Raw genomic sequence first — 144,179 nt, forward strand, 5'->3', positions numbered from 1 at the left:
AAACAACATAAAGTTATAATAAACCCAATGAGGCCATCAAGTACTTTGAAAAATTGTTGAAATCACCAAGGTCTAATAATGATACTTCAGGACTTGGCTACATTAGCACTGAACAAGGAGAATCGTCCAAGATTGTAGAAGAAAGAAGAAAAAAAGGTAAGAACACTAAACCTACTTGTTATTTCTATGGTAAAAAGGGACATACCCCTAATGTGTGTAGAAGCAAGAATAGTCATCAGCATGATAAGCTGATAAATGCAAACTTTCATCACAAGTGCAAAAAGAAAGGACATTCAACACAAGACTGCAGAACCAAGACCATGAGGACACCAAGATTTGTAGGTCACTGCTACAACTACAAAAAGTATGGAAATAGAGCATTTGAATGCAGATCAAAGCCTATGTGGACACATAATCAGCCTGCAAGAGGAATCAATCATGCACATCACTACAATTGGGATTACAATACCAGGTATAGCTGTCACTATTGTCAAGAGTATGGACACATTCTTGAAAATTGCATAAGGAAAAATTTCAAGGGAAGTTACTACAGGTGGTTAAACCAAACTACATGTTTTAGTTGTTTGAAGACTAGTCATATCAATAGAAACTATCCTACAAAGTCAAAAACACCAAAGACTAAAGTCAACAAAAGAAAGAGAAGATTGATGTTGAACAAATAAGAGGACAAATGAACAAGACATGGAAGAATAAAGGTGAATGAAAAACATCAAATGGAGAGATCACTTCACCCAAGAGGTCAAGTGATCACACCTCATCCAATTAAGCACAAGATAGATACATGGGGCTGATACATATAAAGATGTTCATACATCAGCCCAACAAAACATAAAAGTAATGCAAAGAAGAAATATGGATGAGAAAAGATGCCAAGTTAAAAGTTAGAAGATAATGTCGAGCTACCTTTGGTTGCTGAATAAAACTTCAGTACATGCCAAGTTGAACAGACTAGTGGATGCCGAGTAAGAGATGTTAGTAGCTGTAGAGCAATTGAAAAGTTTAGTTGATGACGAGTGAAATTAGATTGTAGCTACTGAGTAGATGAACTTCAGTGGAAGTCGAGTTGATAAAATCTTTGGAAGTTGAGTGTACAATTGTAAGCACAAATGTAATAAATGCTAGGTTTTTGAATCTAATATAGGTAAAAATCATTCATTTTTAAGCCATTCAAACAAAGAGAAAAGTTGAGCAGAGTGAATAGGCAATCACACAATGATTTGCAGTGATTCCAACCATGATTCAACTCCAATTCATTGATCAACATGTATTTCACTCAAGTGCTGAGCTACGCAGAACTTGAAAGTTTATTTAATTTTAAACCATAGTTCAATAAATGATGGCATCTAGGTCAAAAACCACTAAGGGGAAGGAAAGTCATGAAATTCAACTTGTCAGTAATGAAGTCAAATAGCTAGAGTTTAGGCCCATCCCTAAAGTTGCCTATAAAAATGACCCTATTGGTGCTTTTTCAGTCATTCTGGACAAAGTTGTAATGGTCCAAGATGTCTAAAAATGTTATAACTATAAGATTGGATCCATAGGTGACTTAGAAATTTTCAATGCCTTTGATAAGCTGTGTGACAAAGGTATATTGAAGGACAAAGTTCAAATAGTTGAAAAGAAGGGTTTAACTAAAGCCCTAGCTTTCCCCATTATGTTTAAGACTGAATGAATTCATATAGTGCTGAGTTGAATTCATGATGGGTCATTTTAGTTAGAAATAGGGCCAATGAAGGTTATGATGAAAATTGTTCATAGGGTTACTAGTTTCCCAACTCATCCTTGGCCCAAGACCTTGAGAAGTGATAAAAGGAGGTCATAGAGAAGAACGTTGGTGCCAAATGGAATAATAGGGGAATGACCATTGATACCATTACTGATCCACTACTTGATTTTGCTGTTAGAGTCATATCTCACAAATTCTATCAATCAAGTAGATTGCATAGCGTGCCATGCATAGTAGTGGATGTAGCATACAAACTTGTAAAGAAGGACCACACATATGATCTAGCAGAGCTCATGCTACAACAAATCATTGAAAATCTGGGAGCCATAAGGGAATCAAAAGGAGCCCAATGCAAATTTAGATAATTGTTGGTCTACATATTTTTCTATGTTATGAAGGAATTTCCATCAGTTGTAAAGGTTAGATGGGATCCTAACAAGACAAATGTCACACAAATCAATGACTTCATTGATTAAATGGGAGAAAAATTTTAATGCTCAGATGACAAGTTACTTTGAGGACTTCAAGAAGTCCATGAAATAGAGGATGAGGATACTAGTCTCACTGGTTTAGCAACATGTAAAGGTCATTTTATTTCTTGTAGATATTGATTATACTTATATGCAAGCAGTCATACCTAGAGTGAGATGGCTTAGGCCACTAGGTTATGAACTTGATGTTGATCAGGCCTCAATAACAATAACAACACTACTTGCAGAAGATACTGACAAGGTAGCAAAACATTTTGGAACTTATGATGTTGTTAAATCTAGAGTGGTCATAGACCTTAAAATGACCATTGTAGTGAAGAAGAAGGACAAATTGATCAAAAAGATCAAGAAGAGATTTGGTGTTGAAGCAACAAGCACAGTAGAGGAAGATGAAGCAGATGAAGAAGAGGATGACAGTGAAAATGAAGAGGATGACCCTAAACAAGAGAGAGCCTCTACAACTGACACAAGGCCTAGGTGAGGACAAGGAAGAAGGTACAGAGGAAGAAGAAGCATAGGAAGCATCTATCAGAACCAAGGTCACTAAAAGAAAGGCTAAAGCTCAACTTGCTCCTCAACCCAAGGCAAAGAAAGTGAGAAAACCTGTAGCAAAGAAGCCTACTACCAGAGCCACTACTCAAAAGGCTAAAGAAGAGGCAGAAAAGAAGAAGAAATCCACCAAGAAGATTGATGAGGAGCCAAGGAAGAGAAGAAAATATGTAGCTCAACTTGACTCAGACAAAAAAAACATAGAGTTAGATGATAATAGTCAGTTCAAAGTGGTAAGTCATCCACCTAAGCCTTCAATTGATAAATTATGTGCAAAACTTAGGAATGGAGACTTAAAATATTTGAAGAATTTAGATTTCAATAAGCTCACAAAGGAAGAGAAAAATAAAATAGAGGAATCTATGTATCCAATGATGGCAGAGTACAAGCACACACCTCTAGAGCTAGATGGCTCAATGCCCAAAGAGTTGTGTAAAATAGTAGAAGACAAATGACATTTTTACTTGCAAATGGAAAAGGAAATAAGAGAGTTTACTTTAGCTAGATTGTTTCCTATTTGACTAAGGGTCAAATAACTAATGCTGTTAAGAGGCACAATAGTAGATCTACTCCAAAGCATAGGGCATTTAGTATTTTGCAGAATAAAATTGAAGATGTTCTAAGAAAATCCACATAGTTGTGGAAAATAATTTCTAAGAAAATTGATGATGTTTTTGATGAGGAATACAAGGCAGAAGCAAGTGCCAAGATAAAGGAAATAAAAACAACAGGAAAGAAGGGAGAAGAAAAGAAGGAAGAAGAGAAGAAGGTTGAGGAAGAGAAGAAAGTGGAAGAAGAAACCCAAGTAGCTAGACTATGCACAAGTCCTATACTGGTTAGTGTTGATGAGTTGCAAAAGTCAGTAGTTAAATTAAAGGAAGTCAAGGTGAAAACACAAGAACCACCTTCGACCACTCAAACTATTGGACTCCTATTCTTTCTTCCACCATCTCCACCAAAAGTAGTCATAGATGCACTTCAAGTGTCGAGTGAAACAATAGGAGAAGACAACGAAAAATTAGTACAGTCAGCAGGTACACCCCCAACCATTGATAGTGAAAAAGTGAGATAAACAAAAGAGAAGGAAGAGACAAGAGCTGAGGAGGAATTTGCAATACAAACTTTGGTTCAACTACCCAAAATAGGTACTCCCACTCAAACTCTTTAGAAGCTGAGCACTGATATTCTAGCATTGCAAGTTAGAACACCAGGGTCAAGCTCAATAAGGGTAGTCAAGACACTTCATTATGGAATTCCTGAGCTAGATGAAGAAATTAAAATACCCTACTATGAATCCAACACCCTCATTGAGGAAAAGATTAATGAGATATAGAGTGCATTGGATAGAAGAAGGAGACAAGAGGTATTGAGAAAAGAATATAAATATAGGCAAGAAATAAATGAGATAAAGGACATCTTTATGGATGCCTTCAGCTTGCAGACACCTAATGAGTCAAGGCCAATAGTAGAGCAACTATCTAACATAGTTGACCAAGTGACAAATGAAGATCATGATACAAATGTCAAATTAATGGAATGGTCAGAGAGGAAGTTCCAAGGTAGAGTTAATGAGAAGATATTTGGTGATATAGCACTATCTCAAGTTGAGTTGGCTAAGAAATTGGAAAGATTAAAGATTGTACTTGGGAATATATTCCCCCTGTATAATAAGTTGTGTGATTTTTCCAATTTCACACAGAAGACTAGCCAGAGAATAATGAGCTTGGAAAGAAATTTAAAGATTTCTAGTGTGCAAATCCCCACCAATCCAGCTCAAAGTGAGAAGCATTTTTCTCAAACGCTTCACACTCAAAGAGAATTAGTTGTATTAACAGCAGAAGAGGCCAATACAAAAGCTAAGTTGATGCAAACCTAGTCCTCTATAACCCCTCACTTGGAGGTACTCCATAAGGAGAAAATGTATGCTGAAATAGTCCTCAAGAAAGATTCAAATCTTTCTACCTTAGATGGACTTGTACATCTAGTAGCAGAGATTGCCATCCAGCATAAGTCATTGGACATTGCACTAGCAAATTGGGATGCAGCTATGAAGATACTCCTAGAGGTAAATAGCAATTTTTTGGCTAAACATGGTATTACTCTATAGAACCCTTTGACATCAATGTCAAAAAGGGGGAGAAATATGTATAGGGGAAGAAATAAGGAGATATGTGTATAGAAATATTTGGTTACATTCTTTCATTCATTTTGAGAATAGAGTGGAAGGTTTGTAAATAGCCAAAAAGGGGAGTCAACTAATAAGGAGAAAGGGGGAGATGCAAAATTTTGAACTTCACATAGATTAGATACAACATATAGGCTCAGAATGTAGAAATAGGACAAAGGATAGAGAGGATCAGGCACTTAAGCATAGAATTTCAGTTTCAAGATTGGACAAGGCATAATCAACTTAGGGGGAGTCATAAGGTATATTGTTACTCACAATATTTTTGAAGTTTTGCATGAATGCCAAGAAAATAAAGAATGTACTCAATAAGGTTAAGTTCATAAATGATTAGTTAAGTGTTTTTGACACTCATGCCAAAGGGGGAAATTGTTGGTCACAAGAATAGTCTTGACAATTGAGTGTCAACACACTTAACCATTTTCACTATATATGCTGAGTACACAATGTATGCTGATCCATGAACATTCATGTGCTGAGCAATAAAAGATATAATAGGTGCAAAGAAAACTAGAAATGTAGTAAATGTCAAGCAATCCAAAAATAGTATGTGTCGAGCATTAGGAATACAATATGTGTAGAGTAACTCAGGATCAACATAAGAGTTTGTGCCATCAAAAACTAAGATGTGAAATAGTTTTTGCATCACTCATGAAAGGATAAGAAGATAAGATTGAATCCTTGCAATTACCTATGAAATCAACATGCAGCCAATCAAAAAATTGAAGACAACATGCAACCAATAGGTGAAAACAAAGGATTTGAGTGGGAATTTCAAGTTCGTGAATGCATAACAAACTCAAAGTCCACAATATCTTTATAAGGAGACCATGATACCATATTGAAGTTGTTGAGATTTCTAAGACAAGAGTTGAGAAGGTTATTGATAGAGTTATTAAATTGTAGAATAGAGCAATTAGCAAAGGTGTCAAGGACTTAGTGAAATGGACTGCAAATATACATCTCGTTGATCAGAATATAGTAGGGGATACATTCAAACATCAGATGAAGTAGGGATTAGAACAAGAAGAGCAGATCTAGTACTTGAATCCAAAAATTTGAGATTGCATTCAATTAGGTCAAATATTCTAATACTCTCTCATAATTGTATTAGAGGTTGAAATCCTATGTTGATAGGTTAGCTTAACAACAAGGTAGGAGAAACTTTGGAGAAGGTCATGAAAGTCCTATTAAATTAGGTGGGTTTAACAACCTATTGTAAATCCTTTAATAGGGTGGAACTTCATGTAAGTGTTTGTAAATCCTCTAACTAGGTCACTATTGACATAGTGTAAAGCCTTTAACAGGGTAGGCCTTTCAGAGGACAGACCATCAGAAGTGGTTGAACATTGATTGCTCTAGTGATTTTTGTGGGTATCATCCCCACCCCAATTTTACCTTCTTATTCATGGAGGGTTTTTGGGTTATCAATTCTAGTGTTATGTGTTATTGCATGTGATTGATTTTATGTTCTTTTATATGTTTACATGCATGCAAATTTTTTTTTTTTTTTTTTCAGTTATATGTTTAAAGGATTAAAAAAAAGGTGTGGTACTTCTGATTCACCCCCCCCATCCCTCTCAGAAGTACTCTTCCCATTTGAATATTCCAACAAAAAATAACCCATGCAACCTCCTTTTAGTGCAAGCTTGTCAATATTCCTCACTAATCTATTCCTAATTATGTCTTGATGAGTTATCTTTCCTTGTGATATAGCCGCCAAATTGGCACAAGCAGACATAATGTTGGAATAGGTGTCATAGTCTGGTATTGCATCTTTCAATTACATATTTTGAAAGAGCGCTAAGGCTTCCTCAATATGTTTTATCTTGTCCCTTTTGCAAATACCGCTTCTAATGTAACGGATGCTTACTGTGATGCAACAAAGGCCTACATGGAACCACCTTCAAAGGAACAATTAGTGGTGGACTTTGTATATGGTAGCTTGCCTCTTTTTAGTGCCCTTTGACTGGTGTTAATGTTATGAAGATTGATCAATAATTTCCTAAAGGGGTTGACGGCTATGAGACTTCTATACATTTTAGGCCATGTTGTCATACATTTTGTAAGGGAAGGTATCAATGAATGCATGTTACATAAGAAGTATGTTTTGATCCCACTATCCTTGGAGTCATTCAAGATGACATTTGGAAATGCCTCTCATAAATATTTCAATCACATTGCACTACTTCTCAATGCAACTCCAATTCATGTGACTCCCCATCATGTTCTATCTACAGTAGCTTATGTTAATTTGGGATCCTCTGTCCTTTCTTATATTTTCAAATCATTCTGTCCACTTGATAATAGTGATTGCCAACCTTCTCTGATCACATCTCTCACTTGATTTACCAGTCAATAAAATTTAGTTCCAACATTTAAGGAGAATATCAAGAAAGTTCCAATATGGTCATATATCCTCTTCATATGTTTTCCATCTGATGGGGATCCATTAGCCCAACATGCGGAGAAAATAAAATGAACTTTGCTGAAGATGAATCCACTTTTATACTCCAACAAGCAATCGACATGTATCTCTTCTCACATTGATCCAAAGTAGTTGGTTGCCTTCTAACTCATTGGGCACATGACACTAGTCAATATAGAAATTAATTTTTATATGGAGGGAAAAAAAGGCACATGCACAAGATTCTTGAATAACATAACCCTTTTTAGACTAGTGAAATCCCAACCATGAAGATGTAAGTGTTTCTTAAACACAATGCAATCATTGATCAGAATGAATAGAAATCATCATCACTATAACCTCTTTTCGAAACATCCTCTATTTCTTCAAAACCTATTAGGCTTGGTGGAATCAAGCAGGCCCCAAAGTGGGTCTGGCTAAAAAAAAATTCATTTTTAGACAACTGACATATCAACTTGATCCATTGAACTTCTGGCCCTAATTAGAATTAACATTCGACCACTAAATAAAATTTAAAAAAATCAATTCACCTCCTTCTACAACTTGTCAATTTTGTGACAAGGGGTCCTTGACTAGCTTTAAAAATTGACCAAAACATTTGACCGGGCTCTGAAATCATACACACTGATTCTATGTTCCACATTCTTGTACCCTGTTGAACCTCATCTCATGATGAATTCTTAGTCAAAATATATTAACCCTCAAAGTTTCCCTCTCAAAATTTCCAGCAAGAAAATATGTTAGAAAATAATAAAATGCATTCAAACTTCGCTTTGAAAACATGGAAAACTGACACTTGGGGGCATGAAAATTGAGGCATTGGTTCACTATCATGAGAAGAATATAAATATGGGATTCAAGCTCATGATGAATAACTGGGTGAATTTGGCAAGCGGTCAAATTGGGCTACTCGAATTTGCAAAACTAGGAACAATGGTAGAAAAGTGATTTTTGCAAACAGAATGGTCTTAGGAAAGTGTGCAGATGGATTTGCAAGACTTTCAAACTAGCACACTTAAAGAATTTTTAGAGGAGAACACAATAGTATGATCCATTCGATCTCACCTATCACAGATTCAGACTTATGACATCCCAAACAGGGGTACCAATCAATCTGCACCTTTTGACACCAGTAAAACTTTACAAATCGCAAATGGAATCGTGTTTGAAAGCTGACCAAAAGGAATTTTCATAAGCTCAAAATTGAAACATAGCAAGTCTCTAACCTCTAAAATGCAATGTAAAATGAATTTTCTTATTTTGGTCAACTGGGTCAAAGTTATAATTGGTCAAATAGGGCCTTCCAGAATTCTGAATAATTTACATCAGCATGACCATAAAATGATTGACTTTGAGGGATTCAAAACCTAGTAAAAAAATGTTGAAATGACTCAAAATATGAAACATAGGTTCTCTAGTATGGATACTAAATACTTCCAAAGCAGAGAGTTATGAAACATTATTGGGTGTGAGATATTCAAATGCAAACTAGGCCTCTTGTCACTGTTTGACAATTATGCAAAAATGCACATTTGGACATTGCTCAAAATAGAACTTCACAAAATGACTCGGAATGAATTTTTATCTTCATGGGATGAGTGGATACACTGAATGCAAGGTGTTAGAAACATTAAACACCTCTTAGGCCTCAAAAGGATAGTCAGGTACACATGCATTAAAAAGCACTTATAGGGCTTGATTTTTTGAATGATACTCAAAATCAAAGCTTCAATTTTGAATCCCAACACACCCAACCAATCTTTGCACCTATTCAACTGAGTACTATATTGATTTAAGTGATCAACACTTCATCTACCAAGCAGCTAGTGCTTCCTCCATCATTAGATTTGGCTTCACAACAACTAGGTATTTCTACTGTCAATGCAATATCTACTTTTATTGCTATCCCTTCTATTTCTACTTTTGTTACTATTCCTAGTTTGTAAATAGTAAGTACATAGATAGTTGAGAGAATCCCTCAATCGAGTACTAAAGTTTCAAGCAAGGATAAAGGTAAAGAAGAAGACATTGATCTTGATGAAGATATAGTTATCCTAAATTGGGATATCTCTACTATGAATCTTGATCAAATGAACATCGTAGGTGAACTATTATAGAAGAAAGCTAAGCAACAAAAGCTTAGAGAAGAGAAAAGGAGAGAAAATCAAGTGCTTGAAGATGTGAAGAACATACTTGTAAATGCACTAAATACTAAAGTTGATATTACACAAGCTATTTTAGTTCAGTTAGCAGAAGTTGTTCATTAATTCAATGAAGATTTGAATGGACAAGAGAAGTTGCTAGAGAGAAAAGAAGAAATTTGAAAGAAAAGTATTGGAGCAAGTTGCACAAAAAATTGCAATATATAGAGTAGACTTGTCTACTATTCTCAGCTCATTAGAAACCTCTGCAAATAATGTTACTTTATTATTAAGAAAGTTATGTGATACATCTATCTTCACTTAGGAAATCAAAGATAAACTATCTAAGATAGATGAAGACTTGAAGGAAAGTGCAAACCATGTTGTGATGTGGAGCCTAATCAGACTCGAAGGTTTATTTGGCATGGTTTTCTCCCCATATTATTTCTATAGGGGTTTAGGGGCTGCTATTTTCCTATTGGATGACTTATTCTAGCCCTAATTGTGTAAATGGTAAAAAGCTTATATAAAAAGGCTTAGGTTTAGGGATTTCATAATGTAATGGTGATATTGTGGCTTCTTGCAGCAGTATTGGGTTGTAAGGGATTGCAGATTGTAATCACTGGATAATAATAATATTGGACTTGTTGTTGGTGGATGTAGCCCAGGGATTGAGTGAACCACGTTAAATCTTGGTGTCTTGTGTTCTCTTTTATGTGATCTACTATTTTCTAGTATTCGTTATATTTGCATGTAACTATTATTTTTGATTGAGGTCTATGACAAGGAGCACACTTGGGATGATCCCCAAGGACCCTGTAGGGGCACTGCCCTTTTACCTCTTCTTGGGAACATTGCCCCTAAACCCCCATAGAAATAATATTTGTACAAAACAATGCTAAATAAACCTCTAAGTCTGATTAGGCTCCACATCACAACAATTTCCCACTTGGAGACTAATTAGACTCCACAACAATAACACATTAATTGTCACTTGACCCGAGCTATAGTTCTACTCACTACTCAAAGATCAAATTTTTTAATGGGAAGAAGCTAGGATTAGGGCCACACTTGTAGACATTCAAGGCATGATTCTTCTAAATATGGATGCATTGCAGAAACACATTGCACATGCCAAAACTCTCATCCATGATAATAACTTCTCCATAGTTGATCAGATGATGGAGTTATCAGTAGAAGTACAGATTGCATTACATGCAAGCAATGTGTTACAAGAAAATTGGGACAAGAAAATGGCATTGATTTTAAAGATACATTCTAACTTCTTGTCACATTTTGGCATTACATTTATGTCAAAAAGTGGGAGAATATGAGAAGATGAGATAAGATAAAAAGGGAAAGAATATGTGATATTGTATATATTGAGAACAACACAACATGTGTATATATGTATGGAGGAGAAACATAATATTATACATATACATGTATAGATAATCAAAAAACTTCTCCTACAAAAGTAATTTTGAAAAATCTCAAAAACATAGTATGTTATTGAGTTGAAGAAACAAGATGGAGGCTAAAGATTGTTTTGAACTTGAAATTTTGAGAATTCAATTTTTGATTGATAAGTGTTTTTGTCACTAATTTTAAAGGGGGAGATTGTTGACATTATGGTCAAGTTTTTTTATTAGTGTCTTATGCTTAGTCAACTAGTTAGCAGCTACCAAGCTTATCTTGTAGTTTACAGTGTTAACAAAGTAATTCAAGTTCTACTAAGTTCTACAATTGCTACTGGGTTCTAGAATCAGTATTCAATTCACATCGAGCAATATATACTAAGTTGATGAGTATCAGTGCAAATTGAGCTTCATAGTATTTACAAAGTTGCATAGTGCAATCCATGGTCTCTAGTGTTTACCAAGTTTGCAATGTCAGTGATGTGCATCTAGTGTTGATTGAGCCAAGAAGTATCAACCAAGTGTTTTAGTTTATACTGAGCTCACAATGTTAGTGTTGACCGAGTCATGCAGTGTCAACCAAGTGATTTCATTTATACTGAGCTCATAGTGTTAGTGTTGATTGAGCCATGCAATGTCAACCAAGTGATTTAGTTTATATGTCAAGTTTCACAATGTTCACCAAATCACCAGTGTTGACTGACTTCAGACTACTTAGAAATGATTATTATCAACTGAGCTTCTACATTTATCAAGAGCATGATGATGCTGAGTGTTGACAATGGTTTCTGAGTATCAAAACCTCACTGAGTTTGTCTTCAGAACCCAAGTACCATCAGTTGGGCCAACTTTGTGTATTTTGGTGAAACTTGTATTGTAGCCAACTTTGATGAATTGTGATTTAGTTTCGTATATATGTAATGTATTATATCACATCCAAAAAAAGGAATAGAATAATATATGATGTGAATATAATAAGAGTAGAAGTAAGAAGTAAGAAGGCTAGAAGTAGTATAAGGAGCGACAAAGATTTATCTATCACAACAATGTGATAATTACACTCCAAGGGAATCTCAATCAGCAAATCAAAGTTGCAGATTAGAGCTTAGACATTGGTTCATCCTAATAGGTAGAACAATTAAATCCTTTCACAAGGTAGACTTAACAGTCTTTTGTAAATCTCTTTACCAAGTGCATACTTCATTGTGTGTTTTGTAAATCCTTTAGCAAGGTGGATCTAGCAATCCTTATTGCTCCTAATAGGGAAAATCATCAGAAGTGGTCAATTATAAGCCTTAATTGACCAAATTTATATTGTAGTACTAATGCTTGTGGGTATCATCCCCACCCTAGTTTTACTTTCTATTTGGAAGGTTTCTGGGTCACCATAACTTGTGTCAAAGTGTTATGAATGTTTTAAATTCTTTCAATTTTTCATGCATGCAATTAGATCATAATATACATGAGGATTAATTGGTGAAATAAGAATAAGTTTTATTGGTTCTTGATTCACCCCTCCCCTCTCAGTAACCTATCCTATCATATATTTCCAACAATCTTCTCTATCTAGTCATCAATCTTATCTATCTCCTCTACTAAATATACTATCATTAGCATTTGCTATGTCTACCCCTTTATTGATTTGAGTGCTTGTAGATCACTCGCTCAGGTATGTACTTCATCCATTAGCCCAAAATATTAGTTTAAAATGGAAACCAACTTATCTAGATTTGACTAGATGCTATGCAATGGGTTCAAATTGCCCTATATTGTCTCCACTCCTCTTTCTTCAATACTATCATGCCATTGCGGACATGCTTCCAAAAATGAGTTCATTTGCAACCCTACCTTCTTCCTTCCCAATGCATCTCCAATAGTGATCTCTAAATTTTCCAAATCAACGAGTCCCACTACTTCATTCAAGTATCCTCTGAGTAGCTTTGTCAAATAGGTCAATCATTTTTACTTTCTAATAATAGTAGCAATGAAGAAATCCCTTAACAAAATTGACTTAACATTCATTTTATAAATCCTCTAGCAAGGTGGCATTTATAGATTGAAGTGTCTCGAGACCTCTTAAAAGGCCACTCCTAATAGGGTGATTCAAATCATTTAATAGAGTCACACCTAATAGTTTATTTTGTAAGCTTTAACACAGTTGGATTCTAACATAGCTCACTTCAAAAGAGTGAAAAGTTATAACTAGTTGCATTGGTGGTTTTCCAAATTGGGTTTCCATGTTAAATCTTGGTGTCTGTTGTGTTCATATTATTTTCTTATTGCTTTATCTTTCTACAACTAAGCTACTAAAGGTTAATTCACATTGATATTTCAAGATTTCTTTGTTAATTGAATTATAATAGATTTCTAGTTCTAACCAAGTTGTGAGTTAGAAGGAAGTTTGTATTGACATCTGGGGGATTTGAAATTATTTTAGTCAAAACTAATTCACCCCTCCCCTCTCAGTTACTCCTCTCATATTTCCAATTGTGTGTGTTCATGTGTGTGTTTGTGTGTGTGTGTGTGTGTGTGTGTGTGTGTGTGTGTGTGTGTGTGTGTGTGTGTGTGTGTGTGCGTGTGCGTGTGTGTGTGTGTGTGTGTGTGTGGGCGCGTGCGTGCGTGCACCAGTTTTGATGCAATAGGAAGTATTTTAATTAAATTTTAATTATAGGTGCATAAGGTAAGTTTAAAATTATTTAATTTATAATTAATTATAGGTATATTATTGTAGTAATATGTGGATGCATCCCCTCTCTTAGTGGCCCACTTTTTAGAGACTTGGACACACCGGGGATTGGGGGACTTTTTTCTCCCATGCCCAATAGTGCCACTAGATTCTGCCACCTTGGTTGAGGATGGGGGACTTCTTAGTGCTGACTATTTATTGATTTAACTATTCATGTGCAATGTTTGATGTTTCAATTTAATGCAATGTTCAAGTATTTAAATTTTTACATCTTTACATCTTATATTGCAATGCATCTTTTCATAACTAGCATTTTAAGTACCATATGTATAGTATACACAACCCCCTCCTAGTCCCCCTCCACTATTCTCCTGTCATCTCCCAACCATCCCCAAATTATGGCTAATATATTTTCCCATCCAAAAAACATGTCACCAATTTCTATTGTCCCCCCTTCCCCGAAGGCAGTGTAATTATGTATATTGTGTTACTATTAAATTATTCTTCAACATTTGATTTTTTAAATTCTATATATGGTGTTAAGTTGCATAACTTTATTTTTTATTTTTTTAAGGATATGGTTTCATAAAATGTCATAGTTAAAAGTAGAGATATGATTATGGTTGGAGTCAAAGTTAGGGATATGGTTAGAGTTAGAGTTACGGTTATGGTTATGGTTATGGTTATGGTTATAGTTAGGGTTAGGATTAGAATCAAGGTTAAAGGTTGGATAAAATTTAGAATTAGGGTGAGGCTCAAGGTTAGGTTTAGGGTTAAAACCTATAATAATAATTAAGTTATGGTTACATTTTAGGATTACAAAATATGATTGGGGAAAGGGTTTCATTTAGAAGTTGGGTTAGGGTTATAGTTATGTTGAACTATCATTTTGCACAATGTTGAATGATAGAATCCTTTCGGATCTCTCTCTATTAAAAAGTTGATCAATGACCAAATCCAAGGTTATGGATGGCTGTTTTTCAACCTACAAGGTAAGTCAATTGAAGATAAATGTGTATGTTCATGAGGAGGCCTTTGCTGGCTCTAACCATTCTGCAAAACTTAATGCTGAAATGTAAACATGAAAGAGATATTTTTGTATTTTCTATTTTATGATGAATGCGGTATACTAATGTACCTATATGAATTCCTATTCTAACCCAATGCTTGAAAATAAAATTAAAAAAATAGAGTAACAAGAGATCAAAATAAAATAAATAAAATAGAAATTCCTAAAGGACATAAGACAATAGTAACAACACATCTATGAAATAAATTATCAAAATGATCTAGATAAGAAACCAATGAAATTAGGAGTCGTGCTTCCTCATCTCCACTAATAATATTGTCAATGGGAAATTTAATAATGACCAAAGATTTTTCATGTTTCATCAAATCATGATGCCACAGAAAGTATGTTGACACAAGATAAAATGTTAGGCAAGAACAAAAATGATACTTTCTCCAATTTTTCACAACAACAAAATTCATTAACACAAGGTGAACACCACAACTAAAAGCTCACACAATCATAAAAACACAATAAAACCACTGGCTCCATTATTATTCATGAACATAAATTCACAAAAGTAAGACACTCGAGGAAGAGTAACTACATTCAGAATGATAGGACTAATAGCATATATTATTGCATCAAAATTAGGGCTTGGAAAACATATTACATCCATGTATTTATAAGAAATCATCTCCCCCGTTGGTGTTAGGAGTGAGAGATTTTTAAATGCAAAATTATGCTAAAACTATAAAACAAAACTAATTATATACAAAATGACTCTCTAAATGGTGATAAATTGGTCTTCGCCCTTCTTTATATCCATTAATGGTTGTATGAGCCTTTACATGACTAAAAATTATAAAAGAATGAGTAGACAAGAAGATAGAAGCCATGAGATGATATGGAAGTCTCTCAAAGCTCTAAAAAGGGAAGGTTGGCTTTCTTTAAATGTTTATGGGAGTTGAACTATTGTCAAAATGTGTTTCTAGTGCATGAAATACTCTAAAATTACAACTGGAAATTAACTGTCAACTAACTTCTTCTTCTTCTAACTCAAAACTAAATTTGTAGCATTAGGGGTTTCTTCCTCATTATACAAAAACAATGTCTAGATGTTTATTCTTGAATTTATCTATTATCTTTACAACTTCACTAGCTTTTGATAAATCTAATGTATTATACTTATACTTTACTACTTGCTGGTAGTTACTATATTCTATCATCATTTCCACAAAATCCTCAAGCTTGGTGTCTAGTTCCAACAACGTCTCTTCAATTCTAAATTCTTTTCTTGCATCATCTTCTCATGAAACATCTTTGAATGTGTCTCTATATTTTTGTACTACTAATTGCACCAAAAAAAAGATTGGTCTTTTACTCATCTTCAAAAATCTCAAGGATAGTGGCATTTTAGTATCATTCCACTTTAAAAAAAATGTCTTGAGCTTTATTCTCTATTTTCTAGATTCCATCATGTAATCTCTCCATTACTTTATTTAATGAATATATCTTTATGGATGCATCCCCCCTCTTTTTTCCCCACATTATTTACTGAAGATATCTTTATCTTACATCATCTTCTAATGAAGCATCTTTGAATGTGTCTCTGAATTGTTGGACTACTGATTGCATTGAAAAAATATTGGTTTTTGACTTATCTTCAAAAATCTTGGTCTTTATCCATTACTTTATTTCCCAAAGATAGCTTCTCTATCCAGTGGTCAAGCTTATCTAGCTCCTCTACTAAGTATACTTCCACTAGCATCTCCTACCTCTAGCTCTTTATTGATCTGAGTGCATGTAGATCACTTACCCAGGTATGTACTTCATCCATTAGCTTAAAATATTGGTTTACAATGGAAACCAACTTGTTGGGATTTGATTGGATGTTATGCAATAGGTTCAAATTGCCTCATACCATCTGCACTCCTCTTTCTTCAAAACTATCATACCATTTCTAACATGCTTCAAAAAATGAGTTCATTTTCAACCATACCTTCTTCCTTCCCCATGGATCTCCAATACTGATCTCTAGATTTATTTAGTCAATAGGTCCCACTACTTATTCAAGGAGCCTCTGTGTAGCTCATTTTTCTTTTGCAGTTTTATCAATTCAGTCTCATCCTGATGTAACCACTTTTACACTTGCTTAGTACATATTACAGTTGATTTCTAGTTCTGAACAAGTTGTTAGTTAAAAAGAAGTATGTATTGATATCTAATGGATTGGAATTATGTTAGTGGTAACTGATTCACCCCTCCCCTCTTAGTTACTCTTATATTCATAGATTTGTGGGTTGTTCACACAAGACTTGATATTGCATTAGTTCTTTGTATAGTTGCAATATTTTTTGCAAATCCCAAAGAAAATTATTTTATGGTAATTAAAACAATCATGAGATATCTAAAAGGTACTGAAGAGTATAGTCTATGCTACAAGAAAGGAGGAAACTTTGAGTTGAAATACTTTACTGATGATGATTGGGTTGGAAGCATTAATTATAGGAAGAGGACTAGTGGAGGAGCATTCTTTCTTGGAAAAAGGTTAGTATCATGAACAAGCAAAAAGTAGAATTCTATCTCTTAGTCTACAACAAAAGTTGAATATGTTGCAGTAGTAGTGAATCAAACTAAGGATATTTATGCCAAAGTTTTCTTTCCTTATGACATGTGTTGTCATCAATGCCAAAGAGGGAGACTTTTTACAACAACTATTCAGTTGTGTATTATTATTGATGTTACACAAATATTATACTCTAACTAAGCACTACCAGTTGGAACCAAGCTTAGAAGACTCATGTATTAGGTGAGTAGAAGATAAGCTCAATGATCCAATTGATGCTGAGCTAGGTTGGTCACCAAAGGAGAAAGCCGAATTAATAGATTTTGGTTTTTTATTTCTAAGGATATTCAAGCCAACTTGACATTTTATTTCATATATAAGAAATTTCAAGTTGTAGGTTGCAAAATGAGAAGTTGTGGAAAGAAGATAAGATGTGAATTAGGAAGGATATCTGATTAAGGGAAAAATATCCAAGGAGATGCAAGGAATATTTTTATCAGGATGGATCTAGAGGATAAACTAGAATAGTGATCTTAATCTTCAATCCCTCTTCTTTGTCAAACAAGTCAATTGTTGTTACTTTCTAACAATTGTAGCAATGAAGAAATCTCTTAACACACTTTACTTAACAATCATTTTGTAAATCCTCTAGAAAGGTGGAATTTGTAGATTGAAGTGTCTTAAATCATCTAAGAAGGCCACTCCTAATAGGGTGATTCAAATCCTTTAATAGAGTCACAGCTAACAGTGTGTTTTAGGTATGTGCAGGATCATGGTCAACCAAAATATGCCCTTAAGTGGCACTGAAAAACCAGTAATTCAAGGTTATGTCAACTTGACACTTAATTTTAAAGTAGTTATGGACTTTATATCAAAAAGTTGAAACAAAAAAATATGTAGGAAATCAAATTTAGTTTCTAAACTACTAGGCCTTATCTTTAGAAAAAAGCAATTGTTTGGTCAAAATTTTGGATTTTAATGTAGTAGTACAAAAGTTTCAGGACAAAAATAAGAAGTATGTGTATTTCTGCCCACCTTAATAAAAATCAAATGATAATATTTTTTAATACAATTCTAGATATAAGTACACTCATGCCCAGATGTGACACATATTTTTGGGTATTTTTATTCTAAATAAATAAATAATTATGAATTTTCTACTGTGCCATTTTTAGAATTAAAAAACTCCCATGTCTAACCATCTTAACTAATGCAAACAAAATTCAAATATAATTTTTTCTTTTTTCTTTTCCTTATAGTAGTTGCAAAATAGAATGTGAGGCATATTTTGGATTTCAAACCTAATATACGGTTTGAAAGTTATAACTATTTTTGAATTAGTATGTCAATCAACACTTTGTAGCTAACTCAATTAGAAAATAAGTAATAATTACTTAATAAAATCATAATTTAATAGAAATTATATCAATGGAAATTTGAGAATGTTCTTAAGAAACCTTTTTCATTTCATCAAATTTGGATGAAAAAATAGTTATCTGATGCATGGTCGAAGTAAAAAACAAACAATAATAGGCGAAAAACATATTTTTGGGATATTTTTCTTGTTGACCATGGAAGGTTGGCATCCAAAGAAAAACCAAGCCTAATCGAGTACCCAATCCCAAATCAGATACCCATTCCCAAATTAGATACCCATTCCCAAATTAGATACCCATTACCAAATTAGAAACCCGTTCTCAAATCAGATACCTGATTTTTCCAATTTTTCTTTTTCTTAAAATTTAAAATTAATTTTTTTAATTAAAAATTACTTTTATCCATTTTTTTAAAATAATAGTATGACCCCTTTTAAGGATCCTTAGTATGTTTTGTTAAAGGCTTTAGGACCCTTAACCATACATATAATGGTTCCAAAAGATCAAAAGGGGTCATAGGGTACCCTTTGACAGTCTTTCACTCATTCAATCACAATATGTATGTTTTGAGTCCTAGGACCCTAAACACATAAATGATGTGATCTAATAGATCAAGAATACCCTATGCCCCCTTTTGACCCATTCGATGACATTAATTAAGCTTAGGGGTAATAGGGTACTCTATTACCCATTTCGACTCACTTGAACACATGATATATGTTCTTAGGATCCCTAGGAATATATTTTCTTGTTTAATGGGTTAAAAAGGGTCTCAAGAAACTTTATGACCCCATTCAAGCCATTTAAACACATAATTCATGTTCCTAGGGCTCGTAGGACCTCTAGGAACATATGTTGTCATATAATACATTGAAAGGCATCATACGGTACTTTATGACCCCTTTCAACTCATTCAAACACATGATATATGTTCAAAGGGGTTGTAAGACCCATAAGAACACATATTGTCATTTAATAGGTCAAAAGGGGTCATAGGGCACCCTATGACCCCATTAGACCAATTCAAACACATGATATATGTCACTAGGGGCCCTAGTACTCCTTGGAATATATGTCGATACATAATGAATCGAAAGAGGTCATAGGGTATTCTATGACCCATTTTGACTCATTTGAACACATGATAAATGTTCCTAGGGATCCTAGGAATCATAGGAATGTATGATATCATTTAATGGGTCAAAAGGGGTCATAGGGCACCCTATGACCACATTCTACCTATTCAAACACATGATCTATCTCCCTAGGGGTCCTAGGACCCCTAAGAGTATACATTATCATATAATGGGTCAAAAGGGGTCACAATGTACCCTATGACCCATTTTGATCCATTCAAACACGTGATGTATGTCTCTAGGGGTCCTAGTACCCATAGGAACACATGTCATATAATGGGTTGAAAGGGATCATAGGGTACCCTATTACCCATTTGAATCCATTCAAACACATGATGTATGTCCCTAGGGTTTCTAGTACACCTATGAACATATTTTGCCATATAATGGGTTAAATAGGTTCATAGGGTACTCTTTGACCCCTTTCAACTGATTCAAACACATGATATATGTTCTTTGGTGTCCTAGGACTCCTAGGACCATATGTTATCATTTAATGGGTCAAAATGGGTCATAGGTTACCATATGAGCATAGGGGTGAAATTCAAATACATAATGTATGTCCCTAGGGGTCCTAGGAACCCTAGGAACATAACTTATCATATAATGGATTGAAATGGGTCAAAAGGGGTCATAAGGTACCATATGAGCATTTTTGACCCATTCAAATACATAATGTATTTCCCTAGGGGTCCTAGGATCCCTAGGAACATTTGCTATCATATAATGGCTTGAAACGGGTTATAGGGTACTCCATAACCACTTTTGACTCATTCAAACACATGAAATTTATTCTTAGGTGTCTAAGGACCCCTAGGAACATTTTTTCTCATTTAAAAGGTAAAAAGGGGTCACAGGGCACCATGTGACCCCATTTGACCAATTCAAACACATGATGTATGTCTATAGGGATCCTAGGACCCCTAGGAAGATATGTTGTCATATAATGGGTTGAGAGGTGTCAAAGTATACCATATGACCCCTTTGGATACATTCAAACACATGATGTATGTCCCTAAGGGTACTAGTACCCGTAAGAACACATGTTTTCATATTATGGGTCAAAAGGGGTTTGAGGGTACTCTATGACCCTTTTCGACTCATTTGAACACATGATATATGTTTCTAGGTGTCCTAGTACTCTTAGGAACACATGTTCTCATTTAATGAGTCAAAAGGGGTTATAGGGCACTGTACAACCTAATTCAAACCATTCAAACACATGATGTATGTCCCTAGGGGTCATAGGATCCCTAGGAGCATGTGTCATCCTATAATCCATCAAAATGGGTTATAGGGTATGAATAAATCAATTAGGTCCTTAGGGTCCTAGAACCCCTAGAGACATATGTTGTTATGAAATGTGTCAAAATGGGTTATAGCTTATCTTATGACTACTTTCAACTCATCCAAACAAATGAATTAGGTCCCTAGAGCTCTTAGGGCACCTAGGGACATATGTTGTAATGAAATATGTTGAAAGTGATCATAGGCTATCCCGTGACCCTTGTCAACCCATTTGAACAAATTTAATAGGTCCCTATGGGACCTAGGACCCCTAGGGACATATGTTGTAATGAAATAAATTAAAATGGGTTATATGTTATCCTATGACCCCTTTCAACCTGTTCGAACAAATAAAATAGGTCCCTAGCAGTCCTAGGACTCCTAAGTACATATGTTGTCATGAAATGCATTGAAAGGGGTCACAGGTTATCATGTGACCCCTTTCAACCTATTCGAACAAATAAAATAGGTCCCCAGGAGTCCTAGGGTTCATAAAGACATATGTTATCATAAACTGTGTCAAAAGGGGTCATGGGTACTCTATGACCCCTTTCAACTTATTCGAATACATGATACATGCTCCTAGGGGTCCTAGGACCCTTATTAACATATGTTATCATTTTATGGGTCAAAAGGATTCATAGGTTACCTTATGAACCCTTTCAACCTATTTAAAAACATGGTTTATGTCCCTAGTGATCCTAGGACACCTAGGAACATGTGTCATCATATAATGTGTTGAAAGGGGTCATGGGGTAGCCTATCATCCATTTCGAATCATTTTAACACATTATATATTTTCCTAGGGTCCTAGGACTCCTATGAACATATTTTATCATTTAATCTATCAAAGGGGTCATAGGGAACCCTATGACCCCTTTCGACCCATTCAAACACATGATGTATGTCCCTAGGGCTCCTTTAGGGGTCCTAGGACCCATAGGGACATACACGATGTGTTGTAATGGGTCAAAAATGGTCAAAGGATACTATATGACCCCTTTCAACCCATGAATGATAACATATGTTCTTAGGGGTCTTAGAGCCCCTAAGGACATACATGTTGTGTTTGAATTGGTAGAAAGGGCTCATAGGCCATGCCATGACACATTTCAACCCATTACATGATAAAATATGTTCATAGAGTTCCTAATACCCCTAGGCATATACTTCTTGTATTCAAATGGGTCGAATGGGGTTAAAGGATATCCTTTGACCCCTTTCAACCTATTACATGACAAAATATGTTCTTGTGGGTCTTAAGACTCCTAGGGACAAACCTATTATGTTCAAATGGGTTGAAAGGGGTTATATGATAACCTATGACCTATTTTAATCAAATACATGACAACTTATGGTCTTAGGTTTCCTAGGGCCCCAAGGGACATAAATCTTGTATTCCAATGGGTAGAAATGGGTCACAGGGTATCCTATGACTCCTTTGGATACATTACATGAAAACATATGTTTGTAGGGTTCCTAGGAACCTTAGGGACATACCTCTTATATTTCAATGGGTAGAAAGGGGTCATAAGGTATCCTATGGCCCCTTTCAACCCATAACACAAGAACATATGTTCCTAGAGGTCTTAGGACCCTTATCATCATGTGTGTTGTGTTCCAATGGGTCGAAATCCTATGACCCCTTTTGACCTCTTACATGATAATATAACTTCTTAGAAATTCTAAGACCCCTACGGCCATGCATGTGTTCCAATGGGTCAAAAGGAGCAATCAGATACTCTATTACCCCTTTCAGCCCATTACATGACAACATATAGGGGAATGTATGTTGTCATGTAATGTCTCAAAAGGGTCATAACATACTCTATGACCCATTTCAACCCATTCGAACACATCATGTATGTCTATAAGGGTCCTAGGACCCTTAGGGATATATGTTATCATGTAATGCATTGAAAGGTGTCATATGATACTCTATAACCCATTTCTACCCACTAATACACAAGATGTATGTCCTTAGGCATCCTATGACCCCTAGGAACATATGTTGTCATATAACGAGTCAAAAGGGGTCATAGGATATCCCATTACCCCTTTGAACTCATTGGAATACATGTATGTCCCTAGGGGGACCCCTAGGAACATACATCGCCATAAAGTTTATTAACTTAGGTTGCTAATATATATAATATATAATTGTAATATATAGATATATATGATATATAATTATATAATACTATATAATAAGTACTAACTCTATATAAAATAATTATATAGTAAATAATAATTATAATTATTTCATACTATAAAATAAATTCTAGTAACTATATATAATAGTTGGTCCCCCCCCTCCCCCCCCCCCCCACACACAAATTATGTTATAACTATATTATACTATGAAAATATAATTAAAAAATTTATCCCCCTCTTTGAGTTTAGTAAATAAAAATCAATATTTACTTGAAAATTTGTCCCCATTCCCTTTAAATTTGAATTTTTTGATATGATTTAGGCACTTTGATCGAGTACCCATTAGGAAATTGGGTACCCATTTTCAAATTGGATACCCATTCTCAAATTGGGTACCCAATAAGGCAAGGTATTACATTTTTGGTTTGGTATCAAGATGGGTGGGAAGAAAGTCAAAGCACATTTTCAAACACTTTTATACATTTCAAAAATACATATTTTTCACATCGCCACTTTTTGGCACACCATGATCTTGTACATACCCTTTTGTAACCTTTCATAGGGTTGACTCCTAACATGGCTCACTTCAGAAGAGTGAAAAGTTGTAACTAGTTGCATTGGTGGTTTTCCAAAAAGGGTTTTCATAATAAATTGTGGTGTCTCTTGTGTTCATGTTATTTTCATATTATTTTATATTTTTGCAACTAAGTTACTAAAGGTTAATGCACATTGTTATTTCAAGAATGCTTTGTTAACCAAATTATAGTGGATTTCTAGTTCTAATCGAGTTGTGCATTAAAAGGAAATTTGTATTGACATCTAAGGGATTTGGAATTAATTTAGTGGTAACTGATTCACCCCTCCCCTCTCAGTTACTCCTTTTATATTTTCAACAATATGTGTGTGTGTGTGTGTGTGTGTGTGTGTGTGTGTGTGTGTGTGTGTGTGTGTGTGTGTGTGTGTGTGTGTGTGTGTGTGTGTGTGTGTGTCTATGTGTGTGCACATATGAGCTAGTAGCAGTTGTGATGCAATAGGAAGTATTTTAATTATTTTTTCTATTTTGATAAACTTAGTATCAAATTATTTAATTAATATTTAATTATAGGTATATTATAATAGTAACATGTGGACATATCCCCCCTCTTTTTGCCCCACTTCGTAGAGACTTGAATGCACTAGGGACTGAGGGACTCTATTCTCCCATACCAAGTGGTGCCACCAGATTCTGCCATCTTGGCTAAGAATGGAGGACTTCTTGGTGTTGACTATTTATTGATTTGACTATTCATGTGCAATTTTTGATGTTCTAATTTAATGCAATGTTCAAGTATTTAATTTTTTACATCTTTGCATCTTATAATGCAATGCATCTTTTCATAACTAGCATTTCAAGTACCATATGTATAGTAAACACAACCCCCTCCAAGTCCCCCACCATTGTTCCTCCGTCATCTCCCAACAGGCCCAAATTAAGGTCAATCTCTTTACCCATCTAAAAAATGCGTCCCCTTGTTCTTTCATCCCCCCTTCCCCCAGGGTGGTGTAATCATGTATACTATGTTACTAATAAATTATTCTTCAACATTTGAGTTTTAATTTCTTTATAATGTGTTAAGTTGCTGTGTGCTAGAAAATGTGACCTGTTGGGAGCACGAATCAACAAACAAACATTAGTTAAAAACTTCAAATATGCATCAAAGACTCAACAAAATGAAAGAATATTAGCTAACTAATGCTTGCTTGAGTTTTGCAACTCTAAGTAGCCAACAAACCAAATCCTCTAGCCACCTCTACAGCTCAACAAGGGCACCCATGAGAGGCCTTGTTGGTGTGTTAAGATGGGGGGTATGTTTGGTGTGCTCTCCCAAACACAAAAAAATAATGAATCTCTTGAGTGAATGTGAAAATGTGAGTGAGTATGAAATATGATCCTAAACTACATGAAATGAAGAATACTTCAAGAAATGGCTATGGAGAAACCCATACTTGAAAACATTCAATGGTGAAAATATGAAATGCAAAAAAGAAACTAACTAGATATGCAAGCTAAACTAAGATGTAAATGAAATGAAGATGAGAAAATGTATGTAAACTAGACCAATAATAAAAATGCAAAGCTAAACCAGCTACCAAATTGTTAGTATTCACCTAAAAATCTCTATGAAAACTCAAACTACAATGAAAACCCTAGCATGAAAACTCAAGACTCAAAATGGCATGGTAACAATGCAATAATGGGAGATGCAAATTCTTGAGACAAGGCCTCTATTTATAGGCTTGAGGGAGGGCTTGGTGAGGTTGCATCCATGCAGATGCCACATAAGGTGACATGCAAGCTATGCAAATGGTCAAAAATTAAAAATTTTCTCACACAACTTGAGAAGAGGAGTGGAAGACAAGAGTGCAAAGGGGAGTGTGTAGGCATGCCATTTCATACATGTGTGAGCACACTCTTAGGCTAATGAGGGGGATTAGGAAGGAGATTAAGAATGATTAAGTGGGATTAGAGAAGAAGTAGGCTTAAGAAGATGAAAATGATGGTTATAGGCTAGGCTCTAGGCTAGGCTTAAGATTAAATTAAATGAAATTTAATTTAATCCTGAGTTTAGAGGAATTAATAGGATGTGAAGATTAAATAAACAAAATTTATTTTAAAAAGGGGGATGATGGCGGATCATGTGTTAAATTAATTTAACACATTAAGACTAGGAGTATTTAAATTAAATTTAAATACTTAGAAAAATGAAATCATTTAATTAAATAAGCAGAAGAATGTAAGCAATGTAATTAATTAATTAATAATTAATTACAATGTCACGAAAATATTAATAAATTAATATAGTCTTTAGAGACGATTTTAAGCATCTACATTTTGCCCCTCTTTGATGTGATGTCAAAATGACATCATATCAAAGAAAAAGAAAAAAGGTTTCCTTAGAGAAGGTGGGAGTCCTATGGCGACAACAGAGGAGGAGGGTGCCCCCTCGCGAAAATTGTGCAAAAAATAAATTTTGGGCAATTTTTGTGAAAAGGTCTTAAGAAAATAAGAAAGAGAAGAAAAATGGGAATAAATGACAACATTTGCATGACTTGCAGGTAAATAGGGAACTCAAACAGGGTCTGCAGGGGGCCTATATAAGCCTCCAAGGGGCCCAAAGAAGGTCATTGTCACATCATGAGTAGAGCATCCAAAGCAAAGATGGACCCCATTGATCGATTACGGCTTGGTGAGCATGTTCGAGAGTACCAATGAGTAGCGAAGATGGGCCCACTGGTAAGTCATCTAATCCTCTTTGTGTTTTGGTAGACTAGGCTAGATTAGACACAATTAATACGCCATAAATGTACCAAAAATGTAGTCCAAGCAAAGATGACAATCTCCACCCTGTCGTTTGTACAAATGACAAAGCGAAGAGGTCAACATCTATGAAGACGACAGGACAGGATCCATCCTGTCATCTGCGAAGATGCTAAAAGGGTGAAAGATGACGAAGAGACAATAGGTATCATTCTATCATCTTTCCAAAAGGAAAAAGGCTAGTGGAGATGATGGAGAATGGTTGTCGTCTCTACAGACAACAAAATGTTATCATCTACAATGATCAGCGTCTGCGCAGATCAGTGTTTTTGCTGAGCAGCATTTGTGCATATCGACATCTGCGCCAATTGGTGGCTCCACCAATTGGGACAGATTGGTAGGAGGCAAGGGAAGATGCCCCATTCTAGTGATGGCATAGGCTAGAAAGACTAATGCTCTGCATGTCTATGCTACAAGAGGGCACAATGGTATTTAGGTCGAGGGAACACTATCCTTCGATCGTGGTGATCCAAGAGAGACTCATAGATGCAAATTGGGGACATGTGCGATTGTGCGGCTTAGAGCACATTCACGAGTGGCTAGACTTGAGGGCCCACTTAGTGTAGCTATCAACACTCATAAAGTGATGGCACACACTAACAATGAGCTTCCATCTACTAACGGGGGAGGCTATAGTCACACTCCTAGATGTGTGGTGGATCTTGTGAGTGCCAACCAGAGGCATATACCTAGAGAATGTACTAGAGGGTTTTGATCCATTCCTAAGGGAGTGCTTCGGTAGACGACGATAACAGTTACCAGTCCAGTGATGGTGGTTATCATGGAGAGGAGCTCTAGAGAAGAGGCTACCGAGGATGGAAGTATACCTAGCCTCACTAATATGGCAGATGCTGCAAGATCATCAGGAAATAGGTGGCCAATTGGTTGGGCGTGGGTGCTAAGCACCCTACTACAGGAGGAGGGACAGGTCTACTGCTGGGGATAGATGATCCTGGCCAAGTTATATCATGATTTGTACATGTGTGCATATTGGATCCAACACACTGTAGGACTAGGATTGACACTACTGATGGTTTGGTCATGGGAGCACATTCGGGTCACATGGCCTATCACTCAACGGGAGACCAGGCAGCCTAGGGAGCCATTCACCTGCAGATACCGGCCTCTTATCTAGTATACATCGACAGAGTCTATGGGGTTCTAGTGTCGATGCATAGATGAGATTATCATGTTCAAGTAGATTCCATATGATGGGGTAGAGTGGTGGGGGCAGACACTGGTAGCAGGTGGTGAGGATGACACAAAGGATCAGATGTACCTTTCGTACACACAGACTGACTATTGGATCATTGGTTGATTTGTGCATGTGATTATTGGTACATGCCTTCTTCGGTGCGACAATAGTTTGGCAAGACACAAGATGCAATGCTAGATAGATTTTGATATACTATTGTGTCTCGAGAGTATGGGCGACTGTGGGGGCACATGACCACTCTTCAGATGGCCCGTATATCATGGGTATTGATGCCAACAGTACCATGGGTCCACAGACAGGACAGGGGAGATGCAAGTGTCACACTAGCATATGCATAGTAGTGGGTAGCCCATGAGAGAGTCAGACTTACAGTGCCAAGGGCACCTCCACTGGTAGAGCAGGCACGGGGAGATGGAGATAGTGCAGGGGATGGGGGACAGGTAGCTATGATGCCACCTCGAGCATGAGGTGCACAACAGGGACCTCACGTGCATAGAGCCAGTGCAAGGAGGGGTCCAAGGCCAACACTAGTATAGGAACCACCACAGATAGGGCCCCAGGCACAAGTACAAGCACCATCACAAGCACCACCGTAACCACAGGTACAAGTACAGGTGCCCATAGGGTGATAGAGACAAGGGCTAGCAAAGGACCTGGATATGGTGAGGGCAGAGCGGGATAGCCTTCGTGCAAAGGTAGCCCAACTACAGGGGATAGCACAGGTGCAGCAGGCACGAGTAGACAGCTTAGAGCAGGCCATGGGGGCCATACAGGCAGAGCTATAGGTGCAGAGGGCTAGGGGAGACAGTGCACAAGAGGCCTTAGTGGCCCTATAGGTATGGGTGGATGTTAGGGAGTTTGTAGGGATGGGTATCCATATAGGGGTGAAGGAGCAGGTAAAGTTGGAGAGACTCCGAGGGGAGGTAGCTGCATTACGAGATGAGCAAGCTACCCATCAGGCGCAACTGGACAAATACTGCAGGCAGAGGGACATAGCTAGACAAATGCTACAACCTGGGGTAGCTATGTCAATGATGCAGGAGGCCATTGCAGCTAGTCGAGTAGAGGCACAGGCCATATGAGAAGTAGCCTATTATAGGTCACTTTATATTGAGGTCATGCTTACTGATCGGTGAAAGCCATATTTTGAGAGGGGAGCCAGCTCATGGATCTCGGGGGGGCAAAGCCAGATTAGAGTAGTCTGTAGGATAGCAGAGACCTCCTTGAGGGGGGGATATAGGAAGCGCTGGGCCTTCACAGCCAATGGCTTGATTTTGTATAGTGATCAATTTTTTGACAGATATATGCAGATGTAGCGAGTTTTTTTGATGATGCATTTGTACTATATGGTTCTACATGATTTGTATATGGACTATACAGACACTATTTTTTGAGATATATACATGACATGATTCGATGACTCTATATGTGTATAGATTTATGTGATGCATATGATGTTTATGATGTCGATACTAACGTTTGTGATGTAGGATGTGATGCTATGTGATGTGTCTTATGATGTATGCATATGTACATGATGCCTAACATGTGGATGATGCAGGTTTATGGGCAATTATGAAATGTATGCTTTACTTTACATGTATGGATATACTATATATATGTGAGATGTGATTATGATGTATATGCCCCTAGATGTGATGACTAAAATGAATGTATGCAACTAATGGAATGAACTAAAATGAACTAAAAATGCCTAAGGAATACTAGATGAGATAAATCAAATGAACATTAATGTAATGGAAAATGAATGAATGCAATAATGAGAAGTTAATACAACCTAATGGAAATGAACTAATGAATGAATACATGTCAAAATTATCACTCATAGAAACCCAGTAGCGTAGCGTAGGAAGGGGGAAATAAATACAACCTTGTCTCAAGCACGACTCAAATGAAACCCTATACTACATGCATCCTAACTACATGATATCAAGAGATTCTATTGTGTTCATATGGAGAGCACACCTTAAGTTGATTTTGCAAATGAGTTTATGTATTATATGCTATAGAAGCATAAATGACATGACTCATTTGCGTGGACTAGACAAATCATAGAGACTTTAGAACGATAGGTGTAGTTTGCATAGTTATGATGGATCAAATGTCATATATGCAACAAAGAGGTTTGGGCACACCCAATGTATTTTAGGGATCTTTGGTGGTACGTGTGCTAACTCATTGCCCCCATTACACAATGCATTAACATAACCTGAAACTAACACATATGAAATAAAGCTTCAAAAAATAGATCATACCACAAAAAACATGTGTAGTCAATGATAGCCATTCAGGTATGACCAAAATATGGAATATTAAGGCACATCCTAAAAAGGCTTCCATTAACACACAAAAATAAAATCAACAAAATAAGAGACCTCATGACCAAGTAGTCATTCAGTCCATAGTTCCTACCAAGAACCTTAGGTCTAGAAGTGAATGTCACAATGTCACCTATAGGAAGGATTCATCCTATACTAATAATGTGCCAAATTGAATGTTAATGATCATAAAGTCGTGTGATTTTGGCAAGGCCTGTGAAGTGAACAAACTTCTTGAATTATCAAGTTTCTAATGGTGATTTTATGTAAGTCCAAGTGTGGTCACTATTGTGAAAAAGCTCAGTGTAATGGGATTGACAATCACTCAATGAAAAAATGCCTCACAGACTAGAGGTCTTTCAAAAGATGGAAGTGAAGCAAAGCCTCACAGACAAGAGGTCTTTTAAAAGATGAAAGTGAAGTGAAGCCTCATAGACAAGAGGTCTTTTATAGGATGCATGAAAAGAAAAAGACTAGATAAGACTTTTCACAAGGGAAATAGAAGGGTGGAATGAGGAAAAACAAGCCTTATAGACAATGGATCAACCATACTTTTTTCAGGAACATTTTTTTCTTTTTTAGGCTTTTTTCAAGAACATTTTATCGATTTTTTTTTTTTTTTTTTCTGATTTTCTGATTTTTTTTTGGATTTTATGGGACTATAAACACTATACAGGAACTACAAAGGCTCAAGCATAGAACCACTTGAGATGCTGGAATATTATAGGCTTAGGGAGTGGATCTCCCTTTGGAGTAGCAATCTGATATGCCCCAGAACCATACTTGGCTGTAATAATAAATGGACCTAGCCAATTCGCCTCAAACTTTTCTTTCTTTTCACAGTTGTAAAGGTTCCTCATATTATGCTGCAAAACTAAGTCACCCACTTCAAACTCCTGTGGCTTGACTTTCTTGTGATATTGAAGCCAAAGGAAATTTTGATACATGTGGAGGTGGTTTAGGGCATTGAGTTGTCTCTCATCAAGGAGTGCCAACTCTTGCAATTGAGCAACTTGGTATTCTTCTCTGGATATCAAATTCTTGAGAGAGATTTAGAGGGAAGGGAACTCAATTTTGATGAGCAAGACGGCTTCAGAACCATAAATAAGGGAAAATGGGGTGGCTCCTATGGGGGTACGAATGGAGGTGTGATAAACCCAAAGGCTAGGAGCAATTTGGATGTGCCAATCACAGCCAGCTGCATCAACAGTTTTCTTTAGGATTTTCAAAATGGTTTTATTGGTAGCTTCAGATTGGCCATTACCTTGGGGGTAGTATCTGGTGGAAAAATGCTAGGTGATTTTGAATTTTTTACACAATGTGGCAACCTCTTGATTTTTAAAGGGGGTTCCATTATTAGTCATAATATCTTGAGGTATACTAAAAGGACAAATAATGTAGTTCAAGATGGACTTCGAAATCTATTTTCTAGTTATGTAGGTTAATGGAATGGCCTCGACCCACTTTGTAAAATACTTAGTGGCAACAATAATGTACTTGTGGCCATTTGAGGAATTTGAGTATACTTGACCAACAAGATCAAATCCCCAACAGGAAAAGGGCCATTAAGTGATGGTGGGCTGAAGGCCTTGGGTGAGAGCGTGTATCAAATTACCATGTTTTTTACAAGGAACACATCTCTTCACAAAATGATATGCATCTACTTCCATAGTGGGCCAATAGTAACCTGTCCTAAGAAGCTTTTTTGCTAATGTAAGGCCACTAGAGTGTGCACCATAAATCCCTTGGTGAACCTCTTCTAACATTGTTCTAGCTTCATCTGAATTGAGATATCGAAGGGGGGTTCCATCAAAATGTTTTCGAAAAAGTGTGTCACCTAGGATGGTATATCGGGCAGTTCGACGAATGAAAGTTTTACTTTGGTTTGGGTTGAGGGTTATGGAAATGGTTTTGTGATGTAAATAGGCAAAAATGTCTACACACCATGGAGACTCAGGGCCGAAAATCTCACACACCAACTCCAAATCGATTTGCTCATAAGCACGAGTGAAAAGATTCTCAACAAGAAACTCACATTTAGGACTATATTATGGCATGGCAATCATGGAGGCAATAGTAGCCATGGCATCTGCTACTTTATTATTAGACCTCAAAATTTGCTAAAAAATAATTTCTGTAAAGTGTTGCTTAAGATCTTCAACTATCCGAAAATAGGGCAACAATTTCTCATCCTTGGCGTGATATTCATCTGTGACTTGTTTGATAGCCAATTGTGAGTCTCCAAAAACAAGAAGGCTTTTAATGTTCCATCTAATAGCTTGACACAATCTTGTGACTAAGCCTTCATACTCAGCTATATTATTTGTGTAGGGGAATGAGATTTTATATGACTTAGGAATCAGATCTCCTTGTGGTGTCACAAAAAAAATTCCTGCCCCCAATCCCTTTTGTGTAAAGGATCCATCAAAAAAGAGTTTCCATGGTGTACTAGGGGCTACTGTCATGATGTTTTCATCTAGAAAATCCACTACAATGGGGTGGTCACCTTGAAGGTGAGCTTCACCAATCTGATCTGTAATTACTTGTCCCTTAATGGCCTTATGATCCTTATAAAAAATGTCAAATTCACTTAAAATCATGACCCACTTTGCTGCTTGACTAGTGAGGGCGGCTTTTGATAGCAAATATTTGAGTGGATCTATCTTAGCAATGAGGTATGTAGTATTAAGCATATAATGACGTAACTTCTGCATGCAAAAGACTATGGCCAAACATGCTCGCTCAATAGTAGTGTAGTTCAACTCATAATCAACTAATGTTCGACTGAGGTAATATATAGCCTACTCATTCCCATTGTCATCTAATTGTGCCAAAAGTGCTCCTAGGGCAACTGAAGTAGCTGAAATGTATAGAATCAATGGTCATCCTACAACTGGAGGATTAGCCAAATATATCTTAATTTGTTCAAACACTTTTTGGCATAGACAATCTCATTGAAACTTGTTTCCCTTGCAAAGTAAATGCTGAAGTGGATGGACCTTATCTGCCAATTGTGACACAAATCTCCTAATGGATTGTACCTTTCTATGAAAATTGCGAAGTTGTTTCAATGTTGTAGGTGGAGGCATATCCATGATGTCTTTTACTTTTGCAAGATCTACCTCAATACCTCTTCTTGACACAATGTAGCCTAACAATTTGCCTGATTTGACCCCAAATACACATTTCTTTGGATTAAGGTGCACTTTATATTTCTCCAACCTTTCAAAAATGGTGGTGAGAACATCAATGTGGGAATCACACATCTTTGATTTTCCTAGGATGTCATCAACATAGTCTTCCATTATGACATGTAGAAGATCATGAAATATGGTGGTCATTGTGTGTTGATAAGTGGCGCCAGCATTTTTCAAGCCAAAAGGAATGACTTGATAACAAAAGGTTCCCCATGGGGTAGTAAATGTCATTTTATGCTGATCTTCTTCTACAATTTTAATTTGATTATAACCGAAAAATCCATCCATCAAAGATAACATCTCATCTCTAGCAATCAAATCCACTATGATGTCTATATTTGGGAGTGGAAAATCATCCTTAGGACAAGTGAGATTTAAATCTCAAAAATTTGAACAAACATGGATGCCCCCAAATGCTTTACCTAAAGGCACAATGTTGGAGAACCATTCAGGATAATCAATAGGATGGATGAACTTTGCCTCTAACATTTTTTGCAATTCTGCTTTGACTAAAAGTGCTACCTTCGAATGTATCTTGGGCAATTTTTGCTTCACTGGTTTAATCTTGGGGTCTACTGTCAAATGATGCACAACCAAATCAGTGTCTAAACTAGGCATGTCTTTTTATGTCCAGGCAAAATTTATTTTCCCCTTTTTCAAGAATTCAATCATTATCTTTTGCTCTTCAGGATTCAGGGTAGTGGCAATGTAGGTGATTTGTGGATTATCCTCTATACCCAAGTTGACTAGAATCGTGTCTTCATTCAAAATAGATGAATTTTTTGGTGGCAAAGATCTAAATGTAAAGTGGCTCCTCTAAGAGGTTTTCACCAAAATATGTCCTTTATTTTATCTTTTGCTTCATCGAAAAATGCCCTAGAAAGGTTTTCACTAGAGAGTGTTTCTTTGATTTTTTCATTTTTATTTTATTTTTCACCTTTGTGACTAACAAAGTTTACTTGGCTACCAAAGAAGGCTTCCTCATTTTATTGGATCTCATGTTCATAATCTCAAAGATTCTTAAGGCCAAAGAGTGCCATCACTACTTCATCAGACTTACAAATGTTGAGAGTTGGTGATGTATCTTGAAGGTCCTAGTCTATCATGTCGAGGTTAGTGAGAGGTAGGTTGACGGATGAAAGGTCATCTATGGTAATGGTGTGGACATAGTTATCTAGGTCATCCTCAATGTATTGGAAAGGCACTTTGAAGAATTCCTCCTCTCCAATCTCAAAATCAGGTTCAACCGTACAATAGTTATCAACAAAGGATACCTTAGGTTTAATGGAGCCCAAACCACGTCCTTTAGGATAGCTATTAGCTTCTAAGGGTTGTCTCATTCCATCTTCTTTAGGTCCAAGGCTAGTACCATGATATCCCATGTTTTTGACAATGGGAGGGGCCTTAACATACTTATCCTTGGGGAACTCAATAGGTTCATCTTTTTTGTCATAATATAGCCAATCTAGGATATTAGATTCCATATGCTCATCACTAAGTGAACCCCAATTTTCAAATGTTGTTTTGTTAATATGCACAGTCTCTTTATTGGTAGGAGGTGGCAATTGTGAAGGTTTTCCAAAGGAACGAGGGGAGAGTGGTAGTTGTCCAAGACACAAGGCATTTTCAAACTTATACTCTCCCATTCCTAAATCAGTAAAAATAACCTTCTTCCTTGTAGTATTGACCTTAGTATCTCCCACCTTCTCTTTTCCTTTGTGGGAATTGTAATCATCATTGGCTAATTTTAACACTATTGTGGAAGGCAATTCTGTTATGGTGAGAGGCTTAGGTATAACTTTGGCAAACTCACTGATTGGACAAAAATTTACTGGTGCACCTTCCAATCTTTTACAAAATGCAAAAGGTGTGGGATCCCTTGGGATTGTGACCTCTCTTCCTTGGTGGGGGAATTTCAAGCATTGATGATAGGTAGATGGGACTACCTTTAGTGTATGTATCTAGGGCTGACCAAGCAAAATATTATAGGGTAAATCCAAGTCTAGGACATGGCATTCAATATTTATGATGGCTGGTCCAACTTTTAGTGGTAACATGATAACTCCTTTTGATTCTCTTTCCCTTTCATCATAGGCTTTGATTGTTATCCTCTTATTAACATCTAGAAGATCCTTTGGAAGTCCCAAGAAGCAAATCATTTTCAATGTACAAAGGTTCAAATCAGATCCATTATCTATAAGGACTCTTTTAATCTTATCTCACTATATAAGGACTTCAATGTGGAGCAACAAATTATGGTGGTGATCAGGACCTTGGAAATCTTTATCTGTAAAGACAAGGCATTGTTGGGTGGCAAGGTTTCCAATCATGGTGGTGAATTGAGATGCATTAATATTTTCAGGAACATGAGAATCTAGGAGAGCCTTTTCTAAGATCTCTTTATGGATGGGTGATGTGGTAAGAAGCTCAAGAATGGATATTTGTGCAGGAGTCTTACCTAACTGGGATAGCACATCATAGCGAGAAGTAGGCCTTTGTGAAGTGGATGGCACAGTAGGTGCATGTGGCACTGAGGGATTAGTGTGATTAGGAGTGGTAGCTTGCAAAGTAAGTCTTCCTCATCGAGTGGTGGCATCACAATTAGTTTCTTGTAAGGCAAGGGTATTCACATGAGTGTCTACTTCTTCAATGTGACCACACAAGGAGTCAAATCCACATATATCTCTAGTTTCTATCTTACCACACAAGGAGTCAAATCCTGATATGTGGTTAGTAGAATAATCATAAGGTAATACATTTTATGTGGAAGCTTGATTCACATTGTTGGTATTGTTGTTATAATTGTTGTGATTAGGAAATGGCTTTTGGAATATCTTCAATTTAGCATTTTTAGAAGTTGGACCTACTTCTACTTAAATTTTGACATCATCAACAAGATTTTGGATAAAAAATTTGAGCTTGATACATTTGTTGGTGTCATGTCCTTTGATGCGATAGTATTTACAATATTCATTTTCCCTATACCACTTTGACTTCGGTTGATTTTCATCAAAAGGACGTGTGTTAGGAAATACCATCAAGTTGTGATCCACTAATTTTTGAAAGATGGCTTCCAAAGGTTCACGATAGTTAGTGAACTTCCTATTTCAATCATAGTCATGATTGTAATTGTTGTTGCGAGGGAAAAATTGTGTTTTATTGCGAGATTGCTGATTGTCATTGTTCGAATTGTTGTTGTTTCAGTTATGATAGTTGTTGTTACCTCCTTGAAGGTTTTTGACATCAGTGACATCATCGTGTGTAACACCTTTGTTCTTGGACTAGAATTTGGGTTTGCTATTGTTGTTTGCCTCATTGTGTGAGGATGATGGATTATAATGTTTGATGGTACCTTTTTTGAAAAGTCCATTTTCAATATTCTTCCCCTTCTTGACTAAAGTGGCAAAGTCTTTGAGGCTAGCCACCTTCATGTGGAAGGACATTTTGGGTATCAAATTCTTGATGAATATATCCACAAGGTGGGAATCCTCAATTTTATAGGGCATATGATTAGCAAGATGTCTCCACCTTTGTAGGAAGTTGGCAAAAGTTTCACCGTTTCGTTGCTTTGTGTTGCACAAATCACTCAATGAAGCATGATGTTCAATGTTGTAAGAATACTATGCTATAAAATTTCTTTTCAAATCATTGAAGGAAGTAAAGGAGCCCTTAGGTAAATTCATTAACCATTCTAGTGCGAGGCCTCCAAGACTTTGTGCAAAGGGTCTCTGAAGATAATCATCACTGTAAGCTACTTCTTGGCATAGAATGAAAAATTCCTTGAGATGTGTGATGGGGCATGTCTCTCTCGTGTACTTGTCAAATTTAGGAATTTCAAAACCAGGTGGAAATGGCACCATATTGATGGATTTATCGAACAAAAAAGGACAAATTTCCTCAAAAGAGACATCCTTCACCCCTTTGTTGTTTATGTTAAGGACCAAATTTCACAATTCTTGGAATTTTTGAGCCAAATCTTGATTGGGTTGCACTTGTGACTGTTGAGAACTCACAAATCCACCTCCTAAATTGTAGGGAGTCCCAAATGTAGTGTGAGGGGGTTGAAGTACTCCACTTTGGCCAATGTATTGATATGCGATTGTTGGAATTAGCACGGATTTCTTTACCATATTGGTTGGCACTTGTAAATAAGAGGAGTGCATTGGTTGTGTCAAAATTGCCATTGGTTGAGTAGGCACTTGCCCAATGCCTAAGCATCCCATAGTTGAAGTTGTCAAGGTAGATTGTAGAATACTAACATGGGTGGTAACATTGGGCGTGGCACTAATGATTTGTTGAATATGTTGTGCGCTCAATTGGAATGTGGGTTGTGTGGAAGTGCTAGATTTAGGCGTAGCACTAGTTGTCACCATGGTTTCTTTCCCTTTGCTAGAAGTTAGAGCTGCGTTTAAAGTGGGAAATATGGGAGCACCACCTTTTGTAATTTGTCTAAATAAAGTGTTCTCATCAAAGCTTGGGGGAACATTAACACCATCCTTGACCAAATTTAGGAATATCTCAGTTTTGCTTTCGCTAATGGATTTTTCCATCGTTTCCACAATGTAGGGATCCGCAAGGAATGTCCTAACATCAATAGGTACATCGTTGGGGTCAATAGGATCTTCATCTTGGTATACTTCTTCGTCATTACCCCCAAAGTTGTGTTACAGAAGGGATTTTCTAGTTCTTGTGGGGATGTTGAGTTAGGCATACCAAGGTTCGAACTAGAGGGAATTGTGCTCCCTAATGAAGTTGTGAGTGGAGGAAATGGGTTCTCCATCTCTGATTGTCTCAATGATTCCCACAAATGTGACATGGGATTAAATGTGAACCTTCCTGATCATGTGTGTACCATGCAATATTGACCAACCAATGGGTGGAAGATTATGGAAGAAAAGGAAAATGAGGATGAGAGCTATTAACCTTATGCAATTAAAAGGGTCAACCACCCAAGTGTGAAAAAAAAGACCTTGGTTTAGCAAACAAAGTGTGATTAGAGGATAATAATATCTTTCTCTTACCAAAGATAGTCTAGTGATCTTTAGGCGAGATAGGACACCAAATTGATTACTGACTATTTGGAGATGGACTTGTGATACCAAATAAGTAAGTGTGATTAGGATAAATGTTTTCTTATGGATGAAAGGTCTAGTGTCACAATTTCAAAAGATCCTTTAAGGTTCAAGCTCTGTAGAAGAAAATTTGAAAATGGAAGACTACGAATTTGGAAAATGGAGGTAGATATAGAAAATGGAGGATATTATGGTCACTTATGCAGTTAACTCAATCCTCATTCACTAGAAATAAAAACCTTGGGTTCACTCTTGGGAGGGTAGACCAATTTCAAAGTTTTCCATTGTATTCAATTCTATCATAATGGTCTTGTCTAGCTTCTTCCTTTTGAATGTCTTTGATACCTTATCGAAATTTTTTGTCACCATGTGCTAAGTTCTTCCTTTCCTTGTAGATAGGTGGTTTGGAAAATTTCACTTTCTTATGCTTGACTTGGTTGACTTTATCAGTTATTGCAGGACTAAAACAAGACCCAAATTTCAAGCACCCAAAAACTTTGCAACAAGATGTAACTAGACTCAACCAATTTCAAATGTAGATTCAATGCAACTGCTAAAAGTAATTGTGAGTCAAGAAGACCTCACTTAACCTATCTCACTCAATGAAAGGTTACCTCACAATTTCACTCATTTTAGAATTTGTTTGATTTTTTGGCTTTGGTTTTGAATGTTTGAACAAACACGCTAAACACGCCAAAAACCCTAATAAGGCTATCACTAGGATGAACAAGGCTTATCTAAGGGGTGTCCTCGATATACACAAGGTATGTGAGGCCCAAATCTGTAGATGAAAGGAAATACTGCCACACAATTGGGGGGAGACGGTAACCCAAATCTCCTCCTTCACTTCCCAAAGGTATAAAGTTCTTTGGGGCTTAGCCAAGAGTGACAATATTATGCTTCCAAGAGAGGTGTCTTTCAATTCACTTCCTGCTATTTATACTCTACTAGAACACTGGAGTTGAGGTCGTCCCAAGGGGTGATGAAATCCCCAAGTAGGCTTCCTAAAAAAAAATGAAAAACAAGACCACTTATTTTTTGTGCACCCAAGATCACTCGAAGGCGCGAGGGGAGAGAATACATAAGTGGCATTGGGGTTTAAAAGACACTCGTTCTTTCCCAATGAAGCTTTAATTTTTCTATCTACTTGAAGACACTTGTGATTAAAACATGCAAGGTTCTTTCCAACTTGAAATGGTGCCAACGTAAATGAAAATGCGGATTCATCAACAAGAAAGTAAAGTGAGTGTGTGAAAATAAAAATGCAAAAAATAAAGTCAATTTACCTTAGGACATTCAAGAGTGTATGACTTCATTTTAAGCACCAAATTCAAATGTCATCTAGCCTAGGCATACATGTCCATTGTCCCTTAATGCATTCAACATGGCGTGAATTCTTTTTAAGCACCAAAACCAAATGTTGTTTCTATCCTAAACATTTGTGTCAATTTTATGCACCAAGTCCAAATGTTGGCTAACCTAAACATTCATGTCAATTTTATGCACCAAGTCCAAATGTTTGCTAGCCTAAACATTCATGTCAATTTTAAGCACCAAGTTCAAATGTTGGCTAACCTAAACATTCATGCATTCAAATGAAAGTATTTAATCCATACAAATTCATTAACCCTTAAGTTTAAGTGATAAAAATCACTACAAATCTCCTTTAGTGATAAAATTCACTATTGGTTTTGCTTTTTAGGTTTTTCAAAGTTAATTCTCTGCATTAAAACTGTTAGTAAAAACTTGCAAATCAATATGTTAGCAAAATTATTGTTGAAAATTACACAATTATATCACAAAATGGAGATGCCAAAATTCAGGTAGGGGTGCCAATCAGCAAAGATGATGAAATATACAGACATTGAAAAGTGCAGATGGTAAATTACGTAGACAACAGAATACAGTTGGCACAATTTCTAGTAGACTAATTGGTTTTTCAGATGCAGACGACAATATCAAAAGCAAAGACTCTGAAATTTGTAGATGAAAAAATAGGTCCACCCACAACAGAGATGATAGACTAAGCTTTGTAGACGACAAACTAAACCTCAAAGATGACAAAATAAAATGCAGAGACACTAAAAATTGCAAATGACGAAATAGGACCGCCCACAATGCATACGAGAAATAAATCCTCATAGACAACAGTTTGAAAGACTTAGAGGACACAAAGTATTCCTATGTAGATGCTAAAATAAGAATGCTAGTGAAAATATTTTAAATTGTGGTGGAGACGCTAAAAATTGTAAACGATAGTCTACACAGACGCTGATCTATGCAGACGATGAACGAAGACAACGTTGCAGCCTACAGAGACGATAATGCGATGTTTTATGACTTAACTAGGTTTGTTTGTAGATTTTTGAAATGAAGCCAAGGACGTGGGTCCCACCAAGCGTGCTAAAATGTGTGCTAGAAAATGTGACCTATTGGGAGCACAAATCAACAAACAAACATTAGTTAAAAACCTCAAATATGCATCAAAGACTCAACAAAATGAAGGAATATTAGCTAACTAATGCTTGCTTGAATTTTGCAACTCTAAGAAGCCAACAAACCAAATCCTCTAGCCACCTTTACAACTCAATAAGGGCACCCATGAGAGGCCTTGTTGGTGTGTTAACATGAGGGGTATGTTTGGTGTGCTCTCCCAAACACAACAAAATGATGAATATCTTGAGTGAATGTGAAAATGTGAGTGAGTATGCAATATGATCCTAAACTACATGAAATGAAAAATACTTTAAAAAATGGCTATGGAGAAAGCCATACTTGAAAACATTCAATGGTGAAAATATGAAATGCAACAAAGAAACTAACTAGATATGCAAGCAAAACTAAGATGTAAATGAAATGGAGATGAGAAAATGCATGTAAACTAGACCAATAATGCAAATGCAAAGCTAAACTAGCTACCAAAAGGTTAGTATTCACCTAGAAATCTCTATGAAAACTCAAACTACAATGAAAACCATAGCATGAAAACTCAAGACTCAAAATGGCATGGTAACAATGTAATAATGGGAGATGCAAATGCTTGAGATAAGGCCTCTATTTATAGACTTGAGGGAGGCCTTGGTGATTGGTGGCATCCATGTAGATGCCACATAAGGTGACATGCAAGCCATGCAAATGGTCAAAAATTCAAAGTTTGCTAACACAACTTGAGAAGAAGAGTGGGAGACAAGAGTGCAAAGGGGAGTTTGTATGCATGCCATCTCACACATGTGTGAGCACACTCTTAGGCTAATAAGGGGGATTAGAAAGGAGATCAAGAATGATTAAGTGGGATTAGAGAAGAAGTAGGCTTAAGAAGATGAAAATGATGGTTATAGGCTAGGCTCTAGGCTAGGCTTAAGATTAAATAAAATAAAATTTAATTTAATCCTGGGTTTAGAAGAATTAATAGGATGTGAGGATTAAATAAACAAAATTTATTTTAAAAAGGGGGATGATGGGGGATCATGTGTTAAATTAATTTAACACATTAAGGCTATGAGTATTTAAATTAAATTTAAATACTTAGAAGAATGAACTAATTTAATTAAAATAATTTAATTAACTAAGCAGAAGAATGTGAACAATATAATTAATTAATTAATAATTAATTACAATGTCACAAGCAATATTAATAAATTAATATAGTCTTTAGGGACGATTTTAAGCATCTACAGTTGCATAACTTTAATTTTTATTTATTTTAAGGATATGGTTACATAAAATGTCACAGTTACGAGTATATGTATGATTATGATTACAATTAGAGTTAGGGATAGGATTAGAGTTAGAGTTGTGGTTATGGTTATGGTTATGGTTATAGTTAGGGTTAGGGTTAGAATGAGGGTTAAATTTTAGATAAAAGTTAGGGTTACAGTGAGGCTCAGGGTTAGGTTTAGGGTTAGGGTTAGGACCTATAATACTGATTAAGTTATGGTTACATTTTAGGATTGCAAAACATGATTGGGTAAAGGGATTTATTTAGAAGTTGGGTTAGGGTTATAGTGATGTTGAGCAATCATTTTGCACAATGTTGAATGACATAAATATTTTGGGATCTCTCTCTTGAAAAGTTGATCAATGACCAACTCCAAGGTTTTGGATGGCTATTTTTTAACCTACTGGATAACTCAATTGAAGATAAATGTGTATGTTCACAAGGAGGCCTTTGCTAGCTCTAACCAATCTGCAAAACTTGTTGCTGAAATGTAACAACAAAAGAGATTTTTTTTGTATTTTCTATTTTATGAGGATCGTAGTCTATCAATGCAACTATATGAATTCCTATTCTAACCCAATGTTTGAAAATAAAATAACAAAGATAGAGTAACGAGAGATAAAAAGAAAATAAATGAAAGGGAAATTCCTAATGGATATAAGACAATTGTAACAATATTTCTAGGAATTAAATTATCAAAAGGATCTGGATAAGAAACCAATGAAATTAGGAGCCACACTTCCTCAACTTTACTAATGTAATCAGTGATGGGAACTTCAATAATGACCAAAATATTTTTCATGTTTCATCAAATCGTAAGGCCACAGAAAGTGTATTCACACGAGAAAAAATGTTATGCAAGAACAAAGATGATCCTTTCTCCAATTTATCACAATATAAGAATTTATTAACACAAGGAAAACACCAGAAGTAAAAGATTACACAATCATAACACAATAAAACCATTGGCTCCATTATTATTCATGAAAATAAATTCACAAAAGTAACACACTCTGACAAGAATAACTACACATAGAATGAGAGCACCAATAACATATATTATAGCATCAAAATAATGGCCTAGAGTACATATTACATGCATGTATTTAGGTGTTTCAGGGAGTAGAACTACCATCAAAATATGTTTTGGTGCATGGAATTCTCTAAAATAGAAACTAGCAAAAAAAATTGTGTGCACTTCTTTATCTTTAAAACTGTCGATGCATCTATGAGAAAAGTGCACCTACGCACCTTCTCAGTTGTGCACTTATGCACCTTGGTGATAGGAGTACTTTTCTTCCTCAATCTCCTCCTTCACATAGCTAGCATAATTTTTTTTGTTCTATCTCTCTTTGGCACTAGGTAGGCTTCTTCCTCTAAAGTTCTTGGTGGTGGGACCCCTTGTTCCTCTAGAACTTCCTCCTATTTCTTCTTTGGTTTTTGCCCTTGTCATTTCTCTTTCTCATCTTGTGGATGGTTTGCTAGCTTTGGCTCTTGATGGGCTTGTGTTGTTTGGACCTCATCCTCTTGTTTCCTCACCCATGTCCACCTCAAAATACTCAACCTTCCACTCATGTTAATGCATTTTTTCTAGCTTGATCGGTGATTTAGTGAGGTAGGTTGGTATGGTGACCTTAGCACCTTTTCCTTTCTAAGGCCTGATCGTAGCTTGTAAAGGTATGGCGTGGTGAACTGAACCCATCCAAAATGGCTTTTAGATCCATTCCCTTGTATGTTCTACTACATGTCTATCCTAATGATCTATTTCATCATTCTCCTCACACCCTATTTCTTCATTCATAATTGGCCTGTCATTGATTTTATCCCTATTATACAAAGGATACATAACATCTAGGACATTCTTTTCTATGGCCTTTAAGGGGATCTTCATTTTAATCTCATTTTTTGCCATATATAGACTCGTCCTACAATAGTCCCTAATGCAGACATCATACTCATCTATCAAGTTCATCCAAGAATTTTAAGGGATTTCATATGGACGAATTGTTTTCCTACAAGATGTTGAACCATCACAATATTATCAAAATATGGGTGAGGATCCTGATAGTCTTCCAAGGGATACTGATCCCATTTTGAATCAAAGGTAGCAATATCCTATTTTTTCTTTACCTTGAATGCCCCAATGGTGATTTGAGAGACCCAAATTTTCTTGTATTATTTCCTCACTCTGTCATTTGTAGAAGCAAGATGGCATGATATCTCCAAAAATATCAACCAATCTAAAGGGTACCTTAGGATTTTTTTGGGGCACAAAAAAGTACTAGCTACCTAGAGATATGTGAATGTCTTAAATTGAATGTAGTAGGATTCTACTTCAATTATTCTTGTTGCTTCTTCTATTGACATTTCTTTAGCATAATCTCCTTCTATAAACCTAATGATGGAAAAAATAAATTCATCATTGACTACTCTATATTCCACACTTTGTAGTGGGAGCTCTTCTTTACAAATTTTGGGTATACCACCTAGGAACAAGCATTTTCATCTTGCATACTTCCCTTCCCATATAGCCCTAGGTAATCAGTGGTTTTAGTTGCTAGTAGGTACACCATGTATGATGTCATATAGAAGTGAGGGTTTGTCTTGACCATGACTAACTACTCATCCAAGTTGTCACTTAGGATGGTGGCCCAATCAATACACATCTTTCCTTGTCCTAAGGGGATTAATGAAGTGAACCATCCACATTCATATATGACCTACTGTAGGGAGGCCCATTACTCTAGTAAGGAGAATAATCAAATACCTAATTTTTCATCCTTCATGTACCCTTGGGTTATGTCCACCTTGCCTACTCTTTGGCCCCGAGGTGTCCTGTCAATCATGAATAAGGTTTGTACCAATTCCTTTGCCTCTTTCTCATTTTCCCTATCACACCTTTCTGCTCCATCATAAGATATTTGGAGGTATTTATCTTTCCATGGAAGGTGGAACACATTCTCTATCCTGTGTGGTTGGAGGTCTAAGACTATCTCTCCTGAAACACTCTTCACAACCTTTTCCTCCATCACATAGTATTCCACAAGTATCATGATTAGTTTAGAGGATTGAAGTGATGTAGGGTGTGTTGTAGCATTCACTAACACACTCTAGATCAAAGCTTATATCATTTCTGACCTCTCCTTTTCTTTTTTTCATATTGTCAAAAATATGTTCTAGTCAATGTGACCAAGCTCTATATCCTAGATCTTTGCATGTTTATCTTGGAATTTAAACTTCTTGGGAGCTTCTTAATACTTGAAAGCTATGTGTTTGGGTGCCATTTCCTCTACCATGGAGTATCATGATGATGCCATCATACCTTCACAAAAGAAGCAAACATTAGTCTATAGATGTTAGAGGAAAACAACGAGACTCTATTAGGACCCAAATTGAAAAAAAAAAAGAGCCAAAACCAATCAGAACTGAAAAATTTGTGAAATTCCCTCCAAGCCTATTTTGCACACTAGCACACCTTTGTAGGTGTAAAGGGTGCACTAGTGCACATATTGTTTGAATTTGAAGTATCTAAGTGCATACAAGTACACATGCACACCTTCACAAGGGTTCCCAAGGTGTGCATGTGCGCAACTGCACACATACACATCAACACACTATACCTATTTGACAGGGTGCCTTCATTTTTTATGTTTTGCTATGTTTTTGTGCACACATGCACAACTCTTGAAGTTGTGCACATTGGCACCTATTGGGGGTCCCTTTATCTTAGGTTTAGGCATTCTTTGGGAAGTGGGGCAACGAAGTATCATAGATGGAGTAGGTGCAAAGGAGCAGTTGTGGACTGATTGAAGAGACAAATGAGGATGTGGGAGAGATGAATGAAGAATGTGCATCTCCAGAGGGTATGCAACTCTAAACCTTTAGAGGGTGCACAACTATGCACCTCTAGAGGGTGTGCATTTGTGCATTTCCAAAGGGTGTGCATCTATGTAGCTCCAAAGGGTGAGCATCTATGGACCTCCAAAAAGTGTACAGGTGGACATCTACTTGTATGTGAATATCTCCCCACTCCAAAACTGATTTTCTAGCCTGCTAAACCTATCCAACATTTCTTGATTGAAGGTTGGGTTTTGAACTAGACCCAAGGGACAATCCTAACTAATGAAGGCTTCATACTAGATGCCTTAGAGAGAATTTTGAAACTAGGGGGTTCCCATTTTGTGACACAAAATGGGACGTGCATTGTGAGATCACAAGTAGTTAAAATATTCTTAAAGCTAGGGTTAAGGTTAAAGACATGGTTACATATAGGGGTAGAGTTAGGGTAAGGGTCATGGGTAAGGTTAGACTTATGATTAGGCATAGGGTTATGGTTAGTATTATAATTATAGTAAGTTTCAAATATGGAGTTATTTAAAATTATGATTAGGGTTAAAAATAGTAGTATAATTAAGGTTAGGTTTGTAAATTATATGTTTTGTTATAGTTAAGCTTTCTATAAGACTTGTAAAGATTCCCCATTTTGTTGTGAATGTAGTCTTTTACCTATCTTCTCCATCTATCATCACCTGGTTCAATCCTAAATATCTATCAAAAAAAGACATCATTTTAGATCCATTCACAATCTGCAATACTTCACCAAGCGAAGGCAAAGGGTAGTTGTCTTTTTGGGATGCCTTGTTCGAATTGTGAAAATCTACACAAAGGTGGATCTCTCCAACCTTTTTCCTAACTGGCACCAAGTTAGAAATCCATGTGGAATGTCAAATTGGAAAGATAATCTTGGCTTGAAGCAAATTTTGGGCCACTTTCATTATTAATGGCTCGATAATGGGGTTAATTGTTCTCTTTCCTTGACGAAAAGGCTTAGCATCAGGCTTCAACACAATATCATGAGTGGTGATGTCAGGATCATACGTCTTTAGTTCTTCATAACTCCATGCAATAACATCTTTGTATTTTGTAAGCAACTAAATCATACCTCCTTGTTCTTGGGAATTACATACCTTTGCAATTCTCAATAACTTATGGTCATCTTCCATGCCCAGATTATATGAATCTCATTCGTCAATCCCCTTTTCTTCCACAGTTCTCTTACTATGTGGTGATTTATCTCGATCAAAAATATGTTCCAACTCTACCATTCCATTAGGAATAGTATTGGTTTTCAAATTTATGATCCCATCTTCATCTTGTAGTTCATTGTCCTCAATTTTTTAATTGGGTGTATCATCAATTTCTTGTCCCTTAAACATACCATTACACATAATGAACTCTTGGATATGATGATCATTCTGGAAGACCTAGAAGGTAATAATGGTGTCTAGGATAGATGGAGCAGTATCTAGTTCAACTAAAAATCTTTTGAATTTTTTTTCTTTCAATGGGTTGTAATGCACTAGCTAAAGTTGGAAGGGCATCATCTATTATATTTCTCCTTCTTGGAATAGACCTTATATTCAAAGCTTCAAAATCTTCCATCAAGTCCCAAACTCTTTTCGAGTAAGAAAGTAATCTTCTATCATTAAAGAGTAGATTGATTCAACATGTGTAATCACCAATTGAGAGTCTTCTTAAACTATGAGAGCTTTGACATCCTTCTCTAATGCAAAGAGAAGTTTGTGAATCGAGGTTGCATATTTTGCAATGTTGCTAGTACACCTAAATTGTAAATGATATGCAACATAAAAAGACCTATATTTGGGATTAATTAGTTCAATACTTGTGCCAAGTCCTAATTTTCATTTAGAGACATAAAACATGAGTGTCCATATTGGTTGTTCTTTCTTCTTTCTTGACTTGTGTTTGTTTATTTCAAGCATTTCTTTCACTTAAACTTTGAAGGATTATTTCTTCAAGATTCATTACATTATTTCACATGGTGGAATCAATGAGTTTCCATTGTTTACCTTTGATATGAGGATCACCCATTTCTATTGTTCATCTTGGATTTCCCCAATCAAATCTATGATTTTATCAATTTTATGGTTTAGGTTGAACAACTACTGAAGTCCAACCTTCACCTTTTACAAAGTGTCTTCTCCTTAGGACTTTAATCATCCTTGGTGGAGTGTGAGACAAAGCTCCACCATCTAAACAGGTTTTACTGTATGAAATATTTATGTCTTCATTTTCCTCTTCATCAATATTCACAAATTTAGGTATGCAAATGGGACTTGAATTTCCTTTTGGTATCTCACTTGGAGTTTGACCATTTTTCCAATGTATTATCTAAGTCAAAACTTAAGATCCTAGAAGGAGAAAAATGTTTGGGTCTGCTTCTTCTCTTAAGCATTGAAAATTTGTAACCATACTTTCTACGAATTAAGTCATGATGTCTTCCTATGGGGTAGGGTTCATTGATTCCATATTTAGATCATCTAATTTTCCTATTGAAGTTATGTCCAGAGCCATTACCTTGTAAGAGCCTAAATCTAATTTAGGAAATGCTAATTTATTTGGTTCATTATGCTCTGTGATTTTTGTCTTCAATTTTTCCTCAGCATCTATCTTGATTTGATTATTTAATCCTTTCCAAGGTAACCATAGTTGAGTAAAATTAGTTGTGAACCATCCTCTTAGGTAGAGGGTCCATTCTCTACTCAGTAGCAAGACATATGTTTCCATAATTTCCACCACATGTATGTCTATGATATATTGATTCTAGGTTCTATAGTCAACTATATTCAAACATCTTTCAATACCCCAATAACCTTTACTTATGTTTTGTCAATATAAATTTCTATCTGATTTGTGGGTTGTGGAGTAACTCCCAACTGTTGAGTTATCAAAGGTGGCATGAAATTGCAAGAAGCTCCTAAATCTATGAAATAATTGTGAAGATTTCTTCCAAAAATTTAAGACTAAGAAAGAAAGGAGGTGCTTTGGAATTGCCTTTATACATGGTAGGCATAGCCTTAGAAGTGTTAACTTGTTGTGATAGTATCTTCTGAGGGCTTGTGTTAGGTGTCGCCTTTGTATGATCAAGAGTCTTCAATAGTGCTAGGGAAGCTTTATAGCACATCAAACATGAAAATATTTTCCTTCGTCCTTTTTAAATCTTCAACTACACTATACTTTTCAGTTGACCAAGAAGGATTCTTTAGTATCATAGGTATATTTCCTCAGTTCTGATTTTTTTTTCCAACATAGGGTGCTCTAGTAGGCACTGGATTGTTATTAGCTCTTAGATTTGGAGGTGTTGATTGCATTGCAAGAGGAATCCCATCAGTCATGGGTTCCCTTTGATATCACAAGTTGTAAGTATTTCGATTATCATTTCAAAAAGTGAACATCTCTATTGGTTTAGGATTTGATTCTTGTTTGAATGGAAAAATGAATTATTTTTTTACTTGTTCTCCCATTTCAAAATTCTATGGAGAATCATAAGATTATAATAGCATAGTATTGAACTACATAGGGGGCTCATTATTGTTGCCTTGTGAATTCTGGTTCACTTCTTGATTTCTATTGAAATATGAGCCATCATCATTGGGTATGTCTTGACTACTATCTAGTTGATTTATTTCCACCAATTGAGTATTTTTATTTTTGTCTACATGGATACTTCCATTGTCTTGACGAGTATTCCATTATTAATTCTATCTTTGGAAACCATTATTGTGATCTAGAGGATTGAAATTATTCCATCCATTGTTATTTCCACTAAAATTCTTATTTTAATTCTGACCATAGTTATTTTTGTAAGGGCCTTCATTTGTTCTTTGAAAGTTAATGTTCTGCCCTTCCAATAGCCTCAAATGGGTTAGCTCATTGGTAATCTAAGACATGGTTCTTCATTTGAACTAACTTGGTTGTGACATTATTTTCTACCTCAGCAGATGGTGCTACCTTTTTCTTAAAGAAAGAATCTTTTGGAGGTTCATATCCTTAGTAGGTTATGGCTGGAGCTAGCACAACTTGTGCCTATTACAATGTAATTGGAGTCAGTGGAATAAATTGACTAGGCATTACTTGTGCTCCAACAGGATATGTTGGTATTGTTGTACTAGCTTGAGTCAAAACCATCAACCCACCCTCATTACGATTGGCATCTTTAGTAAAGGTAACTTCTTCTTTGAATACTTCTTCCAATGTATCAATGTCTATAGTAGGAAGTTTCCTTAGGAAGATGGTACTAAGGTGGTCCATAGCATTAAGATAAATTTGGATTGAAACTTCAATTGGTATGGTGTTGGGTGTTTCCAACTTGCAGTATGCTATGTGAAAGTGATGATTGAAATTTTAAATGGTGTTGGATCCCACTTTATTGATATAAACTAATGATGTATCACAACTAGATTGATGAGTGCTTTGAATTGATCTAGGAACAAATTTTCAAAGGCTACCAAATTCTGGATACATCTTAGTGGAAAATTCATGTACTAGTTAAAGGCAACTTCTCCCAATGTGTATGGGAATAAAAATAGGACAAAATTCTCTGGTTGATTATTTTTTTTGATTGCATGTTTCTTTGAAGACCTTGATATGATCCTCAATTATTTGTGTTTCTCCGTAGATGAACCTTGAATGAAATTTCTCAAGGTTCTTTGGAAGCTCATTGAGTACAGCTTGAAAACTTATTGGTGAATCTACTACATTTTCAAAGAAGGCCATTAGTGGAGGATTAGGTGGAATGATAGTTGGAGGTAAGTTTAGAGATGGAACTGAAGATGACAAGATTTGGAATAGGAGTGGTAGAATTCTTGGTATTCCTTATCACTATGAGGGTTACAAAAATGACTGATTTCTAAGAACTCATGTCCACTAGGTGAAGACCTTAAAGCTCACTAAAATGGAGATGATGGATCAAGATCTTCTAGTTTGTGTTGATTCTAGAAAAGTGCACCTCTTCAAAAAGTGTACCAGTGCACCTATGCACATTCTGACAGTTATAGACTTGGAATTTTTCTTAACATCCAAAAATTGTAGAATTTTGAAACAACTTGAGTTTTTGAGCCGAATGGTTTTGAGGCCCTCCTTCTAGCACCTTGTAATGTTCCCACTATTGAGGATAATAATTCATTCAAAACCAATGTTATACTTTATACAATTATAAAATATATTTTATTATTCTACCCTCTATCCCAACCCAATGTTAAAGATGTCTCTAGATCGGGTTTCATAACCCTTAGTCATTCAATCATATTTTCTAGAGTGCACCTCTTAAGGCTCAAATATGCATATGTTGACACCATCAGAATATCCTACCATTATATTTCCTCAGGCATGTTAGTCAGATGGAGATAAAATTGTTGATCTCATTTTGGTTTTCACAAGGCAGTGACAAAACACGTAGTCATTATCTACAGAAATTACAGTGCATAGTGCATGCTAAGTGATTAGAGCAAGTCGAGCAATCACTCTAAGCTAAGTGATCAAAGTATACTAAGTAACACATCTAGTTAGTGTCGAGTAGTAGTATGTGCTGAGAAGATAGTATGTATCAAGTCATTCAAGTGTCCAACAGTCTATACATGTCGAGTGATTCAAATGTCGACTAACAATTAGTGTCAAGTTCTATAGAAGTTGAGTTACAACATTCAAGGCATAGTGAAGGCTAAGCATTAGAGTCTTTGGATGCCAATTGAATACGTTTTGGCATAGTTTTTTTTTATGGAAAAAAACTTCTATATAAATCATTTTTGGGCCGACATAACATGAATTTATCATTATATGAGATAAGTATGCAGTCATATTACGAATCCCTATGCATTACATGCAACCAATCATATTAAGGGAAGGTTAAGGAGGTAAAACCCTAGAGAGTTTATAAACGTGGGGTGACGAATGCTAAGAGTTTAGAGAGAATTCATGGTGGCTATAATGGCTATGACAAAGATATGCAAAGAAGAATCAGTCTAAGAGATACATAGACAAGAAGTGAAAGGTTTAGAGAAGATAGATCTGATCAGAAGCATCAAGGGATAATATTTAAAGAGGAGAGCTGACATCAAGAAGAATGGTATTAACTGAAGGATTGGGTGTTGAATCATTCTAATAGGTGACACAGAGTAAATCTCTAAATAGAGTAGTCCTAATAGGTGGTGGTAAATCTCTTAACCATGTGCTTACTTAATTTTGAGTTTGAAATCCTTTAGTAGGGTGAGACTTAATAGTCTAATAAGCCTTTGATAGGGCATACCCCTCATAGGATAGATCATAAATAATAATTGGTCACACTTTATAACTCCAATAGTGAAGATTTGTACGTGTCATATTCACCCCATTTTTACCTTCTCATTGGAGGGTTTCTAGGTTATCAATTTATTGTGTAATGTGTTATTTACTTTATGCTATGGATGTGATACATGTTAAGTTATGAGATGGATGTTGGTGATGTGTTTTAGAAGAAAACATTTTAAGTGTTGATTCAGCCCACCCCCCCCCCCAGAACATAATTTCTCATTGTTATTTCTAACAATTGGTATCAGAAGATTGTTCTCTTGAAGGAAAGTTTGATAGCTTTGAGGTAAGGTCTTGAATATGGAAGTCTACAAGTTGGGAAAGACTATTGAGAACCACAAGATTGAAATACAACTTTCCCTACATCAACTAAAGGAGGCAAGAGATGAATTACAACATTCATTGAAGAGAAGGAAATAGATAGCTATTCAACAAGATGAAACTCAATATAAAGGAGTAGTACTAGTCAATTATTTAAGGATGGAAATTTAGGAGAGTTTGATATAGTAATTGCAGATCTGATGGAGAAGAACAATGCCCTAAATGAAGAAGTTGGGAATCTAAAAACGAAATAAGAAGCACAATCAATACTGCTATGTGAGACAAATGAATTGAAAAATAAATATGAAGAAGAAAGAGCCATGATTGAAGAAGACAAAAGAATTCTAGCTAATAGCCTTGAAGAGAAGACATCATATGTGTAAAATATTCCAAACATGCAATTGGATACAATGAATCAATTGATGATTGAAAATCAAGAACTGGGTAGGAAAGACATTGAGATTAGAAAATTGGAAACATAGAATACTCTAGTACAAAGTGAATTGAAGACTAAAAAAAAAAAGCACAATAAGCCTAGTGGATGCATCCAATACTTTGAAAAATTGATGGAGTTGCCAAGGTCAAACAATGACATTGCTAGTCTAGGCAATTCCATAACTAAAAAAGGAGAATCATCTAAAAGTGGTGAAAAAGGGAACATTAAAGGTAAGAACAACAAGCCTACTTGTCATCATTGTGGTAAATTGGGTCACACAACAAAGTTTTGTAGGAGCAACAATTGAAATCAGAACCCTAAGAAGAAACTTAAGGGACATTGTCACAACTGCAAGAAGCAAGGACATTAGGCACATGAATGCAAGACCAAGACTAATAACACTCAGAGATTTGAAGGTTATTGTTAGAACTATCATAAGTATGGAAACAAGGCATATGAATGCAGATCAAAATCCAAGTGGAAATCAAACAAGAAAACAAAGGTAAACTACAATGGAATTTCTTATGATTGGGATTATAACACAAGGTACAGTTGTCACTATTGCCAAGAGTATGGTCACATTCCTAAAAATTACACAAGAATTCATTTTAGAGGTAACTAGAAAAAATAGGTGAATGATATTGTATGCTTTGGTTGTCTTAAGACTCATCATGTTAGTAGAAACTATCCAACTCAATCACCTAGACTGAGAAATGAATTCAGCAGAGGTAATGGAAAGGTTTATGTTGAAAAGGTGAAGATGAAAATGAGAAATAAATGGAAAGATAAGGAAGATTGCAACACATCAAATGCAAATGAGGTCACTTCATCTAATGGATCAAGTGATCACATCACCCCCAACTAGGCAATCAAAGGTATGTGTGGAATTGACATTTGAAATATAATATTATGCATCAGTTCCAAGAATCTAAGGTACCAAAGATTATATATGCATGAACTAAGATGCAATGAAGTGATTAGAACCTACAGAAAATCTATAGTTTTATTGCTTTCTATGTTACTTCCAAGCATAAAAAATATTGTAGTTATTGCCAAGTGATGGAGATATGCTTCTAAGTGCCGAGCTTGCTATGTTAGATGAGCATGTTGAAAATCCTATGATAGCCAAGCTTACAAATTTGTAAGCACTGAGAAATTGATGCCAAATTTGAAGGGTTATATAGTTGATTTTCAACTCATTTGCACTTAAAAGAGTTTAAAGAACACAAAAAGCATGAAGGTGAATTGAAAAAGGAAATTCAAGTATTTGCGAACCAAATTCAACTGCTACTCCACATCATTCATCATATTTTAGTTGTATTTAGCTAGTGTCGAGTGACATTGTTTTGTTTACACAAACCCTAGGAAGTCAAAATGGCAACTAGCTCTTCTTAAAAAGTTAGGAAAGTGGGGAAGGAGGTTTTCAATGTTCAATTAATTAGTAACGATGTAAGACAAGCCTTGTTCCAAGAAATTCCTTAGATTGCATATATGGGAGATCTATATGGATAGTTATCTATGATGCCACTAAAGGTCTTAATGATTAAAGACATACATTTTTGCTACACTTACAAGGTAGGAGAGGTAGGAGATGTAAAAATTAGATACATCTATAGAAATTTGTGTGATAATGAAGTGTTGAAAGAGGAAAACAAGATCATTGAGAAGAAAGGGTTGGCGCATGCCCTAGACTTTCCTCATGTCTTTAAATTTTAATGGATCAAAATTTTATTTAGCCATATACATGACAATCAAATTTGGTTAGAGAATGGGCCAATCATAATTTCAAAGAGGATTATGAACCAACTAATTTTTTGAAATAGATAATACTGAGAGGCGGGGGTGAATCAGTATTCTATAAACTTTTACCCACAACTAAATATTGTTAATTACTTTATGACTTGCATATGAAAGTAAACCAACAATGTTGAATAGTAAATATAACCATGCACAAAGAGAACACATAACACCATTTTTTTTTAACTAGGGAAATCCTGGCCAAGGGAAAACCCCAGTGGGGGTGATACCCACTAGATGATTCACCACACGATAGGACCCTATTAAGGATATTGACCCTATTAGGAGTCTATGAAGTACATATAGTGTCCTCAGTCCTTGTTAGAGGACTAGGACTTGTTAGAAACCTCAACCCTATTAGTAGTTTCTTCAACCTTGTTAGGAGTTGGTAGAACAAATACAATGTATGCAAGAAGACCCCACTACCCTAACATGCAATTATACAATTTAGTTCTTCACAAGATATGTATACATGCAATACTTGCTTACTATTGTAACTCATACTTGCTAAGATCATACATCAAGTCTCACATCACATAAGGATCACAAATCTTTTAAGCTTCTCTATAAAATAGTTTGCATCACATAGCACTTGCTCATCTATCATAAATAGCACACATATCTATGCAAGATAAGATATTTACTTATATCTTCTGTATTTACAAAAATCTACTTAGCCACCCTTCATGTGTTCACACACTTGAGATAATATGAAATAGCTTATGGAATAATATCCACATAGCCTTCTCATCATAACTTAGTAATTATTTCATAAAAAAAATAATTCCTAAGGTTGTACAATCCAATTCTCTGCTATGCTCTATTCTGCATTGTTAAATATCCACACTGCTATTTTAATCATAACTCATGCAGTACTATTTGTACACATCTGTGCACTAGCATATGTCATGATGAAATTGTCATAGAGCTATCCATAACTGCACAAGATCTAACTCTCGACGAGTTATCCATACACATAATATCTTGTTTTTGTATTGTTGCAAATTGTCTAATAGTTAGATAATTTTCTATCTCTAAATGCATAAATGAAATGTTGAATATATGATGCCACAAATGCAAACTATTAATACATCTATCTAACCATATTTCCAACAATCTAACCCTTTGGCATTGATGGCAACATTTAGGAAAATTGGCTAAGTCCAAAAATGATGTCATACATAGTAAAAGATAAATCAAAGTAACTACACACAAATGCCTTCCAAACATAACAATTTTATTCATCTTTTGATGGATCATTACATTCCTTATCACTCCTTTACATTGATACATTAGTAAGCTCCCCCTTACATATGTATTTACATCTATACAATTTTCTTGTACATAATACTCCCCCTTTGACATCAATGGAAAAGGTTTCAAAATTATATCCACAAAACTTGTTTACCTTCTATTGATTAGTTGGTCATTCTGGAAATGCAATATTAAAAATCATGTTTCAGTTTGTCAAAGTCCTTCTTCTAGTTTGTGCTAACTATATCAGATATACTAATGAGTGCATACAGTACATAAGATGCCACTTCAAATGCACTTAAGTCAATATAGGAAAACTTTTCATAGGATGTCTAGCTATAAGACACTCCTCCAACTACCTCTGCAAAATAACATTTTTGGGTGATAAGTATTCTCTAAGAATAGAGAATCTCCTTAATATATTTTCCTTATCAAACTCAATGCTTCTAATAGAATTGTGAATCTTCTCCATCTTAGTTTTGAAATCTTCAATATGGGCCTCTAGTTGCTATAATCTTGTAGTGAGCATATGAAGCTCACTCATGTCACCTTTGATCTTATTATCAAAATTTGATAGGTAACTGTATGACATTGCACATTATCCATACAACTTTTTACCTTCATCTAAGCTCCTTATCAATTATTTTTAGCATACATCTAAAGTTTTTAGATCACTTCTGGCATTGGTGCATATTGTATCAAATAGTGATACATCATGCTTCACATGTGTTTGCATTGAAGCTACTTCTACTAAAGTTGAGAATTCCTTATCAAAGGTCTTCACCAACTCTTTTTCCTTTGACTGGAAGTTTGGATTTTCTACAACTATAGTAACTTCCTTATGCATTATGTCCAAGACTTCAGCTAGAGTCTTCTACAAAGACTTTATAGATTTTTCCTTCTCAAACAACTTGCTTAAGGTGCTTATCAAACCCTTCTAATCATCATCATCATCAGATGGTACTGTTGCTACTACCAATGTTGATGTTGTTTATACTAGCTTATTGCTATAGGAATGAGTGGAACTTCTTTCAATTCTATGCTCTTCTTTTCTTCCTTGGCCCTCTTCTTTTCTTTAGCTATCCTTTTTGCTTCTTTCCTTGCTTCATCCTCAACTATCTTCTTTTCTTCCTTTTTCCTTCTTCTTCTTCCCTCTTTATTTTTTCTTCCTTTCTCATTTTTTCTACTTCTTTCTTTTTTTGTTCTTCCTCATTTGAGCTAGTGTATGTAGTGATATTGCTGATATTTCCAAAAATATTTTCTCTATATCATACAAAAGGATTCTCTTTCATATCTACAGTTATGTGTGTACTATCAACTTGCATGGATTTAGTACCCATAACAATGTGCTATGGTGAAGGTTCTTACTGTGTCTCCTCTACTTCTTCCTGTTCCCTAGAAGGTGTATGTACTTGAGCATATATTGGGCTATCAGTCTTAGACTACACACTTACCTTAGGCACTACAGTCATATACTTTATAATTGCCTCCTTAGTTTCATTACTTACATCCTCATAGTTGCCTCCTATCAGAAGAACTTATCTTCTTTTATTCCTCAGGAAGGGCTCAATACCCTTCAAAATTCTGTCTAATTCCTCCTTGGAGTCAACATCACACAATTTATTTATTGTTGTGATCCTCATACCAAGATCCTCTTCTAACACTCTCTTCTTTCTATTGATTAACCTATTGTATGGGTCTTTAGGTATCTTATTCTATATATTTTCAAACTTCTTGTTCCTCAAATTCATATTCCTTAAAATAGAATTCTCTAGCTGCCTTCTATCCATAGTACTATACATACTATAATACTTATTTAATTGTACAAAATTATCATCATTAATTATCTGCATGTTTAGATTCTCTACCTTGGGTTTCTAAGCTCTTTTTCCAGTTGTTGTCCTGGCTTCCTATGCATCTTGTTCAACTGGTTTATCTTTGGCTTCATCCTTAGAACTCTCTAAACTGCTTACTTGCATTGTCTTTCTCATTTTTCTTGGTCTGCTGATGGTCTGTTGGACCCTTTTCTTAGCTTATGGTGAAAATTCTTTCTTTACCTTAACTAATCTCTCTGAATTTCTCTGTGCAACAGTTGCTTCCACGTTTGTTTACCTCCTAGATTGTTCATCTCTTATTCTAACTAGTTGCACTTGTGCAACTACTGCATAAGGTACAATAGGGGCTTGCACACAAGGTTTTACTATTGTGACACCTTCTGAAGGTCCTACAATAGCAATGGGAGTTGCTGCTAATATTTTAGTCCATCCACTGGATTTCATCTCTAGTGCAATGCCTTTAATCTCATCAAACTCCTTCCCAGTCATGCTAGATTCCTTGAGAATGGAATCTATCTCTTTCTCTACATTTTTCTTGCTTTCCTTGTTGTAGAGTTTTGAATGAACTATTCTCATCTTTTCTTCATAATTACCCCATCTAGGATATTCTATGTCCTTTTAGATTCAAGTATAATATGTGCATACCCTTCTATAAGTTAGGCACTCATCTCATAACCCGTAGCCTTTATAAACTTGACTCTTGGTATCACTTCTTCCATACAGGTGTTGTCTGTTTCCACCATGAAACATAATTCTTCTTTGTACTTCTCTACTATTGGGGGAGGTATTCTATAGCTCAGTTTCATTTATGATTAGAAACTCCTCATCATCTTATCAATGTCATCATCTTTGACATTTTTTGGCTTAGATCTATAGCATTGAGTCACCACCTTCATTGTGCACTTGCTACTATCCCAATTTATCAATCCAAGAAACTTCCTTGTAGCATAGAAGAATATATGAGTCAACAAGGACTCAAATCTAAAAACTATGTTCTTAGTTTTCTTAATTTTTGAAATGTTATCCAATAATTGCACTCTGATAATTTCACACAATTAACTTTTCTTCCTTGTATAGGCAATACATAAGTTACATGTAGAAATCTAGTCGGTACTGAGTTAACCCTTGATCCATGATTTAACTTGTACCCTAATATCTTGCTTAGTAATCTTACTCATTTGTCTTGAATGGAGTCAACATTCACATTTCTTCCATCAAAACTTGTGTTAAGGTTTATCTCAACCATATTTCTGACATTCTTCTCATTAATAGGATTACAACCTTCATTACTCAGTCTTGTGACCTTGTGAATTAGGTCATTGTCAATAACAATATGCACATCACCTAGCCACAACATATCATCATATGCCCTACTCAAAATGATCTGGGTCCAATTGTGATTGTCAAACTTCATATAAAACATATACCTTACCAAATTCAAATCTGCTAGGTGTGCATACTCAAACTTCAAGGATAAGTCATTGTTGCACATGGTTCCTAGGTCTTAATGAATTTTGTCATCGTATATACTCTCTATTTTACAGTAAATATAACTTTTTATATCTTCAACATGTAACCCATTTTTTGGAACTTGAGAAAATGTATCCAACAGATCATCCAATAATGAAACAAATAGGTGTTTCTTAAACTCATAGCATGGTTTATCACTCACATCATACACATTCTGACTAGCCATTGAAATTTTAAACGCTAAAATACTCGATTCATACTTCACAAAATAACTTAAAAATATGATTTAGGGATTCTGCAATTTTCCACTTCACAATATTCACTTGACACTTCAATTTGGTGTCAATTCTCTTAAGGCACTTTGCATGAACAAATGGTACATACAATCTTACATGTGATCCTTATATCATTTCAAATCACATTGTGCATTAAATGTGCATCTACCATAGGTTCAAATACTATCTCTATTTGCTAGTAAGCTTGATTTCTCAATTCCTTCTCACTACAATCATATCAAGAATTGCACACTTGACCATAGCCTTCTCTCTATTTCCTTAACCTCCTATTATATATGCAACTTTGAACTCTCTCTTTCTCTCTCTAAGATTAGTTCTGGCCAACTAATGCATTATCTCTACTAAAACTGCTTAATTTAGGTAGGATGAGTCACGAACAATCTGTGACTTCAATTTCCCTTCAGATGCATCAAATAACTATTCTTCCAAGAATGCATAAGATTTTTTTGAATCTTTAGCTATGAAAAATGGTTCCTTGAATTCATTAACATGTTCCTTAATTTCTTCCTTGTGACTTTTGTCACTACCATTACCATTCCTTATGACATTTTTGTTGTTGTTCCTTCGGTTATTCAGATTCCTGTTAAAATTCCTTCTATCCATTCTACAATAATTCATTCTATGTCTAAAGTTATTACATAACTAACATACATGTGCATTTCTTCTTTGATTAGTTCCATTCTGATTCTTAGATGCTCTGTAATTCCTTGCAATATGTCCAAGTTTGTTATAATTGTAACACACAAACTAGTTCTTCTCTCCATTAGATGTCTCTCCATCATTGGATCTATTCAATGATCTTTCTCTTTCATTACCTACAAGGTTAGTATTCCTATACATTCTACTATTTTCATTATTACCATCAAACTTATGTTTCTTACATTCTACTGGCTTATGTCCATAACCATGATAATTATAATAATAGAAATCAGTAATGGGTTTTAAAAACTTACCTATTAAATCTCTTTTCATGTGTCCAAGCTCATTACATATGAAGCATCTACCTATGAACTCATGTCTTAGTTCCTTGGGTGGTTCATCTTACTTTGGTTTACCAACTTGCTCTGTTTTCTTAAGTTCATTAGGTTGAGCTAAAAAATCAATCAACTCAACTTCCTTTGATACTTGAGTAGATGTGCTTGATTCTATCTTACTCAAATTAGATACCTTAGGGGTTTTAATAATTGGATATGGTTCTCTTCTAATTTCAACTTTCTTTCCTGATTTTTCTCCAATCAGATATCCAAGTCCTGTCTTGTCATAAGAAGGTCTCTAGTGAAATATTTGTTGATCTATCTTCTCACTACTAGAATAAAGATTCTCTAACTATTTCTTAGCTTGTGTCAATTATCCTTTCACAATAATGTTGTACTTTTCTAACTTGACATGTTCTATCTTTATAGTATCTAGTTCAGATGTAACTTGACTTAACTAGCATCTAAGATCTGCATTCTAAGTTTTTAGTTATGGTTCATTCTTGCTACTATTTTTCTTAAGACTCAACTTAAGTTCAACGATTTTCACTTCATGTTTCAAGATCTCATTTTCTATTTGAAGATCTCCTACTTCATCATTGTCACTAGTATGTACAAATAATTCCTTGCAAGATTCTAGATCATAAATCTTGTCTTTTAGTTTACTAATGTAGACTTTTGAATCTTCATATCTATCTTTCAGGTTATATATTTCTTTAGTAAGAAAATCAATCTGCTCAAGAGCTTCTTCTAGGTTTTTCTTCAAATTTTCCATATTCATTGTGATCTTACTTAAGCTTTTAAGCCTCTTCAAAGTAACTAGGTTCTGATACCAATTGTTAGAAATAGATAATATTAAGAGGGGGGAGTGAATTAGTATTCTACAAGATCTTACCCACAACTAAATATTGTTAATTACTTTATAACTTATATATGAAAGTAAACCAACAATATTGAATAGTAAATATAGCCATGCACAAAGAGAACTCATAACATAATTTTTTTTTAACTAGGGAAACCCTAGCCAAGGGTAAACCTTTGTGGGGATGATACCTACTAGATGATTCACTAAACAATAGGATCTTGTTAAGCATATTGACCTTGTTAGGAGTCTATGAAGTACATATAGTGTCTTGAGTCCTTGTTAGAGGACTAGGCCTTGTTAGAAGCCTTAACCCCGTTAGGATTTGGTGGAACAAATACAATGTATGCAAGGACAACAAACTACCCTAACATACAATTATACAATTTAGTTCTTCACAAGATACGTATACATACAACACTTGCTTACTATTGTAATTCATACTTTCTTTGATCATACATTAGATCTTGCATCACATAAGGCTCACAAATATTTTAAGCTTCTCTGTATAATTATTTGCATCCTATAACACTTTCTCACCTATCATAGATAGTAAACTTATCTACACAAGATAATTTCTTTGTACTTATACCTTGCCTAGTTACAAAAATCTGCTCAATCAGCCTTCATGTGTTCACACACTTGATATAATATGAAATAGCTTATGGAGTAATATCCACATAGTCAGCTCATCATAACTTAGTAATTATTTCCTAAGAAAAATAATTCCTAAGGCCATACAATCCAATCCTCGACTATGCTCTATTTTACACTATTAAATACCTGCACTCATATTATAATCATAGCTCACATCATACAATTCATACACATTTGTGCACTGGAAAATGTTGTCATGAAATTTTCATAGAGTTGTCCATAACTACGCAAGATCTAACTCTCAACGAGTTGTCCGTAGACATCATATCTTGTCTCTGTGTTGCTACAAACTGTTTAACACTTAGACAATTTTCTATCTCTAAATGCATAAATGAAATGTTGAATATATGTTTCCATAAATGATGACTATTAATATGTCTATCTGACCATATTTCCAATAGAAACATGTTATCATGCCCTAGATAGACCTAAGAGCATGCAGAGTGATGCAAAGAAGGTTATTAAGAAGAACACATGTGCCATGTGGAACAAGAGAGGGATATCAATTGATATTATTTAAGATCCCTTGGTATCCTTTGTAGTCTAGAGTTAAATCTCACAAATTCTTTTAGTCAAGATGACTGAATAGTGTTACTTGTATTGTAGTTGATTTAGGTTATAAAATTGTAAAGAGAGACCATTCCTATGACCTAGCTGAGTTGAAACTTCAACAATTATCAAAAAATCTAGACACCATTAAGAAGGCCAAAAGTGCATATTGTAAATTGGGTTCTTGGATTTTTTTCATGTTTTTCTATGTTCAAAACACATTTCCCACTTTTGGTAAAGTTGTGTGGAAGAAAAAAGGACCTATCAAACACTAGATAATAGAGTTGATTGGGAAACTTGGAGACAAGTTTGAGTTTGTTATGACAAGTTATTTAAAGCATTTAAAGAAATCCATGAAGCAAAGATTGAGGATTGCTATATCATTAGTAGAACATCATTACGATGATGTGTGTTTCCTAGTTGATGCAAATTATACGTATGTGAAAGAAGAAATATTCAAGGTCAGATGGTTAAAACCCTTGCCATATGAAATTAATGTGGATGAAGCCTCTACAGCCATCACAACTCTGTTGGCTAAGGAAATTGATAAGGATGTTACATCCTTTGGAAACTATGATGAGGCTAAATCAAGATTAAAAGTAAATTCACAAACTTCCTCTATAATAAGAAGGAAGGGAAAGATAGTGAAGAATCTCAAAGAGAAGTTTGGTGAAGGTGGTGATGAAGAAGAAGAAGAATATGAAGGAAAAGAAGCACAAGGCCAAGCACCACTAGAACTTACACAAGGCATAGGAGAAGATCAAGTTGATGATGATGATGGTGTCAAGGAAGAAGAAGCCAAGGATGCACCCAAGAAAGCAGAAAAGAAGAGAAAATAAAAGAAGCAAGGAGTGGAGAAACCTAAGAAAACTCTGAAGTAGTCATATCTAAAGCCTATTTTACCTTTAACTAGGTTAAGCACTAGGGAAGCATTGTACAGGTTAAAGAAGTAACAAAGCCTAAAGGGAAAAGACCAATTAACACATTAGATTCAAGCTAGCCTGCTAAGAAGACTTACAAGACATTGAGGAAGAAGTATAATCCATAGGAAGATTTAGATGAGGAGAAGACAAAGTCTGATGACTTGAGTCAATTCAAGGTGGTAGGCCACAATCCCTCTTCTGATATTGATAACTTGTGTAAAAATATTAAGACCAATGCAAATTTTTCAAGTTTCACATATGTTGGCTTTGATAAGTTAGGAATTTTAGATAAAAATAATAGAAAGGAGGCCATATATGACATGATGGTAACTTTTAAGACCACTCCTCTAGAGATTGCAAACTCATTACCAAGGGGTTTATACGAAAGAGTTGAGAAAAAGTGGCAATACAACTTAAAAATTGAAAGACAAATAAGGGAAACTCATTAGACCAAGTGCTTCTTGAATTGGATAAGAAAATGATTTCTAAGGCAATGGAGAAGCACAAAGGGAAATTTTCTCCCAAATACAGAGCATTCCATATTCTGAAGAAGAATGTAGAAGATGTGGTAACCAAGAGTACATCAATTTGGAAATCTATTTATGGGTTATCCACTAAAGAAATATCTAAGAAAGGTGAATAAGAAGTTGCAGATATTGTAAAAGTGAACCCAGTTAAGGAAGGTAATATGGAGGGAACTAAAGAAATGGTAGAAGAAGCCACAACTGAAGAAGAGCAACAAGATGTATATGATGCACAAGTTTTGAGGGAAAGTCCACCACATGGAGACCAAGAGAGTCAAAAAGACTCAGTTATTATCAAGGTTGTTCTTGATAATACATCAAAAAATTTGAATCCTTTGACCAAGGGTGATTTGAAGAAAATACTACAAGACTCTACCAATGTAGCACTTCTATGCAGTAATCCAATATTGGTGAGAGTGGATGAGATACAAAAGGTAGAACTTGAATCTACAGGGGAGAAGCAACCAGACACATCAAATATGCTCCTACAAACTACATAGCTAAAGGAAAAAGAATCATAGGATCTACATATAGATCAAAGTGTAAACCTTGAACAGAAGGATGTCACAATAATTTTTACACTGTCTACAATATCAACAATTTTCATTCAAATGAAAGAAGAAGAAGCACAACCTACAAGTTTATCAGTGCCAAGCCTAAAAATCTCAGGTTTACTAGCTCTAGTAATTATTGACAAGGATGGAATAGAAGTGCACATAGGTAAGGAAGAAATTCCTGTACCTATTCCACCATCATGAGGTGAAGTTCAGCAAGAATGAGAAAAGACTAAAGAGAATAAGTTGACTACTGCACTTGAGAAGAAAATTTCCATGTAGACACTGGTTACTTTTCCATATTCTACATCTCCTCTTAGTAGTCAAGCTCTTCAGATGTTGAGTACATAGGACACACCTTTGTAAATATCAAGGTTGAGCTCCAACACACCCAAGAGTGTTGATGTTACATCATTTGAGGATGTAAGCTTAGATGAGGTGATTTAGATACCAAAGTTTGATTTATCTACAATTACTATTGAAGAAATGAGCATTCTTCAAGATGCTCTACAAAGGAAGAAAATGAAAGAAATCTTAAGGAGCAAGCATCAGAAAAATTAAGTCTTGCATGAAATCAAAAACATATGCATTGATGCTTTCAGCCTTGCAGAAATAAATGAATATAAGCCTATAATAGAGAAACTTGTCAACATTGTGGACAAGATAAAAGATGAAGACCTAGAATTTAATGTAAAATTATCAGAATGGTATGAAATGAAGTTTCGTACCAAGGTTCTGAAGAAGATATCTAGTGCTATTGCACTCAAAAAGCTTGATCTAGCAACGAAAACGAAAAATGTAAGGAATGTGTTAGAGAACATTTTATCTCTATACACAAAGTTGTGCAACATTGATATATTTACTAAGCCGACAAAATGGGCTATTGACCAACTATAGGGATATTTACAACTTAAAGGTACTACACTTAAACAATCTCCAAGTAATAGTCAGTTATATTTTTAGAGGTTACTATCAATTCAAAGTAGGCTTGCCAACCTACAAGCACAAGACATTAACATTAGATCTACTCTGATCAGTATAAAGTCCATGTCAACATCTCACATGGAAGTATTACACAAGGAACTAGCCTACACATATACACTATTGAAGAAAGATTCCCATCTTTCTAAACATGAAGGCTTTGTTGACCTTGATGCCCAACTAGACATTCAATATCAATCCCTAGAGTCAACTAGCAAAAATTGGGATACAACATTAAAGATAATAATGGAGCTACACAAACCATTTTTTGAGAAACGCACTGCAACCCAATTGACATAAGTGTCAAAAAATAGGGATTATCAAAGTTTGGAGAAAAATGTTTGTCAAGGAAGATATCTACTCAATAGGAGTAATTGAAGAAGAGATAGAAATGAAGTATTTACTCAAGGGGAGTAATAAGGTATGGCAAATTGACAACAATTTTGAGATTTTGAGATTCTAAAATTTTGTATAGAAGTCAAGTCACGAATATACATTGTCTAACTTATGCACAAAATAAGGATGTATATACCATGAAAAAGTGTTTTTTCACTCATATCAAAGGGGGAGATTATTGATCTTATTTTGGTTTTGGCAAGGCAGTGACAAAACACTTAGTCATTATCTAGCAGAATTACAGTGCATAGTGCATGTTGAGTGATCAAAGCGAGATGAGAAATTAGTGCAAGCCAAGTGATCAAAGCATTCTGAACATAAGTTTCTAGATAGTACACGCAGAGTAATATGACTAGTTAGTTTTGAGCACCATTATGTGTCGAGAAGATAGTATTTGTCAAGTCACTCAAGTGTCAATCAGTCTATACATATCAAGTGATTCAAGTATTGAATAAAAATTAGTGTTGAGTTCTACAAAAGTTGAGTTACAACATTCATGCACTACTACATTTATGGTCAAATTGCAATGGCTAACCATTGCCCAAGTGACACATACAGGAATTGGCTCCCATCAGATGGATGTCAAACTTTTTTTATCACAAATTATGATGGCAAGGGCTTTCATCGCAATTGCAACACATAAAGTTGTCATGAATTGAAGCCAGATGGTCCACGAAGACTATGTCATATCTATGACATTTATACAATGACTATGATGTGGGTCTGATGACTAGTCATCAAACCTATCCATCACAATAGAGATGGATTTGTGGCAGCAAAATTGTGGAACTGATGGCTAGGCATCAAAATTGCGATGGAAACCTAATAGAAAAAAAATATGGAATGTGCGATGTTGGAGAGAGTGCTTTCGTAACAAATTTATTTCTAAAATTCAACTTTGGTTATGAACATTATTAGGAGACTGAAACACTCTTACCCCTATAACTGGTTTTCCTGTTATTATTATCTTTTGGTAGAGACCGGATGATTCTTGTGACTGTCAAACAAGAATCATCTGGTCTCCTCCAAAAGATAAAAATAACAGGAAAATCAGTTATAGGGGTAAGAGTGTTGCAGTCTCTTGATAATGTTCATAACCAAAGTTAAATTTTAGAAATAGATTTGTTAGGAATGCACTTTCTCCAATGTCACACATTCCATATTTTTTCTATAATGATTGCAAAATTTAAAGTTACTCGATTGATCCCACTAGCTAAGAGTAGTTGATTGTTCATTTTATCATACCAAATCTGATGATAGTTCTATAAGAATTTTTAATCAACCCAGCTAATCACCAACTAGACCAATGAATCACATTAACAAAGGCATAAATTTTTTTGATTGTAGAACTGGTAAGCATCATACGCATGTAAAAAGTTAAGATGATATAGAGCCTTGAAGGGTTGAGACAATGGGAGAAAGAAGTAATTGGGGTAGAGATGTCGAGGGTGATAGGTAAAAAGCATGACAAAGACAGTAATAAATATAATTGTTAAGTCAACAATTATAAAAACATTATAGTCAGAGAAAAAACATTATAGTCAGAGAATGTTTGCACGAGCATGCAAGCTCCTTGAGATATTATTTTGTACAATTTTTTGGTATATTTGTACAAGCATGCAAAATTTTCCTTTGCTATATTTCAAAATAGATTTCTATTTGTAAATTCGCCAAAAAATAGTTGGAAGGTTGTTTGATTAATATCAACAATGTACTTCACTTGAAACTTCATTTTTACCTTAAATGCATCACGTAGTGAGAAATTTTGTTTGAAAAGTGTATGGGCCACTCATTTTTTGGGGATAATATTTCTGAAGTTATTCAAAGTTAAATTCTTGGTTGTTCATGGTGGATTAAAATGTATCTAAAAGGAAATAGTGAATTTGTCAAGGTTTCATGTCAAACTACTTGTTACTTGTTACATATAATGTCTTAAAATAGTTAAGTGCTATCTAACCATGTTCAAGGCATCTGCACATTGGAGGCATACTCTGCCTACCAGGCTACCTACATACCTGTATCCACAGAATCAAGACCCTTGAACTACTCACTCTAACGAATATGTAGTTCTGGTTTCTAATTTTTTTGATGTAGTTGTATTCCTATAACCACTGGTGAGCTTTACTCACCTAATGCAACTCTTTGCCATCATACACCCACTCGAGTGAATCAGGTCATTTTCTATAATTACAATATTGTAATACCCTAGTGTAACCTTTGTCTTGTAGTTTACAATTATTGTAAGGTTAACCTATATATGTCCTAACTCACTACTTATATAGTTATGTGTAAAAGCTTGTTTAAAAGAACATATTCCTTTTATTAAATGTAAGGTTGATTACCTAAACATCCATATGTGTATAAGCATGGTAAGTACTTGGAATCTCATGAGATCAATCTTTAGAGTACATGGATTGTCCTCATCACCTCTTGCTACTCTCAGGGGAAGTCCATCTTCATTGCTCATGAGCAATTCATCACACAGGTACATCTAGGAATGTCCTCATCACCTCCTACATAAAATGAATCCAATATTACAAAATACCCCCTAAGAAATAATATTTCAAGTGAAATAAACACATGAAAACTAAGAGAGAAAAAGGGGAATCTACTTACCAATAGATGTTGCCATTGCATTTGTGGCCATACTACCTATTGACTAAGTTTTATTATTTTTCTATTGTATCAAGATCTCCCTATTTATATACATACATACATACATGGATGCATGCATAAACAGAGATCACAAGGGCATGTCAATGAGATACAAAGATCACAAGGGAACGATAACAAAATCCTAGATCTCTGTGGATCTTCACTAAAATTCAAAGCTCTCTACCCTCATTAAGAGATCTACACCATCTTTCATGTGTAGCTCTCCACAATTAATCAAAACAAATGAGAAATGATTAATGTCATATTTTCTCTTTATTTTTTGTTTATAATCCATAATCCACAATCCACAAGATCTCTCTACATACATACATACATACATACATACATACATATATATATATATATACATACACACATATATACATGCATACATACATACATACATATATACATACATATATACATACATAAATATATACATATATACATACATAAATATATACATACATACATCTTGAAAACTTGAATGCTGAAATTGATTTTGATAAGGATATTATGGGAGCCACTAGATAGAATCTAGGAAAGTGTTGCGGTAGGTACTATGACATTGGAAACACCAGTTAAATTGGTCTAGTTGTCAATTAACTAGGTTGATTACTTCATTATTATACGATCCAATGGTAATGTTAGTTATTATTTTGACATACATGAAAACATTATTATTATTCAATATTATATATGCATATATACATGAAAACAATAATGGTAATGTTAGTTATTATTTTGGTATAGAAACAACATGTAGACAACATTGAGGATATTATGGGAGCCTCATGATTATGGAATTTACACAAAAGCAGAACTTGCTTCTTCAACTCCTTACACTCAACTCTTCACTGAAGTTATACTTCTAGTAGTGAGATCATTTATCTATTGTTGTTCTTCTACTTGGCAATAAATTTAAAGCTTTTTCAATAACTTAGGAAGGAGCTCATCGAACTATGTACATTATAATGACAAACAATATTTTCTTTGTCAAAGAGAAAAAAGACAAATTTATTCAACACACAGTTCTACCAAAAGAAAAACAAAAAAATATCAGCCAACACTGCTTTAGATTAGCGTACACAAATAGTACATCTATAGTAAAATATTGGATACAATTTTTAATCTAAAATTAATCTTACTAAAAATGTTGAGTGAAAGCCCTCCTCTTTCTAATCCTAAATTATTTGTAGGCCCTAGATTGAGAAGCACCTCCTATACATCAGACATTGTGGGGAATAGATTTGAGTCAAGGGATTCTTTCTACCATTTTTGTCTGGTCATCAAAAATAGTTCGCTGTGGAACTATTAATTTGCAGGCAGTCAATCTAAAAATATGGTTTTTAAAAATAATCTATAGTCAAGATCCAATTAAATGAAGAAATACCATGCACCCAAATAAATATAAATTAAATTAAAACTTGGAAATTATAAACCTAACAAAAGGGGAAAAAAGAAAGCAACGGAGAAAAAAATGATTTTAAGCTAATCATTGAAGAGGCATGTCAAGTATACAAACGTATTCTATAAAATGTTGATCATGACAATGGTATAGTTACTAGAGAAGCAAAAAAGAAAATTTGGTGAAGAAAAGAAGAAAAATACAAAGATATGATGTGGGAAGCAGGTGCCCAAAATAAACAACATCACCCTTACCCTCCATTGTTGTCATAAGGATTCCATGTAGACTATCGATGCATAATGAATTCTGTAGGACCCATTTCTACAAATAATTTGATGAACAGACCATAAGATGGAAAACTATGTAAAGACTAAGATTATCACAATTAAGCCAAATAAACATGAATCTAAATACACAGAAAAGTTGAAGTATAATGTAGTATAAGACATAGAAGTTTTACATCGTAATTTACTTTCTGAAGTATAATGAAGACTATATTGGCAACTATTCTTTGATCTTCTTTTTAATGTATACAGAGGTTATAAACAAAATATCAATATTCTTCCAGAAAAAGAAAAGTAGAAAGGTTTTTAACTTCAAAAACCCTAGGGTAAAATCACAAACCTGTGTCACCCCTTTACAAAGGACAAGGCTAACAAAAGTATAATTGTTCACCTTTAATGACATAAAACTAGTAGTATTATTTAGAATTTGAAAATGAAGTAAACTAATGAAATGTGTAGAAATAGATGAAGTTTAGGATTATCATTTTTAATGATTATTTGGAATAAGACATGATTTATTTTCCTAATTATTAAAGTCAAATTTTTAGTTGCTAAAAAATGTTGAAAATTAGGGGTCTAGTTCCCACCACAAAACTATATGGAAATAAACTTATTTCCCTTTGATCTTAGAATATTTTATAGATAACATATATAGATAGAACAATCACAAATAAAAATTGGCTTTAGACCTATATTTTATCTTTTATAACAATTCAAATTTCAACTCACCTGAAATCGATAGTTTTCATCTCCCACCACATTTTTCAAAACAAATCTATTCTAACCAAAAGAAAATTTATACATTGTAGATGAGGACTCTCTCCTCTAGAACATCATATGATTTTAAAAAAAATTGATATGATTTAATATTTTTTTCTTTCTCAAAATCAACATCTTCTCGATTGTTAAAATATGTACCTGTAGAATTTTTTAATTACAATATACTATATCTAATGAAAACACTATAAAATCTATATGAGAATATTCTTGAATTTGAGCTCTATAAAATGGTGTATATATGTTATTAAAAAGTACCATAAAAAATAGTAAGAGTTATTGAAATGTCAGTTTTCTGAAATAATTTGTTATCTTTAGTAACTAGATACAAACTAGAATAAAACATGCATTTAATAGATATTTCCAATTGGAAAAGTGTGACACCATATATAACTTAGTTAGAATGAATTTATTTAGATCATATGTTTGAGAAAAATAGATAGAAATACACAAATTTAGTCATTCTGATAAGTCAACCTAAAAGGTGACACAATATTATACTTTTACCCCACATTTCCAAACATTTGGTACTGTTCATATGTTTTGAGATGAGATATTACAAAATAAATTGTAGAAAGAAATTAGGTAAACATGGATTGTGTCATGCCATGAAACATTGAGCATTAACAAAATAGAAATCAGCTTCAAAATAATCCATATGCAAGGGTGACAGTAGAAACTAGATAAGAAGCCAATATCCACAAAATGATATGTGAGGAATGAAAATAAATGTGAAGCTTCTTATCTAATAACACGTCTTAGTCACAACTCACCAATCAGACGGTATAGACAAGTTGTGTGAACTATTTGATAGAATGCTACCATGAAATTTGTTAAGAAGATTGTCTAAACTTTCATTCAAAATTCAAACATTGGCAGGCATCACATTGGAACTAGAGGAATCATGCTCACGTGGAATGGAGAAAGATTGTAGAGGCACCATAGTGAAGGGAGGCATGAATCATTTGTTGCAATGTGTCAATAGAGAGGTCATCCCATTAGAAAACTTTGGTAAAGAAAAGTAGAAAAATACAAAGATATGATGTGGGAAGCAGGTGCCCAAAAAAAATGGCATCACCCTTACCCTCCATTTTTTTCATAAGGACTCCATTAGACTGTTGTTTCATGATCAGTTCTATAGCATCCATTTTTGCAAATAATTTAACAAAAAGTCCATAAGATGCAAAACTATGTAACGACTGAAATTCTCACAATTAAGCCAAATAAACGTGGATCTAAATACACAAAAAAAATGAACTATAATGAAGTATAAGACATAGGGGATTTACATCACAATTTACTTTCTGAAGTATAATGAAGACTATACTAGCAACTATTCTTTGATCTTCCTTTTAATGTATACATAGGTTGTAAACAAAATATCGATATTTTCCCAGCAAAAGAAAAGATTGTTAGAAATAGATAATACTGAGAGGGGGGGTGAATCAATATTCTACAAACTTTTGCCTGCAACTGAATATTGTTAATTACTTTATAACATGCATATGAAAGTAAACCAACAATGTTGATCAAAAAATATAACCATGCACATAGTGAACACATAACACCATTATTTATTAACTAGGGAAACCCTGGCGAAGGGAAAACTTCGGTGGGGATGATACCTACTAGATGATTCACTAAACAATAGGGTCCTATTAAGGATATTGACTCTGTTAGGAGTCTATGAAGTACATATAGTGTCTTGAGTCCTTGTTAGGAGACTAGGCCTTGTTAGAAGCCTCAACCCTTTTAGGAGTTCCTTCAACCCTATTAGGAGTTGCTTCAGCTCTGTTAGGAGTTGGTAGAAAAAATACAATGTATTCAAGAAGAGCCCATTGCCCTAACATGCAATAATACAATTTAGTTCTTCACAAGTATAGATATACATACAATATTTTCTGTTTGTTATACTTTGCACTTGTTCTGATCATACATTAGAATCCACATCACATAAGGCTCACATATCTTTAATATCATTCACACAATAGTTCACATGTAAGTTCACATCTCCAATTACTATGCAATATAAGATTTCTACTTATACCTTGCACATTTACAAAACTCTGCTCAGTCGATCTTCATGTGTTCACACGCTTGACATAATATAAAATAACTTGTGAAATAATATCCACATAGTCAACTCATCATAACTTAGTAATTATTTTGTAACCAAAATAATTTTTGAGATCTTACAATCCAATTCTCTACTATGCTTTGTTCTGCACTGTTAAATACTCGTACTGGTATTTTGATCATAACTTAGGTCATATTTGTTGGAAATAATTGGTTAATTGTGTATTCTCTTTGATGTTACACAAAATTTCATATCATTACCAGTCAGTGTGTGTTGAGATCACTCGGGCATTGAAGATAGTTTTCTATGTCTGCCAAGCATTCCAAAGTTTGCCTAGTTTAGTAGACAATGCCTAACGAGTTCACTCGGACAACAAAGGAAAGTTTGCAAAAGTTGAGTGTTAACCGAGCTCACTCGATTAATGAAGAAAATGTTGGATTGAACTAGTGTTAACCAAGCTCATTTGGTTGCCCAAGGAACTTTGTGAATATGTAGTATTAACTGAGTTCACTTGGTTAACACGTGAATATCGCTTTGAGTTAGTATCTACTGAGCAAGGTAGGCTAACGGAGGATTTTCTTGTTTTGGCATATTGAGTTCAATTGAATGTGTGGAACATAATTGAATATTTGATGATGCTTAGAGGAAGCGAATTAGAAGGATAAGAAAAATATCCTTGTTGAGCCATAAAGATACATTCAATCAGGAAGGATCAAGTATACAAGCTATCATGCCCAAAATTTAGAGGGCGAAAACATGCCAACAATTTTTATTTTTTATTTTTTTAAACACCACTAAGTTTGATACGTTTAGTTGCACATGTTAAAGTATAGGTATAAGGAGAACAGGTACGTGATCTCCTAACATTGTTCGGTCATTTCTATAATAGTCTATAATCAATGAGTAAGAAGAGATTGCTAAATGTAAACATTCGATATTAAATTGATTTTGACATTTGTTCCATTATTACTTTAATTTTAAAACAATATATTACTTTCATTTTCCTTCCAATAATCCCTACGAGAGCCAACTTATAGAATATTCTAATTTAATTCAATGAACTTGCATGGATTAATACTACGTAAAATAAACAAGGCGTAAATCCAACTTAACTTAATAACCATTACTAAACCCAAATATTGAGAATTAAATAACACTAATCTTGCTTTTTAGAACAATGTGATCTCTTATAATAAATCTCAATTATTATTATTTTGACGCATTAAACATGTTAACTAACTTATCTTAGACAACATATTAACCAAGATGATACTAACTTTTCTAAAATGTAAGACTTTACTAAATACTAAATTAACTTTATAACCTTTCTTGACAAATTTAAAATCAAAACGTGAGGTCCACTTAGTAGATTTAGAACTCTTGTTATTATCCACTATAATGTTAGCTAATCAAAATCTTAATAACCAATATAATTGGATTCTCCAAATAATAATTTAAATAAATGTAACTCTAATTATTTTGGAAATATCATGATCATAGAACTAACTCTCTAGAATAACACCTAGCATAAAATTAACTAAACTTTATTAATTCAAACATAAACAAAATATCTAACCTCCAATATCTCAACTTTATTTCAAACTGGCATAATAATGTCACCATTACTATAAGGTTAAACAATAATTTAATTAATACAACTAACTATTAATTTAGCATTTTCAAATTTGTACCCAATTTAAGTTTAAATATTTAGATGAACTATATCCAAAAATATTAGCCATGCTAATTTAGAATATTCAAAGATAACTAAAATAAAAAAAATCTAAATACTTACTATACTAGATAAAAAGAAGATAGTAAGAAAAAATCAACTAATCTAAACAACACAACACAACAATTACTTACAATTATGAACTAATTAGAACATAATCAAAACTGAAACTTCACCATACTAAATAACTTATATACACTTAAACTAACTATAATTCACATTATAACAAAACTAAATTTCAAAATAATTATAAAGAAAACATATAACTTAAATTAATTATACAAGCTACTTAACTAAACACGATTAAACTAACATTATCAATATATGAAAAGAAACTAAACTTAAACTAAATTTAAAACTAAAGTTAGAAACATCTAACTAAACTACACAACAACATATTATTTAATGCTTAAAAAAAATTTAATAAAGAAACCTACAATCTTATCCTACCTACCCACTCCCCCCTATCACCCTAGGCCATGCATTCCAAGTGGCCTGCGCACTACCCAAGCAGCCCCATGCATTGGCCTAATCATAATACTCCCTCCCTAAGTTTACTCATGCCAAACGAAGGGACATGGGGCTGTCACATCGAATTTACCCAAAGTCCAAGCATTTATCAAAAGTTAGCTTGTTCCAAAAACAAAACCTTTAACCCCAACGTTCCCCTAAGACCACGTACATCAGTAGATCTAAGGTGAAATCAACTTGGATTAGGGATATGACATTAATGATGATTCCCATGAAAAGATGTTTTACTTTTAAACAAAACTTGCCTTCCTTAATGAATATTGATAGGTAGAGATGGTTAAGATGTGACTTAACCTATATAAAGTAATGTATATCCCTTTTTTTAATTTAAATTAATATTATTATTTATTTTTTTTAAACATAAGTACCTGACACCAATTTAATGTCCATTCATCTCCCTTTAGAAAAATAATATAAATATATTTTCTTGTGGCTATTTTAAGATTTCTTCTATAACTATGAATTTGACATATGCTTTTTAAATTGTATTTGGCAACATGGTGATCCTAAAATTTATTTATTTTATAATATTTTAATATCTGTAACTGGGAAAAAGTTATTTTTTTGTTGTCCATATATTTTCCAGAGAGTTTTTATACTTCTACAGGTCTTTATTAGAGTTTAACTTCATGCCTAGCTTTATTCATGGTATCCCTCAAATAGTTTAGATTGAGTTGGTATTCTTCCAACATCATATTCTACTTATAATTTTCATTCAAGTAAACAAACTATTATAAAACCACTATCATTTTCAACAGGTCTACTTACAAATATATTAGCATGTCCTTGGATGAAATCCATTGATCCTAAATTACCAGGAGCATCATGCTTCAAATGCATTATTGACACTCAGTTTAAATCTACTATCTACAATACGTAATTGAATCACTTAAATATTTAACCAAAAGATCAAGGAATAACACCAAATTTCCAATGCAACTAAATTATTTTCATGAAGTTTGGGAAAATAAAGATACCAAATGATAATGTCTAGTTCATTCTTTCAAGGTATAACATATTACTAATTCTTTCTTCAACAATTCCTGATTGAGTATAGGTAAGACGACATCATCATAACCAAATCTCTCCTACATGATCATATCAAATTTACTTCATTATAATAGCAAGCATGAACAAGGGTGGTGGAATGACCATATCTAGATATATACAATGGAAGGACCGTTTGAAACACACATTTCTCAAATCTTTCTCTTTCTATTAATCAACTTGGTTCAAGGCTTCATCGGGAAAGAACCAATAAGAAAACCTGACATCCTTGCCACTACAACAAGAGTTTAAAAATACATTTTTACATAATATTACAATACAAATTTGAATTCTCTTCTAGGTCCCTATCAGGGGATCCCTTTCAATATCTTTAATGCATCATGGTGATCATGGAGAAGATGATAATTGACCCGGAGACAAATCAAACATAACATGAAGAACAATTCGAGCTTGCATTCCCATCCCGATTTGCACAATAGGTTCAACATTGAACCAAACTAGGGAGAAGGTGTATTTTCCCAATAGGAGACATCGACCACAATACCATAACATTTCCCTTTCGAGGCTAAAATCTCAAAAACTTCCATTCTTCCACAAATGCCCTTTCGAGGCCAATAATACAAGGATTTTTAGTCTTTCACTTCTTCAAATTTCACAATTTCATAACATGGTATGTGATGACAAGTAGGGGCCCATAACACCCTACCCTCTTTCCCTCTTCTCGTCATGAGAAGAGACTCTACACTATCAGGGTCCAACTAAAGCCCTTCCCCCGTACATGGCCAGTTCTTCCCTATCCAAGGGTGAGTAATGCCAAAACAAACCACAAATTTTTTTTGTAAATCAAGCAAAAAAATGAAGGAGAAACCATTCAAGAAAGCATGGTTCAATTCCCTCCCAAGCATTCCCAACATACATACAAGCATTCCAATGAAAACCACAATAACATAAGCATGAACCAAACATGAACAACATGAGCAACATGAGCAACATGAAAAAAGGAGATGAAAAAACCCTACCTTCACGATAAGGTTATGGTAACATGAAAAAGTTTGAGATGAGCTTTTCCTTCCTTGCCTTCAATCTTCCAAACTTCTCTCTAAACCTAGAGATTTGGTAACAACCAAAACCTCTCAAAAATGCCCCTAAATATGATCCTAACTCAACTAGACATTAGGTAAACCTAAAGGTGGAGTTAAACTCACCATCTCATGAAAGAGACACTCAATTTTCGCAATCAAGCAAAAGTGGAGTTTTTGAGTGACCATAAAAGTCAACAAAAGGGGATAAGGGGGTGGAAAGTGTCCCCAACCCATACCCATACCCCTTGGGTACTTAGATTTCAAGATTTTAGGCTTTTAGGATTAATTGGAAACCTATCAAAAGCTAGGAATATTTTATGACTTAATAGCAACCCTTAAAAAGAAAATTAAATGCTAATCTTGATTAGGGGTAATTAATCTCAAATACTAACTAATAAGCAAAAAGGTCACTAACCTAGTCTGACTTAGATCTTTAGGTCACTCGGTTAACCCTAACTATCATGTTGAAATTCATATACAATTTACAAGCGTCAAGCGACACTATAAAATCACTGTTATGAAACATTAACATTTACTGAATACATAATGATACATTCATTCAATCCACGACACAATTAAAATATGAACAACGGGGTTTGCATCTTTCATCAGATTTGACCCTAATTTTCACAATTGATACATAGGGTTCAGTTTCATTTCTCCATTAGATCTCCTGACTAAAATATCTTACACACATCAATAGCTAAAGAAAATCATATACCTATATTCATAACTTATCTGTATAGTTACATAAATCAAAACATGGATCTTTCATATAATTTAACTATTTAATTCATTTCTTCTCACATTTAATCATCAGTAAACACAAAATCAATATAACATAACTTATTCATTAATTCAAATTAACATACTAGAATAATCATCGTTAGGCATGCATATACCTAACATCATAACATCACCAATTAAGGAATACTAAACTATTTGAAAGCATAAACTTATTCATCGAGGTACCAAAATCAACAACCTTATCATTAGGTTAAAAAATGCCTCGTATCATCACTAGTAAAATCTTAATATTTAAACAGTCGAGATAATGTAGTAGTTCTCAAATCACTGAGCATTTAAAACATAGATGAATTAATTGATCTCAATCTCATAAGGGCGTTCACAACATAAAACATTACATCTTATCCATTTCAAACTCTTATAGCAGTTTTAACAGAGCATTCATATTGATAATTACATACAAGGAGGGCCTCACACAAGCCAGAATTGAGATCTATAATCAGCATTTCAGTTGCATAAGAAATCAGGTCATTTCATTGTTACCTTCTAACCATTGTAGCAGTGATCTAAATCTATTAACAAAGTTTTCTTAATAGTTATTTGTAAATCCTCTAACAAGGTGGCATTTCTATTGAAGTGTCTAAAGACCTCTAACAAGGCCACTCCTAACAGGGTGATTAAATCCTCTAATAGGGTCACACCTAACAATGTGTTTTGCAACCTTTAATAGGGTTGGCTCCTAACAAGGCTCACTTTAGAAGAGTAAAAATTAATAACTAGTTGCAATTGGTGGTTTTCCCAAATTAGGTTTCCACATTAAATCTTGGTGTCAATTGTGTTCATGCTATTCCTTTTATGTGTATGCAACTAAGTTAAAATAAGTTTAACCATAGATAATATATTAAATATTTTCATGTTAAGCATTTTTCAAGTTATTTCAGTGTTTGCCGAGTTACAACATTTTGCCTGTGTATTTACTGAGTTACAACAAAATTTAGTTTAGACAAATTTTTGACTTATATTGACATCTAAGGGATCTAGGATTTGTTTTTGTGGTAATTGATTCACCACTCTCCTCCCAGTTACTCCTCATATTTCCAACAATTGGTATCAGTCCTTTTGGTGCTTGCAATAAAGGTTTCAAGGGCCTAAGCTAAAGATTCAAATGTCTTACAGAAGATAGATTCTCAAGTTGAACAAAGACAACTTTGCAGCATGGCAATGACTTATGAGATTATATCTAAAAACTATCAGTGATTTAGGTTGTAAATATCTTGACATTGAATATATGAGACTCCTACTAGAACATTATCAATTAAAGAAATTGCTGAAAAGAAAAATCATAACATCATGATGATTGGCATTGCTTCTGCTCTTAATTATGTTGAATTTGATGAAGTCAAAAGTTGCACTACATCTTATGATATGTGGATCAAACTAAAATCTATCTCTGGAGGAGATGATAATGTAAGAAGAGCTAAAGCCAAAAGTCTTAAAGGATAATTTGATCAGATGAAAATGAGAGAAGATGAAAACATTGCAAAATATGTGGAGAGAACTAAAGCAATTGTGAGTGCAATCAAAGCATTTGGAGGAGACATTGATGACAAATTAGTTATAAGAAAGGTACTCATAACCTTTCTTCCATATCTATGATATTAGATTATTTGTTATTGAAGAGATGAGATGTGATCCAAATAGAAATATAACTTTGGATGCTCTAGTTGAAGGTTTGATAGCTTTTGAGTTGGATAACTATGATAACCATGTCTCTAGTTCCAAAGGTATTAAGTTTGCATTTGAAGCCAAGCTTTCACTCAAGAAAAAGGGTAAGAAATCAAAAGCCAATCAATTAGAAAGTGAAGAAGAGGAAGAAAGTTTAGACAATGATCTTGAAGTTTTTGAAGTCCTACTTACAAGGAAATATTCCAAAGGAAGAGGAAAGTACAAAGGTGAAATTTCTCTAATTTGTTTCTCTTGTGAAGAAGTTGGACACATTGTTGCTAGGTGCCCAAATAGAGAAGACAAAGATGAAAAGAAGCATGGTAATTTTAAAGGGAAGAAGGAATTCAAGAACTACAAAGATTACAAGGACAAAGGTAAGAAATCTTTTTGTGTGGCTAAAGATTAAGATGAAATGGCATATATTGTTATAAAAGATGAATTTGATGATGAAGGAGATAAAATGGCACTTATCTCTCATGTTAGCAAAAATGATACATGGATTATTGATAGTGGTTGCTCACACATATGACTAGTGATAAATCAAAATTTGAACACATGGAACATTATGATGGTGGTAGTATGAGATTTGGAAACAATGAACCTTGATGCATAAAGGGAAAAAGGTTGTATCTCACTAACCAATGAACTTAGATGTGACAATTCTTATTGGGTTAAAGTACTAAAGCATAATCTACTAAATTTGGCATAGTTGAATAACATTGGATTCGAGGTAGAATTCATGAATTGGAAGGCCAAACTGTTGGATGGACAAAGAAATCTAGTTGGATTTGGAAAATAAACAAAAGGTAATCTATTCTATCTAGATCTCAGTGAAAGTTCATGATTTATTGCTTAAGTAGAAGAAAGTTGGTTATGGAACAAAAGATTATGTCATGTGAATTTTGATAATCTAGTCAAGATAAGAAAAAATAGAAGAGTAAGAGATATTCCTAGCTTGAGGAAACCTGATATGGGTCTATGAAAAAATTGTCAAATTGGTAAGATGGGAAAAACTAGTTTCAAAAGCAAGAACTATCATTTTGAAGAAGTCTTAGAGCTTGTACATAAAGACTTATGTGGACCTATTGGAATAGAGGGTTACCATGGAGATAAGTTTTTTATTCTTTTTGTTGATTATTATTCTAGAATGATGATTGTAATGTATCTAAAAGAAAAGTCTGAAGCATTTCAAAAATTTAAGTGGTATCTAGCAAGAGTAAAGAAGGAAACTGGAAAGAAACTAAAATTTTTGAGATCAGAAAAAGGTGGTGAGTTCATTTTCAATAAGTTCAATGAATTTTGCATTGAAAAAGGAATTAAAAGACAAGTATTAGCCCCTGGGACACAACATCAGAATGGTATAGCTAAAAGAAGTAATAGATCCCCCATGGATTGTACAAGAATAAATGATAACATCAATCTGTATATCAAAGAAGGATCAGACAAGAAGATTGTTTTGGCAAAAAATATTTGTGGATGACACTTTATTCATAGGAAATTATGACTTGTGGAATGCACTATCAGAAGAAATGAGTAAAGAATTTGAGATATCTATGTTTGGGGAGATAAAATTCTTTGTTGGATTACAAATCCAGGAAAAGAAAGATGGTATCTACATTACTCAATCTAAATATATCAAGGAGATAATAAAGAAGTATGGAATAGAAGATTCAAAATTAGTTGGAACTCCTATGTCTACTGGACATAAGCTTTCCAAAATGATGATTCCAAGGAAGTAGATCAGACCACATATAGATCAATGATTGGAAAATTGCAATATGTAGTGCATACAAGGCCTAATATTGTATTAGCAGTCAAAATGGTGGCAAGATTCTTAGAAAATCCCAAAGAAAATCACATGATGGTAATCAAGAGAATCATGAGGTATCTGAAAGGTACTAAAGAATATGGTTTATGGTACAAAAAAGGAGGCAATTTTGATTTGAAAGTATTCATAAATATTGATTGGGCAAGAAGTGTTGATGATAGATAGAGAACAAGTGGTGGAGCATTCTTTCTCGGCAAAAGACTAGTTTCTTGGACAAGCAAGAAGCATAACTGTATTTATTAGTCCACAGTAGAGTCAGAATATGTGGTAGCAATAGTTAATTGTTCTAATATTGTTTGGTTCAAGTAATTGTTGGTAGGTATGAAGATAGAGATCAAGGATCCAATGGTTATATACTGTGATAACACCAATGCAATCAATATATCAAAGAATCTTGTGATGCATACTAAAACAAAACACATTGCTATAAAAAATAAAATTTGAGAGATTTGGTACAAGATAAAGAGGTAAGATTGGAATATGTGAATATTAAAGAACAAATTGTAGATATATTCACGAAGCCATTGCCTAAGGATGCATTTATGTATCTAAGAGGTAAGTTAGGGGTCATTCCCCTATCTGAAGCTCACTAAATGTAGTTTAGTGATGCATCAACCAGAGCATGTTGAAGATTAGTCAGTTGATGCAGTATTGACAAGGACACATTGCAAATGAATCAGTACATAAGGTACATTGATATTCACTGAATATCGTCTTTGGCATGAGATGTGAAAGAGGGAGAATTTTACTATCATAGCTCATAGAAATTTTATAAAGATATAGAGAAAGAAATGTCAAAAAGGGAAAATGAACTTGGTCAGATATTGAAGGCAGAGTTTTATTGACAGAAGGAGAAACTGAAGGCAGAGGGAGTTTACATTGATAGAGGGAGTTCTCATGGATGAAAACCAAAATGAAAATAAGGATATGTTCCTTACTTTATTCTTGCTCTAAAATTTCATTGCATTATGACATGTTGTGTTGCCATTAATACCAAAGAGGGAGAATGTTGGAAACAATTGATTAATTGTGTATTGTCTTTGATGTTACACAAAATGTCATATCATTGCCAGTCATTGTATGTCGAGCTCACTCAGGCATTGAAGAAAATTTTCTTTTTCTACTAAGCATTCCAAAGTTTGCCTAGTTCAGAAGACAGTGTCTACTGAGTTCACTCGGGTGACAAAGGAAAGTTTGCAGAAGTTGAGTGTTAATCGAGCTCACTCAATTAATGAAGAAAATTTTGGATGAAACCAGTGTTAACTGAGCTCACTTAGTTACCAAAGGAACTTTTTGAATATGTAGTGTTAACCCAATTCACTTGGTTAACATAGGAAAATCACTTTGAGTTAGTATCTACCAAGCAGGGATAGCTAATGAAGGATTTTCTTGTTTTGGCATATTGAGTTCAATTGAATTGTTTGTTTGTTCTAGCTGATTGAGAAGATGAATGTTAATTTTTCTAAGTTGTATTCAAGACAACTTGGCAATGTATAAGGTATAAATATAAGGTCAAGTTGAGGATTGAATGTGTGAAACATAATTGAAGATTTGATGATGCTTAGAGGAAGAAAATTAGAAGGATAAGAAAAATATCCTTGTTGAGCCGCAAAGATACATTTGATCAGGAAGGATCAAGTATGCAAGCCAAAATTAAGATCGGTAATCAACAATTCAGTTGCATCAAAAATTTGGTCATCTCATTGTTACCTTCTAACCATTGTAGCAGTGATCTAAATCTCTTAACAGAGTTGGCTTAACAACTATTTGTAAATCCTCTAACAAGGTGGCATTTCTATTGAAGTGTCTAAAGACCTCTAACAAGGCCACTTCTAACAAGGTGATTAAATCCTCTAACAAGATCATAGGTCTAACAATGTGTTTTTTAACCTTTAACAGGGTTGGCTCCTAACAAGGCTCACTTCAGAAGAGTGAAAATCAATAACTAGTTAAAATTGGAGGTTTTTCCCAAATTGGGTTTTCATGTTAAATCTTGATGTCAATTGTGTTCGTTCTATTCCTTTTATGTGTATGCAACTAAGTTAAAATAAGATTATCCATAGATAATATCTTAAAGATTTTCATGTTAAGCATTTGTCAAGTTATTTCAATGTTTGCTGAGTTACATCATTTTGCCTGTGCATTTGCCAAGTTACAACAAAGTTTAGTTTTAAAAAAGTTTTGATTTGTATTGACATCTAAGGGATCTATAATTTATTTTTGTGGTAATTGATTCACCCTTCCCCTCTCAGTTACTCCTCTTATAATTTCAATAGTATTGTACGTACACATCTGCACACTGGCACATGTCATCATGACAGTGTCATGAATCTTTCCTTAACTCTACATGAGATAACTCTCAACAAGTCATCCATACACTTAACATATGTTCTCTGTGTTGTTGTAAATTGTCTAAAACTTAAACAATTTTGTAACTCTAAATGCATAAATGAAATGTTGAATGTATGTAATGCCCCGCCTGAAGATCCTTGGAACAAGGATGAAATACAAACATTTTTTTTTTTGAAGTATGAATGCACATGTCAACATCATACAATGACCACGTAGATTGCAACGGAAGATTTAACCACCATCCTGACACCCAAAAAATCTCCTGATGCCACTACCTAAACTGACACGACACTATGAGAAAAAAACACTCGAAAATGATAATAGAACAAAGAATCAAAAACCTGCCCAACCAAGGTAAATTAGGCCAACCCCATGGGTATTAGAAACTCTGAAAATTGATCCTCGAAAACTGAAGGAGACACCTTCTATTTTTCGTGCAAGGACCTACCTTTGATAGATTTTCACGCGAAGAAGTGCATCATGTTGCATGAAGATGTGCACAACAACGTGAGCAAGCGTTTGGTCGTACAACCAAAACACCCCAAACTAGAGTAGGGTTTCACATGAGGAAGTGCTAGGCAATGTGAAGAAACCCACAACACCACATGAAGACTTGCATCCTCACGCAAGAAAGTACAATCTCATGTGAGATCTCACATCAACATGCAAGAGCAATAAGCAATTAAAAGCTAAGAAATCTAAGTTATAAAATTCCTCCACATAGGGGAATACCGGATCCACATCTTGAGGCAAGAATACTCGACAAAAGCTGAAAGACAGAAAGCTAGAATCTAACCATCTAATCAAACAATGAAGGAAAATAATAGAAGGAACATCATAGTGTACTAAAAGAAACATTGTAGTAAACAGAAATAACATCACAATGAGCAATACAAAAAAACTAAGTATGCAATTCGTCCCAACCGTCAATAGCATCATAAGACCATCATGGGCCCTAGCTATCCCCTGCGTGTAACATCCCAAGCCACTGATCAGATCATTGAGACTATCATAATAGGGATGTCACTACTAACATATGCTACAACATAAGCATAAGGAAATCCAACATGCTAGAAGTAAAGCATAAGATAATCCTACAAAGTAGATAACATCACCTATCACATGCTAATCATCATAATAAGGGAATATGATAGTAACTAACATCATCTGAACATGATATACAACCATTCCAATGAAAGCATAAATCACAAGAAAGCATACTATGGAACCCGAAGTAGCAAGTGAAAACATCCAGCAATGGTCACACTAGGACAATAGACTATCTTTGTACACTGGTCCCTAGTAGTGATGTGAAGGTAGCTATGCCTCTCAACCATGTGGTACCTGCAGGTTTACACCTGTCGTGCTGATGGAGATAATGATCCAACCACAACCACATGCAAAACAAACATCCATGGCTAACACACACGCCAAACAGTACGATGACTAAATCCAAGACATGGACAATGCATAACTATAGGTCTTAGTTAGACATCTTAATGGGCTACTAAGTAGGGGCTGACATCATGGAGAGTTGCTTGGCATTGACAAGCCCAAGCCAGTTTGGTAGCTACTCTACCCAACGAAAGGCGCACAATCTAGTTTTAATTATTTTAAATTTATTACCACCTAGTATTTTAATTTAGTTATCACTTATATAAAGCTCCCTCTGCAAACCTCCAGTGCCATGAACGTCGAGCTATGAGATAGAAGGCCCCACCATATGCTACCCTACTTTACCCATGCTCATCCAATGATGAGTGCCCGTAGGCATGCAAATTCCCAACCCAACCCCAATGATCACAACTTTCAACAAGTCAATGGAAGGGCAAGCCCTACAGGTCGATTGAAAGATGTACTCATGTGTGGCGCACCACCATCACAAAGATCATAACACATGGATTGGATGAGAACACAAAGAAAAAAGTCAATCAACTAAAAATAGAATGAGGATGACAGATGCAACACGCATCCCAGTGCAATGCAAAAAGTGCAATAAAGGTCTGACCGACATCCAAATAGATCGTCCAAGCCTGTGACCAAACTCATACCAAGAAAACTTGAGAAAACCAGGCAGCACACAAAATGAGGTAAAAACCCTAAAATTGGAAAATTTCTAAAATTAAAACTCATTTGACCTTTTGGTACAAAATCCCCCAAAAATCCAATAATAAATGATTTTGAACACCGTATGTAAAAATGGCCAGCATAACAGCTCAAAACCTCAAACCCCCATCCGAAAAATAGGGAAAACGTTCATACCCGACCAATTGGGCAGAACTAGCAAACAGGAACAGAGGGGAACACTAGTTCTCAGCCTCCTAACATATTGCTATAAGAAATGGAAGCTCAAATAGAGCAAAAACAACAAAATGAGAAGGCCCTACCTGACAATAAAAGGGGAAAAAACCAAAACCTACAAAATAAAATAAATATCCCGCCAAAACTGCTGAAAGTGACGGTAAAGAAAGAACTCTCCAAGCCAGATCTAATGAGACTAATCTCGTGAAAAGCCCACCCTCACAACTCCCAAAATGAACAGAAAAAAAATCCTTCAGAAGAGGATTCTCAAAAAGCTCTCAAATTTTTCTTTTCAAAAAGTGAGAAGTGAATAAAGAAATCTCTTTTTCAATACTTATTCACTTTTCGAGTGAACAGTCAATTAGGACAATTAGCCAATTAGACTAGCTAGACTCTGAATCGACCCAAAAAAAAATAGGTTCTTCCTCATAATGAGAATTCACCTAAGGAAAAGCTACCAGAAATTAAATCTGAAAAGATTTAAAACTTGAAAACCCAAAAAAACACAGAAAATCACTTAACATTTTTGCAACAGAGCGAACCTCTAAATGCACAAACATGCTCATTGGTTTGATCACATAATGAAAATGAGTTTGGATTTACTAATCACCAAAAGCTTTTAATTAAAACAATTAAAATAAGGATATGTCAACCATACAGGGACAACATTGGTAAAGTATGAATAGTTGAATCACTAACTCCATAGGCCACTATCGGGATATAAATCTTGCACACTAAAACACACAATCAAGTGCAATTTTATATCATATAATAGTCGAAGCAATTAATGCATTAAATAATTAATCCATTTAAACCACTCATGTTCACATAAAGAATAAGAATGAAGTAAATAAGCATAGCATAAAATCCATCTCATAACATAATCAGAAAATATGTCCAATAAACCATATAACCAGATAACAAGATATCATCATAGATCTACTATCATCTCAAAAATAGCATCAACATGCAAATATGATAAATTGAACAACATAGCAGTATACCATCTATGGTACTAAATCAAAGTATAACATTTGACCCTCAAGTCATCTCAAAGTACACATAAAAGAGTATCAAGTATCTCTCGAATCAAAGTAACAACAAAGGTGCAGACTGCAAACACGAGAGACACTACAATATATGTTGCCATAAATAACAACCATTAAGACATCTATCTGATCATATTACCAAAAAAAAAAGTAGAAAGGTTTTTAACTTCAAAAATCCCATTCCCAACTGTTTTCTAACATTCATATGTTTTGAGATAGTATATTAAAAAATAAATTGTAGAAAGAAATTAGACGAACTTGGATTCGTGCCAAGCCATGAAATATGGAGCATTAACAAAATACATATCAACTACAAAATAATCCATATGCAAGGGTGTTGTAGAAACTAGATAAGAAGCTAGTATCCACAAAATGATATGTGAGGAACAAAATTAAATGTGAAGCTTCTTATCTAACAACACTTCTTAGTGACAACTCATCAATCGGGCAGTTTAGACAAGGCACATGAATTGTTTGATAGAATGCTACCATGATATTTGTAAAAAAAGATTGTCTAAACTTTCATTCAAAAGTCACACATTGGCAATCATCATGTTGGAACTAGAGGAAATCATGCTCACTTGGAATGGAGAAAGCTTGCAGAGGCACCATAGTGAAGGGAGGCATGAATCATTTGTTGCAATGTGTCAATAGAGAGGTCATCCCATGAGATGGATAAAAAGTGGAGTGATAATTACATAGAATACAATGATCACAGAATATGCACAATATGGAATCATAGACAAGCACATGAACAATTGGGCAAGAGGCCTCAAGACACTGAAAATTTTGGAAAATTGATTGGTTTTAAGTGTGATATTAATACAAAATGTGGCTTGCAGAAATATTGGATATTGTAATGGAATAGTTGATTATTTGATTTATTGTATGTAATCTAATGACAGTTATATAGGAATTTGTAATCAACCCATCTAATCAGCAACTAGACCCAATTTACTGGGTTATGTCTAGTTTCTTTCTAAAAATATCTGCTATGATGCATTTTTGTAAAATTTCTTGTGAACTCTATCCTTTTTTCCTTGTTTGCATTATTTTTGTGGAGGATCTTGAGGTTAGTCACTTAGCATGGGTTGAGTGAATTTTATTGTTTTATTATTTGGATTCTGGAATATGTATGCAGTTGGATCAATTTTTATGTTGTGCTAAGATGTAATAAGCACCTTAAAAAAGATCTCTAAATATATATATATAGAAGGAAATATAAAGAGATAACTATTTAGAAGAAAAAGAAATGAACATTTACATAGCCCTTGAAGAAAATTGCAAAGCTAGGGTATGAAAAAGAAATCACAAAGCAAGGGCATAGAGATCACAAGGACATGACATGACAAAAAAATCCTATAGCAAGGGCATGACAACAAAATCATAGAGCAAGGGCACGACAACAAAATGGAGACATCACAAGGGCATGACAACCAAATCACAAAGCAAGGGCACTGCAATGAAATGCAGAGATCATAGGAATGAAATCGTAGAGCAAGGACATGGCAACAAAATGCAAAGATCACAACAATGAAATACACCAATCACAAGGTTACGACCCTCGTTCAAAGCTCTCCACCCTCTTTTGCATCCAAATCTCCACAATCAAAACAAATGGAGAATGATTTATGTCATGTTTTCTTCTTTTTATATACTCACAAGGATGTCACAATTATTATGCCAAGGTTGGTATTGCAACAATGTCAGGAATAATTGCAAAACAAAACATGAAAATCATCATAATGTTCACTATCGTTGCAATTTGACCCCAAATGTTGTAGTTCTATCTCTCTCTAGATATGCCCCATAATATATATATATACACACACACACACACACACACTCACACACAAACACAAATTGCTTTCCACTCTCTAGATAATCCACCTAATACCTCTCTCTCCCTTTAAACCCCACCTCTTCTTACCATCATATTCATCTCTCTCTCTCTCTCTCTCTCTCTCTCTCTCTCTCTCTCACACACACACACACACACACACACACACACACACACACACACCACTTTCTACTCTCTCTAGATATGCCCCCTAATACCCCTCTTTCCTTTTTAACCTTGCCCATGCTCATTGTCATATCCATCTCTCTATCTTTCCTCTACCCTCAATTTCTCTCTATTAAAAACTCTTTCTATATATACATTGCCCCCTAATCTCTCTCTCTCTCTCTCTCTCTCTCTCTCTCTCTCTCTCTCTCTCTCTCTCTCTCTATATATATATATATATATATATATATATACCACAATAAGTCACTCTCTCATTCTATCCCCTCCCTTATCTCACCATAATATCCCCCTCTCTTCTCCTAATTGTAAGCTCTCTTTCTATAGAAAACATAATAAGATCCCATGCCTCTATCTTTAGAAATGCCCCATACTCTCTCTCTCTCTCTCTCTCTCTCTCTCTCTCTCTCTCTCTCTCTCTACATATATATACCCCATAACAAGTGATGCAAAAAATCGTGCATCAGAAAATAAAGTGGGACATAAAAAAAAATTAGAAAGGAAATTTTTTTAAAACTTATTAGAAAAAAATTTAAAAATTATGGAGGAGAGAGAAAGTGATAAAAATTAGAAGAAAAAAAATAAAAATAAAATGGATAAAAGAGGGAAAAAATGTGTTTAATAGGTGGTATTATTTAGTATAACTTTTGTCTTGAGGATTTATTTAATGTAACTTTCTAGGCCGACTTGTGGCTTGGTTTGGTACAAGTAGAGGATCTTATTTTGTCATTATTCATGCAACATGCAACACGGAATTCAACATGAAGGAAGTGAACTAGAGAGAGGAGTAGCTAAGTAAAACTACTAGTTGCAGCTTGGACAACAAGAAGGTTCATTGGTGTCTTGCGAGCACAATTATTTTCTTCTTGGGGTTTTCTACCTGATTGTGGATCTAGGCTAGCTACGATTTGGATCTTGCGAGATCTTGCAGAATTACTATTGTAATTGCTTATGTATTTGGTCATAACCCAGAAGGCCTTACAATCAAGTATATTGGATGTAAATTTTATGATTCTATTATGGGATTTTTCATTATTTGGATCTAAATCTCTTTGTGTTATTTTTATTCTTCTGTTGTGTCATTATTTGATAGGGGCTAGAACATCTCCTTTGGGTTTTCTCCTACCTTGCACTGCACCAAGTGGTAGCAAAGCTAAGTTCGATCTTGTGGTGGATTATTCCTTCTAAAGTCTTACAAATCTTTGTTGTAAGGTATAAGATTGTGGTTCTGACTTATAATTGTAGATGGTTCGATGGTTGCGAAGATGGAAATTTGATCTTGTTGACTGAAACTTTGATCTGGTTGGTGCTTGTTAATAGCGTGGATTTATTGTGTAGTGTTTGCGATGTTGTTAGTATATGCCTCTAAGAAGATTGGACCCTAGAAAGATTTTAGATCTCTATGATGTCATGGAGAAGAGAATTACAAAGATGTCTTCTTTGTTGGAAGCTAGATTGACCTATCGAGTTAAGGAAAGGATAGTTGAGTTTTGTAGAGATTTATGTAGTTGGAGTCTACCGATCTGGAAGTGAGTTGTGTGGCCAGTTAGAAGACTTGTTCGAGAGAAAAGAGGACATTTCAAGTTCAAGGTGGAATTAGGCTTTGTTGATCAATTTAAGGAGTCTGATGTGAATCCTACAGAGAAACTTGTGGTTGTTGCTGAAGAGGTCCCTAACCTTGCTGATGTTGGACATGATATTTGTTTTCATGATCACTTAGATGGATCTGGCATGGAAATTGTAGAGCATCTTACTCTGGATGATGAGATTTGTGATTGAGGATTTTCATATGGTGGTTGATATGGATCTGTATTCATAAGTTGTCATTGAAATGATTAAAGATTTACCAGTTACTTCTGATATAGATTTCCATAGTCCTCTTGATGTGGATATGGTTTTGGTTTCACCTATTGGTAGACATTCTTTTGTTGAGGATATGGATGTTGGCACTAATGTGGAGTTGGATGTTGCTAGTATGGATTCACTAGTTACTTAGGTGGTTAAGGATCTACATGATACTTTAGATCTTTGTGTGTGTAATTTTCCCATGGTTGACATGGCTAATGATTTACATGTTTCCCTTATTGTGGATTTGGGCTTACATGTTGCTGACTTGGCTTTGAAGTTACATGCATTGTTGCCATGGATTTCATGTTGGAGGATATTACTATTTTTTATTATGATTAGTTGCAAAGAATATTGGTGAAGCATTATGTTCAATTTGTTCTTGAAAGCAGGATTGTTGATTGGGTTACTAAGAGTAATTCTATTTTGATGTTTGAGTGGATGAAGCATAGATGGTTGATTTTCATATTTGTTCTTGTATCTCAGATGGATTGGAAACCTTTAGTGAAGATGAAGATGGTTGGAGATATTTCTTTTGGCATTGAAGTGTGGGACACACTTTTCTATCTGCTTGGGGAATCTGATGCAAGAGCATCTTACATCAGAAAAAAACTTGGGGGACGTTAATTTTAAAAATTAAAAAAAAAATTAAAAGGATTAAAAAAATTATTAGAAGAAAAAAATTGTGGAGGAGAAAGAAAGTGATGAAAATTAGAAGAAAAATAATAAAAATGGAGAAAAGAGCGAAAAAATGGATTTAATAGGTGGCATTATTAAATGTAACTCATGGCTTGAGGGTTTATTTAATGTAAGGGCTTATGAATGTAACTTGGTAGGCCAACTTGTGGCTTGGTTTGATATAAGTAGAGGGTCTTGTCTTGTCATTATTCATTCAACATGGAGCATGGAATTCAACATGAAGGAAGTCAGCTAGAGAGAGGAGTAGCTAAGTAGAGTGAAGTTTGTGAGTAGAGCTAGTAGTTGCGGCTTGGGAAACAAGAAGGTTGCTTGGTGGCTTGCAAGTGCAAATTTAGATTCTTCTTGGAGTTTTCTAGTAGATTGTGGATCTGGGCTAGCTAGGATATGTATCTGCAAGATCTTGCAGAATTACTATTGTAATTGCTTATGTATTTGGTTATAACCTGGAAAGCCTTATGGATGTAAATTTTATGATTCTATTATGAGAGTTTCATTTATTGGATCTAAATCTCTCCATGTTATTATTATTCTTCCACTGTGTGGTTATTTGTTGGGGGTTACACATCTCCTTTAGGGAATCTCCTTCACTGTACTGCATCAACCATCCTCTCTTTCTTTCACACACACTCATTATTTTCCCTATCTTATCTCACCATAATATCCATCTCTCTTTCCCTATCTATAAGATCTCATTCTATAGAAAAATATAATAAGATATAAGAGATACACCCCCTAATCACCTCTCTCTCTCTCTCTCTCACTCTCTCTCTCTCTCTCACACACACCTTTATACCATGTCGATATGCCCCTCTCTTCCTTCAAACCCTCTCTCTCTCTCTCTCTCTCTCTCTCTCTCTCTCTCTCTCTCTCACACACACACACACACACACACACACACCCCTTTCTACTCTCTCTAGATATGCCCCCTAATACCCCTCTTTCCTTTTTAACCCCACCCATACTCATTGTCATATCCATCTCTCTATCTATCCCCTACCCTAAATTTCTCTTTATAAAAAACTCTCTCTCATACAACTTATTTTACTTAATTCTATACTTTTGCTATTGGATACAAGTAATTTACTAATAATAAATATATGTAATATTTTAATAATTATTTAGAAGAAAATTACTAATTTAGTTTTAGTTTTAGATATGAATTTACTAATTACAGAGGGACTTCCAACCGCTTTCAATATATTCTGGAGAATACAAATCTCGAAGCTCAGGTAAACTAATATCCATAACAACTTGTTCATCAATTATTTAGAGTTATTAAAGAGGAATAGTTTGTTTTTCTTATGAGATAGAGATCTAAGTGTTAGAATGGTGAGGATTGTCCTTCCATCAAAAGATTTACTTGACAATGTCTTATACAACCAATATTTTTATAGAACTACAGAATGTAGTTATGTCATGTTGCGTACTAGAAGCTGTTAGGCCATGTCGCAAGCCAAAGACTATTAAGCCATTTTGTGAATCCTACCAGGAATGCTGGTCCAATGCTAACAATGCCCATCTCAGCTTCACTCTATGTAGTCCTGTGGCCTACTGGTTATAGTTCATGCATTAAATCACCCTTACGCTATGTCGAAAATCAGAGAATATTAAGCCATTTTATGCGAGAGAGATCTGAGTGCTAGAATTGTGAGGGTTGTCGTTGCATTGAAAGATATATCTAACAATGTCTAATACAACCAATTCTAGTCTTATAGAACTACAAAGGTAGTTAAGTCATGTCGTGAACTAGAGGTTGTCATGTGGTGAACCAGAGGCTGTTAAGTCATGTTGCAAACTAGAGACTGTTAAGCCATTTTGCAAACCCTGTCATGGATGCTGGCCCACTGCTAACAATCCCCCTCTCAGCTTCACTCTCAGTGACCTATTGATTAGGATGATCAAGGTTTTCCTTGCACCAACCGATTGTACTAAGAGTCTTATAGTACCACAAGAGGCAAATAAGTCTTATCACGAATTCAAAAGGAACTCTTAGCCACTGCCAACACTATGTTTACATATATTGACATATATTAAGTAATGTTGTTTATTTATTTTGTTTCATCAGGTGCAGGCTTTACGGGAACAATCCATCATATTTGTGGGGCATTCCATTGGAGGTGCAGTTGCAACCCTAGCCACCATTTGGTTTTTGGAAAAGGGAGTGAGAACCACTTCTTCTTTTTGCATTACATTTGGCTCTCCTTTAGTGGGAGATGCTAGCTTTGTGGAGGCCATTGTTCGCCAGGATTGGTGTGGAAGGTTTTGTCATGTGGTATCCCAACATGATATTGTTCCTCGGATGCTCCTTGCACCTTCTCAATCAATTGCCGAACCTCTAAATGCAGTTGCCCCTCACTTGGTGTCTGGATCGGATGATCTGATACAAGAGGCTTGCATGACTCTTGTTAACAATGTCTTGCAGTCAATAGTTTCTGGAGGAAGTCTTTATAGACCCTCTGGTACTTACATGTTCTGTTCAATGAACCGTGCAGCTTGTATTGCTGACTCTGAAGCGGCGCTGAAGATGCTGCATTATACTGTGCAATGCAATCAACGATTGACTTATGATCAAATTTTAGGCGCCTGCATTTCAGGGCATACAGGTTATGGCAAGTTGTTGAAAGCTGTGGTTGAAAACTTACAGAATTCATGGGGAATTGCAAACTTTGCTTCTGAGTCCTCCTTCGAGATGGGAATAGCACTGACAGTGGAAGCCATCGGAATTGAGGTCCAGGTAGTCTTTTTGCTTTAACTTATCAATTTGTCTACTTTTTAAATAATTTTTTTTGGTGAGTGGAGTATTTCTTCTTTTCTCTTGCCTGACTTTACCTAGTCGTCCCAAGTTTTCAAATTTATTAGGTTACTACATCTGAACAGAAAGTTTACATTTTGGCGTTACTACATCTAAACATGATAGTTAACATTTGTGGGTTTACTACATTCAAAAGTAAACATTTCTATTGAAAAAAACAGGGTAATTAAAAAGTTAAGGAAGAGTGGTAGTTTCCATTTTGGCGTTACTACATATGAACATGAAAGTTAACATTTGTGAGTTTACTACATCTAAAAGTTAACATTTCTAGTGAGAAAAACAGGGGAATTAAGAAGTTAAGGAAGAGTGATAGTTTACATTTTGGCAATGCTACATCTGAACGTGAAAGTTAACATTTGTGGGTTTACTACATCTGAAAGTTAACATTTCTAGTGAGAAAAATAAGGGAATTAAAAAGTTAAGGAAGAGTGATAGATAAGATATTTTGTGTTGCTGTTCTTTATTTGGTTTTATTTTTATTTTTTCAAAATTATGATCTATTCTGACACTTTAGGAATCTATCATACTTTAGAGATATAATGTTTCTATGGTTCATAAATATAGTTTAAAATATTTTTAAAATAATTATATATGTCAGTATAAATATCTTTTATGAGATTTTTTTAAAAGAAGTTTTATATCTAACTTAAAGAAGTATATAATTTTTTAATATAGAAATATATGTATTAGGGTGAGACTAGTGGAGTTGAGAGTCAATAGGAAATAGAATTGGTCAGTTATCTAATAAAGGAGGACAAACCTGACAAACCTTTCCCTCAAATCTCTTCAGTTGAAAATCTGAAATTTATCCATTCTAACAAACTCAAATAGTTCAATTTCTCTTTATTTGAGTCTTGGTCAGCATCATTTTTTATTTTTTTTTTAATTTATTTCTTTATGATTATTATGTTACTTGTTTTTCCTTGACTGAATTTATTCAGTTAAAGTTTTTTAATCCTCAATATCGAAAATTTATAATTATAGACAAATAGGAAAGGTGTATATATATTATGGAATGAAAAGGGAAAAAAAGAGTTATAGATATGGTATTTCTTCTTGTTGTTTTTAGTTTCCATCGTGTGTGAGTTTATATAAATGATTTAATATGGTTTTAATGATAATTATTTGTGCTCAAGTGTATAATCATTTCATAATGTTTTCCTTTAAGGGTTCCATATTTATTTCATAGAATCAGCCGAAGATTTAATCTTGGAACATATCTTAGGCTGAATTTTTTTCTGCTTCAGATGTAAGGATTAAAGTGTATTCATTCCATCAAAGTTGTTTAGAAATAAGAAATTTGGTTTGGTTTTAATAATGATTATTTAAGTGTTCTAATAGAGTCATTTCATGAGGTTTTCTTTTGTATTTTAGATAGGGTTTTACATTCAATTCATAGAATCATATAAATACTAGATCTCGGATCTAGCATATCTTAGGCTGAAACTTCTTCAAAAGAGATGTAAGGACTGAAGTGCATTCATTCTGCTAAATTTGTTTATAGATAGAAAGGTAATGACGTTTGTTCTATGAAAATTCATTTTGACACAAGCCCTACCCCATCTTTTATTGTGTTGAGTTCTTGCATAATACAGGACTGCTTAATTATTGACTTTTAAATAGACTATTTCACAATCATTAGACTTCACTAGTAAACCAAAGAACTTTCACTATAATATATAATTATAATTTATAATTTAAACTGTAATGCAAAAATCTTCCAATGACCTCTTAAAATAGGACAAATACAACAAATAAAAACAGTATCTTCCTACCATATTTCAATTTATACAAAGGCTGATTCTTAAGTAGTTAAGTGGAAATTTCATCGTGACCTAGTAGGGGAATTGTAAAGAGTTTCCGCAAATGTTGGTTGTGTTTGATTGTGGTATGGGTTTATGCTTCATATATGTGAACTAACTAGAACTGTTTCTGTTTTAGTTACATTTGTTACTTATTTCCACTTGCCATTTCTATTTTGTTAGATGTAGTAGTTTTCTTAGACATTGAAACTGATTCACTCTGATGGTAGAGCAGAATGCTGAAGCACTTGATGCCCTGAGGAAAGCCGGGAAGACGCAAAACGAGCAAGACATGAACATTGATAGGCTAAATTTTGACTTGAGCAAGAATCAAAGCAATATGGCAATGCTGGAATGGTACAAACAATGTTGCAAGGACCGCGGCTACTATGATTCTTTCAAAGATGGAGACAGAAAAGATATTGAAGCAAATTTAATTAGAGGAAACTTGGCATTTTTTTGGGATGATATAATAGAGAAGGTGGAGAAGCACCAGTTGCCCAGCGACTTCCAGTCCCAAAACAAATGGATCAATGCTGGCAATGCGTATAGGAAACTTGTGGAGCCTCTGGACATTGCAAGGCACTATCAAATTGACAGCTATGGACAGCATAGGAACATGGGAAACTATCTGTCAGCAGGTGTTAGGCACCACCGCCACGAGGTACTTGAGAAATGGATGAGAGAGAAAGAGCGAACCCGCACTGGCAGCAATAGAGGAAAAAAGCCCCGCACAAAGTTTGCATCTTTAACTGAAGACTCTTGCTTTTGGGCTCATGTTGAAGAAGCCCTCAAAACTCTTCAACGTCAAGACCTCAATGCCCTGGAGATGGAGAGTCTTAAGAAGTTTGAAGATTGTGTGTTGAAAATGATAGGGAATCGCAGTATTTCTGGTGAGGTTTTCTTAGAGGGGAGTAGCTTCATGGAATGGTGGGGACAGTACAGAGATCTTCGATATCAATCGCAGCCAATTAACTCTCCTCTGTTTAACTTCATGACCACCGAGGGTTGGAAGGCTGTGGGAGTTTAGGGGCATGAGCGTTTTTCTCCATCTAAGAAGTTTTTTTCATAGTTCTGGTTTGTTTGAACTTGTCAATTTCTATGTTTTCGTCGCCCTGCATGATGTGTTGTTTTCTTTCCAATCTAGGTCTCGATAAGTTTGTTACAGTACTCGTCACAAACTGCTTCTGAAGCTGTTTAAATTTGTGTCCTAATAGAACTGCTGGCATTTCAAATCCGGTTTCTTTGTATCTCAGCAAAGAAATGAGAATAATATGTAGTCTTCACGTTATTATTATTACTATTTTATAATGAATGTTGGTTGGGTTTGAGAAATTTTAGATTTGAATGTGTATTTTATCATTTATGGTTTGAATAATATTTTAGAGAGATGTTCACTATTCTCATAATGAATTGTAGGGTGTGATTGAAAAGATTAATAATAAAAATTTACAATAACTAAAATTAAAAAGAATGTGATTGAAAAAGTTAATGAAAAAAATGTACAAGTAATCAATTTTTCAAAAATTAAAATTCAATCAATATAGATATTAAGAATATTAAATGTTTTAATTATTTTATAATATATTATTACATATAAAAATAAATACAAATTTTAATAAATATAAATTTGTAAATATAATTGAAATAATAGATCAATACGATTTAAACCATATAGTGTAAAAGTTATATAAAAAATTGATTTAAATTAAATATTAAAAAAATAAATTAATTAAATAAAAGTTTAGATAAATAAATTGTAAGATTAATTGTTAACAAATAACTCATAATTGTTTCCAAATCACTTTTACTTTCAACTACTGCCTTAAGCCAAAATGTCTTGCAATGCTTGGAAATCTTTTGTCAAGCCTCTAGTTCTGCTATTCAATGGCACAAAATGCTCTGCTATGGGCAATCTTTTTTTCCAGCTCGGCCCTGGCTTGACCTGTTCAAATGGAAATGGGTCACTCACAAGGAGATCTTTCGCTTTATGGGCATTCCCTTTTCCTTTCAAGCTTCCCACTCGAGTTGTGGAACATTTTGCTTGTCAAAATTGAAAAGAAGCTTGACTATTGGCTTACTAAACCCCTTTCGTTGGCAGAGAAATTTCAGATTGTTCAAAGGTCATGGTGGCTACGCATGTTTATTATCCTTCTTGTTGGGCTCCTTCTAAAGCCTCTTATCTGAAATTAGAGAGATTGCTCTGTGACTTTCTTTGGGCTTTTGGTTCTAACCATCATGGCTTTCATAGAGTGGTTTGGGATTTTTGTTGTCTCCTTAAAGAGTCTGGAGGCCTTGGCCTTCTTTCCACATAGAAGCAAGGCCTCGCTCTTTGTGCCAAATAGATTATACGTAACATTACTTGAGATGAAGCTTGATATTTCTTTTGGGTTTCCTATTAATAGGCCTACATGGAAGGGGATTGGCTTTCAAACCCTTCTCATCATGCGAAAACCTATGCACATATAGGGCTCTTTTGTTATCAAGAGCATATGGAAAGCATGGGAAGCTATGAAGCCTTGGCTTTGCTGGTCTGGTGATGGGTTCAGTGATGGGCTCTCTTTGAATCAGTAGAACATTTAGTGGTCTCCAATATTTCCCATCCAATGTATTCCTCTGGCCAAGACTCAAGGTGCTAGTGCTCTGCGTTTTTTCAAACATGGCATCAAGACACTTAAGGACCTCTTTTGCAAGGTCTCTATGAGCATCAGATCTTGGGAAGATATGAAAGTCCAGTTCTGTCTTGCCCGTTTAGATCAGCAGACTTTTGATCTGTTGCTTTCTACAATTCCAAATCACTTAATTCACAAGGTGGGTATTCAGTCTATTCGACCTTGGTGGACAGACTGGAAATGGTATCCTTCCACTCCCTTCACCAACTACAAACCAAGTTTGGGGTATCGATGGCTTTCTCCCCATTTGCCAATGGTGGATACCCTCAACCAGCGCTAGCATCTGCAGTCTTCCCTTTCTTAGTGGAGAAAGTGTTTCGACACCATATGGAGTGTCATTACTGAGCTCAAGATTGCACATTTTTCTTGGTATCTGATGTTTGAAAGTCTTCCCCTTGGGCCTCGACTCAAGCATATTGGGGTTCTAGATCCTCGATGTCCTTTCTATGGGAAGCCAGAGTCTTCTTTGCATATTTTTTGGTTCTGTAGACGTGCCCAAAATTATTGACAATGGATTCATGATTTCTTTAAGCCGTTTCAATTAGTACCTTTTTCCTGGCATATGATTATGTTGGGTGACTCCCCTAGGTTCCCTAGGCAATTTACCCAGATCTGGCATACCTTCAAGATGGAGATTTTGTTTACTTTGTGGAAAGATAGGAATGTTGTTCTTTTCACTCACAATTTTCTTGACATAAATGTTGCTATATACACTAAAGCATGCATTTGTAACAATGTAATGATGCAGATTCAAGTCCAAGCCAATAAGGTGGCTCTAGAGGTGGCCCACCTCTAGGAGTTACTCAATCATAGGGGTAATGCTCCTTGTACAGTTGCCAAAGTGCCTCCTAACGTCTTGACAGATCACACTCCGCCCAAGGGCCACCACCGAGGGTGTAGTTCTTCTACCCATCGCTCCCACACGCCTCATTTGCAAGCTTCTTGCCACCGCTCTCCTAGGGGTGGCAATGGTGGTTGGTGTTGCTACTCCGCCTCGTCGTGGCTCTGGGTGGTCCCCAAGTCTGGTGGCTCCCCCTTCTGGTGCTCCTCATGTGGTTTCTAGAAAATGGCCTTTTCACCTGGAATTGGCTATTTCTCCCTCACGAGCTGATCTAAAGGTTGGTGACCAGGCCCCTGATGATGTTGTTGATGACTAGACTGTTCCAATTCCACTTGCCAATCCCAGGGATGTTTAGGGATTTCATGATCGCGATGAACCACCCCCCTCAGCTGGCACTGCTTTGGCATCTCGAGGGGTTGCTTAATGGGTTTTTTTGATGAATAGTTGTTGATTCTAGGTTCGACCATGTGAACTTTCATGAGGTGATCCTGTATCCCTGACTCTTTTTTGTGAATTGTAACTAGTATATTATTTATTAATAGAAAAGGACTATTCATCAAAAAAATACCTACTTAAATAGAAGGTTTACTAAATACTTCATAAGAGTATTTATATAATTGCTATCTCTGGGAAGTACTATTTCAATACCCTAATCGTCCTTCCTATTTTAACTATCTATTAGTAGAGTGATCGCCCATTCAATTCTTGGTTAGTCAAATGTGTGGTTTACTCCCAAATTCATGAATACACAATGACCTAAGACAACGTTGATCTAGATGATCTTATCCCAAAATTAGATTTAGGAAAGAAATCCAAGGTCTAGTGGAGTGTGATAAGTTATGGAAAAACATAATATAAGATGCAGAAATCAAGCATAAAAGACCTTTGGATCTAGAAATCACTAAAATGGGGTCTAGTCGGTCCATAGAGCTTCCAATTATGTGTGCTAACTCTTTAGAATGGTACACCCTCAAGATCTAAATATTAATGCTTTATTCCTAGTTACATTGTATTTGCAAATAGATTTGTCACTGTGAGTGTTTCAGGTCAAACATATGAATACTAGTTGAAATTCATAATGTAGAATGATCACAAAGGAGTATTTTCCTTATGATATAATGATGACAAAATAGAATATTAGACCTCAAGATATAAAAAGATAGAATATTCTAATACATCCACATCAAGCTATTAAGAGATGAATGTGTTTCATCAAATCAATTACATAGAATGAAAAAGACTATGGAATTTCACCATTACAATAGTGAATTTAAACTTCATATATGAGAAGTAAGCAATAATATTTGATTTGAGACGTAGACTAAATGCATGCATTCATCTTTATTCTTTTGAAAATATATAGGTTCAAAAGCATATTTGTACATGGTGTAGATCCAAAAGAAATTCACCATCGTTTTCCCTTTGTCAATAAATTCCCTCTCCTTTTACATTGCTAAAAAGATTGTATTTATAGACTCTTCTTGATAACCAACTTGTAACCACATAGAAAAACTACGTAACTCCTCCAACTATTTAAGATAATTACCTAGAATAACTTCCCAAGCGACCACTTAGAAGAACTGCCCATTTACAAACAAGTTAGTATTAACTCAACTTTTACAATGAGAAATCCTAAAAGGTAGCTTTATTTACAACAAGCATGACACAAGTCACTTTTACATAAGAGCCACTTGAGACCTTTTTAACATTGATAGAAATAGAAAATTGTCTATTTTATTGGTGTGGGTGGCACATATACTTCAGATGCACAAATGGAAAAACATCATCTTCACCACCTCCATTTGTGATTGCATCATCTTTTACCATATCATTATTTGAGTTCACATGAATCATTCAATTGAAATGAACAAATAATTTTGCTGGCATAGCACCAAAATGATGATACATTATGGATATTGTTCAAGTATCAATATGTCTTCCCACGAGCATTGGTTGTGAAAACAACACCAATCATGAGCACTCTAACATTTTTGAGAATGCACAACCTATTAAAGTCATGTTGCTTCCTAGTGCTTGAGACCATTGGTTCTTTGTGGATGCTCTCATCTGTAAACTGTTGTAACTTGGATGATATGTGCTCTTTTGTTTTTAGTCCTCTACATTGATTTTTGGGATTGAAAGTGTGCTTCTAAATCTACCAAATCTACCATTTGGACAATCGACCTGGTGAGAAACTACCAAAGTAGATTAACAGAAACATATCCAAAATTTAGAAGCATCCGACGGTGCAATAAGAAGTTACACAATCAGCATAGAGACCCAATTTGACTGTCATAAAACCAAGGAAAGAATGCAAGTGCAATCCATTTGGGACATCATTAATCTCACAAAATACCAAACGTTTCAAAGTGAAATCAATTGTGTTCGAAATTTCTGTTGAGTACTCCACTTTCCAAGGAGAAATAATGGTGTTTGAGCAGCTGCAAGGAGATATTATCAAATCCTTGCACGGTGTTCTAAAATGGAAAGTTTGTAGTACTGTCTACCCAAACTGGGATATCTTTGCCATTTCAGTACACCACTTTGTGAGGTAACATATATTCAGGATGCAACAAATTATTGAATAATCTGTGATAATTCATTTTGTTCCTTAAGTTGACAACTTCACAAGCATTCAGTTAAACAATTCCGACAAATCCTCCATGATTTTGTAGTTTGCATGTAATGTTCATTAGCGGCATTTGCAACAGCAACATGTGTTAAATCCCATATGAATTGCAATGAGCTCCCAATCTAGCATAGTTGCCAAAGGAACTTGGAAATGGTCTTGAAATCTTGTTCTTCAATCACTGATTGCTTCTTCTTCAAGGTTTCTATATTGGCTTGCACTAGTATGTGTTATGGAGAACCCAATATTATTTGATCTGTCTTTATCGCTGCCAAATGCATTTACTTGAAATTTTTGATGCTTTCTTCTGTTAGAAGCAGTCAAACCAAATCCACGCTGTTATAACCGAACAGCAAGTATGTCGCACATTTTCTTGATAACAGATAGAAACGACCTCCATGAAACTAGGTCATACACCATGAAACTAGGTCATACAGCATTATCCACTTATCCTCTAGAAACATCTTTTATTAATGCCCTCATATCATAGACTCTCTATATATAGAGGCCATTACATACGTTTGTTAGCAATCAGTTTGTGAATAAAATTTGTTTCTTTGTTCAGTGTTTATTTCTGATATTTTTTGTATTTAAAATTTCATCATCTTCAACACACCGAGTGGATTTCTTTGTTATTCTATATATTACAGTCGACGTGCCCTGTATTTTATTACAGATTTTCCTTGCATATCGATCAAATCATTCACAGTTATCATTCCTAACAAAAGTCTTGTATTCTTCACATTTTCATGTGTCTATAATCAATTTCAAATCTCTTGTTGCCGTAGGTAGGGAAGAGAACTATCTATAATGGATCAGAGATGTCGGTTTCATCTAGGCGCATGCCTATGAAAGATATTTGTAGCCATATAGCATTAAAAGTATCATTTATCCTTCTCTTCTCACGTGATTCTGATCTTTAAATCTCCCACTTTGGGGCAGGTAATTCCAATTGATAAAAATCTGTTGATGTGGGTAATTATGATAACTACCATATCTTGGCTTCCAATACCACCTTTATCCTTAGAAATATTCATCAAGAATTCGATTCACTATGAGAATTTCCTAATATCAGCGCAACATATATCCATCAGTTTCTTATCATATTTTTAAAACTTATAAAAGCCATCAATAACATTAATTTCTTCATAATTGGTTTTGACTTCAACTAGTACTCCATATCAGATGGAGCATCGATGATGGAAGAAAAGTTTCAAAGTTTCCAAATGCACCAAAACTTCTCAACACACCTTCATCAAATTTTTTACTTGTAAACTTGATGAATCACCACCAATCACCCATACTAATAGTCATCAGGCGTTTCAATAACTTGACTTATCGGGTGTTCCACTTGAGCTACATCGCTCTTTTGATAGACTTGGACAACTTGTTCATGATGCCATCAGATGGAGCAGGGAATCCTTCATCTAGATTTTTGGAAAAGAAATCTATAACTTGCATATTTGACTGCTCGAAGGGTCAATTGGGAGGGAAACCATAGGCCACAGATGTGACGTGAATTTACTGAAAATGCAAGGTTCCCAATGCACTCGTATTTGGCCGTCTACATAATGGATTCAAAATAAAAGTTTAAATTTTGAGTAATTCTAAATAGGGGCTAACACATTCTACTCCAATACGAATGTTGGCTAGTCTATTTACAATATGGTTGCCTCCATGCTTCATGTACAAGATCATATAATTATCAAATTCCCTAAGTAATTTGATATAATATTTGATGATAAGTTTAATCATCAAGTTAGTGGGGTCCCTTTCAAATATTTGGTGAGGATATTTGGCTTTAGCAAGGTTTTGTGCAATTCCTTGGTAGCTCGAGTAATGTACAGGTTTGGCTTCATCAAGGTTTTGTGTGATATTAGAATGAGTTTCTCCCTAAGAAAAGTTTGGGATTATGTAAAAACTTGTTGGAGATTGGTTGTAGAGTATCAGAATTTGTTTCTGACCTATAACTTGCAAAGGTTACGATTCTTACAGGAACAGGTAAACAAAATACAAGTAATGTTATTACGGATATGTTGAGGCAAATTACAAGTAGACTTGAAGTTGTTGAAATAACCTAGAGAAAAGTACTACATCCTTAAGATGTTAGTGATGAGGAATAAGTAGTGGAAATACTGAATCCTAAACCTAAGGCAGAACAAGATGAAGAGAGACATCAAAGAGCCTTGAATAGAGTTAATGCAAGACCTATTTTTGAATTTTCTACATATAGTGGAAGTCTTTACACTGATGCTTTGTTGGATTGGATCTCTAAGATTGACAAGTATTTTATATATGAAAGTATGCCTAAGGATAGAAAGTGAATAGTAGCTACAAAATTGTAAGGGCATACATCTCCTTGGTGGGAACTTGCGAATTGATAGAAAAATAAGAAGAAAAGAAAAGATCAAGACTTGAAAAAAGATGGTTTGTAAGTTGAAAAATAAATTCATTCTTGTTGATTATCAAGATAATTTTTTGAGAAGAAACCAAAATTTGAAACGGAAAGACAAGAATATAAAATATTATAATGAAGAATTATATAAGTTGGACATTAGAGCTAGACATATTGGTGATTACGTTGAGAAAGTGGTTAGATAATTGATGGTTTGAGGAATTCTATACATTATGAGATTAGCTTTATAGAGATGGAAAGTGTTGAAAAAACATATTTGTATACCATGAAAGCTTAAGAAATTTTTGAATAGAAATAAGAGAGAAGACAAAGAGAAAGAGGTGGAAAATTTGAGTGAAGTAGATAAAGAAATTTTGGAGAAAGCATGAGATCCGATAGCACATCTAATGAGAAAGGAAGATATGAATGGAAAGAAGACAATGGAAGAAGAGGAAGAGGTAACTACGCTAGAGGTAATTATACATACTGGTTACTCTAGAAACACCAGTATTGCAAATAGAGCAGATAAATCTTTGTTTAAAGGTACTTATTTTAAGTATGGGGAAGAAAGACATAGAGCTTTTGAATGTACATTTTCTAGTAAGAAAGTTTCAAGTAATAGCATAAAGGCTTTGATCTAGGAAGCATCTATTGATGCACCTAATGAACTTTGGAAGGGAAAGGACTTGATGATGAGAAGAACTCTATGGAATGAACGATTAGAAAATGAACCTATTTTGAGAAAATTATTTGTACGACCATATTTAAAAGTGAGGATAAGTGTTGTAAAGTGATTATTAATTGTGGTTGTTCTAAGAATTTGGCATCTAAGGAATTGACAACTAAATTGAATTTGTGGAGGTTGAAGCACCCTAACTCTTATCACATTTCTTGGATCTAGTATGAACATAAATTTTTATTGTGAAATTTACAATTGGAAATTACTTTGATGAGTTCTTGTGTGATATCATGCCTATGAATCATTATCATATACTTTTAGCAAGACCTTGGTAGTATGATAGGAAAGATTTGCATGATGGTAGATTAAATCAGTATACTATTTGGGCTAATGAAAAGAAGAAAGTATTGTTTCCTTTGGTTGACAAATCTGAGGAAAATCAAGGTACTTTTGTAAGAGTTTGTTCAGTTGAGGGAAATCTATTTGTGAAAGATATAAAGAAACAAAATGTTTGCTTTTCTTTCACTCTTAGAAGAGTGAGAAACAAGATGAACTTGAACATGCACCTGAGGTTAGATCTTTTTTGTCTAATTTTAGGATATTATTTCTTATAATTTCCTTGATGGATTACCTCATGTGATAAGTATGATTTATTTTATGGCTTTCATACATAGAAATAGTTTTCCTAATAAAGAACTGCATCGACTTATACTTGTTGAGAATGAAGAATTGAATAGACAAGTTCAAGAATTACTTGAGAAAGTCTTCATCTCTAGAAAATTTGAGTGCTTGTCGAGTATCTATTGTATTAGCACTTAAGAATAAGTTAGAACAGAGAATGTGCACAAATTCTAAAGCTGTAAACAATATAACAGTGAAGTATAGATTTTTGGCTAAGATGGATGACTTATGGATAGATTGAGTGGAGAAAAGTATTTTATAGAGATTGATTTAAAAAGTGGCTATCATGGTATTAGAATGGGAGAAGGTGATGAATGAAAGACTACTTTAAGACTAATGAAGGTTTTTCTAAGTTGGTAATGCCTTTTCATTTTAACTAATGCGCCTAATACTTTTATAGGCCTAGTGAATGAATCTCTAAAGAAATTTGTGGGCAATTTTTTAATTGTATACCTTGATAATATATTGATTTATAGTAAGACCAAAGTGGAACACCTTGAGCATATTAGACACATTTTGAAGATATTGAGAGGGGAGAAGTTGTTGATAAAAAAGAAAAAATGTTATTTTATGAAGGATGAGCTTGTGTATCTTTGTTTTGATTTATGCTCATGGTTTGAAGATGGATCATGAGAAGGTAAAATCTATTCTTTTTTGGCCTATATCTGATAATGTTAGAGAAGTTGGATCATTTCATAGATTGACAAGGTTTTACAAAAAGTTTATTAGAACTTTCAATTCTATTTGTAATGCTATGACAAAGACTATGAGAGGTGATAAAAAGGATTTTAAGTGGACATGTGGAGAAAATAAAAGATTTGGAACATTGAAGGAAAATGTTGCAAAATTATGTATTCTTTCTTTCTTTTATTTTAACAAAGTTTTTCAAGTTGATTGTGATGATAGTGGTAATGTCATTTGCACCATTTTAAGTCAAGAAGGAAAGACTATAGCTTTTTATTATGATAAATTGAATTAAGCTAACAAGAAATATTCAGTCTATGATGAAGAATTTTATGCCATTATTTAAGATAAGAAGAAATGGAGACACAACTTGATGCCTACATAGTTTCTTCTATACATTGATCATAAAGCTTTATTGTATTTGGCAAGCTATAATAAGTTTAATCATAGACATATTAAGTGGGTTGAGTACATGTAGAACTTTTCATTTGTGTTGAAACATAAGAGTGGACAATCAAATAAGATGGAAGATGCTTTGAGTAGAAGAAGTTTGTTAAGTGAGATGAGAATTGAAGTGCTTGGTTTTGAATTTATTTAAAGAACTTGTATGCAACTAACTCCTCCTTTGTAGAACCTTGGAAGGCATGTAAGAACTTTTTAACTAGAAGACAAGTGGGCTGATTATTTCATTGAGGAAGATATTTTGTTTAAAGAAGTTTAGTTGTGTATACGTACAATATTTATGAGGGAGAATATAATTAAATAGAAACATAGTGGTGGACTTGCAAGATATTTTGGGATTGATAAGATACAAATGATTATTTCTTAGACATATTTTTGGCCTTAGATATAGAAGGATGTTTAGAAGATTGTGAGGAGTTACAAAATATGTCAAGTTGCTAAGGGAAGTAATTAGAACATTTGTCTATTCACACCTTTTCCTATTCCTTATAGACCTCGGGAAGATATCCTGATGGATTTTGTTTTGGGATTACCTAGAACATAGAGAGGTAATGATTCTATCTTTATATTATTTGAGAGATTTTTAAAATGTCCCATTTCATACCTTGTAACAAGATATCATATGCAATTAATATAGAAGATTTATTTTTTAGAGAGATTATGATACTTCACAGTTTACAAAATACTATTGTTTTAGATAGAAATACTAAGTCTACCGGTTACTTTTCGAGGATACTTAGGAGGTAGTTGAATAATGATCTGAAGTTTACTTCTAAATTTCATCACCACACTAACGAACTAACTATAGTTGTGAATAGAAGTTTGGGTAACCTTTTGAGATGTTTGATTGGAGATAAACCTACTAATTAGGATTTGATTTGGGCACGAGCTAATTTTACATGTAACAATAATGTGAATACAAGTACTAAGAAGACTCCTTTTGAGATTGTAAATAAAATGAATCCTAGGGGAGATATTAAACTCATAAGACTGAATGATAAAGTGAAGAATAGTGTTGAAGCTAAGGAATTTATGGACTTTATGAAGATTTTGCACAAGCAAATAAAAATTAATCTACATGCCATTAATCAAGGATATAAAGATAAAGAAGATAAGAAAATGAGACATAAGAATTTTGAAGTTGGAGTTAGATAATGGTACATTTTTTATTTATTTTGGTTGAGGGGTTAGGAACCCAATACGGGCCTAAATGTGCAACTTTTTAGCTTACGGCCGAGGACTAAGGGGCATCCACACCATCAAAATCACTCAAGGCACGATCTTGGCCTCAGCCCTTACAATTTATTGTCTTTGGACTCAACAATATTTTATCCCTGGTGGGCTCTTTGTGAGTTATTAAACTTCACTGATAGACCAAGGGCCTTTAGACAGTAATGGTACATTCGAAGAAGAGTGCAGATTTTCATTTTATACACACAATAAGTTGAAGATGAAGAATTTTTGTCCTTACAGAATCTTGAAGAAACATGACATTGGTAATGTTTTTGAAGCTCAATTGCCTAAAGATATAGATATCTCACCTATGTTAACTATTTTAGACATACTTGAGTACTTTGAATCAAATGAAGAAACAACTACTAAATTAGATTATCCTAAGAAGAATATAGAAGGGATTGAAAAGATCTTGGATACCAGAATTAGTAGGAGCACAAGAGGAAAGACTACAAGGAATGTTTGGTTCAGTGGCAACATGAGCCTCTAGACAATAGTTCTTGGTGCACAAACAATGAATTGGATCTTTATGATTCTTATTAGAGCGTTATACCTTCCTAATGTGGACATCAAATTTTTTTTTACCCCAAGTAATTGATGTATGAGCATCTTGGGTACTTTGGAAATCTTGTATGCCAAAACAAAATTTCCTTTCTTTGTTCCTATTTTATTATTTGAGGAATTGATGTTGTTGTTCATGGCTTCTTTTTCTACGTACTTATCTCCTTAACGTGGACCTATCTTGGATCCTTTGTCTAAGAGAACAAAACTTAATTATGTCATTTGTGAGAGTTAATAATTCTCTTTATTTGAGGCATGTCAATTCCCTCGCATCTTGAGTAACATGGAGGTTTGGCTTCAATTAGGTTTCCTGTGACATCATGGAATTTCACACACTTGGAAATATCTTCTTGGATCACATGTGGATGTATCATTGTTCCTCTTGAAGTTAACTTGCTTATTGGTGTTAGCCCCAATTGATAATGTAATTGATTGTGGGAGATTATTAGGTGGTGATGCTATTAATGTGTGTAAATGAGTCATATCATTTGTTATATTGTAATTTATCATTTTTTATATTGTAATTTATGTCAAACTCTTAGTTAATTAGATGTAATGGTAACTCACTAAAGTACCATATCATTAGATTAATGAAGAGGATTTGAAGAAAGCATGATGAAGATATAAGTATGATATGTGAAGTATTCAATAGGTACTTGGATGGGTTGGACAATGATGTTGTATTATTGGTTTCACAATCATGTATTGTTGTAATGCATTGAAGAACACAAGGTTAATAAATGAAGACTATATTCAGTTAGTGACTAAAGTGTTTCCCAAGTGATTAACAAGGAAAAAGGAAAACACAGTATTGTCTGAGGAAGAAAGTTTCAACCAGGTATTATGATCCCTGATTAAATGTTATGTTTACCAAGTGACAACTAGATGAACAAGTTTGGAAAATTGGAATCTAAGATCGACTCTTGATGAAAATTTGGAAAGTTGAAGAAGGTCTAAAGAATGAGTCAAAGTTTATTGTGAGATCTATGACTAATAAAATTCAGCTAGGATCTAATGAAGGAAATTGAATGAAGATAAAGGATGGATTCAAAGTTTTATACAAGTTATATTTTTGAAATGTCTAGATTCATTGTATGAATTTTTTCAATCTAAAAATTTTATATGAACCTAAGATTGATGATGTTGATTAAGCAAAAAAAGATAGAAGGATGTAGAAGAATATATATACTTGATCTAGGAACATATCATTTCTATTTTAGAGAGGATATAATATTCAATTTATAGAATCACATATATAGTTGATCTAGGAGCATATCTTAAGATGGAACTTCTTAAAATGAGATTAAAGGAGTGAAGTGTATATATTTCATCAAAGTTATTTATAGATAGAAAGGTAAGAATGGATTTTTTTGTCAAAGATTATGTTGACACAACTCCCACCACATCTTTATTGTGTTGGGCCCTTGCATACTACAATATTCCTTAATCTTTGAACTTTAGACGGATTCTTTTACAATCATTAGACTTTACTAATAGACCAAAGAGCTTTCACTATAATATATAATTTAAATTGTTCTGCACAAATCTTCCAACAAATTCTTAAAATATGACAAATACAAGAAATCAAAATAATATTTTTGTACCATATTTTAATTTAGACTAAGGATTACTCTAAATATTTTAATGGAAATTTCATCATTGCCTAGTATGGGCATTGTAAAGAGTTCCCACAAATGTTGGGTGTGCTTGATTGTGCTATGGATTTATGCATCACATATTTGAACTAACTAGAGGTCTTTTTAGTTGAATAACATTTCTTACTTATTTCTACTTGCCATCTATTTTGTCAAATGTAGTAGTTTTCTTAGACATTGAAACTGATTTACCCTAATTGTTAAGTAGAATTATGAAGCCATCAATGCCCTAAAGAAATCTAGGGAGAATAAAAATGATTAAGACATGAACATTGATAGGCTAAATTTTGACTTGAGAAAGAATCAAAGAAATATGACAATTCTTGAATGGTACAAACTACATTGTAAGGACTGTGGCTACTATGATTGTTTCAAAAATAGAGAAAATATATATATATTGATGTAAATTTAATTAGATAAAACTTGGTAATTTTTTGGGATGATATAATAGAGATGGTGTAGAAGCACCAATTTCCTAGTGACTTCATGTCTTCAAACAAATAGATTGATGTTGGCAATGCATATAGGAAACTTGTGGAGCCTTTGGACATTTCAAGCCATTATCAAATTGATAGTGATGACCAACATAGGAACATAGGAAACTATCTATTAGTTGGTGTTAGGCACCACCACCATGAGGTGCTTGAGAAATAGATGAGAGAGAAAGACCTTACCCATACTTGCAGTAATAGAGGAGAAAACCCACACACAAAGTGTTGAAGTAGATGAAAGATCAACCCCACAGCTCCCAAGATTCACCTGAATGCAAACACTAGTCACAGAAAGAGAGAAGAAAAAGCTATGAAGGCTGGAATTCCCAAATCCATAGATGATACATTCTTCATGGGAAAAAAGAGAGATTGTTATTATCAAAAGTGAATGAAAAAATTAAAAAGAGATCTATCCTTATAAAAGGAGATCAATACCATAATAGGTAACTAACCTAAGTTGTATGATAATAATTAATAAAAGAATAAATTATTATATGCCCAAAGTTTAGATTAAGTAAACTAGAGATAATAAGTGAATTAATAATTAAATCATTATGATTTAATCAATAAGAAAATACTTAATTACTCTAACATCCCTCATTAAGATAAACTTAGGGAGTTGCTAAAAACCTAAAAACTACTACTAAGAGTAAATTTGGGTCTTGACAAGGTCTGACGAGCTACCCAAGCACAATGAAATCTATGAATTGAGTAGAAATAGAGAAAACCACATGGGCAAAACCCTACTCCAAAAAGAGATGGAAAAAATGTTCCAAAGATAGGAACAAAATGATGATCATGAAGAGCACCATTGAAGCATGAAGCTGCAAGCACTGCGAAACTATTAATCTGAAGAACCTCCACTGTATAGAACATGACTATGTAGAGAAGAATATGTCTGAAGAGCTTATCAATTTAAGATGGAAGGTATATTCATGGCCTCCAAAAATAGGAATGAAAGAATTTCTAAATGGTAAATGCTCCATCTCACTAAAATGATTAGGTATTTAGCCATTGCAATCGCCTAGTACATAGAACCAAATATTGAATACATGGCTCACTCCATCAAACCAAGAAAGCTAGAACCAACATAATCCCCCTATAATGCTGAGGTAAGACATGAAAAATAAAACTGAATTCAATATCTCCTTTAGAAAAAAGAACTAGGAACATCGAAAGTGTAAACAAAGTACAAACACCAATAATGGCACGTATCATCGACACATCATGAGTCTAATGTCATGGAAAAAAAAACTTACTTGACAAAGGAAGATGGTGAATATGGCCAACATGAAACCCACCAAGGCACTTTATAATGTAGTACAAGTACAAGAAAACACAATGATGTGCAAGATCTTGAAATGCAATAGAGTGGTACTTTATCTCAGTCTAAACCATGAAAAAACATTTGAAACAACAAAATCAATCACTAGACTTGAAAAAACCAAGATATCCACTAGAATGTAAAAAGGAAAAAATTTGAATAGATTATGCTTGAAGCAGAATCTAGAAAATTGACTAGCATCAATGGAAAGAGTATAAAAAGACCTAAATCCAATGATATAAAGAATTCCCAGATCGAAGATCAGTTGCTCAAGATATGTCTCCCAGAGTGGAAAATAGAACCCAACACTTTAACAGTACAAAAAGTATCATTATGGAAACATTTTCTAGTTAAACCTGCCCCAGCTCAAAATCAACTTTTCGTCAATGTCTTATTTGCAAAAAATGGAGTCCAGATGAGCAAGTTATGACCAAAACACCATAGGTAGGTCAAAAAAGAGCTAGAAGGGGAAATAGAGGTGAACTACCTTGGTCTCTATGCCAATATTCCTTGATTTTTTTACCAAAATGCCTCGTTTCCCATGCCAATATGTATTGGTTTTTGTGCCAAAGTGCCTTAATTTTTGTGCAAATGTGCCTCGGTCTCCATGCCAACATGCATAGATTGCCTCAATTTCTATGTAAACATGCCTCAATTTCTTTGCCAACATGCAAAGATTGCCTTAATTTTTGTGTCAAAAATCTCAATTTTTTTGTTCCAAAAAATCTTGTTTTCTATACCAAAAATTCTTGATTTCCATGCCAAAAAATCTTGATTTATATGCCACAAATTCCAAATTTTTGAGCCAAAAAATTTTCATTTCTATACTGAAAAATCATTAAATTTTTGCCTTGATAAATGTGCCCAATTTGGGAGCAATTTTTTTTGCCTCAAATTCCAATTGTGTCCAAATTGGACAAATTTTATATGAAAATAGGGGGTTTTGGGTGCTCTAAACTCAACAGTGATGTTCACTTCAGCTCAAAGTGACCCAAAATCAGTGATCTCCTAGATCCAAAAAAAACCATTCTGAAGAACTGAAAGCCTCTAAAAAAGAAAGCATAGATCTGAAAGCCAAGCCAAACTTGTCATAAACAAAATAGGGGCATGAATATCTAAAGCTATAGCATGTTTAATTTGATGATAGATTAATCTCACAGCTCCCAAGAATCACTTACATGCAAACAACTATCACAGAAAGAGAGAAACAAAAGCTATAGAGATCACAATTCCTGGATCCATAGATGAGACATTCTCAATGAGAAAAAAGAGGCATTTCTATTATCAAAACTGAATGAATAAATTATGAAGAGATCAAAACCCTAACAGGTAACTAACCTAGGTTGTATGATAATAATTAATAAAATAATTAATTATTATATGCCCAAAGAAGAAGTTATCAGGTTAAATGATGGAAAGAGTCGCTCATATAAAATACAACAAGCTACATCAGATTTAAATGCTCTCTTTCCTTTGATTAGAAGAGGGTATCAAGAATTAATGTGTGAGGAACATTTGCTAGTGGAAGAACCCTTAACAAACAATTTTTGATGTTAAGGGGATATAAGAGCCGAAGAAGGAATTAGGTAAAAATCACAAAAATCCAACAATCCAAATCAACAAACATCAGAAGGAAAGTGTCAGAAACTCTCCAAAAAATAGTACATGAAAGCTTCAATTAGAAAATTCCATCAGGACAGACAAGAGCAAGAATAAGCCAAACACTTCAAAGGTATTGGAACATAAAGCAAGTAGTCAGAATTCGAAAAAGACTCTTAAGCTAGATAAGCAGCCTATATCACAAAGTATAGCGGTTAACAGCAAAGAATCTAAAATGGTAGAAAAGAGAGACAATTTTGGAAAATCCTACTGAGGCAATCAATAATCAGAGGCATTCGAATAGAGAAAAGATTGCGAAGGATGAGCAGAGCTCAGAGAACTAGATTAGAAATCTTGAAGACATGGAACAAGAAGCCTTATATGGAGAAGCTCCATATAACGCTAAATCCAAATGCATTAAAGACAATTCAAATGTACAAAAGAAACAAGACAAAGAACTTCTATTGGGGAATTTTGCTTCTATCAATAAGTCTCCGAAGAGGTTTTCTAAATTTTGGCAGACGCCTATTTCTAAGAATGAGAATCCTAAAGATAGTCTTGTAATTCCAGAAAGGAAAATGTCCAGTGCCATCCCAATGGCTGAATTTCAAGACTTCTTAAACAACGAGGTAGATGAAACTGAAATTATCGAGGTAGGAGCTTCAAAAATGGGAGATAAAGATATTATAGAAAGGCTTTCAGAAGATATAATTCAAGTTTTTAATCTTGAAAATAATGAAAATAGCATAACTTCTCTAAACAAAGAACTTTTGCAATAAGTACTATAGTTGGGAGGTGATAATTATACCTTTGAAGACCTGAGAAGAGACCTTCTCTCCTTTGAAGATGAAAATAAGTCAAACAAAAAGATGGACAAATTGGAAGTTATTAAGTCAGGTGAAACTGAGGACATAAGCAATATAGGCCAGAAATACATTATAGAACATATCCTAGATGACCTGGTACTTGAAAAGAAAATAGGGAGAGCAATCAATCAGAAATAGCTACAGGAGCACAGCAAAATATGGAACAACTGGGCATAAGCATGAATCGGGAAGGGTTTAAATTGCCTAATTTTGGCAAAACAAAATCCAAAAGAGGAAGGAAATCTCATAAGGAACTCAGAGAAGTTGAAGAGCAAGCACAGGAGCAACAAAAATTAGTCAAATTTTGAACACAGGGAAGGGGAAGTTCCTTCCCAAGGTCCAATGAAGATTACTATGTGGAATGTTAGGGGTTTAAATGCCCCTAGCAAAAAAAGATTGCTAAAACAAAATATTAAATTATTTGATTCTATAATTATTTTACTTCAAGAAACTAAATTAAATTATATAGAAGAAATTAAATTAGGTAAGAAATTAGGCAATTGGAGCATAACCATGCATCCAAAGGGTTAGGGTTCATTTGGAATCACAGGAAAGTTACCTTAGACGTCTTAAGCACAAATAATAATTGGATTAGTAGTATAGTTAAAAGTTTGAAATCCAATCTCAACTTTATTCTAATAAACATTTATGGTCCTACAAATAATATAGATAAAAAAATAAGTATGGGATGAAATTAGCTATTTTATGAAGTTCTATTAGAATGATCTAATCTTGTTAGGAGGAGACTTTAATATTATTTTAAACTTAGAAGAGAAGACAGGGGGCTCTCAACAGATCCCTTAATCTTCTAAAGATTTTTAAAAATGGTGTGACTATCATAATTTATTAGACATTCCATTCAAAAATGGAAATTTTACATGGAATAATAAACGTAAGGATTTCACATATATAGCAGAAAAATTAGATAGGTTTTTTATCAAAGGAAACCTAGATGAAAGCAATTTAAATACTCAAACCACCATTTTACCAATCGTAGGTTCAAATCATTTTTCAATTAGAACTGAATTTTTTGAGCTTTATAAACCTGCCAAGAGTTCGTTTAAATGCGATAAAATGTGGTTTGTAAACTTTGATTTTTTAGAAAACATCAAGATTTGGTGGTCACAAAGTGATTTTAAAGGATCAAAAATGTTTATTTTTGTATCTAAAATGAAAAAGCTAAAAGAAAAAATTCTTAGGTGGAACAAAGAACATTTCAACAACATCTTCAAAGAAAAATTGGACATAGAAAATAAATTAAAGGAGTTAAATTTAGAAGTCGTTAAAAAAGGAATGAATAATGAAAGTTATCTTTTAGAAAAGGAACTGCTTGTAAAACAAGAGTATATGCTTTCTAAAGAGGAAATCTTCTGAAGACAAAAGTCTCGAGAAAGATGGCTAGAAGAGGGAGATCAGAACACTAAATTCTTTCACAACTCAACTCTCTATAATAGAGCTAACAACAAAATAACAAGCATCAGAAATCAATTGGGGCTTTTAATAGATAAACCAAACAAGATCTTAGAAACCTTTGTAGATCATTTTCAAAAAACATTAAGTAATTTTGAAGGATCAAATTGAGAGGCTCAAACCAATTTATTGGGAGTGACACCTAAATTGGTTACAGTAGAGGATAATAAAGCATTAAATAAACCAATCACCCTAGAAGAAGTCAGAACGGTCATTTTTAACATGAACCTGGACAAATCACTAGGTCCAGATGGCTTTCAAGCTTTCTGTTATCAAAAATGTTGGGACATCATTGGCATATATCTTTGGAACTCCATTGAAGCCTTGAGGAAAGGAGGATCCCTTCTATCAAAAATTAATTGCTCATTTCTTGCGTTGATTCCAAAAAAATTTGGGCCGGAGACTCCAGGTGATTTTAGGCCTATCACGCTTTGTAATACCATCTACAAAATATTCTCTAAGATACTAGCCAATAGGCTTAAGTTAATTCTTCCAAAGATTATCTTCGAGGAACAAATAGGTTTTGTTCCAAGTAGATCTATTTTGGATGCCATTCTTATTATTCAAGAAACCATTCACTTGGTTCAAAAAATATAGAGGCAGGCATGTTCATGAAGCTTGACATACAAAAAGCCTACAGTATGGTGGATTGGCGATTCCTATTTAAAATGCTCCAAGCATTTGGCTTCTCACATCAATGGATTAACCTTATTTAAAAATGTATCTCCACCACCAAAATCAGTCCTCGTCAACGGATCCCCTAAAGGCTTTTTTGAGATTTCAAGGGGCATTAAACAAGGTGATCCCTAATCACCCTTTTTATACATTATTATGGCAGAATCTTTTGGGAGATCACTTACTAGAGCTTACAATGAATAGGATATCAAAGGTATTACCATCACTAGGAATATCCCTAATATTACTCATCAGTAGTATGTTGATGACACGATTCTTCCAGGTGAAAGTTTAGTAAAAGAAGCAAAGGTTCTAAAATCTATTATAGATGGATACATGATGTCATCCGGTCAGAATGTGAATGTTTCAAAATTAAAAAATTTCTTCATTAACATGGATTCAAAAGTGGAAAAATAGATTTGCCACATCATGGGATACCAAAAAGGTTCCTTCCTATGCAAGTATCTTGGCATAGAGTTAGAGAAAGGGGCAAAGTCAAACAAGGTTTGGCATAACATAATGAAGAAATTAGAAGTAAAGATTGGCTGTTGGAAAGACAAGTGGCTTACCACAACTGGTAAGAGCACCAAGATCAGATCAGTGTTATCAGTTATTCCTACATACCCTCTATCCTGTCTTTCTCTTCCCAAGACTCATCTTCATAAGATAGAAGCTAATCTCATAAATTTCTTATGGAATGATTGCAAGGAATCCAAAAAATTGGCCCCTATAAAATGGGACAACATTTGTAGACCTAAGGAATGTGATGGTTTAGGTATAAAAAATTACAATGGCAAAATGAAGCTCGAGGAGCTAAATTAATATGGATGGCACCTTTATACAGAAAGAGAGCATAAATGGGCCAAGATTATGTATAACAAATACTTGAAGATAGAAGACCCGATTTCAAGTTTTACGATGAAATCTCTTCCTAAAGGATCAAAAAGCTAGAATTTCATGGTTAAATGTCATAACTTGGTGGGAAAATACCTTACGTGGGATGTTGGTAAGGGGGATGAAGCTCATTTTTTGGGAGGATTCCTAGGATGGACATCCCTCAATAGACAATAGTCCAATTCCAAGGGGCCTAACAGAAAAATTAATCAATTTATGGGGACGTAGAGTGTGTGACTATAAAATTAAGGTCTCCTCGGATGAATTTTTAGGATGGATTTGAAAACCATTAAAAGAAATTGATTTGGACCCAATGGCTATAAATGCATATGAAAAGATTATTCAAGGAAGGAAAGTCAAGCAGCTTGAAAGGAGAGATAAGCTCATTTGGGCAGCATCAAATGATGGTAGATATAATGTGAAAAATGGGTACGACGCATTGATTAATTCAAAAAGATAGGAGGGAGTGGAGTTCCCCCTTAAACTATGTTGGGATCCTGCTTGCTTGTCTAAGGCTAGATTCTTCTTGTGGTTGGCTTCTCAAAATAGGATTATTATGACAGAAAGAATCTGCAAGTTAGAATTCGAAGGTCCATCGAGGTGTGTTCTTTGTAAACTTGACAGTGAAAATGTAGATCACCTTCTCTATAGATGTCTATTCTCTCAAGTATGTTGGGATTGGTTGAGACAAAGTCTAGGTTGGTCTTCTCCTTTGCCTAGATCTTTTTTTGACTTACTTACAGGATGGCCCACCAACCTTTATAAGGGTATATACAGTAAACTTTGAATATATTTCCTTCCATTCTTGTGTGGGAAATTTGGAAAGAAAGGAATAGAAGAATCTTTTCTAGTTCGGAGTTAAACTTAGAAGATTTATTTCATAAAATAGAACCTAGTATAGTGGAAATGGCTAATACTCATCTTAGGAAATCGCAAATAGTAGAAGGTTCCTTCTCTTTCTAGGACAACCAAGTTAAGAATGTATGGCCTAATCTGATCAATCCTCCTCGTATCTATCTGAAGAATAGCAAAGAGGCTAGAGAGAAATGTTGATGGACCCCTCCCCCGAAGGAATGGTTTAATCTCAATTTTAACAGAGCGGCTAGAGGAAACACATGGATTGTAGGAACTAGATGCATTATTAATGATCATGCAGGTCATTGGATGGCTAAAAAAGAAAAACCCATTAGCTAGATGTGGCAAAGCTTGAAGCGCTTGAAGAAGGTCTGAAGCTTTTTCGTTCTTTAGGAATATCGAAAATTGTAGTTGAAGGTGATTCTCATATTGTATTAAACACAATAAGAAGCAAAGGTACTCCAAACTAGGTTCTTAATTCTAAGTTAGAAGAAGTCATTAGCATTCTAGATGAATTCGAAGAATCAAGGATTTGTCATATTTTTAGAGAAGGTAATTAGAAGGCTAACCTTTTGAAAAAAAAAAAAAAGTGGATGGAGTTAGCCTCTATTTATTCAAGAATGATCTCTAATTTCAATCATTCCAACAGTTATGTTAGACAAATGTTTCACTTATTGGTCAGCAGTTTTAAGTATCTATTCCTAATAAACTTAGACAATTAGTTTAGGCACTCTCAGATAGGATAGACTTTTAGAAGGCAATTATTATATATTATTTTTCTTGTCTTTTTTATTATTCAATTTATATAGTAGATGGGTCACTAGGGTTTAGTCTTTAATCTTTCATTATACTTTGTGGCATCCTAATGATATCAAGGGTTCCCTCTCACCATGTTTTTTGGCTTTGAAGTAACATCTCATTAGGAGGTTGAGATGATGATTAGGTTTGTTTCTTTTGTCAAAAGCTAAGTCTTGTTTAGTGAGTCTGCCTAATGATTATGCAGTGACGTCAAGCATTGAAGTGTGTATGGGACTTTCGTGAAACTTCGACAGACTTCATTACCTTTTTACCCTCCTTTTCATAGCATTCAACCTCTATCTTTGGTCTAGCCTTTTCGTCGATGGATACGAACATTTTTGTTTACCATTCTATTGAAGCTCGCACCATGGCCTTTCAAGGCAATATCAAACCCCAAAGATGGAATTACATTCTGAGAAGAGTTGATAGTATGACCATAATTGCGGTTAGTAGAGCAATTGACGAAGGTTATTTCGATTATGAGTATACCTGGAGGACAAATAGCAACATAATTGGCATCTTCATTAGATGCATGGCCAAAGCAAGGATCTCCAAATGGGCAATGGTAAGGCTCTGTTTAAAATTTTTTGATTCCACCTAGTGCAAAGGCATTATTGAAGTCATTTCAAACTTGGACAAAAACCTTTGTGTGCCTTTATCTAAGATGTATGTGAACCATCCTCCTAATAGTTTGATTATAGCTAATATTCCCAGGAGGTTGGCTCTAGTTATTAGGGATTTTGTTGCTTTCAATCTGAACTGGCCCAAGATAGAATCATGTTTTCGCTTCTTTCTTGGATGGAGGAAGATCATGATAGGCACTAATATTTCATGGTTAAGAAATTATCTTGGTCTGTTCAAAGAATATATTCATCCAAGAGTAGTTTTTGAGAATCTTGACCTAGTTGATTTTTGTACACCCAACGTCGAGAAATCCAACAAAGATAAATCCACGTTTGAATTTCTGCCTCATTTTCGATTAGAATCTCAGAATGATATATTGGAAGTTATTATGGTATACTGGAAAAAGTAAATGTGGTGAGGTTTTTGGGTAGGTTCCATATTTGGTTCAACACTCAATTAGTGTGAACATTTTGGATCATTGCCAATGTTATTTGGTCATTTTTTGTAGGATGGTTTGATCTTCAATATGTATATAGATAATAGGCTTATGTATTTTTTATCTTTCCAAAAGAGACATATCTTGGATACCTCATGTAGGGGTTTTTGTCCAACATAATTGGACTAATAGATTGACAACGGCATATTGTCAATAGCCATGTACACTTATGCTCAGTTTGATCTCTTCACTAATTAGATTAAACTTTTATCATCTGATGGATCCAATCCCATACGATCCTTAGGATTTCATATGTATTTAGAACTGCATATATGATCTAATTATTATAAAAGAGGTTGTATGGTTTTGGTTATCTTGATCTTAAAATGTTTTAAGTTATGGATTTTTGTTTCTATCAATATAAATATGGCTCTTTATGCCTCTATCGTTGTTTATATATTTTCTACGGGGTGTCCAAAATCAGTGCAGATGCTAATTTTATTCTACTAGGCTCTCTGCATTTGTAAACTAATAAGTAATATTCGAGGGTTTGGTTTCTCTATTTTATTTCATTTCATCTTTCCAATTTATGCATGGCATGCTGGGTAGTAGAGGCTTTTTCAAGATGCCAACTGGTAATAATGTTTTGTCATATAGCCTAGTTTTCAGTATACTCATTTCTTTTGTATGTCTTTGAGGTTTGATGTATTGGATAGGTAGATCAACATTGAATAAGGTTCATTTGAGGTAGCTGAAATTCAACTCTGATTTAGATCAATTTCAGGTTCTGACCCTAGATCTTCATACTTCACTATCTAGCATTTTAGATATAAATTAGGAGAGATGCTCTATTTTTAAACACTCTTTTGTTAGAATTAATCAATCTCTTTAGTTTAATATATGGGTAGGAGGAGATAAGGTCAGTGATAGTTCCGGCTATCATTCCTTGGTCTGTAATTTAGAGTGGGAAGCATGCTCTTTGATAATAAGGATATTAAAATGATTCCTATTAAAACTCAGATTCAAGGAGGTTAATTAATGTTCAAATCTCCTCTTGATAGGGTTATATGCAGTATGACTCAATTAGTATTACTGTCTGGTGCTAAAGTATGGAATAAGGATTTAAGATGTTGAATCCAAAGTTTGAGTTTTTTTTTGTTATTTAGCACAAATACTTAGCATTTTTGGCTATTTACTGATGTTCCTTTTGAAGACTATATAGGTGTTGGTTGTTTGATTTATAGGTTTGAATGGTGTTGCTTCGATGTTAGAATTTGATAGGATCTTTAATAAACTTCAACAAGTTTGTACTAACTAAAAAAGTATTGATATCAATTATTTTGATATATGCATTGTAAACAAATAGTACATATAAATTAATGTAAGGTGATAATCATTTTCCAAGGTATCCATTATATTTAATATGATTATGCAGTTTTATCATTGACAATTTTGATGGTTAAGTTAAGAAGGCAAGGCTGAATTCTTTGCACAGTTATGAAGGGATGCAAAAGTATAGAGGCTAAAACAGTCATTCTATAAAGGTTACAAGTGCATTCAACAATTAATGACAAATGTATTTATTTGGACTGTATACTCTTTTGAAATAATAACTTTTTGAATTGGGGTATGCCCCTTTTATGCTGTAATAATAAAGGACATCAATCCTGGGCTAGACTAGAGGTTTTCTTCTCCGTTCTTTCCTACCAGTTCCTATTTGAATGGAGAAATGTTGATGTAAATTATTACTTTTTATTAATAAATATAATCAAGGCCTTGGTTGTTTATCGATCAAAAAAATTTTTATTAAATTACAAAAATTATAATTTAATTTTAAATCTATATCAAAATTTAACCAACTTGATGTAGTAATTCAAAATTTTATTTTATTTTTTTACAAAAGTTACCTTCTTAAAAATTAAGAGTTTATATCAAAAGTTAGATTATTAATGTCCATAGACATTCTACAATAGTAGAAAGGGTGGAGTGGGATGGTGTGAGTGTGTTAGTGTTAACTTTTATCTTTGTAGGTTAAAATCCACAACCATCTACATGTCAATTTTTTTAATTTAATTATAAATAGAATATAATTTTTAAAATAGTTTAATAAACACCAAATAAAATATTTGTTAAAATTATAATGTTTGGAGAAATAAATTATCATTTTTTTTAGAAAAATAAATAGAGATAAAAGAAATATAAATAGTTTTGGGTGTTAAATTAAATTTCAGTCAATTTGCAAAAGATATCTATGGGCATTCTTTAAATGGATATATTTAAGATAGCTATACTAGTTTACATTACTTTAAATGTTGAAAAAAAAAAGCATTAATATGTCATTTAATTATAATAAAGTTAACAATATAGTACAGTATAAACATGGTTGGATGCCTTGACACATGTAGCAAATAACACTAACAAGGTAGGGATAGGAGGGATGATGGGATGGCATGGCACACAATTGGTGGTTAGATAGCCGCTGCCAAAAGAGAGGGGGTACATTTTCCCTTAGTATCATCCATTGAATTACATGTCCTAGATAAGATCATGACTAATAGTGCATAGTTTCTCATTAGGGAATTGATCTAGCATAGGAAATACTTTCAAATGATGATGCTTCTACTATTTGATTAGTAGCTTCCTTCCCTTTGACCAAATTCTAAGTTATGAACTTCTAATCAAACTCAAAGAGTAGCATGACCTACTTAGTTAGTCTTCCTAACATATCAAATCTAGAAAAGATATGTTTTAGAATGAAATTCTAGGTGAGAACTTTAGTCTCTATGTGGATTGGGTAATTTATTAGTTTTTGTGAGATGAACACCAAGGATAAGAATTGTTTCTCTTTAGAAGAGTATTGAGTTTCATACTCAACCAAGATACGAATGATAGCATACACGACCATTTCCTTACCCTCATCGTCATACTAGACCAATAAGGTGGCAAGAGTATTCTGAGATGCTAAGATGTAAAGGAGAAAGTAATGATCTCACATAGTTGATATTAAGATGGGGGATTTCCCAAGTATCCTTTGATAGAATTGAAGGCTTCCTAAAAATCCTCATTCCATACATATTTCTTCAAAAGTTGCGTAAAATGCCTTTATTTCTTATCACGCCCCCTTATCTACCAATATATATCTTGATTCAATCACTTCTGCTCATAGTGGACCCCGAAGATAAATGGATTCAAATTGAATGTTGCATTGCTTCAAGATGAGGATTCTAAGGATGTCATCAAGATGGTCTCTCTCCTTTCCAAATTAGGTGATGGACAGTTTAGACCAAGAGAATAATGAGAAGCTCTCACAAACACTTGGAGAAGTATGTATCAGATTATTAGAAACAAATAATCCATGAATATGAATTGGGAGGAACCTATTTATCAATCAAGACTGAAAACTATAAAAAAGAAACTTTGAATCAAAAGAGGTGACTCTCAATTGGAGAGTGACCTAGTTAGGGTTATAGATCATCTTAGGAAGCATTAAAATATAAAATTTAGGGGTAAAAATTTGCACTAAGATGAATTGGATGATGAGGGTTATAAGGGTTTGAAATATTTCTTCAATTTAATCAAAGCCAAAAACAAAAAGGAGCTTATAAAATAAATCCAACTTGAGTCTAGACACACTCATGACTTGAATTCTATTAAGGATGCCTTCTACTATTAATATTGCAATACTTTCTCATTAGAGAATGGACCCAAAAATTAATAAGCCCTTGAAAACTGTTTGATCTTGATCCTAAAAAAAATATCTAGTGAAGAGGTGGCAATTCTTGATAAGGAAATTACACTTGATGAAATTGAAGGTTACATATGCTCACTAGCCAATGGTAGTCTCTAGGACTTGATGGGTCACCTGCTAAATTTTATATAAAAAAATATTGATTGGATTGAGATGGAACTTATGGCTCTCTATGAAGAATAGTTTGAACAAGGTTCATTGGGGTTATACATGAATAGGGGTGTTATCAAGTTAATGTCAAAAAGTGGAGACAAGTCTCAAGCTAATAACTAGAGGCCTATCACTTTATTTTAGTTATCTTCCAAAAATATTGCCAAAGTTCTAGCTAAAAGGATCTCTTACATGTTGAATCACTTCATCTATGTTACACAACCTAGGTTTACTAAAGGGACATATGTTCTAGAGAGATTAATCTCTAGTTTTAAAGCAATACATTGGCTTTGGTTGATGGGAAGAATGTTGATATGATCCTCCTTGATTTTGAGAAGGTACATGATAGGGTTGAGTGGACATTTATAGTTGGCATGTTACAAGCCTTTTGATATGTTGAATAATTTTGCAAATGGATTCAAACACTCTTTAAGGACTCCTCTATTTTTATTGATGTAAATGGTGATTTTTTTGAGCATATTCCTCTTCAAATATCAAGCCATCTAGGGTGCCCTATTGCTCCATCCTTGTTTGTTATTATTGTTGATTCCTTATATTGTGTCCTTGAATCTCTTGAGATTGGTCCCCCTGTCAAAGACATCTCCCTTCCTAATAAGGAGGATCTTATCAATGTATAGTTTGTTGATGATATATCATTTTACCTAGAACTCACTAAAGATAACTTTGCTAATGCTTTGGATAGATTGTAGATCTTTTGTCTTGCCTCTAGAGCTAAGATTTATTCACACAAATTGAATGTGCTATGTTGGAGGCATGTTTCTCCTAGTTGGGTAGTCTCTCATGGTTGGCAATGGCCTGGGCCTAATTATATTGTCAAGTATCTTGGTATCCCTTTTGCAGTCGACTCATCCACCAAGGATATGTGGCTTTGGTTTTATGATAAAATTGAGAAGAAACATCTGAAATAAAAAACTTTCTTATTGTCCTTAGTAGGGAGGATTTTTTGCTTCCCACCATATTTATTTTTCTTGTACTTTTTTGTTTTCCAACTATCAAATGAATAATATTGAAAAAATGATAAGGGACTTCCTTTGGTCTGATAGGATAGGTAACAAGAAATGGCATTGTGTTAGCTAGGATTAGTTTTGTAGGACTAAAAAGTTGGGAGGATTGGGACTAAGAGACATCATATATCATGGCATTGTTTTGGCAGCAAAATGGATTTTCAAATATATTAATGGTAATGAACCTTGGAAATTCCTAATTAGTAACAATATTCAAAGATCTATTATCAAAAAGGGAAAGAAGTTGAAGGACGTCCCTTCCTGTGATGTTATTTAGTATGAAGATTTGTGGCACTAATTTTTTTGCCTCATTATGGAAGGCATGGTCATGTGTGCGGAGTTTTTTTCTCAAATAGAGGTTTTGTATGTTGTCATCCATCTTATGTTTTGGTTGATAGGTCAATTTGGTGGGGGTTATATTTGAATAAAAGGCCTCAGGAATTGATTCAAAGCTTGTTTGCTAAAATTTGGAATAGTAAAGGTATCTCTCTAATTGGAGATCTTTTGGTGGACAAGTTATTGGTGTTAAGTTTTGGATTCCTCTTTCTCAAAGATAACTTCCACCTTGTTGTGTAAAGATATTGGAGACTCTACATTGGGTAATAAAAAAATTATGATAATTTCTTGAAGCAAGTTAAATGGTTGGATGGATCTAATCTCATGGAGATCTCTACCAAGAAATTGTGTAGTCTGATTAAGAATGACTCTTCTATCTTTAATCGGGTGAATTAGTGTTGGGGTTTTAATTGTCCCTTTTCCAATTGGAAACTCTTCTTTGAATCTTTTTGGCAATCTCCTTCTTAACCTAAGAAGCTATGTTTTAGATGGTTGCTAATGCTTTAAAAAAACTCATGGTGGCATCTATATTATTGATCTATGGTGTGTCTTGAATATTTTAAGAGTGGGCTTTGTTTAGTTGATGAGAGTTTTGAACTCTCTCTTTTGTGTCATTTTTCTCATGAGTATGTTCTATTTTCTTGGCCTCTTCCATTACTTGGAATAGTTGACCTGGCATCTCTTGGGGTGAAATTCTTGTTGGTTCTATGGATTATTTTGATTTAAACCTCAATATATTTTGGTATGTTTTATCTTGTGAAAGCTTGTGGTTTCTTTCGGGGGAAAGAAAATGAGAGGTTTTTCAAAAGAAGGAAAGAAGGCTTATTGTGTTTAATCTTAAACTCGTTTATTTTTCTATCATGCCTTAGTTATCAATTACTTTGGAACAGGGATAACTTTAAGAAACCCCCTGCCCAAAAATTATATAAATTTGTGGCAAATCCAGCATTACTTTCAGGGGGGGAAATTAATTTCTATTGGCAATTTTTTTTTTGATGTCACGAAAAGTTTAATGTTAGATGCAAATTTTCTTTGACCATTACAAAATTTCATAAAATTAAGGTGATTTTGTCCCTTTTGATACAAAGGGTATATACTCTATATGGTGATTTTTCCCATTCATTGGAAAAATATATATATTACATTAGGAAATTTTTCTCGTTTGTTGGAAAAAATATATATTGCATTAGGCAATTTTTCTCATTTATCGAAAAATATATATATTTGATTAGGCAATTTGTCCTTTCTATTGAAAAGATATATATAGTGTTTGGAATGTGACTAGATGACACATATTTGGAATGTCGTATTGCACTTATGGCATGGTGGAATCTATTTGAAAAAACATTCTTTAAATTGCAGACATCCTGCTCAGTGATTGCCATTATCAAAAAAGTAGTTGGTTGCCAAAAATGGGACTACCTGTGGAAGAGGGATCGTCGAATGAAAATCCAAGCCCCTATTGTCAACCTCAATTTGTCTATGGAGGAGGATGAGGAACAAAGTGATCTTACTACTGGGCTTATTACAGCTTCGCAAGTTTTCTTTGCTAATCTTGGGGATGCCATCAAAGAGCTTAAAAAGGAGATGGAAAAGGAAGACCTCCGAGCGATGTTTGTTGAAATGGGTCTTGACCCTACTAATATTGAAGATCAAATTGTAGATGTGGTGGAACAAAAAACCTAGAACTTCAATGCTTTTGGGATGTTTTGAAGGATAAAAGAAGTGTTACACGAAGAATCATCAGTTTAGTAGGGTTTTTTTTTTGAACATATTATCAAAAGTGTATGATTTTAAAATGTAATGGTTTGAAGCTTTGTCGCTTCCCTTTTTGTTGACATTTGATATTTCAGAGGGCATATTGTTTTTTTGGGCTCTATTTATTTTACAGCAATCGTAAATTTACTTTCTAAATTTGTGTGAATCATAATTTCACTTTCTAGTAAGTGCTTACTAGTTAGTAGTAGTACACATACATAATACACATGTCGTTGCCACATATGACCAGGAATTGATGTATGTAGTAATGGATTTTTGGGAAATGTTTCTAATATCATTTCATGTCTCCAACATACGTATGTAACAAGTACCATTCATTTACAAACTATCATCTATCGGATGATAATATATCAATTGTTGAAGGTTTATTTTGGGCCAAATGTTTGGAATGAAGCCACGACCTTTTTCAAGTCTTTAGAATGGTGACACATTTCCTTCCAACTTGTACCACTTGTAGTGGATAGTACATACATGTCTTTGTCACTGTTAGTGGCATTCCCTCTTCCATCAGCTTTGCATGCATAACAACTTTTTTGGCACAAACTTGCATTTATGTTGAAGATTTGCCAAGAATTAATAATTTAAAACAAATGAATTGGAAGCCAGATAGACAAATATGTAGGGAGTCGGGACCATTTCTCATCCACTCAACTTATTTATAGGCAATTGAGATACTTCTTCCATCATTGCTCATCTCATTTTTGGTAGCCAATAGCCTGGTAATAGGTATATAGTTATAGTGCTCATTCAATTTTAGTCTAGCTTACTTGGTGGTAGTCTAGTAGAGTCGTAGGTCTTTCTCTATAGTCAAGATGGGCACAGCAATTTGCTTGACATGCAAATTGGAAGAGGAACAGAAGGCCTTTTTAGGTGAAGTCCCTAATGAAAACCTCTTGTCAATTTTTAATGACATTGTTCTTGCTACAACTACTGTTGTGAACTTTATTATTCATGTTATTAAAATGGTTATGAGGCATCAATTTTTGGAGAATGAGAATAGGTACAGTGTCAACACTAACATTACGTCCCATTTTCTAGCCTCTCTACTTGACCTTGAAGAAGAAAGGGTCAACATTTTGTTGCTCCTAAGGAAGACTTATAAAGCAGAATACTTAGGTGATGACATTGATATTGTTTCTCATACAGAATTAGGGGTGGGGATCCCTTGGGCAGGTGAAATCCATAAGCTTTTGGAACTTGGCTAGAATGTGGCCCTGCAACCATTTATGTTGGGCTTGATTGTTGGGCAGTTGAAGAACAATAATAAATGGGCACAAATTGGCTTGGATTTTCTCTAAAAATGGTATAACCTAGAAGAAGTGGCACAGGACAACCCATGACTAGTATAGTAGTACTAGGGTTTTCCCCTGAAGTCTGATTTCACTTTCCATTTTGTTTTATCAAATTACAATCACTGTACATGCCTCTGGAGTCTCTAGACTCTACTTCAGATTGTAATTTTCAAGTGACAATGAATGTCAATGAAATTTCTGGAGTTCCATATAAAATTGTATTTCATTATTATGCTTATTTATGCAACATTTTGTCATTTTCCAAATTTTCTATTAAATTATTAAGAAACAAAATATAACATTTAACATTGAATTAAAATTAACTTATTGAAGTTTCACATTCAACAATCAATTTAATCAATAGTTACTTTTGCAATCAGATTTAACTCTCCATTGGATAGACTTATTTTACAATCAAATTTAAAGTATCATTGAAAAACTATTCCATTTTTTAAATTAGAAATATTCTAATATATTTAAGAACTATGTTACTAATATTATAAAGTTAAAAGGTTGTGCCACAATGACCATTGGGTGAATAAAGATCAACAACTTCAGATAATTTTTGAGCCGAATTCGACAACAACTGACTAGCTTTTCCAAAGCCTTGGAAAGAAGACACGTGGCAAAAATGATCAAGTGTGAAATCACTATGCACATAGTAGCAATGTTTGATCAAGTTAGTTCAATGACCAGAGATTCTTTTTAGGCAAACGTGTGTCACACTCAACCAGTTTTATAAATGCAACCAAAAATAAGACACATTTCATCTCTAGTCTATAATAACTATAATAGCAGTTGTAGACTGTACAATGTACGTTAGAACTAATATCAAACAGATGCTCAAGTAATTTGCTTTTGTGCATAGCATAAGGTTTAGTTTTCATTATTCAAACTTGGATTTTTGTCGTGTGCACAAATTACCAATCCAAGGACCAAGATTCAGTAAAAGCAATGGAGCTGTGAGCATCAGAAACCTAGTCTTCTTTGACAACTCACAATGTCACAAAAAATAGTTATCAATTATAGTTTCAACTTTCCGAGTAAGAATTAAGATCCTGATTCCTTAATACATTTTTTACTGATAATTTAGTAACTAGTATCAGTTGTAAAATTCAAGGTTTAATTTCCAATTTATTGTACATTGTAAACCTAAATTGTTTACTTTTAAGGGGCTAGGTAACTTGAAAAGTTAAAAATTACAAATAGAATTTAGGGTTTAATGTTATTCATGTCTGTAAATTGTAATTTATGTTTGTGTATAGTTATGTAAAATTTTCAATGATGACAAAAACATACAAAAGGAGTGGCACTAGCAGTGGAATTGCAACCCAAATGAAAATATAGGGACCTAGAAACTAGTTTTTGACATGCACAAACTTGTTAAAATGTAAGGTTTTACTGATGAATTTCGTGATATTTTAGATCTTGTTATCTATGGAAGGAGTATTAAGGCAATCAAATATGTAATTGAAGATAAGTGGAATGATGTACAAAAAGAATCAAAATATATTAAATCTAACACCATGATAGGAACCATTGTAAACAAAGTTGCAATGTGGATTGGTGGAATTGCGTGCTTGGGGTCCCCTCAAGTATTCCCTTGTCCAAAATTTGTAATAGTTTGTGCTAAAATAGAAAGGCAATTGTGAATCAAAACACATAGGAGGTAATATTTTCTATGACATAGAGTGAATTTGGTAGACTATTGGACCTAGAGTTTGAAGAACAAAACCCAACCCACATTGACCTGGAAAAACTGGCAGAAACATATGACAAGCTGTAATGCCCCACTAAGGGACCCAAAAGAAATGACCTAAAGTTTTACTAAGTTTTCCAACATTTTTTTTTTTAATAAGAAAGAATAACATACACATCAAACACTTAGTAGCAGAAGCAATAACATACAATCAACTAAAGCATACATAACAAGTTACATTTCTTAAGGATCCCATGACGTTGAATTATATTTAAATCTAATATAATACTAAGTCTAACAACTATCACATCCATATGAAGAATAATAGAAAGTCCAAAGTCCATAGTATTTATTTGTTCCAAATGCCTCTTGGCAAATTAATTCAGAATGCTCAATCATCCACTGTACATGTCACATGGTATGAAGGCTAAAAGAATATGCATATGTATAAATAGAAATAAAGATACATCATCCTCCACAAATCCATGATACAAAGTATAGTAAAATAAATGAAACCATCCACCATACATCATACATCCACCCATCATAAAAGATATAAACACCCAACATGAAATACAACTATCCATCATAAAACACAACTAATTGTTAGAGTAAATAATTAATTATTTATTATTTATTCTATTGCTTAAGCTTACTTAGGTCATGCATTTATTTAATATTTCATATTTAATGCATGTAGTGGTTAGTTGTTGACAACACGGGAGTTTGTTCCCTTCTAGTTGTCACACTTATCTTCTACCACCTTCCAGCTTGTTCTACAAGCTTCCATGAGGCCTTTTTAAACGGTCTCTCTCTCATTGTAAATTAATCAATTCACATAGCAATTTCATTTTCCTATTGTGAAATATTTTCTCTTGCATTGTTTGCTTCAAGCTCTTGCTCTTTCGGTTTCTCTTCAGCAAGCTATTTGCATGTAGGTGATCTTGGCGACTGCAGAGTTGGATTTCATCAACTCCTACATGGTATCAGAGCCTCCCTGTTGCTTCTTGTTTGAAGGATCTTTGAAGCCGTGATTTGAAGTCACAAACCCTAGTTTGTTTGTGCAATTTTTCTTCAAATCAGAGGTAGAGCAAATTTTTGGAGCACTTTCAGCCCAAACGGACATTACCATTGGATCCGGAAGGCCATTTATAGTCAAAATTCATATAAAACTTTTCGATTTTGGAGACAGAGCTCCGAAAGGCAAAAAAAAATTTGTTTCAGGGTCTGGTCGTACCGTCGTACGGACGCGCGACAGTGCAAAAAAGTAAAAAAAATTTCGGGCACCGCCGCAGCAGTGCCAACGCGCCACCGCGGGGCCACCCGATCTCCACTCAAGCGCCTCCGACAGGTCACTCCGCCAGCGGCTCTCGCCGCGGCGCCACCCTAAACACCCACCACCCAGGTGCAGCTGCCTCCGCCACCGCAGACAGCGGCACCGCCGGGTTTTCCTCCCGGGCGCCACCGCCACCGGCGGTTTTCGTCGTTTTGCCGCCCTGTGGTCTATCCAACCACCGAGCGACATGTGGCGATGTCTGCTTCCACTCATTGACTACCACGTGGCGCCTGACAGAGATTTGCTGATGTCATATTCCGGTCGGCTGACGTCACTTTTTCGGCGTCTAACATCACCTTGCTGGTGACAGTTTTTTTGCCGGCGACAGGTTTGTGACAGGCATACGGCCGTCAAATTTATGCCCCTGTCTGTAATTTTCTAGCAAGTGCTTTTTTGGAGCAGCAGTCGGTTTTTTGGCTATAACTTGAGCATACAGAGGTCTTTTTCTGATCCGAAAGAAGCGTTGGAAAGCTGACTCGGAGATGGAGACATTAGTGCTGGTTTTGTAAAATTTTGAGTTCTTTTTAGCTTCCATTTTTGGCATCAAAGTAGAGGCTTCTGTTTCCTCTTATTCTGCATCAACAAATCCAGGTTCCTTTCCAGTTTTTGATTTCCTTAGTTGTTTTTTTGTGGTATTTGGGAGGTATTTTTGTACGTTTGTGGGGGGGCATCTTTCTTTTCTGTAATTTACTTCAATTAAGACCCTTCTACTTCCGTCTTCTTTCTCTCAATGGCGGATCCCTCTGTTTCCCCTCTCACACCACACAACTATCACACATGGAAGGCACAAATAACTAGACTTCTAATGTCCAGAGGTCTATGGTCTTGTTTGAATGAGCATCAGCCTGTTCTTCAATGACCTTTTGAGATTCTACAGCACAAGAACAAGATGGATGAAGCCATGGGGCTTATTGCACTCAACATTTCAGACAACCTCTTGTTTCACCTGGATGGTTTGACTACTCCACGGGCCTATTGGCAGAGATTTTAGACTTTGTTTGGACAGGTGAATGAGTTCCGAGCACTTCAGTTGGATGCAGAATTGACTTCTTTGTCACCAAGTAGCTTTCCCACCATTGAGGACTTTCTAGTGAAGTTCAAATCCTTGCGTGCAGTTTTACAAGGATGTGGGAAGAACAAAACAGATGATGAGTGTATCTTTTTTATACTCTCAAAGTTAAAGGGACTGTATCAAATCTTCTCTTCCACTTTCTACTCCACTATGGATGCCTTGGGTGATAGACACAGGATGCCTTCTTTTGAGACATTTTGTGATCGGTTAACCCGTGAACAGTCCAAGATTACCCAGATGGATTCACTTTCAGGTTCACAAGCACAGGCATTGCTTACACAGAAGCAGACGTCAAAGAAGATATCTGATCCCTCTTCTACTGGTTCATCATCTTCTAAGAAGAAGGAGAAAAAGAATACTGAGACTCCTACCTATTCCTATTGTGGAAAAGGATCTCATGATGAGGCACATTATTTTCAGAAGAAATGTGATGGCTATGAGAAACAAATTGTTGATTTACAAGCTCTCCTTCAGAAGAGCACTATTTCTTCTCCATCCTCTTCTACCTCACAAGGGTCTTCTTTTCAGGCTTCCTCCACCTCTTCAACATCTACATCAGATCTTGGAAAGGGTCATGCATTTCAGGCTTCCATTGCATCTCCTTCACAAGTTCCTTGGATACTGGATTCAGGTGCTTCTCACCATATGACATCTTCTCAAGGTGTCTTCTCCACTCTTGAGGCTTGTCCTATTCCTCACATTCTCATGGGGAATAACACTGCATTACCAGTCTGTGGGAAAGGTTCAGTTCACATCCAAGATGGTATATTCAATGATGTATTGTATGTTCCATCTTTGTCTGCTAACCTTCTCTCGATTTCTCATATTACACGCAGTGGATCAGGGAAGACAGTTGAGTTCACTATTGATTCAGTCTTCATTCGAGATCGTGCTATAGGAGAACTTATTGCTACAGGGGCAGTTGATCCTTCCACTCGTCTCTACTCTTTCTCACACTTTGGTCCACCATCTCCATTATTGGAGCACACTACTTCACTTTTGCAGGAGCATCGTGTGGTGCAGTCAGGACACTTGAACCTTTGTATTGTTCCTAAGATCCCTATTTTGACTGCCACACCACAACCAGTTGAGGGCTTTTTCTCTCTACAAGATTCTCCTTCTACTCCATCTAATCTTCCAGCTTCATTTATTGAGACTCCAAGTACACTTGTTGCAGATACTTCAATGGACATTCATGACAATGTCATCACACCTGCCTTGGGGATTCCCTTTTCGGTTCCTCATACATTCTCTTCTGGACATCAGCTAGGCTTTCCAGTTGCTCCTCTCATGCAGGGATTTCCTTGTTACGTGCCTTTGTTCCTTCCGAATTGGAGTTTCATTGGTTCGATCATTTCTACAGGAGCTCCATCATTATGGGGGGGGCTTGGTGTCTATTCTCATGGGGGGGCTGGTTGTACTTATGGTTTTGAGAGAGTCTCTTGAAACATTTCTGGTGGAAGTTGTCCTTGGGGGGATTGGTTGAGGCCTTCCTTCCTTCACTTCATGTTTTTTTTAGCATGTTGTTTTTTACCTCTTTTTGGAGGAGGGTTTTTCCCACAGGGTTTTCCCTCTTTCTCCATTTTACAGAGGTTGCATTGTACATGGGTACCTAACATGGCCTCGTTGTCGGGACCCATTATGCATTCATCTTAGCTTTGTGAGCTTAAGGCATTTCCCTAAGTTGCACTTAAGGGGGGGTGTTAGAGTAAATAATTAATTATTAATTATTTATTCTATTGCTTAAGCTTACTTAGGTCATGCATTTATTTAATATTTCATATTTAATGCATGTAGTGGTTAGTTGTTGACAACACGGGAGTTTGTTCCCTTCTAGTTGTCACACTTATCTTCTACCACCTTCCAGCTTGTTCTACAAGCTTCCATGAGGCCTTTTTAAACGGTCTCTCTCTCATTGTAAATTAATCAATTCACATAGCAATTTCATTTTCCTATTGTGAAATATTTTCTCTTGCATTGTTTGCTTCAAGCTCTTGCTCTTTCGATTTCTCTTCAGCAAGCTATTTGCATGTAGGTGATCTTGGCGACTGCGGAGTTGGATTTCATCAACTCCTACACTAACTACGTGTGTGGCTCCTCCCAACCATTAATAGCATCATTAGACCATCGTGGGCCCTAGCCATCCCTTGTGCATAACATCCCAAGTCACCGATAACATCGTCGGTACTATATTAATAGGAACATCACTGGTAAACATACTACAACATAATCATAAGGAAATCTAACATACAAGAATATTGCATAAGATGATCCTACAAATAGATAACATCACCTATCACATGCTAATCATCAATATGAGGAAATGCATCAATAAATAACATCACCTAATCATGATAAACAAGCATCCCAAGAAGCTCTAGCCACGGTGACTACGAATGGATCTTAATGGTAAGAGTGAAAAAGCACTACCACTCGACCACGTGGAACCTAAATGGCCCACTCCCACCACACTAAGGAGATAGTCTCAAGTCCCAAACAGGATATCAAATCACATAACACAAATACTCTCTAAGTCCAATAAATCCTAAAAGTATTCTAACTCAAAGGTTCCAACACATAGATTGACATCTAGACCTAGAGGCACACAAGACACGTAGGAAACCTACTGTGTAAGCAGGCAAATTTCATCACATGAATCATGTAGGAGTTACCATGGTAGTTAGCTTAGGACTCCAGGGTCCCTAATGATCCCTATGCGGACTCTAGGGTCCCTAGTGATCCCTATGCAGCCACTAGTATCCTCTCGTGTTGACGCAAGGTCGTAACCAAGCATTCCCTCTACTCCCATCCTAGTCTATACTAGCACTCGAGGCATGGGTGAGAACATACAATTAATCTTATTAGGTTCATTTTACTCTCATTTAGTGTAAATGTTATCACTTATTAAAATAACTTACAATGAGTTCCCCTGGCAACCACTTAGGGCCCCGTCCCCCATTGCAAGCCACTTCCTAACACTACATATAGATAACCTACCCTAAGCTCAATAATAGCACAAATCAATAATCATAGTAAAACCACCTCAGTCCTATACAAGCGACTGGAAAGCATCAGAAGATAATCCACAATAATCACATCAGTTCTCCATGAGCAACTGAAAGCATCAAATGACAAATCATAATATCCATCGGTTCTCAATGAGCAACCGAAAAATATCCCAAAGTAAATCATAATATCCATTACTTCTCAACGAGCAACCAGAAAGCATTCCAAAATAATACTAATCAAAGACTCCAAAATGGTCAATTAAAACATGTTGTAACATGACATCATCAAGAATAAATCATTCAAAACACCTTAGTCCTCTCAAAACGACTAGAAAGAAAATCAAATATAACTGATTGATGACTCGAAAATGGTTAAGTCAGGTATCTCATAGCATAAATCTCACTATCCCAAAAAGACACTAAAACACAGTAATCAACAATATGAACACACTCAACAAAGAGCATACCACCACATACCATGGTTAAGAAAAAATAATCAAGATCGGGAACAAATCATCATATCATCACAATTGCAAAACTCCCAAGCCTCTGGTAAATGTCCTAAACTGGTCAACACCTTAGGACCATCAAACCCCAAACATAGACATCACATAGAAAATAGTAAGTCTCAAAGTTTGGTTGAATATAAAACACATTGTTGAGTTAAAAGTAAGGTTTAAGTTTCCAGATTAATATATGTTTCAAGTAAGTAAGTTTCACGGTTAACCCTTACCATTAACCCATCCTTGGTTCAAAATTTTACCCTTATAGATTTTAAGTCAGTTTCCTAAAAATAATCCAAGAGTAATTATTAAATGATTTTTAAAAATAATAATGCTTGTTGACTTCCAAAGAAAATAATCTACAAGTTTATTAAAAATAATATTATAATAATAAAATAAGTTTAAAACTTAATAAAACATCTCCCGTTATTAATTAATCTTAATTATATTTCATTTAATTAAATTAATTAATAATTGTATAAAATATTCTTATTAATTCACAATTAATGATTCTGAATTACTTTATCAAAAACTTAATTAATGATAATAAATGAATATTATTATATTTCTTAATCATTATTAATACTAATTTATGTTAAATTATCATTAATCTATTAATAAAAGATTAACTAATACAAAAAAAAGTTATTAATATCTTATAATATTAAAACCTGTTTATATATATATATATATATAATTACTTTTAATATATTAATTAATCCCTTAATAAAAATTAGTAATAATTATAAATATAATTTTAATGTTTATTATATAACATATAAACTAATTAAATAAATTAAATTTAAAAAAATACAAATTCTTACCTTACTTTTGAAAAGCCTTGCGGCTGCCTACGTTGTGGCAGGCTTGGTTGCTACCGCGTGCAGCAGCTAGCCTGCGCACGTATGACAACGGTAGGTAAGGTGGTGGGGTGGTTTAAAAATCCCCCCAACACATATTATATTATTCTTTTTATATTAATTTTTTTTTTTTAAAGATATCCTCCCCCAAGATTATATTATAAATATATTTTTTTAATATAAATTTTATGAAATTCTATCAAACAACCTCTACTAATACATTTTTTTAACATATTTTTTTTATAAACATTTACAATTTTAATCTAATAGGAGAGATATGAATACCCTTTTCAAATTCTGATTTAAAATTTCTATATTATTACAAACCCATTTCCCCGATTGATTTCCTCTTTGACTTTCAACCCTTCTCGGCTTAATTCTCAATTTTAAATCCATTGAAGAGAGATTTTATTGATCGATTTAGAACGTTTGAACTTTGAAATGATCTTCAATTTTATCACACAACCCTATCCCGTTCTTTTTCCAATTCAAGATCTATGAAAGAAATAATATATTGGACATTTATAGTTTCTCATGCACAGAAGATTTAACACACGCACTAGAGAAACATCATATGATAAATTTCATCACAAGAATTAACTAGGCATCCATTATACAAACATGATGAAGATAGGAAAGAAATAGTGAATTAAAAACATGTAAACATCACAAGCATCTACCTGGACGCTAATGCTAATCGCTACCCCCCAAAAATCTGTAGAGAGAATTCCTCCTCTCAGAACCTTCTCCTTTCCAAAAATCTCTTCCTTCTCCAAAATTCGTGGTCCCTTGAAAATGAACCTCCAAAGTGAGTTCTCTCCTTAAATCAGGGCACTGATTGTGCATTCACTCGAGAGGACTCCTTGCTCACAAGACTCAAACTCTAAATTAACTTTTCTTAATCTTGCTTTATCTTTTTCATGCACGTTTATGAATTATTAAATTACTTTATTTAATTTTCCACTTAACTTTTCTTTCAATCAATTTATTAACTTTTAAAATCTCGTGCACTTTATTAAAATATCCTTATTAAGTTCACATGTTTTATCTTTTTAATTAATTTCTTCTATTTTAATCTCATGCACAAATCATGCGAACTTAAAACTTTTTTCATAATTTAATATCTTTTCACTTTTAATTTAGTTTCAAACATTTAATTTGATAAATATTTATTAACTTAAATAACAACAATATTTAGCATTTATTTAAAAATGAACTATACATATATTATTATTAAATTAAATAAATATTATCACGTTCTAAATTTATTCTTATAAATTTTATCTCCAAATTTAATTCTTTTTATTTAATTAATTTCTCAATTAATCAAATACAATTAAATATTAAAGTGTCATAACAATTTTTCATTAAATTAAATCATTAATTTAATCTTTTAATTAGACTTAATTAATAGAAAATCCACCAAAGACTCATAAAACAACATACGAAAACCCATCATAACAAAACACATACAAAATCAAACTAAAGGGTTATAATCATGAATTAACATCATCTGACGCATTCGGAGGGTACACGACTCAGATACTTAAAGGTTTAGGATTTGGACTTAAGGATTTATCTCCCCTCTCTTACCATTGAGATAATGCGATAGGGTACACTCATCCTAGCAATTTAGGGAAGTTGATACCCAATACTTGCAACCTGCATAAAATCCACACATGTACAAACACAATACTCTAAGCTAAACAGGCAATGGCAGAAAGTGTGCATCGTGTAGATCTCGGCTAGCAGGTGTCTATGATTCCCTTCCTTAACCACATTAGAAATGTCATACATAAAGAAAAAAAACACACACCCCATACACATGCAATATGGGGTAAGTATTCATAAGAAGACACATAATAATCCATATAACTAATCATCATCAATAACTGAAATCACTGAATAATCATCATGCATACATGAAATGTAGAGTACCAAGTAACCTCATCATATAATAAATTGAATGTAAAACAATATCTAATAATCTCAAAACAATGCTACTAATCAGAAGCATAAAACTAGCCTAAAAGAGTTCGGCAACGATAGTAGAAATGTGAACTAGGGGCAGGCACTACACAAGTTAGGTTCAGATAAAAAAATATTGTTATATTAGAGGGTTGGTAGATGCATTCAATATGCCTCATGATCATAAACCTCCTTACGAATTGGATATTTTTTTGTAGTGGGTTCGTGATACTGTATCTCAACTATCAATGTGTTTAGGTTTGGAATGTAATGAGAAAGTGGGTGCCAATGTTTTGAAAATGATTTTCAATATTCATTTTCCAAAGCAATCTGTAAGATATAATTATATTGGGCACATTGTACATCACACGAATGAACAATTGTTAATGATTAAAAAAGGGGCAGACCCACTGTGACAGAAGACATATAGATCAACGACCTACTTGTGCTATCTTTTGTTATCAAAGCATCATCAAATTTTTGAAACAAACAAAAGCTTCAGCTTAATTTTGGTAAACCAATATTTGAATGGACAATTGTGATTAGGATAGGTGATCCCCAAGGGAACTACAACCACTTTGTAGACTTCTTTTTGGCACCACTTTATCATAAAATTATAGGCACTTCAATGCCTAGATTCCATGTGTCTTGTAAATGATTAATTGAACTAGGAAGTCAAGTTCAATTGGCCAAATGGTACTTTATGGAAGAGTACATTGTATTAAGATTTTACAGTTCAATTGTAGAACCCCACAAACTTCCTATACATGTGACAGAGAGGGTATTTGCATTGGAATATGTACGAAAAATGGAAAGCACAAATGTATTGTTTCATGGTCAGCAAAAGAAAACCATTTTTCCTTCCTTGTCTATCGGATACAAAGGGTTCACATTTGAGAGGAGAGCATTCAATGTAGTACAAGAATTGTTTGTAGTTTTTAAATTTGATGTTGTCAAGCACTGGCAGTATGACCCACTAAACATAATTGGTACAAAGCTTGTACAAAATGGGAACTCCGCAAGCAAATGTCAACATGAGAGTGTGCCATTGATTGAAAGATTTAAAAATATGGACTCATGGGAAGAGGTCAAAATAGAGATGTAAAAATGCTCCAGTGAAAAAAAAACTCAATACATGAATTGTTAGCACAAATTAAAGAATTGCACAGACAGAAAGAAAAAAGTGCAGCCCGTGACATCCTACAATTTCTACTAGAAAGTGGATCATCCAAGGTAAAAACATCTTCCAAATGCCATAAATCATGATTGTGCAGCTACAAAGTGGTGTCAATAAAAAACAAGTGTGTTTTGGGAGATGAGGAAGAATCTCGATGAACCAAACACCTCTGTAGATTTTGAAGACTTGCCTAAGGATGAAAGATTTTAAAAAATTATGGGATAATGAGCATCCAAATGCAACAACAACATAATGTAATGCAGCTGATGAACGCAATGAGTATGAGGTTTGTAAGGATCCTTCATCCATAGCCACAAGCACTGCCACTGGTTCCACTAAATCCACTGCTCCAAGTAGTAGTACATTTGGTTCAATAGCAATTGGACAATATGTTGAACTTAATCATCAAACAAGGGAAAATATGGCATAGAGGAAAATATGATAGAAAAAATGGGTTATCCAAGTGATGGTGGGATGGGCATAATAGGTCAAGGAAATTGGTATCCACTCCTAGTACCAGATGTACCAAAATGTGGTCATAAACCAAACATTGGAGATGAGTCAAATGACCCATTAAGTTCAAAAAAAGGTGAACCCAAGAAAATTTTCATCCCAAGTGGATATATAACCTCCCAAGTTGTTTCCTCTGTAAAAGGTATGATGCGACTAAAATTTGACAAGATCCCTGCCCCTAGATTTGAAGGTCATTGTGCAAAGAAGCAAAAGGTTTTAGATACTGATACTAATATAATGCCAGTCTCAACTCTCTTAGCACAAAACCTTCAGAATAGTCCAAAAACTCCACTTTTTAATGGAAGTGAGGTAGGCTTAGGAAGGGGTGATTGCATTGGTATTGGTAATCCTCAAAATGTAATTATTACAACCTCAGGCATTGGTGGAGACAAGTACAATGTTGCAAGTGCTCTTTCTCCTTTCAAGCATCATATTGTATCAATAGACCCAAATTTTGAATTCAATAATTTTGTATCAAATTTTCAAGAAACCACAAAGATGAATAGAAAAAATAATAAGGCATTCAAGAAGGATGTACTTGAGGTGGTTCGATCTCAATAGCTTGCATCGAGTAGGATATTTCCAACATATAACACCAATAAAGAAACGATGGAATTTATGATTGTTTGTCCCCCATAGCTAGATAATAATCCACCAGAGAGTGAGAAAAATCCATCAAATGTTAGTACACTATCTATGGATTTCTCCAAAGTACAAAATGTAGACAGAGTCATTGTAGCAAAAGAGACCAACTCTATGGTCTACAGTTCATTGTTCAAGGTGGAGAGAGAGAAAAAAGGTTTGGAGAAGGCAATTAAAAAGTTAAAAGTAGACTTGGAAAATGCAAAGGCAAAGGAGAAAGCACCAAATAGTAGGTACAAAGAAATAGAGAAAAGGATTACAAGTGCTTCCTCTCAAGGACCAAGTGCATAGCCTCAGCTAGAAAATATGGAGGCAGAAATAAAAATTCTGAAGGAACAATTGGAAGAATGCAATAAAAAGCTATCTGATGTAAATGTAGAGAGAGAAGTAGGACTTGAGATGTTGAAGGAACAATTGGAATAGAGAAATAAGAAATTTAGTGATACTTTGAATCATGTTAATATGGAAGTCAATGAAAAACTCAAAGAACTTGGGGAAAATTTGCAAAAAACATATAAAAAACTTGATGATGAAAGAGCATTTGTAGTAGATATTTTCAAAAAGTTGGATTATAGTGCACATACAATCAATAACATAAATAAGGAATTGGACAATGAGAAGGAAAAAGCAAAACATTGGGAAGAAAAAGCAGAGGAAATACATAAATAAAGTGAAAATTAGTTGTCACAAATGGTGCAAGAGGTACAAAAGGCTAATAAAACAATCAAAACCTTGGAGAAGAACTTCTTTGAGTCAAATGAAAAAATAAAAAATTCGGCCAAGCTAATTAAAGAATTAATGTGGGCAGAAATTATGGCAAATATCGATAGGTTGTGTGATTGGTTTGAATTGCATCAAAGTTTTTGAGCTATTTTTGGGAGTATCAAAGAGCAGATTGAGAAGAACAATGACCTTTTTAAGCTCAAGAAGATTGCAAGATAGATTATACACATAATCAACACACATAGTGACAAGTATTTGGCCAACTAAGGAGTTCATAACCACATTAGTGCATCAGTAAAGACATCAAATATCATTCAAAAATGCCAAAGTATAAGGGAAGGAGAGGACTATTTGAACTCAATTGGGAGAAAACTCACCAAGATGGATGACAGAGAAAAATTAATGATAAGTCTTGGTTGTCCTACTCCTTGCTCTAGTGATTCATCAATGACATTCATTGGCAGGGAAGCTTACCAAAAAGAGTTGGAGGCCAAAATGATGTATGAAGTAGTCAAGTTTCCTTGGGATTCAACTCCTAAAGGCATTTGAATTGCATTAAAACATTGGTGAATTTGAATGCACTATTGGCTGTAGCATTGCTTTCAAGTAAATCTTCCAAATATAGAAGTCTAACAAAGTTAAAGGTCATCTAATATAACATAAAAAATGTTAAAACACCAAATGAAGCAGACTTCAACATCCTTTAAAAGTTGTCTAAATCTTCAATCATATCATAAGACATCCATTAGGCATCAGAGTATGTATAATGTGACACTTGGAAAGTGATTTTAATCATCTTTGTAGTGTTTACTTTATTTCTATTTGTAATTATTTGATATGATTTTAAAGTTTGAACTTTATTTCTTGAACTGGATAAATGTAGCAAAATTTAAAATGTTATTTTGCTTACCAGGTATATCAAATGCAAAGGCAAAAAATGTAATTGATACTGAATTTGGTGCTAGTCTAAGAGTCTAAGACTCTTCCCATGAGGCAAATCGACCTAAAGTTGTTGTTGCTCCCTTATTTCTATATT

The 144,179-nt window shown here is 34.5% G+C and overlaps 1 protein-coding gene across 1 annotated transcript; it reads left to right on the top strand.

Moving 5' to 3' along the window:
- The first annotated feature begins 40,645 nt into the window (after positions 1 to 40,645).
- LOC149529121 (protein EDS1B-like) lies at positions 40,646 to 98,123 on the top strand. The gene is made up of 4 exons (XM_089808112.1): positions 40,646 to 40,707; positions 93,328 to 93,403; positions 94,240 to 94,908; positions 97,024 to 98,123. Exons 1-4 carry the CDS (start codon positions 40,646 to 40,648, stop codon positions 97,816 to 97,818), a joined length of 1,602 nt encoding a protein of 533 aa, XP_089664238.1. The 3' UTR covers positions 97,819 to 98,123.
- The last annotated feature ends 46,056 nt before the right edge of the window (positions 98,124 to 144,179 follow it).

This window comes from Cupressus sempervirens, chromosome 11, assembly GCF_028749045.1.
Source record: "Cupressus sempervirens isolate cs-2001-9-10 chromosome 11, ASM2874904v1, whole genome shotgun sequence".
NCBI classification, from domain to species: Eukaryota; Viridiplantae; Streptophyta; class Pinopsida; order Cupressales; family Cupressaceae; genus Cupressus; species Cupressus sempervirens.

What these genes read in the sequence shown, in the direction of transcription:
- LOC149529121 (XM_089808112.1), top strand. Translation starts at nt 40,646, where the DNA reads ATGAACGAAGACAACGTTGCAGCCTACAGAGACGATAATGCGATGTTT. An exon ending in ATGTTTTATGACTTAACTAG is followed by an intron (nt 40,708 to 93,327) that starts GTTTGTTTGTAG and finishes TTTTAGTTTTAG; the next exon opens with ATATGAATTTACTAATTACA. An exon ending in CCATCGGAATTGAGGTCCAG is followed by an intron (nt 94,909 to 97,023) that starts GTAGTCTTTTTG and finishes ATGGTAGAGCAG; the next exon opens with AATGCTGAAGCACTTGATGC.